The 121,896-nt window shown below is 43.7% G+C and overlaps 1 pseudogene; it reads left to right on the top strand.

Annotated features, from left to right (window-relative positions):
- Positions 1-7,841: 7,841 nt before the first annotated feature.
- LOC101599962 lies at positions 7,842-80,972 on the top strand (annotated as a pseudogene).
- The last annotated feature ends 40,924 nt before the right edge of the window (positions 80,973-121,896 follow it).

Genomic DNA, 121,896 nt, shown 5'->3' with positions numbered 1-121,896 from the left:
AAAGGCAGATAGAGAGAGAGAGGGAGAGAATGGGCACACCAGGGCCTCTAACCATTGCAAATGAACTCTAGATGCATGGGCCACCATGTGTGTCTGGTGTACATGGGTTCTGGGGATTCAAACCTGTGACCTTAGGTCTCTGAGGCAAGCATCTTAATCATTAAGTCATCTCTCCAGCCCTACATCTCTACTTTCTTATCATTGACTTATTGCTAAGGAATTTTCCGTTTGTGCCCCAAACTCATGGAACCTTAGAAACTTGTAACCCACAAATAATGTAAAGAACTCAAGGTGACATCAGGCTGCCTGCCATACTGTCTATAAAACCTCTGAGCTGTCAGAGCTCAGGACTCAGGCTTTGGAAGTTATTCCTGAGTCCATGCCAACATGAATAAATTTTCTGCTTCTCCACTCTATCTCTGGTGCTATCTTGGTGTGACCCATTTTCCCACAACACAAATACCAGTTTCATATAAGGCACCACTGGGAAAACAACTCACCTCACCAACCCTCACAGTAACATTATTCACATCCCCAGGGTCTTTGTAATGTTCAGTCATGTCAGGAACAATCTGTGGTTTCTTTGCTGTGTGTGTACTGGAAGAATTAGCAACACTGAGTAAGGAATGGGTGCAAGTGCTGGTATAAAATGAGCGGCTGGGCCCATCCAGATCCATTCTCCACAGCCCGGGGCTGAGGGCGATCTTCAGTTCATCCACAGGCACGTGTTGGGATCAAGCATAGAGCTTCCATACCATTGGAAATCACTCTAAAAGGGGCAAACAACAACAACAACAATAACAAAAACCAAAAACCCCTACTGTGTGAGTTCTAATGTTTTAAATAGTATAAAAAAAACATGAAGAATTGTCCATACAACAAGGTTTCTAATTAATAAAAATACAAAAAAGACATATTAACTTGCAGAGTAATTGAAAAGAAAAAAGTTTGACATACATTTAGATTGCATTAGGAGATACATCAATGAAATTGAAACCAGCCAGGTGTGAGATGCCTTTCATCTCAGAACTGGGGAGGATGAGGTAAGAGGATTTCCATGAGTTCCAGGCCCACCTGGGTTACACAGTGAGTTCCTGGTCAGCCTGGCCTAGAGTGAGACCCAGTTTCAAAAAACAAAAAAAAATTGAAACTAGATGTGGCACACACTGAAATAAGATTGTCATTTAAAAAAATCCATTTTATTTGTTTGAGAGGGAGAGAGAGAGAGAGAGAGAGAGAGAGAGAGAGAGAGAGAGAACGGGCATGTCAGGACCTCCAGCCATTGCAAATGAACTCCAGATGCATGTGCTCCCATGTGAATCTGGCTTATGTGGGTTCTGGAGAACTGAACTGGGATCCTTTGGCTTTTCAGGCAGATGCCTTAACTGCTAGGCCATCTCTCCAGCTCCGTGATCATTTTTAAAAAATAATTTTATTTATTTGCAAGAAGAGAGAGAGAAAAGAGAGAGAGAGAGAGGGTTGGCAGATGGGCAGGCCAGGGTCTCTTGCTGCTGCAAGTGAACTCCAGATGCATGTGCCACTTTGTGCATCTGGCTTTATGTGGATACTGGGGAATCAAACCTGGGTCCTTTGGCTTTGCAGGCAAGTGCCTTAACCGCTAAGCCATCTCTCCAGCCAGCAGCTTTGTTCTGAAGCAGGGTGTCTCAATTTACTGGTCACTTCCCTGCTTACCAGGCCAGCTGTCTCCACCTCCCATCTCGCTGTGGCCTGTGCTGGGGTGACAGAAACACAGCACAGCTTCTGGCTTTTACTGGGGCTCTGCGGCTCTGACCTCGGGCGTGCGTGCGTGCTCAGCAAACACTTCATTCACAGAGACGCCCCCTCAGCCCAGATTAGGTGACAGTTTAAGAATTTCTTTCTCTATACAGTTTGCAATTCATTTTATTTAATTTTGTTTTTTCAAGATAGGATCTCTAGCTCAGGCTGACCTCAGACTCACAGCGACCCTCCTACCTCTGCCTCCTTAGTGCTGGGAATAAAGGCGTGTGGCACCAAGCTGGGAATTAATTAATTAATTTTTGAGTTGATTGTGGACACTAAGGGAAAGAATTACTAATGTTCAAGGTCAATAATTCCAGTACAATTCTGTTTGTGTCAAGTGGCAAAAATATAATACATTGTAAATTTTGAATGAGCATAGGACTCTTGCTGAAGAAGGACAAGTTAAACAAATTACTAAAAGTAACTGGAGTGAGGCTGAAGCGATGGCTCAACACTTAAGGCACTTGCCTGAAAAGGCTAACAACCCAGGTTCAATTCCCAAGTATCCACATAGAGCCAGATGTGCGAAGGGGTGCATGTATCTGGAGTTCATTTGCAGTGGAGAGAGGTCTTGGAATGCCTATTCTCTCTTCTCTCTTTCTCTGGCTACAAATAAATAAATAAATAGAAATATTTAAAAAAGTAATTTGGCTGACACTGGAGGGATGGCTCAGTGTTTTTAGACTTGCTTGCAAAGCCTGCTGGCCCTGGGTTCAATTCTCCATTACCTACATAAAGTCAGATGCACCAGATGGCACATGCATTTGGAGTTTGTTTGTAGTGGCAAGAAGCCCTAGTGTGCCCATTTTCTCTCTCTCTCTCTCTCTCTCTCTCACACACACACACACACACCCTTCTCTCTCTGCCTGCAAATAAATGAATAAAAACATGCTAAAAAGTGGGGATTGGAGAGATGGCTTAACAGTTAAGGCACTTGCCTGTGAAGTGTAGGGACCTAGATTTAGTTTTCCAGAACCCACATAAAGGCAGATGCACAAGGTGGTATATGTCTCTGGGGTTTGTTTGCAGTGGCTAGAGGCACTGGTGTACCCATTCTTTTTCTCTCTCTCTAATAAATAAATTAAAATAAAATATTAAAAACTATGCTGAAAAGTAACTAGCTGTGGCACTTCACAGTTGAAATAAAATGAGCCAGTTTTGTGGACACTTTCTCAGCTTAAACTTGCCAGGCATGGTGGTCCACGCCTGGAATCCCCCCACGAGAGGAGCTGAGGAAAGGGGAGGGTGCGTTGGAGCATACCTGGGTTAGACTGCGTGACCCTGTCTTTCATTTTTATTCATTTATTTTTAAAAACTTTACTTTTATTTATTTATGAGAGAGAGAGAAGGAGCATGCCAGGGCATCTAGCCATTGTGCATCTGGCTTATGTAGGTACTGGGGAATTGAACCTGGGTTCGTAGGCTTTGCAGGCAAGTGCCTTAACCACTAAGCCATCTCTCCAGCCCTGACCCTGTCTTTTAAAAAACAAACAAAGCCCCCTTTCATCATATGGAAACGTAAAAGCAAACAAGGCTGTGCAAGAGTGGCACAGTTATAAGTCCAGTGTGCACTGTCTGATCAGATGTTTTCAACCTGGAACTCGAAAAACTGGCCCTGGAAGAAAGATCAGAAAAAAATTAAAAATATTTTTATGTATCTACAAGGAGAGTGGAGAGGGAGGACAGAATAAGTGAGGGAGGGTAATAGGTGTGCCAGGTCCTCCTGCTATTGCAAATGAACTCCTGGATGTATGGGCCACTTTGTGCATCTGGCTTTATGTCAGTACTGGGGAATCAAACCCAGGCTTTCAATCTTTGCATGCAAGTATCTTTAATCACTGAGCCACCTTTTCAGTTTCAGGAAAAAAAAATTAGATTTGACAGGGATGGGGAGATACTCAGTGGTTTAAGGCACTTGCTTGCAAAGCCTGCCTGTCCAGGTCTGACCCTTGCCTGCTTGGGTTCAATACTCAGTACCCCAGAACTTCAGACATTAAGTAGCGTGTGTCTGAAGTTTGTTTGCTGCGGCAAGAGACCCTGTGCATCCATACACAGCACACACATATGCAGAATCACAATGCAAATAAGTAAGATTTAAAAAATGAGGTTAGTTCTGGATAGCTGGTTTAGTGGGTAAAGTGCTCCCCTGTGAAGGACCCTGGATTGATTCTCCAGTACCCACATAAAACCAAATGCACATAGTGGTACATGTGTCTGGAGTTTTTTTTTGCAGTGGCTAGAGGCCCTGGTGTGCCCATTCTCTGTCTGTCTCTTTCTCTATCTCTCTCAAATAAATAAATAAAATATTTTTTTAGGGCTGGAGAGATGGCTCAGTGGTTAAGCACTTGCCTATGAAGCGTAAGGACACTGGTTCAAGGCTCGATCCTCCAGGACCCACGTTAGCCAGATGCACAAGGGGGCGCACGTGTCTGGAGTTCATTTGCAGTAGCTGGAAGCCCTGGCGCACCCAGTCTCTCTCTCTCTCCCTCTTTCTCTCTCTGTCACACTCAAATAAATAAGTAAAAATATTTTTTAAAATGAGATTATACAATGCTTATCCCATTTAAACTATGCTGATTCACTCTCTGTTGGAGAGTCTGTTCTTTTTCAGAAGGTAGTGAGCCCGGAGGAGATAAATCACCCTTCGCACTTCAGCCAAGCCACAGCGAAATCCACAGAGGACTCCAGGAGACGAGCAAGAGCGCTGCTTCCCTGCTGAACCTGATAACCAGCGCCAGGGTGGAGGAGACAGACCCCGGGGATACTCAACACCTACCACAGCAGAGATCCAGAGGCTCCTGAGAGCCCATCACGGAAGCACACTTAAAATTCACCCAACATGGCCCAGGGAATTTTGTGGAAGAGTGGGCAGAAAGTTGTAAGACACACAGGGTGAAACATCATGCCAGAGGCATTCCTTCCCCCCGAGACAGACAAACAAACAAGCAAAAATCTTGACTGCTGCTCCCACAGCACAAATCCTACAACCCCATGGGAAATGCCTGTAGCCCCACTGAGGAGGGTTCCCAGCGAAACGGGGGCAGGGATGAGGGAAAAGAGGGCACCAACACATGATGTATCCATATGGAACATGTAGTTAATAAAAGAAAGAAAATGAGGTTATACCTGGCTAATCATTTAGAAGACCAGTGTTCTCACTCCTGAACTATCAAGCCATGGCAACTGATTTAGTGAAGAACTATGTTGAACTGAAAACCAGAATCTGAGCCCAGTGTGGCCACGCACACCTTTAATCCTAGTACTTGGTACTTGGGAGGCAGAAGTAGGAGGATCACTGTGAGTTCAAGGCCATCCTGGAGCTATAGAGTGAGTTCCAGGTCACCCTGGGCTGGAGTGAGATCCTACCATGAAACAAGAAAAAAAAACCCAAAAACCTGGATCTGGAAGATATTTTGGAAAAGATCCCAAATTTGAAGCAATTCTAGATTCACAATAAGCATTTTTCTTTTTGTATATTTTACTTATTCATTTATTTGACAGAGAGAGAGAGAGAGAGAGAGAGAGAGAGAGCCAGAGAGAGAGAGAGAAAAGAGAGAGAAAGACTATCAGCACACCAGGGCCTCCTCCTACTACAAATGAATGAACTCCACATGCATGTGCCACTTTGTGCATCTGGCATTTATGTGGGTCCTGGGGAATCGAATCTGGGCCATCAGGTTTTGCAAGCAAGTGCCTTTAACTGCTGAGCCATCTCTCCAGCCCCTCAGTGGCTGAATGGGGCCCAGCTGAATGCATAATGGTCATAGCTGGAGGAATGATGTAATTTTAAAATATTTTCTATTTTTATTTATTTATTTGAGAGCGACAGAGAGAGAAAGAGGCAGATAGGGAGAGAGAGAATGGGCCCTCCAGGGCCTCCAGCCACTGCAAACGAACTCCAGATGCAGGCGCCCCTTGTGCATCTGGCTAATGTGGGTCCTGGGAAATAGACCCTTGAATGGGGGTCGTTAGGCTTCACAGGCAAGCGCTTAACTGCTAAGCCAGGAATGAGGTAATTTTTAATTCAGCATAGCTATGTGGGGAAAGGAAGATGTCAAATTCCAAGGACACCTTCAACACACTGAAGCTACACTAGATATGGCAACGAGCTTGAACTCCAGAGCATTTTGGAAAACCAAAAGTGGCAGGCAAATTATAGGCCCAGCAGTGTTTGTAAAAATCTATGAAACATGTCTGTTTTATGTATTCAAGTTGCTTGAATAAACGTGTTGGAGAGTCAACATTTGTCACATAACTTTTAGGAGGCATGGAGTGGGAGGAAAACAAAGAGGTTGGCATGAGGAGCCGCGAGAGGTCAGGATGATCTCTGGGTGATATTGCTGGGCAGAGACACCCGAGGTGCTGTCGTTTGGAATAAGACTAAACCCGTCAAGGCCGTTACTGAGAGTGACCACGGGCTCAGGTGGAACTTGTCCAGAGGAGACACCTGTTCTTGTAATCATGAAAATATTTAAAAATGCCAAAACTGTAGACGTGAAGCTGGGGTTTTGCATTCCCTGCTGGGCCAGCCTGGGGACATTGATTACCACAGGTCGCGGGTCGTAACAGCGCAGGGGAGGGGGACCAGACTCATTTATTCCTGAGATGGGTTTTGGGATCTGCCAAGCCTGCTTGTGGCATCTGTGTGTATTTCAATGTGTGTGGGTGGGAGTCTTTTAAAAATGTTTATTTTTCGTTTTTCAAGGTAGGGTCTTGCTGTAGCCCAGGTTGATGTGGAATTAGCTCAGGCTGGCCTTGAATTTACAGAGATCCTCCTACCTCAGCCTTCTAAGTGTTGGGATTAAGGGTGTGGCCACCACACCCAGGAGAAAGAGGGGGGGGGGAGAAATAATATGAATGGGAGCACTAGGGTTTCCAGCCACTGCAAAGGAACTCTAGATGCATGCACCACTGTGCATCTGGCTTTATGTGAGTACTGAGGAATTGAACTCAGGTCGTTAGGCTTTATGGGCAAACTCCTTAACCTCTAAGCCATCTCTCCAGCCCTATTCATTTTTTTAAAAATTTTATTTATTTATTTATTTATTTGAGAGTGACAGACACAGAGAGAAAGACAGATAGAGGGAGAGAGAGAGAATGGGCGCGCCAGGGCTTCCAGCCTCTGCAAACGAACTCCAGACACGTGCGCCCCCTTGTGCATCTGGCTAACGTGGGACCTGGGGAACCGAGCCTCGAACCGGGGTCCTTAGGCTTCACAGGCAAGCGCTTAACCGCTAAGCCATCTCTCCAGCCCAGCCCTATTCATTTTTAAATATCACTTACTTGCAAGGAGAGAGAAAGAAAGAGACAGAGAAACAATATGAATGAGAAGGACTCTTGCCACCACAAATGAACTCCAGATACATGTGTTACTTTATACATCTGGCTCCACATATGGATACTGGGGAATTGAACCAGGACTTTTAGGCTTTGCAAGCAAGGACCTTTAGCTGCTGAACCATCTTTCTGGCCCATTAAAATATTTTCTTTTTATTTGTGAAAGAGAAGATAAAGAGAGAGAGAGAGGGAGGGAGGGAGAGAATGGGTGCACCAGAGCTTCTTGCCATTCCAAACAAACTCCAGACACATGTGCCACATCTGGCTTTATGTAGGTCCAAGGAAATCAGGGTTTTAAAACACACACCTTTATTTTTTAAATTTTTTTGTTCATTTTTATTTATTTATTTGAGTGTGACAGAGAGAGAAAGACACACACACACACACACACACACACACACACACAGAGAAAGAGAGAGAGAGACAGAGAGAGAAAGAGTGAGAGAATGGGCACGCCAGGGCTTCCAGCCACTGCAGACGAACACCAGATGCGTGTGCCCCCTTGTGCATCTGGCTAACGTGGGTCCTGGGGAATCGAGCCTCGAACTGGGGTCCTTAGTCTTCACAGGCAAATGCTTAACCGCTAAGCCGCTAAGCCATCTCTCCAGCCCAACACACACCTTTAACCACTGACCCATATCCCCAGCCTGTGCGTTGGGTCGTAAGCATGATTTCACCTTCTGCTTGGCCATTTCTCTGACATGGCTAAGTGGACACTCAGTATGGTACATCAAGTCTGGAAAGGACGTGTAGGTCAGCCATGCTCTGGTGAGCTGAAGGCCGTCTTCCTGCCGGCCAGTACCTCCCCCAGCTCCGGCTGGGCTCTGGCTGAGCTTACTGGGCAGATCGGCGGCATCGGGTGTAGACATGTCCTCCCTGAGGTGGACAGGACCAGGTGTACCTTTGCAGAGAACACCTGGAGCAGTCAGGGCAGCAGGGGGTCTGGGGGCAGCTACTCAGGTACAGTCAAGGCTGAGCACTTGGGCTGAGGACGTAGCTCAGCGGTGGAGAGCTCACCTGTCTGCGGAAGGCTGTGTGCATCCTTGACGTTATGTGGGCTATACAGCAAGGGCCTGGCCCAAACAAAACAATAATAGATGTTTCTATTATTTTCAGAAATGGTATATCACTAGTGAAAAAACACTAGATAACCTCACTGAAAGCATAGAAACTGGCTGGGCATGGTGGCACATGCCTTTAATCCCAGCACTTGGGAGGCAGAGGTAGGAGGATCGCTGTGAGTTTGGGGCCACCCTGAGATTACATAGTTAATTCCAGGTTAGCCTGGGCTAGACTGAGACCCAACCTTGAAAAACAAAACAAAAAGAAGAAGGAGGAGGAGGAAAAGGAGGAGGAGGAAGAGGTGAAAAGGAAGAAGAAACTGGGGCTGGAGAGATGGCTTAGCACTCAAGGCACTTGCCCGTGAGCCTGTGAAGTCTAAAGAACCAGGTTCTATTCTCAAATACACACATAAGTCAAATGCACATGGTGGCCCAGTGCCTTAGAGACTCTAGAGTGCCAATTCTCTCTCTTTCAATAAATAGATAAATAAAAATAAGAATAAAACCGGAAAGAGTAGTTAAAGGAAAAACTAGGGCTGGAGAGATATCTCAGTAGTTATAGGTGCTTGCTTGCAAAACCTGTCAGTCTTGGTTCGCACCCCCAGCACCTACTTAAAACTTATTTACTCTCCCTGTCTTCCTCTTTCTCTGTCTCTATCTTTCTATCAAATAGAGCACAAATGATACAAGAAAAACTATCAAAACAGCTGTTTTTAGTCTATTTATATACTGACTAGCTGAAGGCTCTAATTCTAGCATTGTTTTGCTAACAGATATAAAGTAAATACTCATATGGTTTTGCTGCAAGATTGTACTTCTAGGAAAGCTTTTTAAGAATTTATTTATACCTATGCCAAAAGACTTATATCCATATGGTTATTTACTGAGGCATTGTTTGATTTGACCAAATAGTAGGACAAGAAGGGCTTTAAAAATATTTTTATCATGAGCCAGGCATGGTTGTGTACGCCTTTAATCCCAGCACTCTGGAGGCAGAGGTAGGAGGATCGCTGTGAGTTCAAGGCCACCCTGAGACTCCATAGTGAATTCCAGGTCAGCCTGGGCTAGAGTGAGACCCTACCTCGAAAAAACAAACAAACAAACAAAAAAATTTATTAGAGTCAGGTGTGGTGGTGCACACTTTTAATCCCAGCACTTGGGAAGCAGAGGTAGAAGGATGAGTTCAAGGTCACCCTGAGACTATATAGTGAATTAATTCCAGGTCAGGCTGAGCTGGAGTGAGACCCTACCCTGAAAAAAAATATATTTAGTTGCAGGCAGAGAGAGATACAGATAAGAGAGACAGAGATAATGGGTGTACCAGGGCCTCCAGCTGCTGCAAATGAACTCTAGATGCATGTGCCACCTGGTGCATCTGGCTTTATGTGTGTACTGGGGAATCAAACCAGGGTTGTTAGGCTTTGCAGGCTGGCACCTTAACTGCTGAGCCATCTCACCAGCCCCCAAAGCATTTCTCTTTAAAAAATTAATCTATTAATTTATTTTTTATTTATTTGAGAGAGAGAGAAGGGGGGGAGGAGTGTGCTAGGGCCTCCAGCTACTGCAAATGAACTCAAGATGCATGAGTTACTTTGTGTGTCTGGCTTTATGGGGATACTAGGGAATCTAACCCTGACCATTAGGCTTTGCAGGCAAGTGCCTTAAGTGCTGAGCATCTCTCCAGCCCCCAAAGCATTTCCTATATTAGTTATTTTCCTCATAGCTGTGACCAAATCCTGACAAGAAGAAAATTAAGGGAAAAAGGATTTAGTTTTTAATTAAGTATTTATTTATTTGAGAAAGAAAGAGGCAGATAGAGAAAGAGAGGAAGAAGCAGACAAAGAGAGATACAGAGAGAGGACAGGCATGCCAGGGTTTCGAGGCACTGTAAACGAACACCAGATGCCTGTGTCTCTTCGTGCATCTGGCCTAACATGGGTACTGGGGAATTGAACTGCTTCACAGGCAAGCAACTTAACCACTAAGCCACATCTTCAGCCCAGGGTTTAGTTTCTGAGGGTACAGTCCATCATGTCAGGGAAGGCAGTGCCAGGAGCAGCTCTAGCAGGATTCCTCACACCTCTATGGACCAAGGAATTGAGATGAGATAGGAAATGGGTGAGTTTCTTTTTTTTATTGACAACTTCCATAATTGTAAACAATATCCCATGGTGATTCCCCCTCTCCCCCACCTGTGAAACGCCACTCTCCATCTTATCCCCTCCCCACTCTCAATCAGTCTCTTTTATTTTGATGTCATCATCTTTTTCTCTTATTATGATGGTCTTGTGTAGGTAGTGGCAGGCATTATGAGGTCATGGGAATCCAGGCCTTTTTGTGTCTGGAGGAGCACATTGTAAGGAGTTCTACCCTTCCTTTGGCTCTTACATTCTTTCTGCCACCTCTTCTGCAATGGAACCCGAGCCTTGGAAGGTGTGATAGAGATATTGCAGTGACAAGCATTCTTCTGTTACTTCTCAGCACCATGGGGCCTTCTGAGTCATCCCAAGGTCACTGCCATCTGAAAAGAGAAGCTTCTCTAACCAAAAGTGAAAGTAGCATTAATATGTGGGTATGAACATTTAAAAAAAGCACTTAACAGGCAGTTTGGTGAGCACAGTATATACATTTAGCCAGATAGCAGCAGGTGTTACACCCCTAGGGCTCATGACTACTTCTGTTTTAGGTTTTCAGTATCAGGGATGTATTCCCTCCCATGGAGTGGGTCTCCAGTTAAATTAAAGAGTTGTTGGTTTCCTCCATAACAGACGTGCCACTATCGCACCTGTTGGCCCATTTGGCCTGGCTGGCCAAATTTTAGGCTTGCAGTGTCCACTGTTGAGTATCTTCACTGGTGACTGAAGTGCATGCAGTGTAGTTTTTTCTAGCCTTCTGTCAGCTGGTCTATGTGGAGGAGTTTTCAGCTCAGCCCTAGCAGGATTTTTCAGTGACCTTGCCACCCAGGCATGTGAACTCTTCAGCAATCGGGTCTTACCATCTGTTTCTCATGGGAAGCCAAGGACCTTGACAATAGCCTATAATGTTTTGGAGGTAACAGGGACCTCCTTGGCCAACAACTCACTGGAAGGTATCCCATTACTGGCACTGAAAATTTTCTAGTAACAATCTATGGCTTCTGGATGTGCCATTATCCAAAAAAAGTAGGTTTTCATATGTCTTATTCAGAATATACTAAATTTTGATTGACCCTCCCTCACCCTTCTTTTACTCAATCTCTTCCCCTAGCCTTGCATAGACCATTCCACACCCTATAATCTGTACTTTTACTTACATATATATAATACCATCCCCTTAAGTCCTTCTCTCTCCTCCCTCTGTTATGGCCTTTTTTTTTTTTTTTTTTTTAAATTTTTTAGCTTACTGGCCTCTACTACCAACTTTTGGTCCCAGTTCACACACAAGTCTATACATTTGTAGCTAGGATCCACATATGAGAGAGAACATGTGACATTTGGCTTTCTGGGACTGGGTAACCTCACTTAATATAATCCTTTTGAGATCCATCCATTTCCCTGCAAATTTCTTTTCTTTTTTTTTTTTTTTTGCTGCTGAATAGAACTCAACTGTGTAAATGTACCACATCTTTATTATCTATTCATCTGTTGAGGGACATATAGTCTGGTTCCATTTCCTAGCTATTGTGAATAGAGCAGCAATAAACATGATTGAGCAAGTATCTCTAAGGTAGCATTTTTATCAATCTCAAGAACCTCCACACTGATTTCCACAATGGCTGTTTGTGGTGGTTTGATTCAGGTGTCCCCCATAAACTTAGGTGTTCTGAATGCTAGGTTCCCAGCTAATAGAGATTTGGGAATCAACATCTCCTGGAGGCAGTGTGTATTGTTGGGGGCTGGCTTATGGGTATTATAGCCAGTTTCCCCATGCCAGTGTTTGGCACAATCTTCTGTTGCTATTGACCACCTGATGTTGGCCAGGGTGTGATGTCTACCCTCTGCTCATGCCATTGTTTTCCCTGCCATAAGGGAACTTCCTACTTGAGCCTGTAAGGCATAATAAACCTCCCCCCCCCCACTGACAAGCTGCTCTGGGTTGAGTGATTTCTATCAGCAGCAATGTGATCCTGACTGTAAGAGTAGAGTGGTACCAGGAGTGGGGTTGCTGCCTGACACCTGACTGTGTGGCTTTGGCCTTTTGGAGCTGATTTTCAGGAGGAATGTGGAAGGATTTGAAGCCTTGGCATAAGAGATGCCTTGCAGTGCTGTAAGTACAGCTTGATGGACTATTCTGGTCAGAGTTGAAAGATCTGAATGCAGTAAGAACTATGGACTGTGAGGTTTGGCTTATGTGGGTGAGAAAGAACTTTGCTTGGACTGGGATAGCTGTTTGTGTGAGAGCCTTGCTGTTATGCCCGTGTCCTGAGAAGTTGTGCAGGGTTGCTTTGAGTAGAAATGAACTAGTGTGTGCAGAGGGATATGGCACAGAAAAAAATGGAATCTTTGGGCCTAAACTGCTGCCTATTCGCCTGCGAATTGAGTGGTTACAACCTTTGAAGTTGTGCCAGTTGACCTGCACTGGAGCAATAGGAAGAATGTAGGCTCTTTTGAAGGCGCCAGAGTGCTCAAGGAGTGTCCTGTTCTTCAAAGTCTGCTTTATTCCCTCTGGATTAACAAATTGGCACCATACCTGGTATTGTGGAGTATAAAAAATGCAGGAAGGAGAGGGTCATTGAATTTTCAACACAGTCTTGTGTTTTGAAAATGGCCATGGGCAGTGTGAAGCAGGTTTTCTGGATGCCTGAATGGATACTCAATGGGGCCATGAGGATGAATCATGGATTGCAGTGGAGACCCAGGAGAGATGCCAGGATCACAAGATGGCTGCTAAGGAAGGCTGCCAGCCCCAGATGAAGTTTTCCAGGACTTTGAGTAGCCTAGCTAGAGGGAAGGAATTTGAATTCCAGAGACTTGTGGCTGGTTAGAATTATTGGACTTAGAGATTTGTCACTGACTAGAGTTGTTGGACTTGGGGCTACAGAATCTGATGTTTGCCCTGGTTGTCTTAAATCTTGTATTGGTTGAATATTTCTTTGCTATGCCCAGTGCCATCTTTTGCAGTGTGAACGTTTATTCTGTGTCATTATGGTTTTGGGGGGATTTTTTGGTATTATGGCTCAGTTAGAAGATCTTGGACTGTGGGGATGTTTGAACATCATTGGGATAGATAAAAACTATGGGGACTTTTAAAGTTGGACTGAATGCATTATATTTTACATCATGTATGAATATCAGTTTATGGGTGCCAGGGGCAGAATGTGGTGGTTTGATTCGGGTGTCCCCCATAACCTTAGGTGTTCTGAATGCTAGGTTCCCAGCTGATGGAGATTTGGGAATTAATGTCTCCTGGAGGCAGTGTATTGTTGGGGGCTGGCTTATGGGTGTTATAGATAGTTTGCCCATGCCAGTGTTTGGCACACCCTTCTGTTGCTATTTTCCACCTGATGTTGGCCAGGGGGTGATGTCCACCCTCTGCCCATGCCATTGTTTTCCCTGCCATCATGGAGCTGCCCCATCGAGCATGTAAACCAAAATAAACCTCATTTTTTCCCCCACAAGCTGCTGTGGGTTGGGTGATTTCTACTAGCAATTCAAACCTGACTGCAACACTGTACCAGACTACATTCCCACCAACAGTGTAGAAGGGTTCCCCTTTTTCCACATCTTTGCCAACATTTACTGTCATTAATTTTCTTGATGATAGCCATTTTGACAGGAGTGAGATGGAATCTCAAAGTAGTTTTAATTTGCATTTCACTGATGGCTAAGAATGTAGAACACTTTTTAAGATGTTATTATGCCATCTGTATTTTTTCTTTTGAGACCTCTCTATTTAGTTCCATAGCCCAGTTTTTAATTGGGTTGTTAGATTTCTTATTGTTTTGTTTCTTGAGTTCTTTGTATATTCTGGATATTAATCCTCTGTTAAATGTGTAGCTGGCAAAGATTTTCTCCCATTCTGCAGCTTGTCTCTTTGCTTTATTCAGTGTCCTTTGCTGTCCAAAAGCTTTGTAATTTCATGATATCCCAGTGGTTGATTAGTGGCTTTATTTCCTGAGCCACTGGGGTTGTATTCAGAAAGTCATTGCCTATGCCAATATGTTGAAGGGTTTCCCCTACTTTTTCCTCTAGTAGTTTCAGAGTCTCAGGTCTGATATTACAGTCCCTGATCCTTTTGGACTTGACTCTTGTGCATGGAGAGAGACAAGGATCTATTTTCCTCCTTCTACATATAGATATTTCATTTCCCCAGCACAACTTGTTGAGGAGGCTGTGTTTTTTCCATTGAATATTTTTGGCATTTTTGTCAAAAATCAGATAGCTGTAGCTGCTTGGATTAACATCTGGGTCCTCTATTCTTTTTTTTTTTCGAGGTAGGGTCTCACTCTGGCTCAGGCTGACCTGGAATTCACTCTGTAGTCTCAGGGTGGCCTCGAACTCTTGGTGATCCTCCTACCTCTGCCTCCTGAGTGCTGGGATTATCTACATGTCTATCTTGGTGCCAGTATCTCTTGTTTTAACTGTTATTTGAGTAAGGTTCATTTTTTCCTGTTTTCTCATGTGTGTGCTTTGTTTTCTCTTCAGTGTGTAGGATTCTTTCATTGTTTTCTGTAGAGCTGGCTAAGTTGTCATAAATTCCTTTAGCTTGTTTTTGTTATAGAATGTCCTTATTTCTCCATCAATTTGAATAGATAGCTTTGTTTGACAGTTGTTATCTTTCAGAACTTGGAATATATCATTCTAAGCCCTTCTGACTTTTAAAGTTTGTGTTGAGTGATCTGTTATTATCCTGATTGGGTTACCTTTATAGGTGACTTGCTTTTTCTCTCTAACTGCTTTCAATATATTTTCTTTGGTTTGCATGTTTAGTAGTTAAATTATAACATGGGGAGGAGAGGTTCTTTCCAGATTTTTTTCTCTGTTGGGTGTTCTAAGAGCTTCCTGTATCTGCATTGGCATTTATTTCCCAATTTGGGGAATTTTTTCTTTTATTGTTTTGTTTAAGAGGCCTACTATGCCTTTGGAGTGAATCTCTGAGGGAGAAATGGGAGATGTGGCAGCGGGTGGCTAAGGAAACAGCAGAGGAAGTGTGGCTCAGTCCCCGTGGTGGTGCTGGTAAGAGTAGCAGTAACAGGCAAGACCACCACACATGCACCACCACCTCGCTCTACGCACTGAGGCCAGGGCTGCATCATGAGATCCTGTCACAACCAGCGAACAGCCAACCAACCAATTAAACGATACAAGTGCCCTGAAACTGGTTGGTCATTTTGTTTTATTTATTTATTTTTAAATTTTTTAAATTTATTTATTTGAGAGCGACAGACACAGAGAGAAAGACAGATAGAGGGAGAGAGAGAGAATGGGCGCGCCAGGGCTTCCAGCCTCTGCAAACGAACTCCAGACGCGTGCGCCCCCTTGTGCATCTGGCTAACGTGGGACGTGGGGAACCGAGCCTCGAACCGGGGTCCTTAGGCTTCACAGGCAAGCGCTTAACCGCTAAGCCATCTCTCCAGCCCCGTTTTGTTTTATTTTTATCTTAACATTTATTTATTTACTTGAGACAGAGAGAAAATGGGTGAGCCAGGGCTTCCTAACGCTGCAGATGAGCTTTAGACACATGCACCACTCTGTGCACCTGCTTTTATGTGGGTTCTGGGGTCTCAATCCCAGCTTGTCAGACTTTGCAAGCAAGTGCCTTTAACCACTGAGCCACCTCTCCAGCCCTCAGTGGTTATTTTTTTAAAGAAAAAAAATATATATGTGCACAGATTTTTATCTTTATTTACTTACTTGCAAGGAGAAAGAGAGAGGAGAGAGAAAGAATGGGCATACCCGGCCTTGAGCTGCTGCAAACGAACTCCAGACACATGTGCTGCTTTGTGCATCTGCCTTTATACTGGGGATTGAGCCAGGGTCATTAGACCTTGTTTTAAATTTTTATTTTTAGTTTTTGCTTTTTGAGGCAGGGTCTCACTCTAGCTCAGGCTGACCTGGAATTCACTATGTAGTCTCAGGGTGGCCTCAAACTTATGGTGATCCTCCTACCTCTGCCTCCTGAGTGCTGGGATTAAAGGCGTGCGCCACCACACCCAGCTCTGGGTCATTAGACTTTGAAGGCAAGTGCCCTAATTGCTGAGCCATCTTTCCAGTCTCTCATTGGTTATTTTATAAATATTTATTTATTTATTTGGCAGAGAAAAAGAGAGAGAGAGAGAGAGAGAGAGAGAGAGAGAGAGAGAGAGAGAGAGAATGGGCACACCAGGGCCTCCAGCCACTGCAAACAAACTTCAGACGTGTGTGCCACCTTGTGCATCTGGCTAAGGTGGGTCCTGGGGAACTGAAGATGGGTCCTTTGGCTTTGCAGGAAAATGCCTTAACCACTAAGCCAATCCTCCAGCCCATCGTTGGTCATTTTAAAATGGAGATATTATTGAAACTCCTGAGTGCATGGTACTTGTCCCCTGCTCTTTGAAATGATAAGTGTACTTTTCCAGTAATATAACGATCCCAAATTTGCTTGCTAACCTGGTAAAAACTAAAATCAACTGATCTCTACAATGTTTATATGGTGAAACTTAAGTTAGTGAATAAATTAATATAGTGAATAAATTATAGATGAGTTGAAACTTAATAAATTAATAACACCTCAATGTAATACACCTTCTAATGTGTGCAGGAAGGAGTGTTTCAGTTGTTAAATGATCACAGTTAAATGAATTAAAACAAAATAAATTTAAAAAATGCTCCATTATTCATTAGCGTACTTCAGTACCTCATTAATCTCTTTTAGATCACTCAGGCCCATAAGTGCCTTTTGTCAAAAACTGATAAAGTGTTAGAAATTGCTTTCATCCCCAAGAGTCAACTGAACAGGGAAAACTTCTTAAGGCATTAAGGTCAGGTCTGTTGGGCATGAAGGAGCTATCTTTGCCTGAAACTGTTCTTTCTTTTTCTCTTTAATTAATTAATTAATTTATGAAAGAGAGAGAGAGAGAGAATATGGATGTGCCAGGGCTGCTAGCTGCTGCAAACAAACTCCAGATGCATGTGCCATCATACTTATCTGGCTTATGTGGATTTTGGGGAACCAAACCTGGGTCCTTAGGCTTGGCAGGCAAGTGACTTAACTGCTAAGCCATCTCTCCAGCTTCTTTAAAATTTCTTATTTTAAAAGAGATTGATTTTTATGAGAGAGAGAGAGAGAGAGAGGAAGAGAGAGAGAGAAAGAGAGAGGGAAAACAGTACACTAGGGCTTCAAGCCACTGCAAACAAACTCCAGCCACAAGCGCCACCATGTGCATCTGGCTTATGTGGGACCTGGAGAATCAAACCTGGGTCCTTAGGCTTAGGTAGGGTCATGCTCTAGGCCAGGCTGATCTGGAATTCACTATGTAGTCTCAGGGTGGCCTTAAACTCATAGCGATCCTCCTACCTCTGCCTCCCGAGTGCTGGGATTTCAGCCTGGATTTCCTGTTTATCCAAAGGGCTCTTAAAAAATGAGAAAATCACTAAAAAAAAAAAAAAAAAAAAAGAGAATCCCAGCTGGGCATGGTGGTGCACACCTTTAATCCCAGCACTCGGGAGGCATAGGTAGGAGGATCGCTGTGAGTTTGAGGTTTCCCTGAGACTACAGAGTGTATTCCAGGTTAGCCTCGGCTAGAGGGAGACCCTACCTTGAACCCCCTTCCCCCAAAATGAGACAACCAGGAATTAGGAGATTGGTTAGTTAATAAAGTGCTTATCACATAAGCATGAGGACCTGAGTTTGGGTTCCTACCACTCAGTAAATGTTATACACGGTGACCCACTCTTATAAACACAATGCTGGGAAGGTGGAGACAGAAGGACTCCCCAGAGCATTCTGGTAATCTAGCTGAATTAGTGACCTCCAGGTTTTGCAGTGTTTGTGGACAAACATCTGACCAGAAGCAGCTTATGGGTGAAAAGGGTTTATTTAGGCTTACAGGATCAAGGGAAACACCATCCGTCAATGGTGGAGGAAGTTGGCTCATTTCCATAGATCGCAGCAGAGAGACACCAGCAAACAGGCAGCGAACGCAACCAACCAGAGCTCAAGCCGGCTCTGCACACACCGAAGGGCTGGCCTGCAGGTCACCCTCAGTGTGCCACTAGCAGGGCTCTGTGCACTGGAGGAGACTCAAGTCGCAGGTTCAATCTTTTTTTTTTTGTTTGTTTGTTTCATTTTTAATTATTTATTTCAGAGCAAGAGAGAGAGAAAGAGGGAGAGAGAGAGAGAAATAGAGAGAAACAGAGAGAGAATGGGTGCACCAGGGCCCTCCAGCCACTGCAAATGAACTCCAGGTGCATGTGCCACCTTGTGCATCTGGCTTACGTGGGCATGTGCCAGGGCTGCTAGCTGCTACAAACAAACCCCAGAAACAAACCTGTGGATACTGGGGTATTGACCCTTGAACCGGAGTCCTTAGGCTTCACAAGCAAGCACTTAGCCACTAAGCTGTCTCTCCAGCCTACAAGCTCAATCTTATGAAAAGAAAAATGGGGCTGGAGAGATGGCTTAGTGGTTAAGGTGCTTGCTTGCAAAGCCCAAGGATCCAGGTTTGATTCCCCAGTACCCACGTAAGCCAGATGCACAGGGTGGTACATACATCTGGAGTTCATTTGCAGGGGCTAGAACCCCTGGCATGCCCATTCTCTCTCTCTCTGTCAAATAAATAAATAAATTTAAAAATGCCTGAATCTATGGGACCACATATTCAAACTACCACAATGAGAGACCTGACTCAAAAAGAAAAAGAAGGAGAGTGATTGAGTAAGAGAATTAGCATTAACCTCTGGCCTCTACCAACACAGGCACACTTGTACCTGCGCAACATCCCCTGTGGAGGTATGAAAGCTACATGTCCCCATAGGCTCATGTGTTTCAAATACTTGGTCCCCAGCTGGAAGCACTTTGGGAAAGTTGTGGGGCCTTTGGGAGGGGGAGCCTTGCTGGAGGAGGTGTGTTGCTGCGATTAGGCTTTGGGGTAATATAGCCCAGTTCCAATCCCAGCACTGTGAGGAGTTCCTTTCTGCTAATGTGGAGATGTGAGCCAAGCTTCCCACTCACACTTCCCCTCAAAACTATAAGATGAGGGCTGGAGGGATGGCTTGGCAGTTAAGGCATTTACTTGCAAAGCCAAACAACCCAGGTTCGATTCCCCAGGACCCATGTTAGCCAGCTACACAAGGGGGCGCATGTGTCTGGAGTTTGTTTGCAGTGGCTGGAGGCCCTGGCATGCCCATTCTCTCTCTCTCTCCCTCTTTCTCTGTTAAATAAATAAATAATATAAAAAAATCCCTGTAAGCTGAGTGCAGGAGAGATTGCTTAGTGGTTAATGCACTTGCCTGTGAAGCCTAAGGACCCAGGTCCCACAGTACCCACATAAGCCAGAGGCACAAGGTGGCACCTGTGTCTGGAATTTGTTTGCAGTTGTTGGAGGCCCTGGTACACCACTTTTTCTGTCTCAAGTAAACAAAAATAAATAAACAGTAAAAAACCCTGTAATCTGAAATAAACCCTTTCCTCCCATGAGCTGTTCTGGCTGAATGTTTTGTCCCAGCAACAGAAAGGTAACGTTGACACCCCAGTTCTCTCTCTCTCCCTCTCTCTCTTTGTCCTTCTCTCTCTCACACACTTGGGAGACACATCAATGGGCTACCTTGAGTAATTCAGAGTGAATTCCAGGTCAGTCTGGGCTACACTGAGACCCTACCTTAACAAACAAGTAAACAAAAGGATTGTTATAGCCTTGGTGTGAAGATTCCTTACAAGCTCTTGTGTGTGGTGTTTTGGTAGGTTTTAGAGCCTTAGTGACTGGGGAGGTGTAGCTGGTCGTAGGAAGGAAGACCCTGAGGCTTACACCTGCCCCTGCTTCTGGTCTCCTTTTATGCCTCTGTCACAGCCTAGAGCTGCCCGCGGAGGCTTGCACCTTACTTCCAGACGGGACCCTTGCCGAGGCCCTCAGCCACCGGGTCAGATTCCTTTTATGAGCAGGCCCAGTACGCAACTGTGATGGTGAAACCCTTAGGCTGGGCATGCACGCACCTTAACCACTGAGCATCTCTCCAGCCCCAGAATCACCCATTTTTAGAGGCCCAGTTCTGATTGAATGACAGCTGGAAGTCCAAATAGCGGGGACATGTTGGCATCTGCGATTCCCTGTGTAACGTAAGCTGAGAAGGCGCTGTGGGAACGGTAATGTCCACCTCTTTTGTAGCTGCTCCCCACACAGCATCCATCAACACCTCCAGCTTCATTAGATCCCCAGGAGAGGTACTCCTGTCTCCTTAGGATACAGCTCTCAGGGCCAAGTGGTTCTCTGACTAGTGAAGCAGCCCTTCTTGCTGGCCACTTGCAGATAGCTTGCTGGAAGAAAGCCAAACTAGGGCAGAGAGGCGGGGACGCACTAGGCAAACTGTGCCTGAACCTGGATGGGCTTTGCAGAAATGAGAGCAAACAATTTCCTCTTCCTCGTAAGCCACACTGAGATGCTTTGTGGTTTTTCCCCAGAGAGCTCTTTTTTCTTTTTCTTTCTGGTACTGGGGGATTAAGCCAGGATTTTATGATGATGGGGAAACACTTTGTATTGATCAAAATCAATTTTTTTTGAGGAAATCATTGTGGGGCTGGAGAGATTGCTCAGTGGTTAAGGCACTTGCCTGCAAAGTCTAATGACCTGGGTTCAATTCCCCAGTACCCACATAAAGCCGGATACACAACGTGTGCAGTGCATACATCTGGAGATTGTTTGTAGTGGCTGGAGGCCCTGACACACACAGTCTCTCTCTTCTCTTTGTTTGCAAACAAACAAATAAACAAACATTTAAAAAAGAAATCAAAGCTGGGTATGGTGGTGCACGCCTTTAATCCCATGACTCGGGAGCCAGAGGTATGAGGATTGCTGTGAGTTCGAGACCACCCTGCGAGTACATAGTTAATTCCAGGTCAGCCTGGGCCAGAGTAAGACCCTACCTTGAAAAAAAGAAAGGAAGAAAGAAAAAGGAAGAAATGTGAACTACGAGAGGGTTTATTTTGGCTTCCAGACTTGAGGAGAAGCTCCATGATGGCAGGGAAAACATAGCATGAGCAGAGAGTGGACATCACTCCCTGGCCAACAAGAAGTGGACAATAGCAACAGGAGAGTGTGCCAAGCACTGTCAAGAGGAAGCTGGCTGCAACACATATAAGCCCGCCCCCAACAATACATTACCTCCAGAAGGATCCAACTCCCAAATTGCCACCAGCTGGTACGTAGCATTCAGAACATGCGAGTTTACAGAGGACACCTGAATCAAACCACCACCGTCATCTAGTCATCTACCAGTGTTGATTACTATGGTTTTTCCATTCTAAGACACTGAATGCAGCATGGGCCATTCAATATTGGATTTATTATTTAGATTTTATATTTAGATTTAGATTACATTTAGATTTCATATTGGAAAATGCAGAGATATGTTTTTAGATTCATCCCATTTCAGGAATATTAAATATGAATAATAAGTGTCAGGATGATGCAACTCAAAAATCTAAGCAGTATTTTAAACTGTAGGAGCTGAAGATATCTTCAGATGAAAACAGGACTTTACGGGAAGACTGGGAGAGGGGAAATGAAGCAGAGTGGAAAGTTTAATATTTATTTATTTGAGAGACAGAGAGACACACACACAGAGAATGGGTGCGCCAGGGCCTCAGCCACTGAAAGCGACCTTCAGATGCATGGGCCACCTTCGGCATCTGCAAACGACCCTATGTGTCCCTCGAGGTTCACTTTGTGTGGCTTTTAGGTAAATCCTCCAAATTGCAGATAATTTCCCTCTTCTAGCTTCTTTCTTATCTTATTCTTTATTAATTAAAAAAGTGTGTATCAGACTGTGGAGATGGCTCCGTTGTGAAGGCACTTGCCTGCAAAGCCTAATCACCTGGGTTTGTTTCCCCAGTGCCCACGTCAAGGCAGCTGTGTAAAGTGCAGCGTGCATCGGGAGTTTGTTTGCAGTGGCTGGAGGCCCTGCTGAGTCTGTACTCACCCTCTCTCTCTACTTGAAAATAAACAAAATATAAACAAAGTCTATCATAAATTGTTGATCATAAGTTGTTTCTTCTGGCCATTATGGGTGCTCTATAAATTGACATAAATCAAAATGGTATGCTGGACAATTCTGAGAAAAAAAATTCTTTTTTGTTTGTTTGTTTTTTTGAGGTAGGCTCTCACTCTAGCCCAGGCTGACCTGGAATTTAGTCTCAGGGTGGTCTTGAACTCATGGTGATCCTCCTAACTCTGCCTGCTGAGTGCTGGGATTAAAGGTGCGTGCCACCATGCTTGGCTGAGAAAATATTCTTAAAATACTGTTTTTTTGAAGCAAGACCTAATTCAATTAGGATTCTTTTTTTCTTTTATTAATTAATGAATGAATTATTTATTTCTTTTGGTTTTTTGAGATAGGGTCTCACTCTGGCCCAGACTGACCTGGAATTAACTATGTAGTCTCACGGTGGCCTCGAACTCATGGTGATCCTCCTGCCTTTGCCTCCCAAGTGCTGGGATTAAAGGCGTGCACCACCACACCTGGCTTATTTTTTTAAATTGTTGTCAACTTCCATAATTATAGACAATAAACCATGATAATTGTCTTCTCCCACTTTTCCCTTTACAACTCCACTTTCTATCACATCCCCTTCCTTTCTCCACCAGTCTCTCTTTAATTTTGATATCATCAGCTTTTCCTCCTATTATGATGGTCTTGTGTAGGCAGTGCCAGGCACTGTGAGGTCATAGATATGCAGGCCATTTTGTATCTAGAAGAGTGCACTGTAAGGAGTCCTACCTTCCTTTGGCTCTTACATTCTTTCTGTCACCTCTTCTGCAATGGACCCTGAGCCTTGGAAGGTGTGATAAAGATATTGCAGTGCTGAGCACTCCTCTGTCACTTTTTCCAAGCACTATGGTGTCTTTTGAGTCATCCCAGAGGTCACTGCCATTTGAAGAGAAGCTTCTCTAACCAAAAGTGAGAGTAGCATTAACATACGGGTATAAACATTAAGTGAAGTGCTTTCTGGGTAGTTTGGTGAGCATAATATATGCATTTAGCCAGACACCAGCAGGTGTTACACCCCCAGGGTTCATGACTTCTCCCATCACAGGGTGTTCAGTATCAGGCATGTATTCCCTCCTTTGAAGCAGGCTCCAGTCCACTATTGCACCTGTTGGCTCATTTGGCCTGGCTGACCAAACTTAAGGCTTGCAGTGTCCACAGTTGTTTATCTCCACTGATGACTTCTCTCTCTCTTCCATGGCTCTGCATGCAGCGTAGCTTTTCCCAGCTTTCTGTTAGTTGGTTTTTAGCTCAGCTCCAGCAAGATTACTCAGTGACCTCGCAGTCCAATAGAATTCTTAAAAAAAATTATTTATTTATTTGCAAGTAGAGAGGGAGAAACAGAGAGAATGGATGTACTGGGAACTCCAGCCCCTGCAGATCAACTCCAGATGCATATGCCACTTTGTGTTTGAATGAGGATTGTTAAGCTTTGCAGGCAAGTGCCTTAACCACTGAGCAATCTCTCCACCCCCCTTAATTAGAATCCTAATTCTAATTATTCTATCATTCTTCTAGCCACCCATCCATTCATACCTTTACATTTCCCCAAGGACATAGGGTGGCTTGTAGGAAATACATAGAGTTTTACAAACCATATTCTTTCTAATTTTTGGGTGTTTTTTTTTTTTTTTTTTTTCCAGGTTGGGTCTCACTCTGGCCCAGGCTGACCTGGAATTCACTCTGTAGTCTCAGCCTGACCTTGAACTCACAGCAATCCTCCTACCTCTGCCTCCTGAGTGCTGGGATTAAAGGCGTGCGCCACCACGCCCAGCTGGTTGTTTGGTTTTTTGAGGTAGGATTTCACTCTAGCTCAGGCTGTTCTGGAATTCACTATGTAAATTATTTTTTAGCATTTTATTTATTTATTTAATTAAGGGAGAGAGAGAGAGAGAGAGAGAGAGAGAAAATGGGCACACCAGGGCCTCTAGCCACTGCAAGTGAACTCCAGTCCCCATATTCTTTTTAAGAAATATTTATTTATTTATTTGCAAGGAGAGGGCTAGAGAGATTGCTCAGCAGTTAATGTGCTTTTCTGCAAAACCAAAGGTTGCAGGTTTAAGTCCCCAGGACCCACATAAGCCAGATGCACAACGTGGCACATGCGTCTAGAGTTTATTTGCAGCAGCTAGAGGCCCTGGTGTGCTCATTCTCTTTTTCTTTCTCTGTATGCCTCTGTCTCTCTCTAATAAATAAAAATCAAATATTTGCAAGGAGAGAGAGAGAGAGAGAGAGAGAGAGAGACAGAGACAGAGAGAGACAGAAACAGAGAGAGACAGAGACAGAGAGAAGAGGAGCACTGTTGCCTCTAGCTGCTGCAAATAAACTCCAGACCCATGTGTTCCTTTGTGCATCTGGCTTTATGTGGGTCCTGGGGAATCAAACCTGGATCCTTAGGCTTCACAGGCAAACACCTTAACCTCTAAGCCATCTCTTCAGCCTTCCAAATCTTATTGTAAAATGCTAATATATGCGATGATAAAACTGCTTCATGTTCAAATTTGTCTGTCCTTCTGGGGATGTGGTGATTTGAATGTAAAATGTCCCCATCCCATCCCCGTCTCTCCCCCCCCCATGGACTCATGTACTCATGTATTTGAATCCTTAATCACTACTTGGTAGTACACCTCAAGACTGGAGAACCTTCAGGAAGCGGAGCCGCACCTGCGGCAGGAGGCAGTGTGTCACTGGGGGCGGGTCTTAAGCTTGGCCCAGCCCAGCCCCTCTTGCCATTCTCCCTTTCTCTGCCTCCTATCTGCTGACGTGCAGGTCTGACCCTTGAACCCTGCTCCGACCCCCTCTCCCCACCGTGATGACTTCCTTTCTCAACTGTAAGCCCCAAATAAACCCTTCCCTTCCTTCAGCTACTTCTGTTTGAATATTTTGTCCTGGCAATGATAAAGTAACCAAAACAGGGGAAATCCCTGAAAATTCAATACAAAGTGAGTATTGGGGGGTGACATAGGGCTATAATTAATATGCATTATTTTCTAATTGCATTTTATTTTATTATTTATTTATTTACTTATTTTTGGTTTTTTGAGGTAGGGTTTCACTCTAGTTCAGGTTGACCTGGAATTCATTCTATATTCTCAGGGTGGCCTCGAACTCATGGCGACCCTCCTACCTCTGCCTCCCAAGTGCTGGGATTAAAGGTGTGCGCCACCACGCCCAGCTTGTTCTGTTCTGTTCTGTTCTGTTCTGTTCTGTTCTGTTCTGTTCTGTTCTGTTCTGTTCTGTTCTGTTCTGTTCTGTTCTGTTCTATTCTATTCTATTCTATTCTATTCTATTCTATTCTATTCTATTCTATTCTATTCTATTCTATTCTATTCTATTCTATTCTATTCTATTCTATTCTATTCTATTCTATTCTATTCTGAGGTAGGGTCTCCCACCAGCCCACACTGACCTGGAATTCAGTATGCAGTCCCGGGCCTCAAAGTCACAGTGATCCTCTTACTTCTGCCTTCGGGCCTTTGGTGCTGCACTGGGACTGCTGAGCCATCCAGCCACGTGGACTGAGCAGTTACTGGCTTCCTTGACTCTTGGGTCTACAGACTGCCGTAAGCTAGCTAACTAGTCTCAGGGTGAACTTGAACTCACAGTGATCCTCCTAAGTCTGTCTCCTGAGTGCTGGGATTAAAAGCATGCACCACCATGCCCAGCTAGACACCCCAGACCCCCCCCCTTTTTTTTTTGAGGCAGGGTCTCACTCTAGCTCAGGCTGATCTGGAATTCACTATGTAGTCTCAGGATGGCCTCAGACTCACGATGATCCTTCTTCCTCTGCCTCCTGAGTGCTGGGTAAATCCTATTTTTAAGACAAATCATTCTATAGGTTCTAGGGTTAAAGGCATGTGCCACCATGCCCAGTCTAAGTGCACTTTAAAGGTATGCGTTTTGGACTGGAGTGATGGCTCAGCAGTTAAGGTGCATGCCTGCAAATCCCAAAAGGAGTATGTTTTAGTGACTTTTCTCAGTGCTGTGACAAAATGCCTGACAAGGAGCAGCTTAAGGAAGGAATAAGTTATTTTGGATGACAGATCCAGGAGCCATAACCCATGGTGACAGAGACGGCAGCGTGGCCGGAGCAGAGGCAGCTGGTGACATTGCACGTGCAGTTAGACAGGAGAGATAAGTAGAGGGCTGGAGAGATGCTCAGCAGTTAAGGCACTTGCCTGCAAAGCCTAACAATCAGGGTTTGATTCCCCAGTATCCACGCAAGGCCACACCAAAGTGGTGCATGCATCTGGAGTCCATTTGCAGCGGCTGGATGCTCTGGCACAACCATCCTCTCTGTCTCCCTTTTTCTTTTTACCTACTCCAGACCCCTAGCTCATGGAATGGTGTTGCCACCGTTTAAGTGTCTTCCCACCTTAATTATGTAATCTAGAAACTCACAGATATGTCCAGGGGTTTATCTTCTAGGTGAATCTAGATCCTGTCACCCTGATATTAACCATCGCAGACTGCTTTCATAGTGTATCTTTTCACATATATAGGAGCGAATATTATAGCAAGGCCAGTCCAAGAACTGCCTAATTAGTTATAAAAATAACTTCAGTAGCAGGAATAACTAAAACATAGCAAATTGTACCAAAAGGAAAAAAGAAACATACAATTAAGTCTCATATGATTAATCAGTTAAATTTACATGTGACCTTGTTGGGTGTCCAAGACCAAGAGAAACAGTTCACTAAAAAATTCCCACTATATGGAAAGAAAAAGAATATAGCATTATTTTTTGTGGGACAATACATTGCTACTAAGTCATGACAAGCAGGTCCTAGCTAGTTCACATGAAGCCTCTGGATCTTTTTTATTTATTTATCTGAGAGATTGAGAGGGAAGGAGAGAGAGAGGGAGAGAGGGAGAGACAGAAAGAGAGGAATGGGTGTGCCAGGTCCTCTAGCCACTGCAAACAAACTCCAGACACGTGCACTGCCATTTGCCTCTGGCTTTACTTGGGTTCTGGGGATTCAAACCTGGGATCTTAGGCATTGCAATAAGCACCTAAACTGGTAAGTCATCTCTCTAGCTCACCTTTGGATCTTTTTGATAGCTTTTCCTTTTTATTTTTTACCTATTTTTTTTTTTTTATTGACAACTTCTATACTTTCAGACAATAAACCATGATATTTCTCTCCCTTCCCCCATTTTCACCTTCACAACTCGGCTCTTCATCATATCCCCTCCCTCTCTCCAGTAGTCTCTCAGGTCTCATTCTGTAGCCCAGTTGGGACTTGAACTCACAGCAGTCCTCTTGCCTCACGTGTGAATTAGGAGTATGAGTCACCATCACGCCTGGCTTTCTTTGGTAGTTTTTATTTCTTTTTTTTTTAAATTTTTATTAGCATTTTCCATGATTATAAAAAAAAATCCCATGTTAATTCCCTCCCTCCCCCCCACTTTCCCCTTTGAAATATTTAGTTTTTTTTTTTAAAAAAACACTTTTTATTGACAACTTCTATACATACAGACAACAAACCATGGTATTTCCCTTCCCTCCCCCACTTTCTCCCTCATAGCTCTGCTCTCTGTCATAGCCCCTCCCTCTCTCCCTTGGTCTCTCTTTTAATTTGATGTCATCATCATTTTCTCCTATTCTGAGGGTTTTGTGTGGGTATTGCTAGGCACTGTGAGGTCTTGGATATCGAGGACAAATTCTGCCTGGGCAGTTGTATATAAGGAGTGGTACCCTTCCTTTGGCTCTTACATTCTTTCCATCACCTCTTCTGCAATGGACCCTGAGCCTTGGAGGGTGTGAGATGTTTCAGTGCTGGACACTCCTCCGTCCCTTCTTCTCAGCACTATGTTGCCTTTTGGGTCATCCCAGTGGTCATCGCCATCTGAAAAGAGAAGCTTCTCTAACCAGAAGTGGGAGTAGCATTAATAGATGAGTATGAACATTAAGTGTAGTGCTTTCTGTACAATTTGGTGAGAGTAATAAATGAATTTATCCAGACAAGAGCAGGCTTTATGCCCCTAAGGCTCATGACCTCCCCTGCCATAGGCTTTTGATTAGGGTTTCAGTACCAGGCACGTATTCCCTCCCATAGAGCGGGCCTTCAGTCCAGTTAGAGAGCAGTTGGTTTCTCCCAGAGCAGACACACCACTGTTGCACTCGTTCAGACATTTGGCCTGTCTGGCCAAACTTGAGGTTTCCAGTGTCCACTGTTTTCACTGCTGATGATTTCTGTCTCCCATAAGGCTGCATACAGTGCAGCTTTTTCCAGCTTTCAGTTGGCTGGGCTACAGGGAGAAGGTTTTCTGGTCAGCACCAGCTTGATTTCTCAGTGACTCTGCTGCTCAGGCATGTGAAGTCTTCAGCAATAAGGTCTTAACATCTCTTTCTCACAGGAAACTAAAGGCCTTGGCAATAACTTACAATGTTTTGGGGGCAACAGGGACCTCTCTGGCCAACAACTCACTGGAAGGTATCCCATCCTTGGCACTGAAAATTTATTTAAAAAATTACTTATTTCATTTATTTATTTGAGAGAGAGAGAAAGAGGGAGGGAGGGAGAAAGAGAAAGAGAGGTGGGGGGGAGAATGGGTGTGTCAGGGTCTCCAAGCATTGCAAATGTACTCCAGATGCATGTACCACTTGGTGTATGTGGCTTTACATTGGCTCTGGGCAACCAAACCCGGGTCCTTAGGTTTTGTAGGCAAGTGCTTTAAACACCAAACCATGCCTCCAGCACTTTCCTTCCTCCCTCCCTCCCTCCCTCCCTCCCCCTCCCTCCCTCCCTTCTTTCTTTCTTTCTTTCTTCCTTTTTTTTTGTTTGTTTTTTGAGGTAGGGTCTCATTCTAGGTCAGGCTGACCTGGAATTCATGATGTAGTCTCAGGTTGGCTTTGAACTCACATCAATCCTCCTACCTCTTGCCTCCTGAGTGCTGGGATTAAAGGCATGAGCCACTAGACCAGGCTGGCCTTTGTTTGTTTCCTTCTCTCAATATTTTTATTTATTTGAGAGAGAGAGAAAGAAAGAGAGAGCAAGCGAGCATATAATTATAGGTGTGCCAGGGCCTCCTGCTGCTGTAACTCCAGCTGCATGTGCCACTTTGTTTATCTGGCTTTACATGGACCCTTGGAAATTGAACTGGAGCGGTCAGACTTTACAAATAAGCTCCTTTAACCACTGAGCTACTTCCCCAGCCCCTCTTTTGTAGTGTTTTTTTTTCCCTACTGTCACCATTTGCACACAGGACAGGAGGATATGAATGCGGAGTACGTTTTCTCAGAACCAGTGGCCTAGCCATCAGGCGAGTTCTGTCACTTACCAGTGCTGGGCTGCAGTGAGCCACCTGAAGTGTGGAGCTGCAGGCAGCGTGGCGGACCTAGGTCAGTTACCAGCCAATTTCACACAAATACCCACAACCTGCTTGGGCTTCGTTTTGAAAACAAAGTCACCTGAGTCAAAAGCAAATGTTCCCCATCCATTTGTATAGCCATCTCTCCATTCAGCTATCCATGGTCTATTTAAGGCAGTTGAACATTTCTTCAAGACATCATTCAAGATTAGTACGCAGGGGCTGGAGAGATTGCTCAGTGGTTAAGGTGCTTGCCTGCAAAGCCTCAGGATCTGGGTTCGATTGCCCAGTACCCTCGTAAAGCCAGATACACAAGGTGGCACATGCATCTGGAGCTTGTTTGCAGTGGCTGGAGATCCTGGCACGCCCATAATCTCCCTCTCTCTATCTGCTTCTCTATCTCCGATTAAAAAAAAAATTAAAAGAAATCAAAATCAGTATGCACGCTTGGTGACAGCTGTTTTACCTGATATGAACCCTGACTTACTTATCTCTAGAATGGTTGACCAAGTACAACTGTTATGACGGAGCCTTCACCTCTCTGGGACATGAGGGGCAGGACATCCCTTGGCAAAGGTGCTCTCCCCACAGAGCCCGTCAAAACAAGCCGCTCTACGGAACTTGTTCCAAGAACACGAAGGAGCAACCCCAACTTTTCCCATTAAGCTCAGGCTTTCATCATTAGCTCAGCGGTTTATTGATGACATTGTGGAAGAATAATTACATGCTATATTTCTTTCTGCCGTGAAAACACATGATTCTTCATCTGTTATGACTGCACAGAAGCTCAAATGAAAACTTCATCACTTAGAGCCAATTTTATACATTAAGAAGCATTGGATTTCTTGTGAGCTTCAGGCCGGCTCGATCATCAGCTTATGATAGTGTGAGTCTGTTTCCCTCAGGGAGTCTCTCAAGAGTCTCAGGTTCTGCAGGTGCAAAATAAGCAAATGTGGGCATATCCCACTTAAGGTTGCAGTGAGGGATATGTGTGAGAGATTATGAAGTCTGGTGGCACATTATAGTCAATATTTCTAGTAACTATTATGATCATAATCAAATATTTTATGAAGTACAGCTTCTTTAATGACTGTTGCATTGGCTTTGAGGTTATATAAATATCAGAACAAGCTGGATGTGGTGGCGGCACGCCTTTAATCCCAGCACTCAGGAGGCAGTGGCAGGAGGATCGCCATGAGTTTGAGGCCACCCTGAGACTATGTAGTGGATTCCAGGTCAGCCTGGGATAGAGTGAAACCCTACCTGGAAAAACAAAAACAAAAACAAAAAAAATCAGACCACTCACTTATATTTAAATTAGGTAAGGTAAGTCAATTCTACACTTACATATTTTTTTTTGTTAAAATTATTTATTCATTTTAGAGAGAGAGAGAGAGAGAGAGAGAGAGTATCAAGGCCTCTTTGAGCTCCTGATGCCCAGCTTTAAGTGGGTACTGAGGAATTGAACTACTGGTTGGTAGGCTTGGCAAGGAAGCACCTTTAACCACTGAGCCATCTCCCCAGCCCCATCTTTAAAAAAATATTTTAGTTATTTATTTGAGAGAGAGACAGAGAGAGAGAGAGGGAGAGGGAGAGGGAGAGGGAGAGGGAGAGGGAGAGGGAGAGAGGGAGAGAGAGGAGACAGAGAATAAGCATGGGCACACCAGGACCTCCTGCTGCTGCAGAGGAACCCCAGAAGCATGTGTGGCTTTGTGCCTCTGGCTTTGCGTGAGTACTGGGGAATTGAACTCAGGCAATCAGACTTGGCAAACAATCATCTTTAATTTCTGAGTCATCATCAGCTTTCTTCACTTCTTTTTTAAAATATTTATTTATTTGCAAGCAAGAAAAAGGGAGAGAGAGGATAACAGGGAGAATATGAATGAGAATGAATACATCAGGTCCTCCTGCCACTGCAAATGAACTCCAGATGCATGTGCCACTTTGTGCATCTGGCTTTACTTGGGTACTGGGGAATTGAACCCAGGCTGTCAAGCTTTGCTAGAAAATGCCTTTAACTGCTGAGCCATTTCTCCAGCTCCCTCTTCTTTTAATTATTATTTTACAGAAGGTGATTATTGTGAAGGGGCAGAAAATAAATCTCCTAAGGCACAGTTATTTTACAAGAATTGTCTTTCTGTAATCCCAACTATCTTAGAAGATATAGAAATTCAGGCGGAACATTCTGAGGTTAAACTGTGAGTCCCCTTATTTATTTAGTAAAGATTTTTTTTTTCAGAAACTACAGATTCTTTCCTTCCTCCTTCCCTCCCTTCCTTTCTTCCCTCTGTTCCTTTCTTTCCTCCCTTCCTTTCCTCCTCCTTTTCCTCCCTCCCTCCCTCTCTCTCTCTCTCTCTTTCTTTCTTTCAAGGTAGGTTCTCAATGTAGCCGAGGCTAACCTGGAATTTACTATGTAGTTTCAGGCTGGCCTTGAACTCACAGTGATCCTTCTACCTGTGCCTCCAGAGTAATGGGATTAAAGGCGTGCAACCATCACTATGCCCGACACTTATTATGTTAGCATTTGAGTGATGGATGTTCATTAATTGAATCAAGGAGGCAGGACTCAGACAATACATCAATGAAACAGGGAGAAATGAGGCTCTGACATCAGTGTGTGTGTTCCCACGAACATGTGTCTGTCAATGGCCTCACAGTACTTACATGGTTTTTATGAGAGACGTTCATGGCAGGATGAATCTGAAGAGATCAAGTTAAGTAATTTATCAGAGCAATTATTTTCATTGCTGATAGTGTGTTTATGGGAAAAATTAATGAAGCCATTTTCTATCAACAAAAGATTCTAAAACAAAATTCATACACGGTCAGGTAATGTTTGAAGATTGTTTGTCCAGACCATCAAAATCTTGTCCTGCAGATTTCTGTGCAAGTACTTGACAACCCACCAAAGGTTAGTGGTAAGTCCCTACTGCTGAAGACACCTTATGTGGCTGACATGTAAAATGGAATGGCATGGCTGGAAGTTGGAAGAGAGTCAGTCCCCAGATAGTCAGCGCGTCTAGTGCCAGAAGGTGCTACATGGGAGACTGGAGGAAAATTACCAATATCTGTCCAAGCAACTCATGGTCTAACCTACTTAGCAGAAAATAACCTGTTGTGATGCCCACACAAGTGCAATAGTGGCACACAGCCATGGGGGGGAACTAACTGCTCTTGATTTGGCTAACTGATCCCCTCAGTGGTATGGGATCCATTGCTAGAGCTGGGAAACGAGTCAGAACCATATCCAAACTCTCCATTATCAAGCTACCATCAATCATGGGCTACAAAAGGGCCTACACCTATTAAATTCTCTATAAAAAATGTAAGGGTTATCTCATTTGTCCTGGTGCTAACTTACTCTCCATTGGAGAATCTGCTTCTCTTTTTCAGATAGATGTAGATCCTAAGGAGAGAGCCACCCCATCATACCTCAAAAGGGCACTGGCTGAAACTAAGAAAAATTGGCGAAACAAGCAAGGGTGCTGTTTTCCTGGTGAACTGGATACCAGCACAAGGGGGAAGGAGACCAACACAGAGAAAATTCAACTCCTACCAAATCAGAGAGCCAGAGCCTCAGAGGCCCCCAACACCTCATCACTAAAGCAGACCAAAAATGAACCCAACATGGCTCAGGGAAATTTTGCAGAAGAGGGGCGGAAAGAATGTCAGAGGGTCATGATATGCAGAGACATTTATCGTACCAATAACTGTGGGCTATCTCCACAATGCATGACCCATATACCTCAACAAGGAGGGGCTAGGGGAAGGGGGTAGGTCACGAATGAGCCTAATAATGGTACCAAACTGACTGTATTTGCTGAATAGAAAACTAATTAATAATAAAAAAAAACCTTGTCCCGGAGTTGGTGAGATGACTCAGTGGTTAAACGCACTTGCTTGCAAAGCCTACTGACATGGGTTCAACTACCCAGTACCCACATAGAGCCAGATGCACAAAGTGGCGCATACATCTGGATTTCTTTTGTAGTGGCAAGAGGTCCTGGCTCACCTATACTCTCTCTTTCTCTGCCTGCAAATAAATAAACATTAAAAAACGAAATAAGGGCTGGAGAGATGGCTTAGTGGTTAAGTGGTTACATGCCTGCGAAGCCTAAGGACCCTGGTTTGATTCTCCAGGTCCCATGTTAGCCAGATGCACAAGGGGGAGCACGTCTGGAGTTTGTTTGCAGAGGCTGGAGGCCCTGGCACACCCATTCTTACTCTCTCCTTCTCTCGGTCTCTAATAAATAAAAATAAAATCTAAAAAAAAATAAACCCAACAAAATATAATTATCTAGGGGTTGAAGAGATGGCTTAGAGGTTAAGGCACTTACTGGCAAAGCCAATGGACCCAGGTTCAATTCTCCAGAACCCATGTAGAGCCAGATGCACAAGGTGGTGCATTCATCTGGAGTTCATTTACAGTGACTAGAGGTCCTGGTGTGCCCAGTCTCTCCATCTTTCTCTCTCATATAAATAAATAAAATATTTTCAAAGTCATCTAAAATAATACAAAAAAACCTGTCTTGCTGCAGATTGTCACTGCTTCTGGAGTTGGATGAACATCGGGGTACACAGTCTCACGGTGCTTGACTGACAGGAGGCGCGTGGACACCCTGCGGGCGGGCGCCCCCCCCCCCCCCCCCCCCGCGCTCAGCTTGGGATGATGGGCACTTCGGACTGCCAGACACAGACACTCGGCTATGGTTTCTAGTTTCTCCACGGCTTCTCAAGAGATCCGCAAAGTGATTAGTCACTTACTCATTGACATATCTATTTACTGACCATTGTTAAATTAAAAACTGAGTTAGGAGGTACATCTCATTAAAGTGAAAAGAAAAACACTAATTCTGCAAGGAATCCTGAAAGTAATTACATTGACGAGGATAGATGTTATGCACGTGTGTTCACAACAGGGCATTTCACGGCACCGTGTTCCACGGCGTTTTATCAAAAGACATAGTTGATCAAGCTTCACTTAATGCTAGCGTTTCATTAGCAGCCGGGGTGGTTCGGCTATGCTATTGTTTCAAGTAGACCCAGACACATCCTTCAAGGAAGCCTAATTTACCCCACTTCATTGATCTTTTCCTTTGTTTTAAACATTTCAAATGGAATCTCAAGTAAATAAATTAGTAAATTCATCATTTTTTAAGAATACTGTCATAGGGGCAGTTTGATAAAATAGCTCATTATAGTCAATGATATGAAATATGGGTTTCATCAGTATGTTTTCGTCAAATGCAGCTACAGAATTAGTTTGCTATGATCAAGGACGGTAGAATGCAAAAATTAAAATTAAGCTTGCCCTCATATTTGGCTTAAAATTTGGGTTTGGCCCAAGTGAATTAAGTGGAAAAATATCATATGATGAAGACAATGGCCAAACTTGCAGGACTGGCGCAGCGGACCCATGCTGACTGCAGGCAGGCAGCGAGCTCTGAGCTGCACTGTCATTCCTTCCGAGACAGGAGGCTGGTCTAGCAACCTTGTGGAACCATGGTCCTGAGGTGCAATTTTTAAATCCTCTGGTAGAGGCAAGCCAAGCCTATCCTGTAATGAGCAAAGTGCTTGTTACTCGCAGTACTGTTTATGTGAATTTAGCAGTGGGCAGCCCCAAGTATGCCCACATTTTTTTTTTTTTTCAAGGCAGGGTTTCGCTATGTCCCAGTCTAACTTGCAACTCACTCTATAGCCCCAGGTTGGCCTTGAACTCACAGTGATCTTCCTACCTCAGCCTTGTGAGAGTGCTGGGATTAAAGGTGTGTGCCACCACACCTGGCCACTGTATATCATTTATTTTGTTTTAAATTTTATTTTCTTTAAACATTTTTAGTTATTTACTTATTTTAAAAAATTTTTTTTGTTTATTTATTTGAGAGCAACAGAGAGAGAGAGGGAGAGAGAGAGAGAGATTGAGAGAGAGAGAGAGAATGGGCACGTCAGGGCCTCCAGCCACTGCAAACGAGCTCCAGATGCGTGCGCCCCCTTGTGCATCTGGCTAACATGGATCCTGGAGAATCGAGCCTCGAACCCAGGTCCTTAGGTTTCACAGGCAAGCGCTCAACCGCTAAGCCATCTCTCCAGCATGTTTACTTATTTTTGAGAGACAGAGGCAGATATATATATATAGAATGGGCATACCAGGGCCTCCAGCAACTGCAATCAAGCTCCAGACGCATGCTACCTTGTGCATCTGGCTTACGTAAGTATTGAGGATTTGAACTTAGGTCCTTAAGGCTTTGTAGGCAAGAGCCTTAACCAGTAACCTGTCTTTCTGGCTCCTGTATTATATTCCTAAGAACATCCTTCCACCACCATATCATGACCTCGACAAGGGTAAGGATCACCAGTCAGACCTGTCTTATCCTGGCAGCCAGGAGTCTGGCCTGGGCTTACCTGCAGATGTGCTCTTGACCCAGGTGAGGGAAAACACAGACACTAGCCTGCTCCGGAGAAGGGGGTGCTGCCCAGCTGGTAATGAAGGAGACTTCCAGTGCAGTCCCTGGAGGCAGTGACCCAGTCACAGGGGAGCTCTCCTGTCACTTGTTTGACACTGCCCTCTCGGAGACTGGCAGTCCCGGGTATGCTGGGCACGCTGGTGGCACAGTCATATGGGTCTGCATGATACATAATTGTTAAAAATGTGAGTCCACCAGGGGGAAGCTGGATTGGAGGATAGTTTTATTCTAAACTGCTTCTCCTCTTCTTCCTCTTCCTCCTTTTTTTTTGAGTTAGGGTTTCGCTCTAGCCCACGCTGACCTGGAATTCACTCTGTAGTCTCAGGCTGCCCTCAAACTCACAGCGATCCTCCTTCCTTTGCCTCCTGATTTCTGGGATTAAAGGCGTGCGCCACACCATACCTGGTTATTTTAAGGTTGTTGAGGAAGCTCCATACTGCTGTCCACATTTGCTGCACCAGTTCACAACTGCAGTACTGTGCAGGGTTCCTTTGCTAAGTGTACGTACATATGTATGTGTGTGTGTGTGTGTGTATGAATGATCTCTTTAAGCTAGGGTCTTGCTGTATGGTACAGGTTGGCCTCACATTTTCCATTCTCTTGTCTCTCCCAAGTTTGCATGCACTTGCCCTTAGCTGTTACATACATAGGTGTGAGGTGATATTTCTTTGTGGTTTAATTTGGTATTTCTCTGATGCCACAGTCAGCTTCATGTTGCTGGGATGAACCTCCAAACCAGACACAGTTTGTGGGAGGAAGGGAGTTATTTGAAGCTTACAGATCCAGGGGAAGTTCCACTGGTGGCCAAAGAAGCTGGTCCCCTTTCATGGGTCCAAGCAGACAGAGACACCACCACACAACCAACATCACAAGTAAGAACTCGACGCATCCACGAGCAGGGAACCCAGGCAGAGCTCAAGCACTGTGCACACCTTTAGGCTGGAATTCAGATCTGCCCCTAAACACACTTTAGGGCTGGACCCCAGGGTCTTTCCCCCAGTGACACCTTTTCCAGCAAAGTTACAAGCTTTGATAAAACTCCCGAATCTTCTGGGTTACGAAAATTCAAACTACCATACCTGATGATTAGTGACCTGAAACACTTTTCATATAGATTTGATTTCTATGTGTATGTCTCCTTTAGAGAAATATCTTATTATTAATATTATTTTTTACTTTGGCAATTGGGGTATTTGTTATTAACTTACGAGACAAGCACAGTAGATTTCATATCTATGGATTCAACAAACCAGAAAACAGAAAATGCACTTGTCCTGAACATAGGCAAACTTTTTTCTGTCTTTATTTCATGAACAATACAATATAATGACTACTTACCCAACATTTATGAGATGTTAGGTATCATAAGTAACCTACAGAGAACCTGAAATATTTGAGAGGATAGAAATGGGTTAAACATTGAAATATTGTGCCATTATATTTTGACTTGAGTGCTCATGGTTTTCATATCTGCAGGTACCCTTGAATGAATCCTTCCTAAACACCTAGGGATGATTGTAAGAGTGAATCCCAAAGCATATTGGCTCTAGTTATAATGCAGCCAAAGAAGATGAAAGGAAACAAAAATTGATATGATTGTACAGTTATTTTTATGTATTTATTTATTTATTTTGGTTTTTCAAGGTAGGGTCTCACTCTAGCTCAGGCTGACCTGGAATTCACTATGTAGTCTCAGGGTGGCCTTGAACTCATAGCAATCCTCCTACCTCTGCCTCCCAAGTGCTGGGATTAAAGGCATGCACCACCACACCCGGCGTATTTATGGTTTTTTTTTTTTAAACCAATTCAACTCATTGTAATTTCAATTCCTAATGTTACATAAATGAATTAGCTATAGGAATAAGAAGATAAAATATTTTCAATAGCCTTTTGTGGAGAGTTACAGCATTTAATTAGGCTCACAGATTAAAATATAAGCTTTTTATTATAACACAAGGAAACTCACATGATGTTATTTTATTTTCTGACTTAATTTTTTTTTTATAATTTCTTTTGTTTTTTTTAAATTTTATTTATTTATTTGAGAGCGACAGACACAGAGAGAAAGACAGGTAGAGGGAGAGAGAGAGAATGGGCGCGCCAGGGCTTCCAGCCTCTGCAAACGAACTCCAGACGCGTGAGCCCCCTTGTGCATCTGGCTAACGTGGGACCTGGGGAACCGAGCCTCGAACCGGGGTCCTTAGGCTTCACAGGCAAGCGCTTAACCACTAAGCCATCTCTCCAGCCCTATAATTTCAGTTTTGAGAGAGACACAGAAACAGAAAGAGGGAGAGAGAGAAGAGAGAGAGATAGAGAGAGGGAGAGAGAATGTCTATGCCAGGGTCTTTCAGCTGCTGTGAACTAACTCCAGACATATGCACCCCCTTGTGTGCATGTGCAGCATTGTTGTGGCTATGTGGGACCTGGAGATTTGAACATGTGTTTCTGGGCTTTGCAGGCAAGAGCCTTAACTGCTAGGCTGTCTCTCCAGCCTTAAAAATATTTTTTATTTTTATTCATTTATGAGAGAGAGACAGTGTGTGTGCCAGGGCTTCCAGCCACAGCAAACTAACTCCAGATGCATGTGCCACCTTGTGCATATGGCTTATGTGGGTCCTGGGGAATCAAACATGGGTCCTTTGGCTTTGTAGGCAAGTGCCTTAACTGCTAAGACATCCTTACAGCCTTCTTTTCTTTTCTTTTCTTTTCTTTTCTTTTCTTTTCTTTTCTTTTCTTTTCTTTTCTTTTCTTTTCTTTTCTTTTCTTTTCTTTTCTTTTCTTTTCTCTCTCTCTCTCTCTCTCTCCTTCCTCCTTCCTTCCTTCCTTCCTTCCTTCCTTCCTTCCTTCCTTCCTTTCTTTCTTTCTTTCTTTCTTTCTTTCTTTCTTTCTTTCTTTTAGGTAGAGTCTCACTCTAGCCTAGGCTGACCTAGATGGAATTCACTATACTCAGGCTGGCCTAGAACTTATGATGATCCTCCTACCTCTGCCTCCCAGGTTCTGGGATTAAAGGTTTGTGCTACCACGCCTGGCCCAGCCCTTATTTTCTGACTTTAATTATCTTTTTCTGTGTTTTTTTTTTTTCCCTCAGTATGTATGTATGTATGATTTACTTGTGTATGTGTGTGCAGTGGGGGGGGGACACACAAGAGCTTATTGCCATGACAAACACCAGATGCTTGGGCCACTGTTTTTAAGCATAAAAAAGTTAAAAACAAAACAAAACAAAAACTTATTACAGACTTCTGGGTAAGATGGCAGCTTAGGAGCCATACCAAACCAGCCTAGGGAAGGATTTAAGCAAAACCCTAGCAAAATAAACTCTTCTTCTGAAAAGTGAAGGGTATAGGTTCTTCTTAGGCACAGTGGAGAAGCCTGAGAGACCAACACCCACCAGAAAGGAGGAAAGCGGCCAGAACCCCACTGCAGCGCTCTGTGCGCCCGCCCAGCGCAGTCCCGCAGGCTGCAGGCCGCCGCCGCAGAGACCAAGCAACAGATGTTTCAGCTCCATCAGCCTTCTCGCAAAGTTAAGAAATCTGAAGGAAAGACAACTGAGATCAACGAAAGAGCCACTGAAAGTGCGAGCAACTCCAGAAGTCTGCGCTCTCCCAGCCCCACCATCAGAACCGTGACCTCCAGCTCTCAGCCCCCAGTGGCAGCGCAGCCAGCAGAGCGGGTCAGAGGAGCAGCTGCCCAGCACAACACGGAGGGATCGAGGCGGGCACTCAGCATTGGTGAGACTGGAAGCCACCCCAAAAGGTAACGAGGCTGACTGACTAAAAGAGAACAAAACAAAACAACAACAACAACAAACAAACAAAAAAAAACCAGGTACATGGTCCTGCAAGAGCTAATGTCTCTTTCCTTGTCAGGACAGGTTATGGAGTTATTCTTGGCTGGCTTTACTATTTTCAAATAACCTGTATTTGAGGGTTGAATTTTATTGTCTATGGTGCTTTCATGTATTTAGGGCCTTTGTTTATTTTGCTTCTGTCATTGCTGGGGGCAGGGTCTGTTCCAGATCCTGGTTGACCTGGAACCCAATTCAGAACAGAAATCTCCACCTCCCAGCTGACAAGATTAAGGGTGTAGAACAACACACACCCTTAGGGATTTTGGCTTTATATGACTATCTGTTTGTTTTAATTCCCACAATCACACACTTTGTGTTGGTTTTTATTGATTGTGTATGTTACTCTGTTGAAGTTTGGAATTTGCCAGTAAATTATTCCACCCAGTCCACTAGAATATTTGCTTAGCAAGCAAACTTAACACCTAGGATTACTTCTGTAGCTTGATTGGGGGACAAGAGCTACACATGGCACCTTGAACGCATTTCCTAAGTGTATATAGAGGTGGATTTCCACATCTGGGAACACTGCAGATAAGTAGAAAACCCAAGCATCAAATCAATTCAGGATGCAAGAAATACAAGAAACTCAAAGAATCAAGACAATAGCCCCACCAAAAACTATAAATCTCTCAGAAATGATCAACAATGAGACTGTTTTAGATGAAATGCCTGACAAATATTTCAAGAAAATGATGGAAATGAAAGAAATCAGAGAAGAAATGAAGGGAATCAAAGAAGAACACAAACTTTTGAAAGAGAACACAGGAAACCAGCCTAATGAAATAAGGAGGTCATTACAAGACATGGGTAAGGAAATAGAAATACTGAAGACAAACCAGACTGAAATCTTGGCTCTGAAGAATACAGTCAATGAAACAAAAAACTCTGTGGAAAGTCTCACCAGTAGAATGGATGAAGGAGAGAACAGAATATCTAAACTGGAAGACCAGGTGGCAGGTCTAATACAGTCCAACAAAGAGAAAGACAAGCTAATAGCAACGCATGAATGGGAATTTCAAGATATCCAGGACACTACAAAAAGATCAAACAAGAATTCAGGGTATAACAGAAGGAGAAGAATTTCAGTCCTGAGGCTTAGTAGGTGTTTTCAGCAAAATCATAGACTAAAATTTTCCTCAAATTGGGAAAGAAATGCCAATGCAGATACAAGAAGCTTTTAGAACACCAAACAGACAAAATCTGGTAAGAACCTCTCCTTTCCATGTTATAATTAAATTACTAAGCACACAAACCAAGGAAAATATATTGAAAGCAGTTAGAGAGAAGTAAGTTACCTACAAAGGCAAGCCCATCAGAATAGCAGTAGATTACTCAACATAAACTTTAAAAGCCAGAAGGGCTTGGAATGATGTATTCCAAGTTCTGAAAGATGATGACAGTCAACCAAGATTACTTTATCCTACAAATCTATCTATCCAAATTGATGGAGAAATAAGGACATTCTATAACAAAAGCAGGCTAAAGGAATTTATGACAACTAAACCAGCTCTACAGAAAACACTTGAAGGAATTCTTTTTTTTTTTTTTTGTCTTTTTTTTTGAGGTAGGGTCTCACTATAGCCCAGGCTGATCTGGAATTCACTATGGAATTTGAGGGTGGCCTCGAACTCATGGTGATCCTCCTACCTCTGCCTCCTGAGTTTTTAAAGGAATTCTTAATGCCGAAGAGAAAGCAAAACACATACAGGAGGAAATAGGAAAAAATACACCACACTCAAATAACAGTTAAAACAAACAAGTAAAGGAAAAACAAGAAACACTACAAAATAAGAAAATTGCGAGAATAAATGCATACCTTTCAATAATAACTCTTAATATCAATGGCATCAATGAACCATCCAAAAGACACAGGTTTGCAGACTGGATTAAAAGGCAGGATCCTGTCACTTGTTGCCTCCAGGAAACTCATCTCTCAATTGAAGATAGTCACTGTCTTAGGATGAAAGGATGGAAAATGGTATTTCAAGCAAATGGGCCTAGGAAACAAGCAGGGGTTGCTATACTAATATCTGACAGGATAGACTTCAAACTAACATTAGTGAGGAAAGGTAAAGAAGGTCATTTTATACTGATTAAAGGAACACTCCAGTAGGAGGACATTACAATCCTAAATATATATGCACCTAACATGGGGTCTCCCAATTTCACCAAACAAACACTATTAGACTTAAGGTCACAGATAACATCAAATGCAATTGAAGTGGGAGACTTCAACACCCCACTCTCATTAATGGTCATTGTGACAAAAATAAACAGAGAAACATCCAAATTAAATGATGTTATGGAACAACTGGACCTAACAGATATCTACAGAACATTCCATCCAAATGCTGCAGAATAAACAATTATCTCAGCAGCACATGGAACATTTTCTAAAATAGACTATATATTAGGACACAAAGCAAATCTCTACAAATACAGGAAAATTGAAATAATCTCTTGTACTCTATCTGACCACAATGGAGATTAAACTGCAAATCAACAACAAGAAAAGCTACAGAGAATACAGAAATTTATGGAGACTAAACAGTACCCTATTGAATGATCAATGGGTCATTGAAGATATCAAAAAGGAAATCAATAAATTCATAGACTCAAAGGTTGATGATAATACAATATATCAAAACCCTTGGGACACAATGAAGGCAGTCCTACGAAGGAAATTTATAGCTCTAAGTGCCCATATTAAGAAATTAGAGAGTTCACAAATAAACAACTTAATGCTCCACCTTAAGGCCTTGGAAAAAGAACAAGGCAAACCAAGAAGAAATCATGAATATTAGGGCATTAATCAATGAAATAGAAACAAAAACAACAACAACAAAACCAATCCCAAGAATCAAGGGAACAAAGAGTTAGTTATTTGAAAGGATAAATAAGATTGATAAACCCTTAGCAAATTTAACCAGAAGAAAGAGAGAAGAGACAAAAATTAACACAATTAGAGATGAAAAAGGCACCATTACAACAGATCCCAAAGAAATTCAGACAATTATAAGGACATACTTTAAGAATATATATGCCTCTAAGTTTGAAAGTCTGAAAGAAATAGATGATTTCCTTGATTCATATGACCTACCAAAATTAAATGAAGATAAGATAAACCATTTAAATAGACCTATATCAAGTACAGAAGTCCAAGCAGTTATAAAAAGTCTCCCACCTAAAAAAAGCCCAGGTCCAGATGGATTCACTGCTGAATTTTACCAGACCTTCATGGAAGAACTAACACCAATGCTTCTCAACTTTTCCATAAGATAGAAAAGGAAGGAATTCTACCAAACTCCTATGAAGCCAGTATCACCCTCATACCAAGACCAGGTAGAGACATAACAAAAAAAGAAAATTACAGACCAATCTCCCTCATGAGCATAGCTGGAAAAATTCTGAAGAAAATATTGCCAAACAGAATACAAGAATATATCAAAAAGATTATTCACCTCAAGTTGGCTTTATCACAGGAATGCAGGGATGGTTCAACATACACAACCAATAAATTTAATATATCATATAAATGGTCTGAAGGACAAAAATCACTTATCATCTCAATAGATGCAGAAAAGACATTTGACAAAATCCAACATCCTTTCATGGTAAAAGTATTACAGAAACTGAGACTAGAAGGAGCATATCTCAATATAATAAAAGGTATTTATGACAAACCTACAGCCAACATAATGCTAAATGGTGAAAAACCTGAAAGCTTTTCCACTAAATTCAGGAACAAAAGAAGGGTGTCCACTGTCTCCACTTTTATTTAATATAGTACTGAAAGTCTTAGCTATAGCAATAAGGCAAGAGACACTCATAAAAGGGATACAAGTTGGAAAGAAGGAGATCAAGTTATTATTATTTGCAGACGATATGATTCTATACAGAAAATATCCTAAAAAATGCTACTAGCAAACTGTTAGAGCTGCTAAACACTTTTAGTAATGAGCAGGATACAAAATAAATACACAGAAATCATTAGCTTTCCTATATACTAACAACAAACATTTGGAGAATGAAATCAGGGGATCTCTCACATTCACAATTGCCTCGAAAATAAATAAATAAATAAATAAAGTATCTTGGAATAAACTTAACTAAGGAAGTGAAGGAGCTCTATAATGAGAATTTTAAAACACTCAAGCGAGAAATTGCAGAAGACACAAGGAAATGGAAAAATTTCCCATCTCTTGAATTGGAAGAATCAATATTGTGAAAATGTCAAACTTACCAAAAGCAATCTACACATTTAATGCAATCCCCATTAAAATTCCAATGGTATTCTTCACAGGAATAGAAAAAATCCTAAATTTCATTTGGAAGCAGAAAAAACCCCTCAAGTAGTCAGAATGATTTTGAGCAACAAAAATAAAGCTGCTGGCATCACCATACTTGATTTTAAGCTATATTACAAAGCCATAGTAACAAAAACAGCATGGTATTGGCATAGAGACAGACATGTAGATCAATGGAAGAGTATAGAGGCCCCAGATGTTAACCCAGGCAGCTACTGCCATCTGATTTTTGACAAAAATGCCAAAAATATTCATTGGAGAAAAGATAGCCTCTTCAACAAGTGGTGCTGGGAAACCTGGATATCTATATGTAGAAAGATGAAAATAGATCCTCGTCTTTTTCCATGCACAAGAATCAAATCCAAGTGGATCAAGGACCTTAATGTCAGACCTGAAACTCTGAAATTGCTAGAGGAAAAGGTAGGGGAAACTCTTCAACATATTGGCATTCTGAATATCACCACAGTTGCTCAGAAAATAAAACAGCTAATCAACTACTGGGATCTCATGAAATTACAAACCTTTTGTACAGCAAAGGACACTGTGAATAGAGCAAAGAGACAACCTACAGAATGGGAGAAATCTTTGTCAGTTACACATTGGACAGAGGATTAATATCCAAAATATACAAATAACTCAAAAAACAGAACAATAAGAAATCAAACAACCCAGTCAAAAAATGGGCTGTGGAACTAAATAGAGAGTTCTAACTGGAAGAAATACAGATGGCATGCAAACATCTAAAAATGTGTCCTACATCCTTAGCCATCAGGGAAATGCAAATTAAATCTACCTTGAGATTCCTTCTCTCTCCAGTCAGAATGGCTACCATCATGAAAACAAATGACCATAAATGTTGGCAAGGATGTGGCAAAAGGGGAACCCTTCTGCAATATTGGTGGGAAGGTAATCTGGTACAGCCATTGTGGAAATCAGTGTGGAGGTTCTTGAGACAGCAAAAAATAGATTTGCCATGTGATACAGCTCTAGCACTCCTAGGCATATATCCTAACAACTCTTCTCACTACCTTATAGATACTTGTACAACCATATTTATTGCTGCTCTATCAACAATAGCTAGAAAATGGAACCAACCTGGATGTTTATCCACAGATGAATGGATAATAAAGATGTGGTACATCTACACAATGGAATTCTATTCAGTGGTAAAGAAAAATGAAATTATGAAATTTGCAGGGAGATGGATGGATCTGGAAAGGATTATACTAAGTGAGGTAATCCAGGCCCAGAAAGCCAAATGCTGGATGTTCTCTCTTATATGTGGATCCTAGTTACAAATATATAGACTTGTGTATAATCTGGAACCAAAAATCAGTAGTAACCATAAGTTAGAAAAAGGCTATAAGGGAGGGAGGAGAGGGAAGGTCTTAACAGGATGGTATTGTATATATGTAAGTAGAAGAACCAATTACAGGGAGGGGAAAGGCCTAAGCGAGGCCAGGGGAAGAGATTGTATAAAAGAAGGGTGGTGGGGGGAGACCCTCCTTGAAAAACAAACAAAACCCAAACCCCCAATTATTTTATTTATTTACGAGAGAGAGAGAGAGAGAGAGAGAGAGAGAGAGAGAGAGAGAGAGAGAGAAGGAATGCACATGCCAGGGCCTCAAGCCACTGCAAAGGAACTCCAAGAACATGTGCCACCTTGTGCTTGTGGGTACTGTGAAATGGAACCTGGGTCCTTGGGCTTCACAGGCAAGTGTCTTAACCACTAAGTCATCTTTCCAACCAGTTTTTCAAAGTTTTTATTGACAACCACTGTACATAGGGACAATATACCTGAATCAATATACCAGTGAATCTTTTCTTCTTTCCAACTAGTCTATTTTTTTTTTTTTAAAGGTAGGGTCTCTGCTATAGTCCAGGCTGACCTGGAATTCATTATGTAGTTTCAGGGTGGACTTGAATTCATGGCGATCCTCCCACCTCTGCCTCCCAAGTGCTGGGATTAAAGGCATGCACCACCTCGCCTGGCTCCAACTAGTCTATTTTAAAAAAGTATTTTATTATTTACTAATTTATTTGACAGAGAAAGAGGGAGAGAGAGAGAGAAAAAAAAGAGAGAGAGAGAGAAAAAGAATGGGTACAGTAGGACCTCCAGCCACTGCAAACGAATTACAGCCGCATGTGGCCCTTGTGCATCTGGCTTATGTGGGTCCTGAGGAATCAAACCTGTGTCCTTTGGCTTTGCAGGCAAATGCCTTAACTGCTAAGCCATCCCTCCAGCCCTGGTGTATTTAAAAAAAATATTTATTTGAGAGAAAGGGAGAGAGAGAGAGAGGGAGAGAGAGAGAGGGAGAGAGAGAGGGAGAGACAGGGAGGGAGAGGGAGAGAATGGGCACTCCAAGGCCTCCAGCCACTGCTAATGAACTCCAGATGCATGTGCCACCTTGTGCATCTGGCTTATGTGGGTCCTGGAGAATTAAACCGGGATCCTTTGGCTTTGCAGGCAATGCCTTAATCACTAAGCCATCTCTCCAGCCCCAAGTAGTCTATTTTTGTTGTGGTTTGAGGTAGAGTCTCACTCTAGCCCAGGCTGACCTGGAATTCACTATGTAGTCTCTGCATGGCCTCAAACTCTCAGTGATTCTCCTACCTCTGCTTCCTGAGTGCTGGGATTAAAGGCGTTTGCCACCATACCTAGCTTAGTCTCTAATTTTTTTCTTCTTAAATTATTTTTTTTATTAACAACTTCCATGATTATAAAAAATATCCCCTGGTAATGCTCTCCTTCCCTTCCACTTTCCCCATTGAGACTCCATTCTCCATCATATCCCCTCCCAATCAGTCTCTCTTTTATTTTGATGTCATGATCTTTTCCTCCTATTATGATGGTTTTGTGTAGGTAGAGTGAGGCACTGTGAGGTCATGGATATCCAGGCCATTTTGTGTCTGGGGGAGCACATTGTAAGGAGTCCTATCCTTCCTTTGGCTCTTATATTCTTTCTGCCACCTCTTCTGCAATAGACCCTGAGCCTTGGAAGGTGTGATAGAGACATTTTAGTGCTGAGCACTCCTGTCACTTCTTTTTAGCACCATGATGGCTTCTGAGTCATTCCAAGGTCACTGCCATTTGGAAAGAGAAGGTTCTCTACCAAAAGTGAGAGTAGCATTAAGATATAGGTATGAACATTAAGAGAAGTGCTTTCTGGGCAGTTTGATTAACATGGTGTATACATTTAGCCAGATAGCAGGAGACGTTATAGCCCTAGGGCTCATGACTACCCCTGTTGTAGGTATTCAGTATCAGGGATGTATTCCCTCCCATGGAATGGGCCTCCAGTCCAGTTAGAGTGCAGTTGGTTTCCACCATGACAGATGTGCTACTATTGCACCCATTGGCTCATATGGCCGGGCTGGCCAAATATAAGGCTTGCAATGTCCACTGTTGAGTATTTTCACTTTGTTCTCTCCTTTTGAACTGCATGCAGAATGGCTTTTTCCAGCTTTTTGTCAGCTGGTCTACATGGAGGAGGTTATCAGTTCAGTTCCAGCAGGATTTCTCAGTGGTCTTGTAACACAAGTATGTGGAGTCTTCAGCAATAGGGTCTTGCCATCTATTCCTGGTGGGAAACCATGGGCCTTGTCAGTGACCTATAATATTTTTGGGGCATCAGGGACCTCTGTGGCAAATAGTATCTCATCCCTGGCACTGAAAATTTTCTAGCAACAATCTACAGCTTCTGAGTGTTCTATTGTCCAAAAATGTAGGTTTCCATATGATTTATTTATATTCTCTTAGAGTTTAAAAAAAATTTTTTTTGTTCATTTTTTATTTATTTATTTGAGAGTGACAGACATAGAGAGAAAGACAGATAGAGGGAGAGAGAGAGAATGGGCGCGCCAGGGCTTCCAGCCACTGCAAACAAACTCCAGACACATGCGCCCCCTTGTGCATCTGGCTAACGTGGGACCTGGGGAACCAAGCCTCGAACCGGGGTCCTTAGGCTTCACAGGCAAGCGCTTAACCACTAAGCCATCTCTCCAGCCCTTCTCTTAGATTTTGATTAGCCCTCCCTCCACCTTTCCTTTACTCAATCTCTTCCCCTGACCTCACTTGGGCCTTTTCATCTCCATTAATTTATTCTACTTACATATATATGATACCATCCTATTAAGTACTCCCCTCCCTTACTTTCTCTTCCCTTTTTATCTCTTTTCTAGCTTACTGGCCTTTGCTACTGAGTTTTCTTTCTACTCACACAGAAGTCCAGTCATCTGTAGGTAGGATCCACATATGAGAGAGAACATGTGATGCTTGGCTTTCTGGGCCTGAGTTTTCATTGTAGAGATCCTTCGTTTCCTTGGTTAGGTTTATTCCAAGGTACTTTATTTGTATTTTTTGATGCAATTAGTACAATCCTTTTCAGATCCATCCATTTGCCTGCAAATTTCATAACTTCATTTTTCTTTACTGCTGAGTAGAATTCCATTGTATAAATTTGTCATATCTTCTTTATCCACTCATCAGTTGAGGGACATCTGGGCTAGATCCATTTCCCAGCTATTGTAAATTGAGTGACAATAAACATGGTTGCACAAGTATCTCTAAGGTAATGAGATGAGTCCTTAGGATATATGCCTAGGAGTGCTATAACTGGGTCATATGGTAGATCAATCTTTAGCTGTTTTAGGAACCTCCACACTGATTTCCACAATGGCTGGACTAGAGTGCATTCCCACCAACAGTGTAGAAGGGTTCCTCTTTTTCCACATCCTCACCAGCATTTATGTCATTTGTTTTCATGATGGTAGCCAATATGAGAGGAGTGAGATGGAATCTCAACATAGTTTTAATCTGCATTTCCCTGGATGATTAGGGATGTAGAACACTTTCTTAGATGCTTTTGTGGCATCGCTATTTCTTCTTTTGAGAACTCTCTTTAGTTCCATAACCCATTCTTTAATTGGCTTGTTTGATTTCTTATTATTTAATTTTTTGAGTTCTTTGTATATCCTAGATATTAATCCTCTATCAGATGTATAGCTGGTGAAGATTTTTTTCCCATTCTCTAGGTTCCCTCTTTGTTTTATTCACAGTGTCCCTTGCCATACAAAATATTTGTAATTTCATGAGTTTCCAGTAGTTAATTTGTGGTTTTATTGTTGAGCAATTGGGGTTGTATTCAGAAAGTCTTTGCCAAAACCAGTATGTAGGATTTCACCTACTTTTTCCTTTAGAAGTTGCAGAGTTTCAGGTCTGATGTTAAGGTCTTTAATCCATTTGGACTTAATTCTTGTGCATGGAGAGAGAGAAGGATCTAGTTGCATCCTTCTACAGATACATATCCAGTTTTCCCAACACTATTTGTTGAAGTGGCTGTCTTTTCTCCAATGAGTATTTTGGCATTTTTACTGAATATCAGGTGGCTGTAGCTGCCCAGACTTACATCTGGGTCCTCTATTCTGTTCCACTGATCTACATGTCTGCTTTTGTGGCAGTACCATGCTGTTTTTGGTACTATGGTTCTGTAGTATAGGTTAAACTCAGGTATGGTAATACCACCAGCCTTATTTTTGTTGCTCAAAGTTGTTTTAGATATTTGAGATATTTTGTGATTCCAAATGATTTTTTGGATTTTTTTTCTATTTCCATGAAGAATACCATTGGAATTTTGATGGGGATTGTATTAGATGTGTAGATTGCTTTTGATATGATTGCCATTTTCACAATATTGATTCTTCCAATCCAGGAACAAGGGATGTTTTTCCATTTCCCAGTGTCTTCTGCAATTTCTTTCTTGAGTGTTTTAAAGTTTTCATTGTAGAGATCCTTCACTTCCTTGGTTAGGTTTATTCCAAGGTACTTTACTTTTTATTTTTATTTTTTGATGCAATTACAAATGGGAGTGATTCTCTGATTTTATCCTTTGTGTGTTTGTTGCTAGAATATAGGAAGGCTAATGACTTCTGTGTATTTATTTTGTATCCTGCTACATGGCTGTAGGTGTTTATCAGCTCTAACAGTTTGCTGGTAGAGTCTTTAGGGTCCTTTATGTATAGAATCATGTCATCTGCAAATAATGATAACCTCTTTGACCTCTTTCTTTCCAATTTGTATCACTTTTATGTGTGTCTCTTGCCTTATTTCTGTGGCTAAGACTTCCAGTACTATATTAAATAAAAGTGGGGACAGTGGATACCCTTACCTTGTGCCTGATTTTAGTGGAAAAGCTTCCAGTTTTACCCCATTTAGTAATATGTTGGCTGTAGGCTTGTCATAAATAGCCTTTATTATATTGAGTTATGTTTCTTCTATTCCCAGTCTCTGTAGGAGTTTTATCTTGAAGGGATGTTGGATTTTGTCAAATGCTTTCTCTGCATCTTATGAGATGGTCATGTGATTTTTGTCCTTCAGTCCATTTATATAATGTATTACATTTATTGATTTGCATATGTTGAACCATTCCTGCATCTCTGGGATAAAGCCTACTTGGTCGGGGTGTATGATCTTTCTAATATGTTTTTGTATTCTGTTTGCCCATATTTTTTTTGAGAAATTTTGCATCTATGTTTTGAGGGAGCTTTGTCTGTAATTTTCTTTTTTTGCTCTATCTTTGTCTTGTTTTGGTATCAGGGTAATGCTGGCTTTGTAGAAGGAGTTTGGTAGCATTCCTTCTTTTTCTATTTTGTGAAAAAGCTCAAGAAGCAATGGTGTTATTTCTTCCCTGAAGGTCTGGTAAAATTCAGCAGTGAATCCATCTGGGCCTGGACATTTTTTAGTTGGGAGATTTTTGATAACTCCATACTTATTATAGGTATATTTAAGCAATTAATCTCATCTTGATTTAGTTTAGTTAGGTCAAATAAATCAAGGACATTATAGATTTTTTTCTGATTTTCATACTTAGTGGAGTATATGTTTTTATAATATGTTCCTATGATTTTTTTGAATTCTCTGGTATCTGTTGTAATGTTGCCTTTTTCACTTCTAATTTTATTAATTTGTGTCTCTTCTCTCTTTCTTTTGGTCAGATTTGCTAAGGGTGTATCAATCTTATTTATCCTTTCAAAGAACCAACTTGAAGTTTCATTGAATCTTTGGATGTTTTTTGTTTTCTATTTCATTAATTTCTGCCCTCATCTTTATTATTTCTTCCCACCGTCTTGCCTTGTTCTTCTTTTTCTATGGCTTTAAGGTGAAGCATTAGGTCATTTACTTGTGACCTTTCTAATTTCTTAATATAGGCACTTAAAGCTGTAAATTTCCTTCTTAGGACTGCCTTCATTGTGTCCCAAAGGTTTTGGTATGTTGTGTTCTTATTATTATTTGACTCTATGAATTTTTTTGATTTCCTTCTTGCTTTCTTCATTGACCCATTCATCATTTAATAGTGTATTGTTTAGTTTCTATGATTTTGTGTATGCTCTAGATTTTCTTGCTATTGATTTGTTGTTTGATTACATTGTGGTCAGATAGAATGCAACAAATTATTTCAATTTTCCTGTATTCATTAAGATTTGCTTTGTGTCCTAATATATAGTCTATTTTAGAGAATGTTCCACGTGCTGTTGAAAAGAATGTATATTCTGCAGCATTTGGATGAAATGTCTTATATATATCTGTCAGGTCCATTTAATTAATTTAATTATTATTTGTTTATTATTATTATTTATTTAATGATCTCATTTAATCCAGATGCCCCTCTGTTTATTTTTTTTTGGGATGACCTGTCAATTGATGAGAGTGGGGTGTTGAAGTCACCCACTACAACTGTGTTGGGTGTTATCTGTGACCTTACTTCTAATAGTGTTTGTTTGATGAAGTTGGGAGCCCTCATGTTAGGTGCATATATGTTTAGGATTGTAATGTCCTCCTGTTGGAGTGTGCCTTTAATCAATATAAAGAGATCTTCCTTATCCTTCTTAACTGATGTTGGACTGAAGTCTACCTTGTCAAATATTAGGATAGGAACACCTGCTTTTTTTCTAGGCCCATTTGCTTGAAACACCGTTTTCCAACCTTTCACTCTAATATAGTGACCATCCTTAGTAGAAAGGTGTGTTTCTTGGTGGCAACAAATTGAAGGATCCTGCTTTTTAACCCAGTCTGCAAAGCTCTGTCTTTTGGATAGGGCATTGAGGCCATTGATATTAAGAGATATTATTGAAAGGTGTGTATTTATTCTTGCCATTTCTTTTGTAGTTCTTCTGGTTTTGCCTTTGCTCTCTTGTGTTAACTAGTATTTGAGTATTGTTTGGTTTTTCCAGGTTCCTTATATGTGTGCTTTTGTCTTCAGCATGGAGGATTCTTTCAAGTATTTTCTGTAGAGCGGGTTTTGTCTTCAAATACTCCTTTAGCTTGCTTTTGTCATGGAATGTCCTTATTTCTCCGTCTATTTGAATGTATAGCTTTGTAGGATAAAGTAACCTTGGTTGACAGTTGTTATCTTTCAGAATTTGGAAGACATCACTCCAAGCCCTTCTGGCTTTTAAAGTTTGTGTTGAGTAATCTGCTGTAATCCTGATGGGCTTGCCTTTGTATGTAACTTGATTTTTCTCTCTAATCGCTTTCAATATTTTTTCTTTGGTATATGTGTTTGGTAGTTTGATTATAATATGATGAGGAGAGGTTCTTTCCAGGTTTTGTCTGGTTGGGGTTCTAAAGGCTTCCTGTATCTGCATTGGCACTTCTTTCCCAATTTGGGGGAAGTTTTTTTCTATGATTTTGTTGAGGAAGCCTACTGTGGTGGTTTGTATAGAATAGATGGCTCCTATATATTCAGTTCTTTATTGTTTGTAGTTTGCATTCTGTACCACCTGGCTGGAGGCAATGTTACTGTGTGATCTTAAGGTGTGGTGGTGGGTTTCTGATTTCAATCTAAAGATATGCAAAGTGTGCCTAGCTGGAGTTCCTGAAGTGTGCTGTGGCTTTTGGCTTTAGGCTTGTACTTCCCTCTCTCTGTTTGGGCCTGTGAAGGCAGGCCAGCTTCTTCTGCCATTATGGATCTTCCCCTGAATCTGTAAGCTTCAATAAATATCCCTTCCTCCATAACTGTGCCTGGTCTGAAAGTTCATCTCAGTGAACCTGAAGCTGTCTGCTACACCTACTATGCCTTTGGAGTGAAATTCTTTTCCTTCCTCTATACTCTGTATTCTTATGTTTTATCTTTTCATAGTGTGCTGAATATCTTGAAATTCCCATTCATACTTTCCTATTAGTTTGTCTTTCTCTTTGTTCTACTGTATTAGATCTTCCACCTGGTCTTCTAGTTTAGATATTCTGTCCTCTCCTTCATCCATTCTACTCATGAGATTTTCTACAGAGTTTTTAAAATTTCATTAACTGTGTTCTTCATTGCTAGTAATTCTGATTGTTTTTTTCTTTATTATTTCTATTTCCTTGTTTATGCCTTGTTTTGACCTCTTTATTTCATTAAATTGGTTTCCTGTGTATTCTTGATCCCTTTGATTTCATCTTTCATTCCTTTGACTTCCTTGAGCATGTTTATAATCATTCTTTTGAAATCTTTCTCAGGTATTTCCTCTAACTCATTCTCATTGGAGGTCATTTCTGATGCATTAATACTTTTTGGTGGATTTATATTGTCTTGATTTTTTGTGTTTTGTCTTATAATGTTTGTATTTTTACATCTTGGATTAATTTTATTTTTGGATTTTCTAGTTAGCTGCAGTATTATTAGATGTATTAATAAATCTGATGTTATATATCTTCAGGGTAGGAGCTTAAGGTGCTAGCTGTGGCTCTTAAGACTCTCAGAGTATCTACAAAAGTGACCCTAGGTGTTGGATTTTCCTGCTATGAGAGTATTGAAGTAGGCTGAGTGGAACAAAATACAGGCAGATTCTAAAATTTAGCTAAACAATGTACACATTTAATGAAAAACAGCACAGAGTAGGTATTATGACAACCAGATCCTCTAACAAAGTCTCAACCCCTTAGGGTGTGTGTTGCCCCCACACCCTTAATTCTGTCAACTAGGGGGTTAAGATTTCTGGTCTGTTGAGGGTTCCAAGTCAGCTTGTGAGCAAGTGAGACCTTTCCCTAGTGTACAACAGAAGAGGAAACAAAGCCACTATAAATCAAGAAGCAACAAATAATAAGCCCAAAACATAGCTCATTTAAGAATGGCAAATCTGACCATCCATCAGATTTAACATATAATTTATCTTGATATGGAAGGTGCCATTAGCAATTCGGGTTCAGGCCTATATACCAGGTTTATTTGGGGAGTACTGACCTGGTGTAATCCCAGTCACCTTTTGGGATGATTTTGGTCTCAGTTATGCTACACTCCTCCTTGGGCTCCTCTTTGGTGCACTGTGGGTTTAAATAGGCTGGCTGGGCCATTGGATCACTGCTCTGGTTGTGGGTTCTGGGTGCTGTGATCGCCCTCTCCCTGGTCTCTGGTGCTTGCTTGCACTGGTGGTGGGGGAGGGGAGGCTGTGGATGGTGGCTCTAGTTCTCTTCCTGGTCCACGTGATCCTCTACCTTGTGATCTGCTCCTCCATTGTTCACTGCGGTTCTTCCATCACATTTCGTGAATTTGCGAAGAACTCGAATGTGAGTGGAAAATCCCCTTACCTGGCTTTTCCTGTGGCTCAAGCTGAGTCTTTCAGCTGTGGCCCCGCGGACCTGGTGCTGCTGCTGCTGGAGCCACTTCTGCCTGCCTGTGTGGGCTCGGCTGCTCTGGATCTCTCCTACTTCTCTGCTGCCAGTGGTAATTTCTTATACACCTCACCTTTTAGTAGAAGAGTGCATTTTGCTAGGTTTTTTTCTTTTTTTTTGGTTTTTTTTCCCCTATGCGTCTTTGGCATGGTTCCTATGCTGCCATCTTAACCAGAAGTCTCTCTAGTCTCCTATTTTGATGTCTTCCTTTTCCCTCTTATTATGCAGCTCCTGTGTAGGTAGCACCAGATACTGTGAGATTATGGCCTTTGTGTCTGGAAGAAAGTGTCACAAAGAATCCTTCCTCTCTTTTGTTGAGCCACATTTTGCATCTGATTTATGTGAGTGACTCTGGAATTGAACCAATTGCAAGCAAGTGCCTTTAACTGCCCAGCTATCTTTCCAGTCCTAACTTTAAAGCTTTAAACAAAAGTATCTTTTTATTTTTTCTCATTGATCTTATCCATTCTTTTTTTATTCTGTACCTGAGCCTTAAAATTTAAAATAAGCCAGTTGTGGTGGCACACTTTTTAAATCCCAGCACTGGGGAGTCAGAGGTAGGAGGATGGCTATGAGTTTGAGGCCAGCCTGAGACTACATAGTGAATTCCAGGCCAGCTTGGGCTAGAGTGACAGCTTACCTCAAAAACAACAACAAATAGAGCGAACAGTTGGGAGAAGAGGGGTTTCACTAGAGGTGAGTGGAGAGGGGGACACAGGGGCATAATGGGAGATTATGCACAATTTTAATAAAGTTGTTTTCAAATTAAAAAATATCCATTTGGTCTGGAGAGATGGCTTAGTACTTGAGTGCTCCCTGCTTAAGAATGAAGGCTAGAGAAGGCCCCAGACAGCTCTGTTCCTTTCTCTAGAAACCACATAAATAGCTGGGCATGGCATTCAGTGTGTAACTCCAGTCCTGTGAATAGACTGGGGCTCACAAAAACCACCAAAATCTTTGGATTTAATGAAGATATTCCATCTCATGGAAACAGGGATGAGCAATGGAGGGGCCCCCCAACATTCTCCTCTGTCCTCTGCATCTGCCCACAGGGCATTATATCTACAATACACACATGTACACATACCACATACATGCCTACTACATGCACATACCACACATACATATACCACTTCATGCCTAGTACACGTGCATATACCACACACACGTACACCACACACACCACTTCCTACCTACCACACATGCATGCAGAGCAATGTTCCTTTTTGTTTCAGACTGTGTTCCTTTTGCTGTCTCTCTCAGGAGCTTTCATACACACCAGGCTTTCACTGCTGCCTCAGCGTTGAATGTGCCTCTCACTGATGCAGGGTCTGAGATGTGACTCTTGCACTTGGTATTTACCTGTAGTCTTTGGAGATGAAGTTCATGTTCTCTATCATGTTTCTACAACCCAGTCATAATGCTTGGTGGTGAGCACAGCTCCAAAGTGAGAATTTTATCATCTCGGCAGTTTGCAATGGGCTAAATGTGGTTTATTTTTAACATTTTATGTAGTTATTTATGAGAGAGATAGAGAAAGAGTGAGAGTGAGAGTGAGAGTGAGAGTGAGAGAGAGAGAGAGAGAATGGGTGCACCAGCCACGAAAACCAACTTCAGATGCATGCGCCACCATGTTCATCTGGCTTACATGGGTACTGGGAAAAAGAATCTGGATTTTTAGGCTTTGAAGGCAAGTGTCTTAACTGCTAAGCCATCTCTCTAGTCTCTGAATATATATATACACACACTCACACATACATATATATATTCATATATATATATGAATAAATAAATAAACATATATTTAAATATTTTATTTATTTGAGAGAGAGAGAAAGAGCTAGGTAAAAACAGAGAATGGGCGTGCCAGGACCTCTAGCCACTGCAAATGAACTCCAGACGCATGTTTCACCTTGTGCATCTGGTTTTATGTGAGTACTGGGGAATCGAAGTTGGGTCCTCAGGCTTTGCAGGCAAGCACCTTAACTGCTGAACCACCAATGCAGGCTGAATGCTTTTATGTCTGTCCCCATCATCCAGTTCCCATATTGGAATCCTATCTCCAAATTTGATGTTATTAGGGGCAGGAAATTTTGGAAAAATGATTAGTACCCCCTGAACTTTTTTTTTCTCCCTCTAAGTAGGGTCTCACTCTAGCATAGGCTGATCTGGAATTCACTATGTAGTCTCAGGGTAGCCTTGAACTCACAGCAATCCTACCTCTGCCTACTGAGTGCTGGGATTAAAGGCATGTGCCAACACACTTGACATGATTAGTACTCCTATTAAAGAGACCCCAGAGGCTATATCTGCCTCTTTCACCATGGAAGTACATAACAAGATGGCACCGTCTGTGAGGAAGTGGGCCCTCACCAGTGAATCTTTCAGAGCCTCAGTTTTGGAGCTTCCAGAGCTGTCATTTAAAAAATTTTAAATTTATTTTTTAGCATTTTAGTTTTGAGAGAGAGAGAAGGAGAGAGAGAGAGAGAAAGAAACAAGAGAGGAAGAGGAGATAGAGAAGGGGTGGACCAGGGCCTTTCATTCACTGTGAATGAACTCCAGACATGTGCGCCCCTTGTGGCACACGTGTGACATTGCATGCTTGTGTCACTGTGTCTGGTTTATGTGGGATCTGAAGATTCAAACATGTGTTCTTAGGCATTGCTGCCAAGCACATTACCCACTGAGCAATCTTCCCAGCCACAGAGCTGTCATTTTTGTTACATCATCTCAGTGAACTAAGGCTTGATAATTTGGCTATGGACTATTGTAACAATATTGTGTTGAATGTAGTTTATTTTCTCGGAAAGTTAAGTTCATTGGGGAAAAGTTGATTAAAATGATACCTGGTAAGGGACTGGCATTTACTTTTCTTTATGGGAATGTTTTCTTCTTAGATGGGAAACCTGGAAGTTGGGTAATTGATGATGATGATGATAGTTTGTGGTGGTTTGAATATAAAATATCCCCCATAACTCTCAGATGTTTGTAATTAAGTTTCCTTGAATATATATATATATATATATATATATATATATATATATATATATATGTGTGTGTGTGTGTGTGTGTGTGTGTGTGTGTGTGTGTATACATATATATATATATATATATATATATATATATATATATTTTTTTTTTTTTTTTTTTTTTTTTTGGTTTTTTGAGGTAGGATCTCACTCTAGCTCAGGCTGATCTGGAATTTACTATGTAGTCTCAGGGTAGCCTTGAACTCACCTCGATCTTCCTACCTCTGCCTCCCAAGTGCTGGGATTAAAGGCATGTGCCACCATTCCTGGATTTAAGTTTCCTACTTAGTGCCCAGCTGGTGAAGCCTGTGGGAGGTAGTCTTGCTGGAGGAGGTGTGTTGCTGGGGGTGCCCTTGAGGATTGTTTGTCCAGCCCACTGGGTGTTCAGAGCTGGCTCATCCTTGCTAGTCTCTCTAGCAAGAATGAGTCCCCTACCATGTACAGAGATGTGATGCCCCAGTTGCCTGCTCTGCCTTGCTGGAACTTTCCCTTGAAACTGTCAGCCTGAAATGAACTCTTTCCTCCCATAAGCTGCTTTTGGTTGGGTGCTTTGTCTCAGCAAGGAGAAGCTAACTGGTAGAGATACATAGCTGACGAGCATTGCTTACAGCGTGCGCACTGGAACTTGAGCACTTTCTGGTGCCCGCAGTGCCTATGCTATGGACATTTAAAACACACTTGAAAAATATTTTATTGTTTATGAGAGAAAGAGACAGAGAGAAAAAAGAGAGAGAATGGGCACACCAGGTCTTCCACTCCCTGCAAACAAACTCCAGACACTTGTGCCACTTTGTGCATCTGGCTTCACATGGGTACTGGGGAGTAGAAATGGGTCTTCTGGATATGCAGGCAAATGCCTTAACTGCTAAGTTATCTTTCCAGCCCTAAAAATATTTTTTATTTTTTTGGCTTTTCAAGGTAGGGTTTCACTGTAGCCCAGGCTGACCTGGAATTTAGTATGTAGTCTCGGGGTGGCCTCACTCACGGTGATCCTCCTACCTCTCTCTGCCTCCTGAGTGCTGGGATTAATGGCGTGCACCACCACGCCCGGTGAAAATATTTTTTAACAGTTTTATTCATGAATTTATTAGAGAGAGAGAGAGGAAGAGAATGGGTGTCACAGTACCTCTAGCCACTGCAAATGAATTCCAAGCACATGTGTTATCTTTTGCATCTGGCTTATGTGGGCACTGGGAAAGCGAATGGGTCCTTAGGCTTCCCAAGCAAGTGCCTTAACTGCTGAGCTATCTCTCCAGTCCTCTCTTTACATTTTTGTTGCTTTGTTTCTTTTATTGGACTTTAGGAAATGTTTTAAATAAATATGTTTACTCCAGTGTCCTTCTTGTGAGGAATGTAGAATACATTTATAATTATTTTAAATAGATATTGGTTAAAATTATAGAAAGGTGCCAGGTGTGGTGGCTCATGCCTTTAATCCCAGCACATGGGAGGCAGAGGTAGGATTGCCATGAGTTCAACATCACTCTGAGAATACATAGTGAGTTCCAAGTCAGCCTGGGCTAGAGTGAGACCCTACCTCAGAAATCAAAAAAAAAAAAAAAAATAAATAAATAAAAATAAAATAAAAACAAAATTGTAGAAAGGTTAAATTAAGCTTTTGTTCTCAGGGGAAAACTAATTTTTGCTTTTGCTTTTTCAAGGTGGGGTCTTGCTTTACCCCAGGATGACCTGGAATTCACTAAGTAGTCTCAGGTGGCCTTGAACTCACAGTGATCCTCCTACCTCTCCTCCCAAGAGGTGGGATTAAAGGCATGTGCCACCATGCCAAACAAAAAAATGACTTTTATTTTTATTTTTATTTTTTATTTTTATTTATTTGAGAGCAACAGACACAGAGAGAAAGACAGATAGAGGGAGAGAGAGAGAGAATGGGCGTGCCAGGGCTTCCAGCCTCTGCAAACGAACTCCAGATGCATGTGCCCCCTTGTGCATCTGGCTAATGTGGGACCTGGGGAACCGAGCCTCGAACCAGGGTCCTTAGGCTTCACAGGCAAGCGCTTAACTGCTAAGCCATCTCTCCATCCCAAAAATGACTTTTTAAAGTACACTTTGCCTGCGCTATGATGCCCTCATTAACTGGGGTGATGTTGGTTTGTAGTCTTATCCTTAAATAAAGTCACTGTTGTCCTTGTAAATATTTGAAATCCCCATCACACTCAAAGGTTTCACACACTTTAAAAAGTATGATAATTAATTTTCTGCTGATATAAACCAAATGGCAAGTTCAAATAAGGTAAACATTTTTCTTTCTTTCTCATATTTTTATCTGAAATTACATTTCCCTCACTGTTATATTTAAGAAGGTATGAATTATGAGAATCACTGGGATAATAATAATCCAGTCCCAATTGTGTTAATTTTCCATTATTTTGTTCTCATTAATTTTCTATCCTGATTGGACTCTAACTATTGTAGCAGTGAATTTCATAATTGGGTTTAATTTACTATTAACCTAATGGTGATACAAAATACTCAACTTACAACAGTACTTTTCAAGGTTATTCTAAGAGCCTGTGCAAATTGGAGGAGAGCTGAAGGATAAATCTACAGGAGTCGGCAGTAAAATGGAAAGAATGTGTGATGAAAATAAACTTTTCAGGGGCTGGAGAGATGGTTCAGTGGTCAAGGCACTTCCCTGCCACTCCTAACGAGCGGGGTTCGTGTTTCCAGTACCAACGTAATGGCAGAGGCAAGCGGCGGTGCGTGAGTCTGGAGTTCCTTTGCAGTAGCTGGAAGTCCTGGCACACCCATTCTGTCTGTCTCTCTGCTTACAAACACACACACAAATAAACAAACAAACAAACAACAGAAGAAAATGAACTTCTCATCTGCACAACAACCTAAATTGACATGTGCACTTGGTGATGGTTAGGTAGGATAGGAGTCCCAAAAGGAAGAGAACGCAGTCTGATTATTGCAACTTAGACGTTTCCATTGCCTAACCCCTACTCCTCCGACCTGACAATGCCCCCAGCCACCGTCTTCCTGCCCATCTCATCTTGGAGACAACCTGGCTCCTCTTCTGAGGTCATCCTCGGACTGATTACGTCCTCCGTTTAGTCTCTGTCCCTCTGATTAATTAGCATCTCCATTTGGTGCCTGTTCTCCCTGGAATGCCTCAGTCCTTTGTTCCCTGTACCCCCCTCCCAAAGGAAAGGACTCTATAAAACCCACACTGTCTAGACTTAGGGGGGCTGTTCTCTCTCTCTCCTATGACACAGCCGGATCGCTCGTGGCCCCAATAAACAGCAACTTTTCCTGCCTCAGAGTGGTCGTGGGTGGTCTTTGGTCTTTCACGAACCTTACAGCAATTACACAGGTGATTCAATTAAGGTGGAGAGATAAACTGAATAGTCCAGGATTAAAAGGTCCCTGTTGCGATGAAGTATATACACCACAGGAGAAGCAAGGGTCCATTAAGTGTCCGTTGTATGTGGGGCACAACTGCCTAGCTGCTGTCCTTTGACAGTGGCCACATGGAGCTCACCAAAGGTGCATTGTTGAACCCACCTGGTCATTCTCCTTGCTCTGAAACCCACTGGCTGCCTGGATGGTTTGTGAGACAGTAGTTCGAAATTATTTTTTATGTGCAAACAGAGAAAGAGAGGCGGGGTAGGGTGGGGGGACACGGCAGGGCTTTTAGCCACTGCAAACCCCAGACACACGCGCCACCTTGTGCATCTGTCTTAAGTGGGTACTGGGGAATTGAAGTCGGCTAGCCAGGCTTTGCAGGCAAGTGCTTTAACCGCTGAGCCATCTCTCCAGCCCAGTAGTTTGATTTTAATGGTCCATCCAACAAGGGATTAAAATAGCCCACCCAGGAAATGTGGCTTTTGTGTGTGGAATCAAGTCTGTCTTTATTCTCAAGTACAAGGTGGTCTTTCTCTCTCTCTTCTTTCCTTCCTTCCTTCTTTCTTTCCTTCCTTCCTTCCTTCCTTCCTTCCTTCCTTCCTTCCTTCCTTCCTTCCTTCCTTCCTTCCTTCCTTCCTCCTTCCCTCCCTCCCTCCCTCCCTCTTTCTTTCTCTCTCTCTCTCTCTTTATTTCTTTCAGATTATATCATTTTAAAGATTATTCAGGGCTTGTGACTGTATCCATCAATCCTGAAGTGAGTGGTAACCATACATGGTCCTGTTACCTGATGAATAACACAGAAACAGAACGTTCACAGGCATCTCTTTTCTCTATCTTTTTTCTTTTGTTTTTGGTTTTGTAAGGTAGGGCTCTTCCTAGCCTAGGCTGACCTGGAATTCACTATGTAGTCTTAGAGTGGCCTTGAATTTACAGCAATCTTCCTATCTTTGCCTGGGATTAAAGGTGGGCACTGTTTATCACGAAACCTCATTTATTTTCCTTTCCAAATTTTCCTATTAAATATCGTCACTTCATTATCTGTTTTATAGATTCTACTTTATTTACTATCATTTTAATTGCTATTCTCTCTTTGTGTTTTTGAGGTGAACCCAACAGACTGGCTTTTTTTTTTTTTTTTTTTTTTTTTTTTTTTTTTTAATGAGAGAGAGAGAGAGAGAGAGAATTGGCCCTCCAGGGTCTCCAAAAACTGCAATTGAACTCCAGACATGTGTGCCCCCTTTAATGTTCACATCTGGACCACGTTTTAAATTTATATTTATTCATTTGAAAGAAAGAGAGAAAGAGGGAGGGAGGGACGGAGGAAGGGAGGGAGGGAGGGAGGGAGGGAGGGAGGGAGAGAGAGAGAGAGAGAGATGGAGAGAGGGAAAGGGAGAGAAAGAGAGAGAAAATGAGCATGCCAGGGCTTCTAGTCACTGCAAATAAACCAGATGCATGTGGCACCTTGTGCATCTGGCTTACATGGGCCCTGGAATATCACACCTGGGTCCTTAGGCATCTCCGGCAGGTTCCTTAACTGTTAAGTCTTCTCTCCAGCCCCTGACTCCAGTGTTCATTGCCACAGTGTGCTGCGATTACAAATGCATGCACCGCTTCAATGCAGGGATCTGAACGCTGGCTGTGCTCAGCCTTCTTCCTGTCCCCTAACTAACTAAACATACATATTGAAGGGTTCATAGCCTTCCCTGAAAACTAAAGGGAACTAGAGAGTTAACAGCCATCCCTGAAGCTTGTGGGCAATAAAGAAGTTTGACACCTTCCCTGACTGATATACTCGCCTTAGCTTAGCTGGCCTTGAAGGACCAGAAACCATCTGGGTATCCTTCCTTAGACAATCCTGGCTGAAGAAGCCTATTCTGAACAAGGACACAAACAGCTACAATTTTCTAATTACCTGCACCTGATGCAGTCCATTTTTCTTAGGATCCTCCTTATAAACTTACACCCTAGCCTGGCCCAGTGCTTCAGCCTTCATCCCACGGGAAAGCTGAGGCCCCTCTCTGTATTCTCTAATAAACAGTCTGGTGGTTTCTTTTGCTTTTCTCTTACACTTTCCTTACACATCATATATATATATATATATTTATATATATATATATTTATATATATATATATGTATAATATACATATATATGTATATATATATATAAAAAACATAAACATATGTTTTTTGTGAGGTAGGGGTTCATTCTAGCTCAGACCCAAACTGACCTGGTACTCACTGTGTAGTCCCAGGCTGGCCTCAAACTCACAGCAAACCTCCTACCTCTGCCTCCCCAGTGCTGGGATTAAAGGTGTGCATCACCATGCCCAGCTCCTAACAACGTATTTTTAAAAGGTGAGATCATATACAAATATGAAATTAATATGTCAAAAAATTTTTAAAGAGTTTATTTTTATTTATTTATTAGAGATAGAGAGAGAGGGAGGGAGAGAGAGACAGAGTGAGAATGGGCACACCAGGGCCCGAACTCCACATGCATGTGCCACCATGTGCATCTGGCTTACGTGGGACCTGGAGAATCGAACCTGGGTCCTTAGGCTTTGTAGGCATGAGCCTTAACTGCTAAGCCATCTCTCCAGCCCAATATGTCAAGATTTTAATTTGCTAATTAATTAGGGAATATGGTAGTTTGAATAGATGGCCCCAATATAGTCAGTGTTTTTATTTATTTATTTACTTATTTTTATTTTTACTTATTTATTAGGGAGACGGAGAGATACAGAAATAGGCAGGTAGAAAGAGAGAGAGAGAATAGGCACACAAGGGCCTCCAGCCACTCTGCAAATGAACTCCAGATACATGCACCCACTTGTACATCTGGTTTACGTGGGTCCTGGGGAGTTGAACCTGGGTCCTTTGGCTTTGCAAGCAAGTGCCTTTAATTGCTAAGCCATCTCTCCAGCCCCCAACTGTTTTTTTAAATTAATTATTTATTTTATATATATAGAGAGAATGGGTGCATCATGGCCTCCAGCTACTGTAAACAAACTCCAGATGTGTGTGCCCTCCTTATGCATCTGGCTTACATGGGTTCTTAGGAATTGAACCTGGGTCCTTTGGCTTTGCAGGAAATCTTCCTTAACCACTAAGCCATCTCTCCAGCCCTATTCAGTGTTTTATTAGTTTGTAGTTTGGATCTGCAGCCACCTGGCTGGAGGAGGTGTTACTGGGCAGTTCTTAAGGTGTGATGGTGGGTTTGAAATTCCAATGTAAAGATATGCGAAGAGCCTAGTTCCACCTGCAGTTCCTGAAGTGTGTGTATGGGGGTGCTTTTTGGCTTTGGGGCTTGTGGCTTCTCTCTCTCTGCTGGGATCTGTAAGCTTCAATAAATATCCTCCATAATTGGGCCTGGTCTGGAAGTTCATCTCAGCGAACCTGAATCTGTCTGCTACAGGGAACCAGTAAGATATCTCAACACATTCATAAAAGAACTTTAAAAAACCAAACAAAACAATGCAGGCACATGGAAGCCATCCAGAGTGATGAGATGAGTCTACAAATAGACGCAACACTGGTCAGTATGCAAATGAAAGAATTGGCTTATCTCTCCAGGACAAAATTCATTTGTATTAATTATAGGCAAGAAACATTGGTTTGCTAGTTTTCCATAATTCAGAGTTGAAAAATCACTAAGCTGAGGAAAGTGGCTCATGCTTATGATCCCAGCACTCGGGATGCTGAGGTAGGGGGTCACTATGATTTCAAGTCTTGCCTTGGTGAGAATGAGACCCTGCCTCAACCTTGACCTCCCCCCCCAAAAAAAAACCTCATCAACCCCAACCAAAATCCAAATAATCAACAACAGCAATATCTTTTTTGTTTTTCCCCCTTGGTTGGGTCTCACTCTAGCCAGGCTGACCTGGAATTCACTCTGTAGTCTCAGGCTGGCCTCAAACTCATAGCGATCCTCCTTACCTCTGCCTCCTGAGTGCTGGGATTAAAGATGTGCTCCATCATGCCCAGCCATCAACAACAATTATCTTAAGCACAGTGAAAGCTGAAGATAATCTGGAAGAACATAGTAGGACACCTAAAAACATGCTAATCAGTCTATATAGCATCCTTTCTGTCCATCTGCAAAACCTTTCACAATTGTTGCTGATGCATTTTATGTGAAAAGTCTATATATGAAGGCCCTGGCACACCCATTCCTTCTCTTGTTCTCTCTTTCTGCTTGCAGATAAATAAATGATATATATATTTCAAATATTTTAATTTATTTATTTGAGAGAGAAAGAAGAGAGAGAGGGAGAGAGAATGAGTGGGCATACCAGGGCCTCTGGTCATTACAAACTCCAGATACATGTGCCACCTTGTGCATCTGACTTATATGGTTCTGGGGAATCAAACCTGGGTCTTTTGGCTTTGCAGGCAAATATCTTAACTGATAAGCCATTTCTCCAGTCCCACAAATAATAGTTTAAAAGGAGTATAGATAATTTATTATGTATAATACATAAGGGGAGGATGGTGGAAAAGTAAGCTTGAGATTTTTTAAAATTGTTTACTTATTTGACAGAGAAAGAGGCAGATAAATATAGAGAGCAAATGGGCACACCAGGGCCTCCAGCCACTGTAAATGAACTCTAGATGCATGTACCACCTTGTGCATCTTGCCTTATGTGGACACTGGGGAATTGAACCTGGGTCCTTCGGCTTCACAGGCAAATACCTTAACCACCATCTTTCCAATGCAAGCTTGAGACTTCTGATAGAGCTCTTCTTCATGAAGGTGCTGTCATGTTACTCTGCATCTTGAGTTTCACTGTGGAGGCCAGGGAGGGGCCAGGGAAGGACCCAATTGGAGACTTTCTTATGTGTGACCTCATGTTGTTGATAATACAGCAGTTTTGACTTTGAGAGAAACCTTTCCGGAGAGGGTTTTAAGCTAGTTGTAAAGTTACCTGGGCTCAGCATTTTCATGGGGAGAAATGGAGTCCGGGAGGTTGTAGTTCCTTTTTTTGTTGCTGGGACAAAATACCAAAAGCAGCTGATGGGAGGAAAGGGCTTATTGTGGCTTACAGACTTGAGGGGAAGCTCCATGATGGCAGGGGAAAGCATGGCATGAGCAGAGCCTGGACATCACCTCTGCCACAGCAGGTGGACAGCAGCAGCAAGAGAGTGACCCAAACTCTGGCAAGGGAAGCTGCTGTAACACCCCTAAGCCTGCCCCCAACAAGGCACCTCCTCCAGCCAGGCCCCGCCTGCCAAATTGCCACCAGCTGAGGACCAAACATTCAAAACACACGAGTTTGTGGGGGACAGCTGACGCAAACTACCACAGTGGTCATCTACAAGGGTGGTTCTATGTTGGAAATATATTAGTATCAACATTAAAGCAGTCCTTGACCTTAGAAGCCAATGAACCAACAAGTTAACATGTATAATTTTAGTTGTTTATTACTGTGTAACCTTCCCAGAGAGTCTATGAGTTCACAAACTTGTCTTTAATGGCCCAGGTTTGATTTTGTTTTGTTCATTTGCAGTGGAGGAGACCCTGGCATGCTCCTCCCGCCCCCCCCCCCCCGCCTCCACTGGGCTTGCAAATAAGTAACTAAAAATATTGAAAAAAATGAGCTGGGTGTGGTGGAGCACACCTTTCATCCCAGCACTTGGGAGCCAGAGGTAGAAGGATCGCTGTGAGTTCAGGGCCACCCTGACAATACAGAGTGAATTCTACGTCAGCTTGGGCTAGAGTGAGACCCTACCTCAAAAAAAATTTTTTTTGAAAAAATTGTACAAAACTGCTCACTACGTAATGTGAAGTACATTTCCTGTGAGGAGCAGGATGAGCAGGCTGTGGCATTGGCTCTCTCGATTCTGACCCTGCCCGAGCCGCTTCCACTTGGCATAAACGTTGATGCTGATTGTTAACCTGTCCCTGCTGACTCTTGTGCGTGGAGCTCCCGTAGCTTCCCTTGTGATGGCTTCATAGCAAATTCAACAGCCAAGGGCCCTTCGTAAAGGAGCTGCGTCTGATTAATATGCAACATCGCTACCAGAAGGCAGTGGACTTACCTTCTACGTGCTCTCAGGAGAGCAGAGCCAGCCAGTGTTAGCATCATCTCACCTCCTGCGCGGGGGCCTGATGGCAAGTCCCTCTGAGCTTGTTGACAAGGCTTTCCTGCTAAGAAAGCCTCCTCTGCCATATGTTTATTCATGCCTTGCCCATGCAGTGAGTGTAAGCCCTGCAGGGTGCTTCTAAATGATCCAAAGGGATGTGACAACATTTTTAATATAGTCTTTCAACCAAAATCTATCTTGCCAGGCATGGTGGCGCACGCCTTTAATCCCAGCACTTGGGAAGCAGAAGTAGAAGACTCCTTATGAGCCTGAGGCCACCCTGGGACTCGGTAGTGAGTTCCAGGTCAGCCTGGGCTACAGCGGCAGGCTGCATCCTCTCCCTCCAGTCCTCCCGAAGGACAGCAGAAATGACCACCAGTGGCAAGTGGCAGTCGCAGCCAAGCAGCACCAAGCTCAGGAGAGAAGCTACACCGCCCCATCATGGTTTCTGGTCTGAGAGCCCATGTGGGAGTCTGAAACAGTAATTTTAGGGCTTCTTGCCAATGTGACAATATGCCAATTCACCAACAGATTGTCTTAGTGAATTTAAAGAATTAAAATCCATAGGCCAGAGGGTAAAGTTTAGAGACTTTGTGAGACTAAGAGAAGGAAAGAGAGGAAAGTACAGACAGCTCCTGCCATGGGAGGGCGGGGGGGGGGAGTCCATCCATAGGAGAGTAGGGATGGGGGGGCTCCCCTCATCTCAGCCCAGCCAGGCTGAACATTACCAGAACCTGGACGTTCAGGAGCCAAGAGAGCTTATCCCCCATTACACATCGATTTATAATCTTACTGTGGTGGGGTTTACCTTCCAGCTCAGGTGAGCCAGAGAGAGAGCTCACTGGTCAGGGCGAGAAGCTGGCTCAGGAAGGGGCCAGCCATGATTCCAAGATCTGGGGCTGAATTTGACCAACCACAATGTCAGCATTAGATTTAAATTCTAGGAAAGGGGACTTCGCTCCCTCCCAGGAGGGGCTCAGGTTGTTTGTGGAAAACAGATCCTGGGAACTCCTTCAGTCAGGAGCTAAGAAGAAGCTAGCTTCTCGGATCTCTAGCAAGCGGAAACTGCAAGGGCGGACTCAAGGACATTCCTGCCTTTACTTTCAGGGGCCCCAGTCACCCCAACTGCTTCAAGTCTAACAAACGTGGGCCCTGGAAACAAAACTGTGAAAAGGGATTATGACAAAAAATCATGCACTTTCAAAAAAAAAATCAAAGCCGGGCGTGGTGGCGCACGCCTTTAATCCCAGCACTCGGGAGGCAGAGGTAGGAGGATCGCCATGAGTTCGAGGCCACCCTGAAACTCCATAGTGAATTCCAGGTCAGCCTGGGCTAGAGTGAGACCCTACCTCGAAAAACCAAAAAAAAAAAAAAAATCAAAAGGCCATAAACATAGTAACATAGCCTTACCAGTATTAGGACCCAGATATGAAGATACAAACAGCCAAAAAGCCAGAAAGGGATTCCTCCTATCCCCCCCCGCCCCATGAGTCTAGGTAAGACCACTGGGGTCTGCGGATTGTCTCCTGACAGGTTGGCACACCTGTGTCAGGTGTGAAAGCCAATTGGCTTGGGCTCAGAGAAGGGGTCCGCACACACATACACCTGGGTACGGCGTGCTCTCCTGAGAGATCTGACTGGGTGACTCTCACTTCCAGTTCTGCCGCTGGGGCAGGCAGGGTGACTATGACATAAGGGAAAGAACTGAGAAGCTGCTTGTGACCCAGGCTGCGGGCACAGATACGATTCCTCTTGTGAGCCCTCCCCGGCGAGCTGCCAAATTGTCACGCTACCTACCTGGTTCCCTCTCAAGACTCTGCCTAAAGCAAACAAGTGGTTGATCACAAAGAGGAGGATAGCCACATTCTCCCCTGGTTTCAGCACACGTGTGCACAGGGCCCACGCATGTGCACACATGCATGCATAACTAAACACATGTCACATTGCACACACATGCCAAAATAAATAAACTGAATTTTGTTTTTGAAAAGGTGTTCATTGCTGTGTATTTCAAAACCTTACCCTCTCCATGGTGGAAGAGGCAGCAGAAAGAATGTAACAGGCAAAGGGAAAGGAGGGGTGCTTGCAGTGCTGTCTTCCAGGACAAAGTGGCCCTGGTATCCGTGACCTCACCGTGGCTGACACTAGCTACACAGGCCCTGCATAACACAGGTAACAGGGAGGGAGCGTAGGAGAGAGCTAGCTTCTTTGAGGAAGTTTCAGGTAGAGGTTGAGGCCCAGAGAGAACCAGGAGATGCCACCTCACGTGCCATCTCACCCTGGCACAAGAACAGAGCTCTTGGCAGAAATGGAGCTCAGGTCTGTTCAAGACTTACCTACACTGCCCACTTCTGCCCACAGTCTGGCATGCTACCTAGGTAGGTGGCCCAGGTGGGCTGGCCCTGGGGCCCACTTTCCACATCTACCAGCCAATCAGGTCTTCCCCTTGCCTATAAAGGCCCTCATCTTCTTCCCGTCCTGCCTTTTTCCTCTTGGAGGGGCTCTCTCTGGCTTCCCTCTCATCTCTGCTTGGACACATGCGATTCTAGCTTCCCCAACCCGGCCTGGCTGACTGGGGCTGGGGAGAGCATAATACAGTTTCTTGGTCTGAGGGACTTTTCTGCTTACCTCTGTAGTTTGTGATAACTTCCCACTTTGATTACGTGCATGGCTTTCCTCTGGTTTCTTTCTTTTTTTTTATTTTTATTTTTTAAATTTTAATTTTTTATTAACATTTTCCATGTCCTCTGGTTTCTGAATCTATCGCATGCGCATTTTCCTTAAACTCTAGATCTACCACGTGGGTGCTCTCACTAACTCTAAACTTGGTGACCATGGGCATATCTCCTTCCTCCTTTAAGTTTCTCCTCTGGATTTCTTGGTCACGGCTTTGATATTTTCTGTTATTCTTCCTGAAATCACCACCAATTGCTCTTTTAACTTTCTTTCATGGGAAAACTCAGAGTGGTGGCTATGGGTGTTCCTCCAAACTCTCCCTACACAAGCTCCTAACTTCTACCCTCCACGTGCTTGTGTCTTTCCTTAAGAACATCAATCTGGGGAGCTGGAGAGATGGCTTGCTGGTTAAGGTGTTTGCCTGCAAAGCCTAAGGACCCAGGTTCAATTCTTCAGAACCCATGTAAGCCAGACGCACATGGTGGCACTCTGGAGTTTGTTGGCAGTGACTTTAGGCTCTGGTGCATCCATTCTTTCTCTCTTAAATAAATATATTAAAAAATGTTTAAACACCCCTCAAATTGGCCTGGAGAGATGGCTTAGTAGTCAAGGTGTTTGCTTGCAAAGCTGGTCATGGAAAGAGAACCATTTCTATAATACAAAGCCCAGAGACTTCTGCGACTACTCATGATGCCTTATTTGATAGTTGTCTCAATTTCAGATTTTAGCATGGCAAGAATTCGTAAAACATTGGAGATGACAATTTACCACAATTTCACTTTATCCTGACTTTGAAAGTAGCTTAGAAAACAGTTCTGTGTAACAGGTCCTGTAGGCTATGTGGGCAGAATGGGGCAGGGACCCATCATTGTATTTCCCCACCTCTCTCCAAACAAAACGTTTAACATTTCAAATATATAATTAACAAAATGGAGCTGTAAATATTTCTTAAATGTAGCCCTGATCTCCTCGTTAAGTCTATGTGCAGCTTGGGGAAACTGTTAGATGACTTGCCTTAAAATATTTCTTTTTGGGGTGGCTGGAGAGATGGCTTAGCAGTTAAGCACTTGGCTGTGAAGCCTAAGGACCCTGGTCCAAGGCTCGATTCCCCAGGACCCACATTAGCCAGATGCACAAGGAGGCGCATGCATCTAGAGGTCGTTTGCAGTGGTTGGAGGCCCTGGAGTGCCCATCCTCTCTCTCCTTCTCTCTTTCTCTCTGCCTTTCTCTCTGTGTCTGTCACTCTCAAATAGATAAATAAAAAAATGAACAAAAATTTTTTTAAAAAAAATTTCTTGGGCTGGAGAGATGGCGTAGTGGTTAAGCGCTTGCCTGTGAAGCCTAAGGACCCCGGTTCGAGGCTCGGTTCCCCAGGACCCACATTAGCCAGATGCACAAGGGGGCGCACGTGTCTGGAGTTCGTTTGCAGAGGCTGGAAGCCCTGGCGCGCCCATTCTCTCTCTCCCCCTCTACCTGTCTTTCTCTCTGTGTCTGTTGTTCTCAAATAAATAAATAAAAAATTTAAAAAAAAATTCTTTTTGGGAGGCTGTAGAGATGGCTTAGTGGTTAAGGCACTTGCTTGCAAAGCCAAAGGACCCAGGTTCAATTTGCCAGTGCTCATGTAAGCCAGATGTACAAGGTGCTGCACATATCTGGAATTCGATTGCAGTGGCTGGAGGCCCTGGCACACTTATCTCTCTCTCTCATATAAAAGTATTTTATTAATTATTTGCAGAGAGAAAGAGAGAGAGAGAAAGAGGGAGAGAGAGAATGGGTGTGCCAGGGCCTCCTGCCACCGCAAATGATCTCGACTCTGCACCATTCTGTGTCTCTGGCTTTGTGGAGGTACTGGGTAATCGAATCTAGGCCCTTGGGCTTCACAAGCAAGCGCCTTTAACTACTGAGCCATTTCTCTACCCCTGGGCATTTCCCAAAGCCATGGTACAGCCGGGCATTGTGGCATCCAGCGTTAATCTCAGCACTCAGGAGGCACAGATAGGAGGATCACAGTGAATTTGAGGCCACCCTGAGGCTACCTAGTGAATTCCAGGTCAGCCTGAGCTAAAGCAAGACCTACCTTGAAAAACCAAAATATACAAACTAAAAAGAAGGGCGCTATTGCACAGTATATGAACCTTATGATACAGCTAGTTTAATTTGAAAACTGCTGTTAGGTCAGGGAGAAAATAAATGTCTTAGCCAGTTTCCCACTGCCCTGATAAAAGGCCAGAGGTGGAGGAACGCGCGCCCCTGGTGGTTCAGTTGCAAAGACTTTCAGGCCGTCCTCGCTTGCATCTGTGGCTTTGGGCTGTAGAAACGCCATGATGGAAGTTCACGGAGGATGAGGTCTGGTTACCTCCTAATGACCAGTAGGCAAGGGACACTGTGGTGGCTTGATTCAGGTGTCCCCCATAAACTTAGGTGTTCTGAATGCTAGGTTCCCAGCTAATAGATATTTGGGAATTAACACCTCCTGGAGGCAGTGTATTGTTGGGGGTGGGCTTATGGGTGTTATAACCAGTTTCCCCATGCTAGTATTGGGCACACTTGCCTGTTGCTATGGTACACCTTATGTTGGCCAGGGGGTGATGTCCACCCTCTTCTTATGTGATCGTTTTCCCCTGTCATCGTGGAGCTTCCCCCTTGAGCAAATAAACCTCTTTTTTCCCATGAGCTGCTCTTGGTTGGGTGATTTCTACCAGCAGTGAGAACCTAACTGCAACAGATACCAACATCCTTGTCACACACATGCTTCAGTGACCCAACTTCCTCTCATTTCCATCTATTAAAACTTTCACCACCAGGGCTAGAGAGATGGCTTAGCAGTTAAGGTGTTTGCTTGTAAAGCCTAATGACTCGAGTTCAATTCCCCAGTGCTCATGTAAAGCCAGATGCACAAGGTGAAGCATGTATCTGGAGTTTGTTTGCAGTGGCTGGAGGCCCTGGTGTGCCCATTCTTTCTTTCTGTCTCTCTTCTCTTTATCTCTCTCTGCTTTAAAAAAAATATTTATACATATATATAAAGTTTCACCACCTCTCAATACAGCACGAGCTTGCTGCAAGCTCTTTAGCATCTGGGCTGCCCTTTATTTTATTTTGTGTGTGTGTGTGTGTGTGTGTGTGCATGCGTGTATGTGTGTGGCATGGTGTGTTGCATGTGGCATTTGTAATGAGTGCTGTATGCACATCTGTGTGCAATGCATGCGCCCGTGCACATGCTAGTGGGGAGGCCAGAGGAGAATGGCTAGCAGGCGTCCTTTCATCTCTCACCCATGTCCTTGACACGGGGTCTCCCTCAGTGTGGAGCTGCTGCTTGTCCGTGAGCCCCTGCAATGCTCTGGTCTCTTCCACCTGCCGCCGTGAGCCCAGGATTACAGACGTACATACCCAAGTCCAGCCTTTTGTGTAAGGGTGTGGATGTCAAGCTTGGCAGTCTCAGGCCGGAGAGGCTCTCCTGTTGAAGCAGCAAGCACTCTTAACCACCGAGCCATCTCTCCAGCCCAGCCTATGGGCCACCAGCACTAAAGACACAAGCCGTAACACAGTTAGACTTCTTTGTTAGAATAATTCTTTTCTTATTTTATTTTTATTTATTACAGTGAGAGGGAATGAAAGAGAGAGAATGAGAATGGGTCTGGTAGGGTCTCTAGCCACTGCAAACAAACTCCAAATGCATGTGCCACCTTGTCCATCTGGCTTACCTGGGTTCTGGGGAATCGAACCTAGGTCCTTTGGCTTCACAGGCAAGTGCCTTAGCTGCTAAGCCATCTCTCTAGCTCTAGAATAATTTGTAGTTATGGATGGCAAGTGACATTAAAAATAGGGTTGTAGAATCCAGATGTGGTGGAGCAGGCCTTTAATCCCAGCACTTGGGAGGTAGAGGTAGGAGGGTCGCCATGAGTTCAAGGCTACCCTGAGACTACTAAAGAGTGAATTTCAGGTCAGCCTGGGCTAGAGTGAGACCCTACCTCAAAAAACCAAAAACCAAAAACAAAACCAAAAAAAAGAAAAGAAAAAAAAAATAAGGTTGCAGGGCTTAGTTGTTAGAGTGCTTGCTTGCAAAGCCTGACAGGCTGGGTTTGAGCCAGATGCACAAAGTGGTGCAGGCATCTGGAGTTTCTTTGAAGAAGCTGGGGGCCTTGGTGCGCCCATCCTACCTCTCTGTCTCTCAGATGAAAACAAAGAATATTAAAAATTCTAACGACAGTGCTTGTGAGTCAGAATGGAATCTTTGTGGGTAAAAGTCTGTACTATTTATGGCTTCTAAAGTTGAATGGACACTTTCCAAACTATATTGTGGGCTGTAATTTTCACACAAATAACCACTGCTTTGTAACAACTTTAGAATACCTTCTCTGTGAGCAAGGCTCCAAGATTTGTTGTGCCAACAGAGCTTCTTTTTTGGAGGGGGGGGGTTATAGAGGTTCTCTCAGTGGCTCAGGGCTCTGGGGGCACACTGATTGGAATGTGCTGGTGTAAATTGCAGGTGTGGGATTAACTAGTCATCCTGGGATGGACAGAGCTAAGAAGCCCAGTTCTAGAAACGTGGATACCTGTGTCAAAGGAACTGAGAGATGAAATCAGGTGTGCTGGTGGGGGTTGGGTTTGGGGACAGGGAGTTTTGCTTATAATTAGCATTACGCGTACTTTCTGCCACATGCTGTTTTGTTTGGATTCTCACTCTCTTCTTTTTTTTTTTTTTTTAAATTTTTTAAATTTATTTATTTGAGAGTGACAGACACAGAGAGAAAGACAGATAGAGGGAGAGAGAGAGATTGGGCGCGCCAGGGCTTCCAGCCTCTGCAAACGAACTCCAGACGCGTGCGCCCCCTTGTGCATCTGGCTAACGTGGGACCTGGGGAACCGAGCCTCGAACTGGGGTCCTTAAGCTTCACAGGCAAGCGCTTAACAGCTAAGCCATCTCTCCAGCCCCTCACTCTCTTCTTTTTGTTCAGTTAAGCTATGGAAATTTATCGTTAGTGAAAGAAGAAAGAGGTGTGTGTGTGTGTGTGTGTGTGTGTGTGTGTGTGTGTAAGAGGAAGGCTGGTGGATATTGATGTGGTGATGTGGCATATGCAGCATTGAGAGTTTGCAAGAAACTGATGGATTTATCATTTTTTGGTGGTATTGTAATGTCTTAATTTTTTGTGTCTCTTGTATTATCATGTATAGGTTTTTGCATCTTGAGTTAATTTGGTCCTTGGTTGTTCTAATTATCTGCTGTGTTCTTAGTTGTATAAAATTGACTTTATGTATCTTCTGAGTAGGAATTTCAGGTGTTAGATGTAGTTTTTATTCTCGAAGAGACACAGTAGAAGTGGCCCTAGGTGTTGAGTTTGCCCGCTATTCAAGTGTTATAGTAGACTGGGTGAAGCAAATTACTGGCAAATTTTAGAATTCAACTAAGCAATATAGACATTCAATCAAAACCAGCACAGATATTTACACAAGTGTGGGGGAATTAAACTAAACAGGTAATCTAGTAAGGCCAAAGTCCCTAAGGGTGTGCGTTGCCCCACACCCTTAATCCTGTCAACCGGGAGGTTGTGATTTCTAGTCTGAAACAGAGTCAGCCTGGGGCCAGTCAGTTGCTGGCCCCAATAGTGACTTAAGAAAAAGACAAAGGCCCTAAAACTCAGGAAACATCAAAGGCAACAATAGTCAACACCAAAATACAGCTTATTTGAGAAGGGTAAAGCCAATGGATGTATCATTCAAATGTAACACATAACCTTTCCTGACATGGAAAGAGAGGTTGGCACTTCCAGTGCAGGGCTATGTGTCTGGCTTTGTATAAGTAGCCCTGTTGCCTTTTAGGATGGCTTCCAGTCTCACCAAGGCTGAGTGCCCACCCCAGTCCCTCTTGGTTCTGGAAGCCAGGGGAAAATGAGTTCTCTGGAAATTCACAGTCCTGACGGCTGGGGGATGGGAGACTGTGAGGTGTCTGGAGTTGTACTGGGGCTCTCAGCTGGCCCTGTTTGCATGTCCTGCAGCAGCTTCTCAGCTGTGCTCTGGTATCTTCCCTTTCAGGTTTCTTGCCTTTTGAGGAGGCTGATGCGAGTGGAAAATCCCCTCGCCTTGTTTCTGCTCCTGTGCCAATGCTGGCCTGGCTCATCATTCGGGGCTGCTGGAACCTCGGCGAGATTCTGGCCAGTTTCCTCCTTTCTGGAAGATCTTGGTCTCTCCTCCTTCTCTGCTGTAGTTGATAATAACTCATAGACTTTCACTTCTCAGTAGAAGAGTGTTTTGCTGTGTTTCTGTTTATTTCCCTCCCTAGGCTGCTTTGGTGTGGCTAGTGTGGCGCCAGCTTACCCAGATGTCTGATTTCAACTTTTAATCTCAGTCTTCCTTCCTCCCTCCCTCCCTCCCTCCCTCCCTCCCTCCTTCATTCCCTCCCTTCCTTCCTTCCTTCCTTCCTTTCTTCTTTAAAAGATTAATTTTAATTTTTAGTTTTTTTAAATTGGTTTTTTGAGGTAGGGTCTCACTCTAACCTAGGCTGGCCTTGAACTCACATTAATCCTCCCTACCTCTGCCTCCAGAGTTTTGGGATTAAAGATGCGCACCATTATGTCCAGCTAATTATTCATTTATTTGCAGAGAAAGCGTAGCCTCTTGCCACTGCAGTCAAATTCTAGATGCATGCTCCACTTCCAGAATTTTCCTGTTCCCGTATCTCACCTTCGTGAGATATAGTTATACTGGGATTACAGACACCCAATATACAGTGTCTGGTTCTGGGGTATTCATGCTCATTCATTCGGCACATTTTTCAAGAAGCTATCTCGTTAGTCTTGCCTCTTTTTTTTTTTTTTTAACACTTTCTGCTTTTAAAAATATACTTTATTTATTTGAGAGACAGACAGACAGAGAAAAAGAGGCGGGGGGTGGGGAGTGGGTATGGGCATGCCAGGGCCTCTTGCTTGTGCCACTTTGTATATCTGGCTTTACCTGGGTACTAGGGAATTGAACCTTGGCTGTCAGGCTTCTCAACTAAGTGCCTTTAATCACTGGGCAATCTCCCCAGCCCACATTTTCTGCTTTTTTAAAAAAATTATTGGACTAGAGAAATAGCTCAGTGGTTAAGACCTTGCTTGCAAAACTTAACAACCTGAGTTCGATTCCCCAGCATCCACATAAAGCCAGGTGAACAAAGTGGAACATGCATCTGGAGTTCATTTGCAATGGCTGGTAACACTGCTGTGCCCATTCTCTCTGTCTGTCTCTCTCCTATCAATCTCTGCATGCAAATAAATAAATAAATAAATGTAAAAAAAAGTAAAAGTTTTCATTGACAAGTTTCATCAATATAGACAATAATGACATGATAATTCATTCCTACCTCTCCCATTCTCCCCCTCCCAACCCTCCCTCCACTGAATCCTGTCTTCTTTCCAAGTAGTTTCTCTTCTCCTTTGACGTCCTCATCTTTTCCTCCTATTATGCAGGTCTTATGTAGTGTGTCAGCCACTGTGAAGTCATGAACACCAAGGCCACTTTATGTCTGGAAGACAGCACTTTAAGCACTCCGCCTCTTCCTTTGGTTCATTCATTCATTCATTCTTTTCTCCACCTCTTCCACAATGGTCCCTGAGTCTTGGAGGGTGTGATGGAGACGTCTCAGTGCTGAACACTCCACTGTCACTTCTTCTCAGCACTATGCTAAGGGTGCATTTTTTTTCCCCCCTGAGGTAGCATCTCACTCAAGCCCAGCCTGACCTGAAATTCACTCTATAGTCCCAGGCTGGCCTCAAATTCACAGTGATCCTCCTACATCAGCCTCCCGACTGCTGAGTCTAAAGACGTTTGCCACCAAGCATGGCATCAATATATTTAATTTTAATTTTAATTTATTTAAGAGAAAGAGAGGGAGAGAGAGGGTGCAAATGGATGCACCAGGGCTTCCAGCCTCTGCAAATGATCTCCAGACACATGCATCTGGCTTTTTTGGGTACTGGGGAACTGAACCTGGCTCTTTTGGCTTTGCAGGCAAGTGTCTTAACTGCTACATCATCTCTCCAGCCCTATGCTGAGTTTTGAGTCACCCCAGTGGTCACCACCATCTGAAAACAGATTCTTTCTAACCAAAAGTTAGAGTAGAATTAATATATAGGCATGGGCATAAACATAAGTGTTTAGAGCACAGTTTGGTGGGCATAATATATCCATTTAGCCTGACAACAGTAGTGGCTATTTTCCTAACATCTCATTTAAAAATGTCACTTCTTCTAAGTGGTTAATCCACTACTTCAGACGCCTCTCACTTCCTGGAATTTTATTCATTTATCTGAGTACTTATTTACTGTCCCTTTTCCCTCATGGCAAAGACTCTGTTTTGTTCTTTTTTTTTAAAAGGACACTTTTTTTTTTTGTATAATATACTGTATATTTTTCTTTTCTTTAAAAAGATTGTTTTTTGTTTATTTTTATTTATTTATTTGAGAGCAACAGATAGAGAAAGAGGCAAACAAACTCCAGAGGCATGCGCCACCTTGTACATCTGGCTAACGTGGGAACTGGGAAATCAAGTTTGGGTCCTTAAGCATTGCAGGCAAGCCCGTCAACTACTAAGCCATCACTCCAGCCTCCTATTTCTATATTTTTTTAAAAAATTTTTTGTTCATTTTTATTTATTTATTTGAGAGTGACAGAGAGAGAAAGAGGCTGATAGAGAGAGAATGGGTGTGCCAGGGCTTCCAGCCACTGCAAACGAACTCCAGACACATGCGCCCCCTTGTGCATCTGGCTAACGTGGGACCTGGGGAACCGAGCCTCGAACCGGGGTCCTTAGGCTTCACAGGCAAGGGCTTAACCGCTAAACCATCTCTCCAGCCCTATTTCTATTTTTTTTAAAAGAAGAGAAATTACACAGCTCTATTAAAAAAAAAATTTAATGAATGCTCACCATATACCAAGTGCTCCTGTAGATAAACACAGCAAAGTCTAAAACAGATGGGCTGGAGAGATGGCTTAGTGGTTAAGAGCTCGCCTGTGAGCCTAAGGACCCCACTTCAAGGCTCGATTCCCCAGGACACATGTTAGCCAGGTGCACAAACAAGGGGGTGCATGTGTTTGGAGTTAGTTTGCAGTGGCTGGAGGCCCTGGTGTGCCCATTCTCTCTCTCTTACTCTCTCTAAAATAAATAAATATTTAAAAATAATAAAATAAACCAAAGAAATAGATCTGGTTGGAGAGATGGCTCAGTACTTAAACTTGTTGCTTGCAAAGTCTGACTGCCTAGGTTTGATTCCTCACTATCCATGTAAAGCCAGATGCATAAAGTGGCACTGGGTCTGGAATTCATTTGCACTGGCAGGAAGCCCTGGTGTGCCCTCGCCCATACCCATTCATGCTGTCTGTTTTTTCTTTCTCTTATAAATAAATAAATAAAATAAAACTGCCAGATCAGAAACAATCATAACCCACAGTGTATTTTGTTATTATTATTATCTTTTAAAAAAGTTTTTCTATTTTTATTTATTTATTTGAGACAGAGAGAGAGAGAGAAAGAGGCAGATAGAGAGAATGGGCATGCCAGGGCCTCCAGCTACTGCAAACGAACTCCAGACGCATGTGCCCCCTTGTGCACCTGGCTTAAGTGGGTCCTGGGCAATGAAACCGGGGTGTTTTGGCTTTGCAGGCAAATGCCTTAACCACTAAGCCATCTCTCTAGCCCTATTATTATCTTACTTAGAGAGCGAGAGGCAGACAGACAGACAAAGAGAATTGGCATGCCAGGGCCTCAGCCACTCATTGAACTTCAGCTGCTTGTGCCACCTAGTGGGCATGTACAACCTTGTGCTTGCTTCACCTTTGTGTGTCTGGCTTATGTGGGATTTGGAGAGTCGAACATGGGTCTTTAGGCTTCTCAGGCAAGCGCCTTACCACTAGGCCATCTCTCTAGCCCTAGTATTATTTTTTTTTAAGGTTTAGAGAGACTTGACCTTTAGATCAGGAGAAGGAAGTACAGATAGCTCCTGCCGTATGGAAGGTGGGAGGGGGTAAGTCCTTGTTATTATCTTGTTTTTTTGAGATAGGGTTTCATGTAGCCCAGGCTGGCCTGCAACTCTCTATGTTGTCAAGCTTGACCTGCCTTCACTTCCCAAGTGCTGGAGTGACAGGTAAGAGCGACCATGTCCAACCACAGTGCATCATCCGAAAAGATTTTCATAAACATCTGTCCGTATGTTTACATTACACTTGCTAAGCATCGCTAGTTAGGGTGGGTTGGGGCATAAATCTGTTTTAACGTGGTGGTATACATTAAGAATTTCTTGGGGGCTGGAGAGATGGCTTAGCAGTTAAGCGCTTGCCTGTGAAGCCTAAGGACCCCAGTTTGTGGCTCGGTTCCCCAGGTCCCACGTTAGCCAGATGCACAAGGGGTGCACGCATCTGGAGTTCGTTTGCAGAGGCTGGAAGCCCTGGCGCGCCCATTCTCTCTCTCTCCCTCTATCTGTCTTTCTCTCTGTGTCTGTCGCTCTCAAATAAATAAATTAATTAATTTAAAAAATTGGTAAAAAAAAAGAATTTCTTGGGCTGTGAAGCCAGATGCCTTCAAGAACCAGCTAGAGGAACTTGGCATTCCCCAAGACCTGGTTGGGGATTGGTCAGCGTGACATTTGGGAACCAGCGGCCTCTCCTTGACTCTTTGGCCCAGAAGCAGGGGTCCCCCACGTGTACAACTTCGGTGGCGAGTGGATGTGGCCATCTCCACGAGTGCTCAGACCCGCTCCCTGCAGCCTAGTGTCCTTATGCAGCTGAAGCTCTCAGATGGGTCTGCGTGCTGCTTTGAGGTGCCCATGGCAAATTCCAGGAGCTGCGGTACAATGTGGCTTTGGTCCTTAAAGAGATGGCAGAGATGAAGAAAAAGTGTGAACGCAAACTGCAGGACTGAACCCCAGTGGGATGAAGCTGCTACCTGAGCACCACTGCTGGTCATGAGGCCAGTTTGATTGAGGGCCTGCATGTAAGAATGCAGTTCTCTGTTAATTGAAAAGGCAAAAAAAAAAAAAAAAAAAAAAAAAAAAAAAAAGAATTTCTTGGGCTGGAGAGATGACCTAGTGGTTAAAACACTTGCCTGCAATGCCAAAGGACTCAGGTTTGATTCCCCAGTGCCCGTGTAAAATCAGATGCACAAGGTGACACATGCATCTGGAAATCATTTGCAGTGGCTAGAGACCCTGCTGTACCCATTCTCTCCCCCACCCCCTTGCCTCTTTTTCCCTCTCTCTCAAATAAATAAAAAAATTTGAAAATTAAGAAAAACATTTAAGGTATTTTACTCAGTTTAAAAAATTAAAAGAGGTTGGAGAGATGAGTTGGTGGTTAAGGTGCTTGCTGGCAAAACCAAAGGACCCAGGTGTGATTCCCCAGGACCTACATAAGCCAAATACACAAGGTGGCACATGCTACGTCCACGGCGACCTTGCCTGTGTAGCAAGCAGAGATGCTTCTGCACTGGAAGAGAGCTGAGGACAGAGGGCCAGCACTCCTCAGAGGGATGCCCCCGGTGACCCCTTGGCAGTCGGTTACTGTAATGGTTCCTGCTGCCCATGAAGTCACGACGACCTAATTGCCGGTGCCAATGAGCTGTGTTCTGCGCTCTGTTTCTTTCCTGCTCCCTTCTAGTTGTTTGTCAAAGAACAGCTAGTTTCTACGCTACGCTTACTATTAATCATGCACACAATCAAAATAACAATTTGAGTATTGAATGTGCCCCTCCTATGATTAGGGCAATGGAGGAAGTGTATAACTCTACTAGGAATAAAAAATTAACTCTGAAACAGTTTTTAGATGGTGTAGAGTAGAAACAGCTTATGATGTTTTAGAACAATACTGATCCTGAGAAAGTGAAAGTAGAAATGTTAATCGGTAATGTTCATTAGAAGTATGACAGTTCTACAGATAGGGAGTTGTAAAACTTAGGCTTTCCCATCAGGAAACTTCCTGGGGGGTATGTTCAGTACTTGATCAAGGGCTGATAGTAGACTCCCAGAGCTGGGAACTACCTAGATCCACTCCCCTATGAGGGAGGATATGATAAATTCGGTAATAGATGAATAAATTATAAAGGAAAAAGGAGGCTATGGCATTCTCTTCCATTTATGAAACGCTTAGCAAGGACACGTAAGCCTTGGTGCTTATACTCTAGACAAGAAAGAAAAGAATTCCTGGAAAACATTAAACCAGCCTTAAAATATTGGTGGCCTTTTGGATAAAAACACTTTTATAATAAATATGAGGATTATATAAATAATCTAATAAGTGAAAAGAGATGGCTCTTTGCTCGGTTTATAAAAAATAAATAACCTATTGTTCACCTTACATCCCTTACCCCAAGCTTCTATTCATGTAAAGCTGTGGTCAATGATGCAAGGCGTCCTTCTTAAAAAATGGGTACATTCCTGCCTGATAAATATTACATGTATGCTTACAATAGAACAATACTTAAGATTGTTTAGATTAATGATTTCTGAGATCACTTGTTGGCTTGCTAAGTTTCCCTGTTCAATCTGTATAAAACCTTCATAAAACCTTCAGTAAATTGCAGCAGCATATTCAACTTGAGTGTGTCTGTCTGTCATTTCCTCGCCGAATCCCGAGTTCTCCTTGAGCCTTCGCCCTTGTTCTCCCTCGGTCCTGATCTCCCCGAGAGTCAGTCCGCGGCAGGCACATGTGTCTGGAGTTCTTTTGTAGTGGCCGGAGGCCCTGGTGCACCCATTCTCTCTTTAAAAAAAAAAAATAGAGTTAAGGAAATAGAAGCCGTCATTTTATAAGAAGCAGTTAGAAAACTACAGTTCTTAAGTTGGCTTCTGGAGCTGGTTTTCAAGCACCTAAACACTATCAGGTGAGTGTACACTATCAGCTTTTATACACCCTTGTGCCTGCAGACCAAACAAGGACTGGCTCTGTCAAGGGAGTGCGGGCTTGGATGAGGAGGAGAAGCGCAGAAGTGCGGCTCGCGGTGAGATAGTGTCTCCCTCTAGCACAGGCTGACCTGGAAGTCACTATGTAGTCTCAGGCTGGCCTTGAACTCACAGTAATCCTCCTACCTCTGCCTCCCAATGCTGGGATTGAAGGCATGGGCCACTACGCCTGGCCTATCTATTTTATTATGAGTGTATATATGTGTGCAAATCTGGTGTGACAGAGGATACACATGTATGTGCAGATGTGCCTGTGCACGTGGAGGCCAGAGGACAAGCCCGGGTATTGTTTCTCAGGTACCATCCATCTCTTTCTTTGTTAATATTCCTATTTATTTATTTATTTATTTGCAAGGAGAGAGAAAGAGAAAGAGAATGGGTAGGCCAGGGCCTCTAACCACCGCAAATGAACTCCAGATGCATGTGCCATCATGTGCATCTGGCTTATGTGGGTTCTGGGGAGTCGAGCCTAGATCCTTAGGCTTTGCAGGCAAGTGATTTAATTGCTAAGCTATCTCTCCAGCCCAAATCTTCCTGTTTTAGAAAATATCTGTACCTGATCCAGCTGAACATTTACTAGATAGTTGTAGTTACCTTCTTGTTGCTGGGACAAAACACCAGACCAAAAGCAGCTTATGAGAGGAAAGGGTTTATTTCAGCTAACAGTCTTAAGCAGAAGTTTCACCATGGCATAGAAGCAGAGCAGAGCAGAGGCTGGGCGTCACATCTTGCCATAGCAGCTGGCAGAAAGTAGCAAGAATGAGTTGAGTTGAACTAGCAAAGGAAACTGGGCTTTGACACCCTGAGCCTGCCCCTAGCAATGTGGCTGTAGTAAGGATGCACATCCCAAATTGCCACCAGCTGGGGACCAAATATTCCAAAATACCTCCTTCAAACCACCACACAGGTGGAACAATGGGTAGAGTCTGCATATTTTTAAAGACACTCCCAAACTTTATGGCTCATATAGTTTAGGAGACCCAGGAATGAGTTTCCAGCAGGTTAGAGGAGCCAAAGATAAGTTCCCAAAAGTGATATTGGGTTGCAGGGATGGTTTAGCAGTTAAGGTGCTTGTCGGCAAAGCCTAACTACCCAGGTTCAATTCCTCAGTACTCACGTTAAAGGTAGATGCAGTTGTGCATGTATCTGGACTTCATTTGCAGCAGCTAGAGGCCCTAGTGTGCCCATTCTCTCTTTCTCTGCTTGCAAATAAATAAACAAAAATATTTTAAAAAGTGTTATCACAAGATCAGTGTCAGTGGATTCCTCAAATAATAAGTGCTCCATTTCAAATGCTGACATTGTCCTCTTCAAAATATAGGCCATGTCTGGAGAGATGGCTCAGTGGTTAAAGGACTTGCCCAGTACCTGTATAAAACGAAATGCATAAGATGATACACACATCTGGAGTTTGTTTGCAGCAACTAGAGGCTCCTACCCCCGCTCTCTCTGCTGGGCATTGTGGTTCAAGCCCTTAACCCCAGCACTTGGGAGGCAGAGGTAGGAGGATTGCCATGAGTTCAAGGCCAGCCTGAGACTACATAGTGAATTCCAGGTCAGCCTGGGCTAGTGTGAGATACTACCTTGAAAAACCAAAATAACAACAACAAAAACAAACAAACAAACAACAACAACAAAAAACCCAACCAAACAAAAAAGCAGGCCCAACTTAGTGGCTCACTTCTAAGGGTGGAATGCTTCCTTCAAAAAGAAACCCAGCTCTTCCACTGACTCAGGAGACACTCGCCCTTGGGAACCAGAATGTGACCAAGCCCAGAATTTTTAAGGAAGACTTTGTCTGAGGCATTGAACTGTCCCAAATCGATCAGGCACACAGCCTGTTAGTTATTCTAGCCACTGTTCCAGGCAAAGTCCTGGCCAATAGCCAGTATCAGCTGGCAGACATGTGAATGAGTCAGCACTGTCACCCGGCTCTTGAGCCCCTTAGCTGAGACATCCCCATTATGCTCTGCCCAAATTCCAGCGTCATTCAGTGTTTGAACCAATTTTTCCCATGGGTGAAATCAGACTGAGACAGATCGAGAAAGATGAAGAGAAAGAGTTGTAACAATATTTTTTATTTATTTACAAGTAGAGAGGGAGAGACAGAATGGGTGCTCTAGGGCCTCTAGCTGCTGGAAAGGAACTCCAGATGCATGCTCTGATTTGTGCATCTGGTTTCACGTGGGTCCTGGAGAAATGAACTTTGGTCCTTAGGCTTTGCAGGCAAGCGTCTTAACCACTGGGTCATCTTTCCAGGCCTAGTTTAACAGCTCTGATCTATTCCCTACTTTCTAGAGCCGAGTACATGGCACAGCCTCTCAGGGGGTGCACCGGCGTCAGTCGTGACTCCACAGGAGACAGTGGGGCTGTGGGCAAGCGCCTTAAAGGTGGCTTCTGTGCAAAGAAAAGGGTTAGGCAGGGAAAGCAGGCCCAGCAGCGGCTAGTTTAAATAATAATATTCTCCTTAGGGCATAAACTGTTGTTTTCTTCTCCGGTTATTCGAGGTCGGGTCTCGCTGTAGGCCAGGCTGACTGGGAATTCACTATGAAGTCTCAGGCTGGCCTTGAACTCATAGCGATCCTCCTACCTCTGCACCACTCCTGTCTTTGATCCTCAGCACTGCGAAAATTAAGAAAGTAGAGCTGGAGAGATGGCTTAGTGGGTAAGGTGCTTGCCTACAAAGCCAAAGGACCGAGGTTCAACTCCCCAGGATCCAGGTAAGCCAGATGCATAAGGGGGCACATACATCTGGAGTTCGTTTGCAATAGCTGGAGGCCTTGATGCACCTGTTCTCTAACTGTCTCTTTCTCCCTCTCAAAGTGAATAAAATAAAATAAAAAAATAAAAGAGGTAATATTCAACAGAAATCTTAAAGAAATATAAGTTTAAAAAAACTGAGAAAGTAAGGGCTGGGATTGCAAAGCCTGACTGCTCAGGTTCAGCTCAGGACCCACATGAAGCCAGATGCACAAATTAGTGCATGAGTTTGTAGTTTGTTTGCAGTGGTGGAGGCCCTGGTGTGCTTATACGCACTCCCTTTCTGTCTTTCTCTCTCTTATATTTAAATAATCAATAAAAATATTAAAAAAGAAAGTAAATAAAGGCATGCAATGTTTAAGCAATGACTAGAATTTTGTTTTTGTTTTTGTTTTTCGAGGTAGGGTCTCATTCTGGTCCAAGCTGACCTGGAATTAACTCTGTAGTCTCAGGGTGACCTTGAACTCACGGCGATCCTCTTACCTCTGCCTCCCGAGTGCTGGGATTAAAGGCATGCGCCACCATGCCCGGCAATGACTAGAATTTTGAAGTCACAAGTTGGGGACTACACAGAGACAAGAGGTCAACAAAAAAGCTTTTCTCAAGGTTTGGATGTAATCATCTTTTTTTTATACACATCTTCAGTACTTCTGAGCCCATCCTTGTGTGTACAGTGTTGCTTGCTGGGAATTAAAGCAAATGAATAAAATCCCCATAAAGTATAAGATCACTGCTTTCATGAAGTTTATTTTTTTTAATAATTATATTTTAATTTTATTAGAGAGAGAATGGGCACTCCAGCAAATGAACTCCAGACTCCTGTGCCGCCTTGTGCATCTGGCTTATGTGGGAACTGGGGAATCAAACCTGGGTCGCTAGTCTTCATAGGCAAGCTCCTTAACTGCTAAGCCATGTCCCCAGCCCATGAAGTTTGTTTTTCTCCTCCATGTTGTTATGAAATGTCTCTGCATCCTCCTGCAGAGTGCTGCTCTGGAAACGCTTCATACATCTTGCTGAGCCCAGGGTCTGCTACTTGCTAGGAACTCAACAAATATTTATTGCATTGAATTTCTACTACCTTTGTTGCTGTTTCTGCCTTAAAAAACAAAAATAAACAAAACAACAACAACAAACCTCTTTCTCCTTCTCCATCTCAAAGGATTCCAGTAATATATTTTTTTTCTCTCCGGGACTCAAGGCACTTGGCAAACACTTCCGAGAGCTTTACGGTCTGTCCCCGACATAGATAAGAAGCGTCCTGACAGTGGCTGTGGCCCTCACTGCTTATGGTCTCTCTCGCTTCTCTCATATCCCATTACTGATGGTTCATTCCAATTTCCAGAGTAGGTCAGGACACAGTTTAATAGTGCTCATAGTTCATTTTGGGCATTTGGAAGGGCACTGAGTTTCAGGAAATATGTGCACTTCAAATGTACTTATCAGAGGCAAATTCAGACCAAAGCAAACGCCAAGTGTGGGATTCCTGGGGCACAGCCGGGAACGGCCTCCCGAGGGCAAGTGCCAGGAAGAGCCACCTGGAGCCGTCGCTGCCCGGTCCTTCCCGAGGCCGCGGGAGGCATCACTGCTCATCTCCGTTTCGCAGTTTGGCAACAGGAAGGGATCGTGGGATTTAGCTCTGTTTGAATGACCCTGCACTGAAAGTAGGACAAAATAGTAAGGCATTTCTGACAAGGCTATTTGCTTTTGGCATAATGTCTGGAACTAAGGGCCTAAAAATATTACTAAGTTATAAAAGTCCTTAGTTAACTCTTTTTAAAAAATTGTTTGAGAGGGAGAAGAGAAAGAGAGAGGGAGAGAGAAAGGCAGATATATATATATATATATATATATATATATATATATATATATATATATAGAGAGAGAGAGAGAGAGAGAGAGAGAGAGAGAGAGAGAGAGAGAGGGAGGGAGGGGGGAGGGAGGGAGAGAGAGAGGCTTCTAGCTTTGTTTATTATTTTTTATGTTTTTGTTTGTTTATTTTTAGGTAGGTCTTGCTCTAGCCCAGTCTGGCCTGGAACTCAGGCTGTAGTCTCAGGCTGGCCTCAGACTCCTGCTCACAGGGATCCTCCTACCTCCTGAGTGTTGGGATTAAAGGTGTGTGCTGCCACGCCCAGCTTTTTTAAAATTTTTATTTCTGTAGCTAATTTTCTCTCCCTCATTTCTGTCCTCTGGCTTTTCTTTGACCATGGCCTTGGTGCTTCAGGGTCATTTTTGATCAAATGAAGATTTATCTAGGGCCTTGCTGCGTGAGCTTGCCAATTTAGTGTTCTGTCCTCTACCGTATCATTCTTAATGAAAGAGTCAGGGGTTAATAGAAAAATAACATGGAGGGAATACGGCTCGTGCTAGGTCTTTGAGTGTGTGTTCTCAAGGACTCTGAGGAAGTGTGGAGATCCTTGGAACATGCCGGAAAAGGAAGAGACACCGAATGACTAATGGTACAGATGTGTTGTTTCATTTCTGTTATTATTTTTTTTTAAAAATAGCCCTCTCTGTCTATCATCCATCAATCCTCCTTATCTCATCATCAAACTGCATACCTTTTTTTTTTTTTTTTCTTTTTTTTGAGGAAGGGTCTCGCTGAAGCTCAGGCTGACCTGGAATTCTGTGGTCTCAGGATGGCCTCGACTTCACAGCGATCCTCCTACCTCTGCCTCCCGAGTGCTGGGTTAAAGGTGTGCGCCAGCATGCCTGGTGTCATCTTTTTTTATTATTTAAAATATTTTATTTACTTTATTATCTGTCTGAGAGTGAGAAAGAGAAAGAGGCACACACGCACACATATGGGGAGAGAGAGAGAGAGAGATTCCATGGCCTCCAGCCACTGTAAACAAACTCTGGCCATTGCAAACAAATTCTAGATGCATGCACCATCTTGTGCATCTGGCTTTATGTGGGTACTGGGAAATTGAAGCTGGGTCCTTTGGCTTTGCAGGCAAGTGCCTTAACCTCTGAGCCATCTCTGCAGCCCTGCATAACAGTTTTTTTTTAATTTTTAAAAAATATTTATTTGTCAGACAGAGAAGGAGAGAGAGAGAGAGAGACAGAGACAGAGAGAGAGATAGAGAGAATGGGCACATAACCATCTTGCCACTGCAAATGAACTCCAGACACATGTACCACTTTGTGCATCTGGTGTTACATGGGCACTGGGGAATTGAATCTGGGTTTAAATGCTTTGCAAAAAAATACCTTTAATCACTTGGCCATCACCCCACTTTTGAATATCATTATTGCTTTTCTTTTCTTGAGGTAGGGTCTCACTGTAGCCTAGGCTGACCCAGAACTCACCCTGTAGTCCCAGGCTGACCTCAAACTAACAGCAATCTTCCTAGCTCTGCCTCCCAAGTGCTGGGAGTAAAGGTATGTGCCACTATGCAGAATATCATTTTTAAAGTTAATGTTTTTTTTTTTTTTTTTTTTTTTTCCTGAGGCAGGGTCTCATTGTAGCCCAGGCTGAATGCAGTGGTTTGATTCAGGCGTCCCCCATAAACTTAGGTGTTCTGAATGCTAGGTTCCCAGCTGATGGAGAGTTGGGAATTAATGCCTCCTGGAGGGAGTGTATTGTTGGGGGCGGGCCTATGGGTATTATAGCCAGTTTCCCCATGCCAGTGTTTGGCACACCCTCCTGTTGCTATTGTCCACCTTATGTTGGCCAGGGGGTGATGTCCACCCTCTGCTCATGCCATCGTTTTCCCCTCCCATCATGGAGCTTCCCCCTCAAGACTGTAAGCCAAAATAAATCTCTTTTTCCTAGAAGCTGCTCTTGGTTGGGTGATTTCTACCAGCAATGCAAACCGACTGCAACAACTATGTAGTCTCAGGGTAGCCTCGAATTTACAGTGATCCTCCTGCCTCTGCCTCCCGAGTGCTGGGATTAAAGGCATATGCCACCATGCCTGGATAAGTTAATGTATTTTGATTAATGTTTATATTAATGAAACTCTTCCTAGATACTAATTACTTTTTTTTTGGCTGTTTTGTTTTCCATCTATCATGCCACTGGGTGGATGGACCACAGTTTGATTGTTTATTTTCTTGTTTTTAGATGTTTTGTTTTGTGAAATAAGAACTTATTAACAAATTTTGTCTTGGATAGTAGAATAATGGACAGCAATGAACTAGATAGTTTAAAAGAAGATAAAAAAGCCATGTGATCAGGGCATGGTGGCACATGCCTTTTATCTCAGCACTCGGGAGGCAGAGGTGGGAGGATCACTGTAAATTTGAGGCCACCCTGATACTACATAGTGAGTTCTAGGTCAGTCTGGGCCAGAGTGAGACTCTACCTCGAAAAACTAAAAAAAAAAAAAAAAAAAAAAAAAAGTGAAAAAAGCTATTTAGCTTATATCAATAAATGATGGCAAAACTAGTGTTTCTCATTTATTTGGCCTTATAAACATGGCATGAAGTTGCATGTTGGGAATGGTTTCCACTTGGAGCTACCTAGTTCTCCAAAGCCACAGCACAGTCTATGTCATTATCAACATATATATGTGTGCATATATATATATATATATATATATATATGCACACATATATATATATTAATATATATATATGCACACATATATATATTTATATATATATATATATAAAATTTGAAAATTTTTATTTATTTATTTGAGAGAGAGAGAGAGAGAGAGGCAGATACATATCCAGAGAATGGATGCACCGGGGCCTCCAGCCACTGCAAACTAACTCCAGATGCATACGCCACTTTGTACCTCTGCCTTTATATGGGTGCTGGGGATTCCAGGTCTTCAGGCTTTGCAGGCAAGCACCTTAACCACTGAGCATCTCTCCAGTCCCATCAACCATCTTTGACACACAGAGAGATTCATGTCCCTGTAGAAAATCATGCCCTGCCAATTTTCCAGGCTGTTCCTTGTCTCTGAGCTTCTCTGTGCCTCTTGGCAAATTACAGGCAACATAGACAGAAACCCTCTCTTGTCTGGGAGGGATTTAGTTGATTTCTTCTCTCACCGTTATACACCTACAAACGTTCATCATACAGTCACCACAACCAGCTTTAAGTTTTTTTTTCTTTTAAAGAGACCTGTCAGGCATGGTGGCACACACCTTTAGACCCAGCACCCAGGAGGCAGAAGTAGGAGGACCACTGTGAGTTCGAGGCCACCCTGAGACTACATAGTGAATTCTAGGCCATCCTGGGCTGGTAGAGTGAAACCCTACCTTGAAAAACCAAAAAAATTTTTTTTTTAATTTATTTGTGAGCAGACAGGAAAGAGGAGAGAGAGAGAGGAAGAGACAGAGAGAGAGAGAGAGGGGGAGAGAGAGAGAGGGAGAGAGAAATGGGTATACTGGAGCCTCTTGCTACTGTAGCTGAACTCCGGATGCATGCGCCACTTTGTGCATCTGGCTTTACATGGGTACTGGGGAATCAAACAGGATGACAGGCTTTGCAAGTGAGCGCTTTTAACCACTGAGCCATCTCCCCAGCCCTAATTTTACTCCCTTCTTCCTGACGTGGCATCGCAAAGACCCTACTAACCTGATTGCCTGATCCTTACTCAGTGGTCTTTACCTCAGGACCTGAAGAAACTCAGTGAGCTGAAGTCAGATGGCTGGGAAGGCCCATGACTGGAACAGTCCACACATAGGCTAGCTTTCTGTCTGGATTAATTTGTTGTTGTTGTTTGAAATAGGGTCTCACTTTAGCCCAGGCTGACCTAGAATTCACTATGGATTCTCACAGTGGCCTTTGAACTCATGGTGATCCTGTGACCTCTGTCTCCCCAGTGCTGGGATTAAAGGTGTGCGTCACCACGCCCTGCTTGGGTTAATTATTGCCTGGACCACTCAGCAAGTCTGGTAAAATGCTCAGGTCACCCATACTTTTTCCTGTGAGGTAACCAAAGATGTGGACAATATAACCCATAACACTGAAATTTTCTCTTCAAGAAACATAAACTGAGCTGGCGAGATTGCTCAGTGGTTAAGGCGCTTGCCTAAAATGCCTAAAGACGTGAGTGCAGTTCTCCCAGAACGCATGTAAAGCCAGGTGCGCAAAGCGATGTATGCATCTGGAGCTCCTTTGTGGCAACTGGAGGCCCTGGTTCCCCCATTCTCTTTATCTGTCTCTGTTCTCTCTCTCTCTCTCTGCTTGCAAATAAATAAATAGAATATTAAAAAAAAAGAAAAGAGACTCAAGCTGTGCTACAAAAATCAAAAGATTTCTCCCTTAAGAACCAGGCCAGATAACCTCAGGGTTGAGCTTTTTACTTCAAACGCATCATTTAGACTATTTCTCTTTCAAGATGCCTATGTTTTAGGAAACTAAAAGTGCCAACCTTGCCGCCACTTCTGGGAGCGTGGCTCATCTACTTTTGCAGAAGCAATTCGAAGAGTCCTCAGGGTGCCATTGCTGAGGGCTCTGCGTTCTCTCTCAGGAGTTTATGGTTCGCTTTGAGCTGGTCAGCCACGAATGGCATTCATTCGTCTCTGCCCAGAGTGGATTGCCAATGTGGCACTTTACCTGAGTCCTGGAAAATAGTGAGAGATAGGAAATTCTTTCTGCCCTTTAAAAAATTATATATATATGGTGTGTGTATATGTGTGTGAGAGAGGGGCGGGGGGAGAATGGGTGCACCAGAGCCTCCAGCTGCTGCAAACGAACTCCAGATGCATGTGCCACTTTGTGCATCTGGCTTGCGTGGGTTTTGGGGAATTGAACCTGGGTCCTTTGGCTTTGTAGGCAAGTGCCTTAACTGCTAACCCATCTATGCCCCCTGCTCTTTTATGTCCGGGCAAATGGCTTAGTGCAAAACCCTGCTCTGTGGAATATGACAAGTGAAATCATTTCCTCCTGCGGCACGGTCACTGCCTCGGTGTTTGTGAGATTTCTCTGGCCACCGCCAATCAGTCGTACAGGATGTCTCCCCATCGTCCCAGCTCAGCCCGGAGTCCGGTCATTCAATTAGATTCTAATAGTGCCTCTCAGGCCTCAGATACTACAGCTGGAGGCCTCTGTCCACAGTCCCCCCACCTGCCCTACTTTAGTCACTAGTCAAAGGCAGTAGGTTGTTATATATGCTTCGGGCCAATTGGATGCAAGTCAGTAATTCCCATGATCCTCTTTTCAAGCTGGGGCTAGGAAGATGGCTCTGCAGTTTGGGCGCTTGCCTGCATAACCTACAGACCTGGGTTTGCTTCCCCAGTACCCTCATAAAGCCAGATGCACTAAGTGGCACATGCAACTGGAGTTTGTTTCCAGTGGAAGGAAGCTCTGGGGTGCCCATGCTCTCTCTCTTTCTCTCTGTGTCTGTCTCTCCCTCTCCTCCTCTCATGCATAGATTGATACATTATTTTATTTTATTTTTATTTTTTTTAAATTTTTATTTTTTATTTATTTGAGAGCGACAGACACAGAGAGAAAGACAGATAGAGGGAGAGAGAGAGAATGGGCGCGCCAGGGCTTCCAGCCTCTGCAAACGAACTCCAGATGCGTGCGCCCCCTTGTGCATCTGGCTAACGTGGGACCTGGGGAACCGAGCCTCGAACCGGGGTCCTTAGGCTTCACAGGCGAGCGCTTAACTGCTAAGCCATCTCTGCAGCCCTGATACATTATTTTAAAGCACAATGGGGTGTCATGCTTCGAAGACAGTATTCCATCTAGCTCCACATCTTCCTCTGGCTCTGACATTCTTTCATTCTGACATTCTTCTCAGGTCTTCCAGAACCTTGGAGAGGGTTAGTTCTTTGCATGTTTTGAACAGCAGTTCAACATCCAGATATGTCTCTTAAAATATCTTCTCCTTATTTGTGGCTTAACTTTTTATTTTCTCAATGGATTGACTTTTTTTCACTGACAGATATTTAAAACATATATTTTATTTGATTTTATTTATTTGACAGAGAGAGAGAGAGAGAGAGAGGAGGCAGATACAGAATGAGCATGCCAGGGCCTTTAGCCAAGGAACTCCAAATGCATGTGCCACCCTGTACATGTGGCTTACTTGGGTACTGAGGAATTGAAACCGGGGCCTTAGGCTTTGCAGGCAAGTGACTTAACCACTAAGCAATCTCTCTAGCCCATCACTGACAGCTTTTTTTTTTTCCAGAAAAAAAATGTGCCAGGGGTGGTGGCGCATACCTTTAATCCCAGCACTCGGGAGGCAGAGGTAGGAGGGTCACTGTGAGTTCAAGGCCACCCTGAGACTACATAGTGAATTTCAGGTCAGCTTGGGCTAGAGCAAGAGACTACCTTGAAAAAAAAATTGTGCAAGTATTTGAATTGGTAAAAGAAAAAAAAAAAGATTGTCCTGTTAGTACACTCTTCAGGGTTATCTATATTTTTTTCTTTGTCTTTCAGCTAACTTGTAACTCTGTAAGCTTTAGAAAATCACCTGCCATGATTTTTATCCGAAAAATGCAAATAGATTGCATACAAAATGTAATTGATTATTGTCTTGAGGACAGATAAGCCTGTTTGCAGAATTCACGTCCAGATTCCCTATTGCTTAGAGAAGTGTGGTTCTTGAATTATCTTTTGAATTTGACATGACATTTTTCTGGTTCATTTATTTATTTTTATTTTTAAAATATTTTTAAATGTTTTATTTATTTATTTGAGAGCGAGAAAGAGGCAGATAGTGTGTGTGTGTTAGAGAGAGAGAGAGAGAGAGAGGGAGAGAGAGAATGGGCACACCAGGCCTCTAGGCACTGCAAGCGCACTCCAGAGGCATGTGCTACCTTGTGCATCTGGCTTTATGTAAGCTCTAGGAACTTGAACCTGGGTCCTTAGGCTTCACAGACAAGCATCTTAACTGATGAGCCATTTCTTCAGCCCTAATTTTTTTTTTTTTTCAAGGTAGGGTCTCGCTCTGGGTCCAGGCTGACCTGGAATTAACTCTGTCCTCTCAGGGTGGCCTTGAACTCATGGCAATCCTCCTACCTCTGCCTCCCGAGTGCTGGGATTAAAGGCGTGCGCCACCATGCCCGGCTTTTTTTTTTTTTTTTTTTTTTTTTGAGAGAAAGAGAAAGAGAGCGAGAGATGGGGAAGGAGGAAGAGAGATGACTGGCGTGCCAGGGCCTCCAGCCGCTGCAGTCGGACTCTGGGCACGTGTGCCCTGGTGTGCGCATGTGTCACCTTGCATGTTTGTGTCACCTTGTGTGTCTGGCTTTCACGGAACGTAGAGAGTTGAACATGGGTCCTCAGGCTTGGCAGACAAGTGCTTTAGCAGCTAAGACGTCTCTCCAGCCCTAAAATATATTTTTAAAATATTTTTATTTATTCATTTGAGAGAGAGTAAGATGGAGAGAGAGAGAATGAGTGCGCTGGTGCCTCTGGCCACTGCAAACGAATTCCAGACCCGTGTATCATCTTGTACATGTGGCTTTATATGGGTCCTGGGGAATTGTACCTGAGTCTTTTTGCTTTGCAGGCAAGTGTGTTAACTACAAAGCCATCTCTCCAGTCCTAAAATATTTTTTATGTATATATTTGAGAGACAGAGCGATATAGCATATGACAGAATGGGCATGCTAGGGCCTCCAGCCACTGCAAGTAAGCTCTAGACACATGTGCCATTTTGTCCATCTGGCTTTATGTGGGGCCTAGGGAATCAAACCAAGCAGGCAGGCTTTGCAAGCACACACCTTTAAACACTGAGTCATATCTCCAGCTCCCTGGTTCATTTGTTAATGATCAACTTAAATAAAATATTCGACACATGTTAATTGTATATTTATTTGTGTGAGTCAGAATTTTGTGGTTGAGTTTTTTTTTTTTTTTCTAACATGTAGAAAAGTTGAAATAATGTAAGCTATATGGGTAGTCTGGTCACAATCAGGATTCTTAGACCACGAAGCAAATAGACTGTTTTTTTTTGAGGTAAGGTCTCACTTTAGCCCAGGCTGACCTGCAATTCACTATGTAGTCTTAGGGTGGTCTTGAACTCATGGCGCTCCTCCTACCCATGCGCCACCCTGCCCGGGCATAGTACACTCCTGTCACTATGTCATACTTGGAAGCAAAACGGTGCAACAGAACAGCAGAATCGTGCCACCTACTAGGGCCAAAGCACCAACGGCTCAAGCCATGCCTTCCCATGGGGAGCTTAAATTGAACAGAACAGATAAATTCATTTATCAAAAGTACTGGATAATCTACGTGTCACGTAGGGTAGATTCTGCCAAAAAGCCTCTTACTAGCATTTGGGAATCAAGCAATTACCAGAGAAATCAGGTTGCCCGGCCGGTTTTAGGGACCTCTCCCAAAGCAAGCTCGCTGGGAGTCAGGCATTCTTAATTAACATTCAGAGAGGAGCGGTGGTCGCCGGGGGCTCTGCGCCCGGGCTGCTTCAGCCCTCGCTCCGTTTGAGCGCAGACCCGGGTGTCAGCAGTTGGGTATCTGCAGATGAAACGCACGGGCAACTGAGAAAAAGTACCTTTTGGATGCTCCCTGCAGCTGCAGTGGACAGATTAGCTGGGATGTTGTCCAGGTTCCTTCAGCGTGGCTGGTGGCCCTTCAGCAGAGAGGCACACGGGTGTCCGCAGCACTGTGGGTTTCGCTGAGGGCGGAACCCGGGGACACTGCTGCTCTTTGTTTAGGGGCCCAGAGTCAACTAGTCTGGGTTCTGCTGCCTGGGAATTGGGTTGGCTGGGAGAAAACATTACTGTACATAGACACTAAATTAGACTAAAGCTACCTAAGATGGTTGTTCTGGTCATGTTACCCATGTCTTCTCTTTATCTTACATGTGGGTCTGCCATGGTCTACATTGGCTGAGTTAGGGTGGTGTGGTAGTTTGAATGTCATAGTTTGTATGGCCCCATGGACGCACTGTTTTTTTTTCTTTTTTGAGGTAAGGTCTCACTCTAGCCCAGGCTGACCTGGAATTCACTATGGAGTCTCAGGGTGGTCTTGAACTCTTGGTGATCCTCCTACCTCTGCCTCCCGAGTGCTAGGATTAAAGGCGTGTGCCACCACACCCCGCTGACTCACATATATTTTAAAAATGTTTTTGTTTACTTATTTGCAAGCAGAGGAGAGAAGAGACACAGACAGAAAGAATGGGTGTGCCAGGGCCTCCAGCCACTGCAAACAAACTCCAGAGGCATGTGCCACTTTGTGCATCTGGCTTTATGTGGGTGCTGGGGAATCAAACCTGGATTGTTAGGCTTTGCAGGCAAGCGCCTTAACTGCTGAGTCATTTCTTCAGCCCTGGTTTCAGGGCTTTTACCCCCCTCTTTTTTTTTTTTTTGGCATTTCGAGGTAGGGTCTTACTCTAGCTCAGGCTGACCTGGAATTCACTATGTAGTCTCACGATGGCCTTGAACTCACTGTTATCCTTTTACTTTGGCCTCCTGAGTGCTGGGATTAAAGGTGCAGGCCACTATGCCTGGCCCCAGACTCATTTCTGGCATTGGGAAATCATCAGTGGTCATTGCTTAAACTAGAGCAGATGAAGTGCAAGATTCAAGTGGTGCAGGCTGTTTGGCTGGATTTGTTGTAGCAAGAATGTTTTCATCTTAGAATCCATGATTATAATTATAGGGTACAGGGTTTTTCTAATTAAGCTTACTGAAAAATTTATTTCATCACCCAATTCTTACTTCACCCTTTCTTTCCTCCAAGCTTAAAGAGAACCTATCACCCTAAGTTCTCTTAAGTTGTCTAATTGTTAACTATTGAACAAGTATTGGGTAAAATATCTGTACCAGGGATAAAGAAATGAGACAGATATAAGCACCCAAAGAACGATGTGTGATCATCTCCTCATTGCTGGCACAAAACTCCCAACCAAAAGCAGCTGATGAAGCCGGGCACGGTGGTGCACGTCTTTAATCCAGCAACTCGGGAGGCAGAGGTAGGAGGATCAACGCAAGTTCAAGGCCACCCTGAGACTACATAGGGAATTCCAGGTCAGCCTGGGCCAGAGTGAGACCCTACCTCAAAAAACGCAAAATAAATAAATAAATAAAACGATTGCAAAAGCAGCTGATGAGAGAAAAGCATTTATCTTGGCTCACAGTCCGAAGGGGAAGCTCCACGACAGCAGGCGACAGCAGGGCATGAGCAGAGGCTGGACGTCACCTCTGCCGCAGCCGGTGGACAACAGCAGCAGGAGAGTGAGCTGAGCTCTGGCAAGGGGGAGCAGGCTATAACAACCCTAAGATCACCCCCGTAACATACCTCCTCCAGCAACACTCTACTTCCCAAACTGTCACCATCTGGATGCCGAGCATCCAGAACGTATGAGTTTATGGGGGTCATGTGATTCAAAACACCACAAGATACTACATTGTTTAAAAATAAATCAAAAAATAGTTGCACTTCTGAGTTCATACCAGCCATTCTGTCATGAGAGGCCACACCCCTGCCTGATAAGCTAGCAACAAAGATGAAAGAGGAGTCAGTGGGACTGAGGAGGATAAGGGTGAGTAATGTGGGACCCAATGCCAAGCCAGGCGTGGTGGTGCACCTTTAATCCCAGCACTCAGGAGGCTGAAGTAAGACGATCACTGTGAGTTCAAGGCCAGTCTGGGACTACATTCTACATTCTAGGTCAGCCAGGGGTAGAGTGAGACCCAACTTCAAAAAAGAAAAAATTCAACATCAAAAAAATCTCTCAAATAACTTTGTATACCCCCTTTGACCCAAGCTGCTCTCACCCTTGTTTGGAGAATGTTTTATTTTACAGATGGCACAGAAAACAGAGGAGAACCAAGATTAACTGATAAGACAAGAAGATAGGTGACTACTCACCATGAGACCCGGAGAAATCGCAGGGGAAGTGACGTCATGAACACTGATCTCACTGCTCGCCTGACAACCAGCTCCAGGGTGATGTCGACAGACACGCTGATCAACCAAAACCCATCGAAGCAGAAATCAGAAGCTACAGAGAACTCAATACTAAATCAGACAGCTAACAGCCTGCCATGGCTCTGGGAACATTGTGGAAGAGGGGAAGAAAGATTATACGTGCCACAGAGTGAGTGGGTGGAAATATCTTGAAGCACGGTCCCCCTTCCAGCTACTCCACAGGGACTGACTGAGGCCTTTGTGCCCTACAGTGGATACCATGACACTTGAGGGGAGGGTCCCCAGGGTGGTGCACCTGGGTCAAAGGGTTTGAAGAGTGAAACCTATTATATATAAAATAAAATTAAAAACATTCAAGGTAGAGTCAAGGTCCATGTTTCCAAGCTATCTACATGATTTTGTCATTACTAGTTCAGTCACAGAAAACTGATCAAAGGCTGGCGTGGTGGCGCACGCCTTTAATCCCAGCCCTCGGGAGGCAGAGGTAGGAGGATCGCCGTGAGTTCCAGGCCACCCTGAGACTCCATAGTCAGGTCAGCCTGGGCTAGAGTGAGACCCTACCTCGAAAAACCAAAAACCCAAAAACAAACAAACAAACAAACAACAACAACAACAAAAAAACCTGAGCATAGGAAATTAAGGGAAAAATATTCCATTGATAATGTCTGTGGTCTATTAGTTAAAATATTAACTTTTTCCATAGCTAAAGGCCAGAAGCCATGAGTCCATTTCCAGCACCTTCCAAGGAAGACCAGATAAGAACCGTTCAATTACAGCTTGCTTATTCATCTAATTCTCATGGCAGGAGTTGTTTTGGTAAAACAAATCACCTCTTGCAGAAAAAAAGAAAGCCATTTAAGCGATTACAATCTATTTCAGCTAATTTCCTCTTTAACCTGTTTGTAAGCCAGAGAGAGCTGATAATTGCAATGAATATTTCTAATGGGAAGTTTTAGTTAGTGTTTGGATCTCATTACACTTTGAAAAACTTTTACCATCATGTTCCTTATTTAAAAAAAAAAAAAACCACAACTTATTATTTTGGAGCTCTTTTGCTAGAATTTTGGCCTTCAAGGAAATCTTCATACATGAGCGTTGAGGGTTTGGCTCCAGCACTGGCCCGATTAGCTGTGTGAAACAGGACAATTGTCAATAAAAAATAGTTATTTATTTTGTTTGCAAGGAGAGAGAGAGAGAGAGAGAGAGAGAGAAAACACGAATAACCATGCCAGGGCCTCCAGCCACTGCAAACTCCAGACACGTGCATCACTCAGTGCACCTGGCTTTATGTGAGTACTGGGAATTGAACCTGGCTCCTTAGGCCTTGCAAGCAAACACCTTAACCACTAAGCAATCTTTCCAGCCCTCGATTTTTTGTTTGTTTGTTTGTTTGTTTTTCAAGGTTAGGTCTTGCTCTAGCTCAGGCTGGCCTGGAATTCACTATGTAGTCTCAGAGTGGCCTTGAACTCTCAGCGATCCTCCTACCTCTGCCTCCCAAGTGGAAAGGTGTGTGCCACCATGCCCGACCAATTTTTTAAAAATAGTTATTTATTTGCAATAAGAGAGAGACAGAGAGAATTGGCATGCCAGGGCCTCTAGCTGCTGCAAATGAACTCCAGGTGCATGTGCCAATTTGCGCATCTGGCTTTATGTGGGTACTGGGGAATTGAACTGTGGTCTTTAGGCTTTGCAGGAAAATGCCTTTAAGTGCTGAGCCATCACTCCAGCCCAGGGCTCATTATTAATAAGGAACTCTGAAATGCAAAAGATGGCTAGGTAAAGAAGGGATGTTAGAAAAAATATTTCCTTTTATCATTCTTTTTAAAAATTAATTAGTTTTGTACTCAGTGAATACAGTCAATTTGGTACCATTGTTAGGCTCATCCATGTCCTACCCTCTCCCTCGGCTCAAAATATTTTTTTTATAATAAATGTATCAATTGCCAAAACATTTAGCCTGTGCTTGATAGCTGTTCCATCACACGTACTAGAGACAGACATCTTGCCATGCTCTGGTTGAAACTTCTTCTGTGTCACAAGTTTGATACATTCAGAGTTCTTTATAAAGGATATCTTACATTAGGGGTACAGTAAACATTATGTTCTGAATAAGAACACCTCAGACCTAAATAAAAAAAGAAAAGCCAGGCATGGTGCACACGCCTTTAATCCCAGCACTCGGGAGGCAGAGGTAGGAGGATCGTTGTGAGTTCAAGGCCACCCTGAGACTACATAGTGAATTCCAGGTTAGCCTGGGCTCGAGCAAGACCTTACCTCAAGAAACAAAACAAAACAAAAATTAAATAAATAATAAAAAACTAATAAAAAGTGGGGGTTGGAGAGATGACCCCGTGTTTAAGGTGCTTGCTACAAAGCCTAATGACTCGGGTTTGGTTACCTGGCACCTACATCAAATCAGATGCACACAGTGGCACATGCGTCTGTAGTCCCTTTGTAGTGGCAGGAGGCTCTGGAGCACCCTCTCTCTCTCCTCTCTCTCTATTTATCTGCTTGCAATAAATAAATGAAAAAAACTGGGAGTGGTGATGCATACCTTTAATCCCAGCACTCTTGGGAGGCAGAGGTATGAGGATTGCAGTGACTTTGAGGCCACTCTAAATGTATGTAGTAAATTCTAGGTTGACCTGGGCAAGAGGGAGACCCTACCTCAAATTAAAAAAAAAAAAAGGAAGAAACGTGCAAAATGGAAAAAGGAGTGTCTCCAGGAAGTGCAAGGGAGATAAGATTACTGCCGACGCCATGCAGAGGATGCAGGAGAGCTCACATACATCACTGCTACTTTGTAGACATGTCCTGAGCATCCGCGTTTACTGCTCTTTGAGGCTTGGGCATGTAAATACTATTCTTAGATAAAGAACTTTTTATTTTCTGTGCAGAGGCAATGTGAAGGCTTGTAAAACACTGATTTAGGAATGCTCTGGAAACTTCTAGTGCGTTGACATGTGAGGGGAACAGTTTGATTTACTATCCCAAGAGGTTTTGTTCAGGCTGAACTTGGAATTTACATTTTGTATAATTCCTTCCAGTTCCAGCCATTTTTTTCCTGCAAGTTTCAAAATTTCAGTTTTCTTTACAGTTGAGTTAAAACTACATTGTGTATTTTCATGCGCAATGTATACATCATATATATATGTGTATATATGTATATATATATATATGTATATATACACATATATGTCTGTATATATGTATACACATAGAAGGGATATACACCTATATCTATATATCTTGTAAAATATTTTTATTATTTTTACTTATTTGCAAGCAGAAAGAGAGAGAGGGAGAGAGAATGGGTGTTGCAGCTCCAGATGCATGAGCCACCTTGTGCATCTGGATTTATGCCGTGGGGAATCGAACCTGGGTCATTAGTCTTTGCAGGCAAGCACCTTAACTGCTGAGCCACCTCTGCATCCCCTATATCCATATCCATATCTAATCTTCACAATCCATTTATCAGTCGATGGTTATTTTGGCAAGTTTTCCTTATCCTAGCTATTGGGAACAGAGCAGTAAGAAGCATGCTGACTAAGCATCTTTGAAACAGGTGATGGGCACAAAACAGTGAGAATGTGGTTGTCACTGACCTGAAAGAAAATCAAATGATAAATTTTATGTTTTGTGCATAATGAACTTAGTGCTTTTTCTTTTCTTTCTTTCTTTCTTTTTCTTTTCTTTCTTTTTTATTTTTGAGGTAGGGTCTCACTGTGACCCAGGCTGACCTGGAATTCACTTTGTAGTCTCAGAGTGGACTCACGGTGGTCCTCCCACCTCTGCCTCCTGAGTGCTGGCATTAAAGGCGTGTGCCACCACCACCCCTGGATTTTTTTTTTTTTTTCAAAGTAGTGTCTTGCTCTAGCTCAGGTCAACCTGGAATTCACTATTTAGTCTTAGGCTGGCCTCTAACCCAGAATGATCCTCCTTCATCTGCCTCCTGAGTGCTGGGATTAAAGGTGTGTGCCATCATACAAACCTGACTAAGCTTAGTTTTTGGAAAAAAGAAATTAAAAAAAATTGTTTTTGGCTTTTCAAGGTAGGTTCTCACTCAAGCCCAGGCTGATCTGAAATTCACTATATAGTTTCAGGATGTTCTCAAACTCACAGTGATCCTTTTACTTCAGCCTCTCAAATGCTAGGATTAAAGGTGTGTACCACCATGCCTGGCAGAGAGAGAGAGAGAGAGAGAAAGAATTGGTGCACCAGGGCGTCTAGCCACTGCAAACAAACTCCAGATGTATGGCCCAGAAAATGAGGGCACCAGGGCCTCCAACCACTGCAAATGAACTCCAGACACGTGCACTACTTTGTGCATCTGGCTTTATCTGGCAACTGGGGAATCGAACCTGAATTTTCAGGCTTTGCAGGCAAGCACCTTAACTGCTGAGCCAATTTTCCAGCTCAAAGATGCTTAGTTTAATCTACTCAGTATTTTGCTTTGATTTTAGTCGAGATCTTGTCTTTGTAATTGAAGAAGGTATTGAAGCTAAGGTACTATTCCCTAGACTAAAAGTAGGTTAGACTAGAAATTAAAAGTTCCAGGTCAGCCTGAGCTAGAGTAGGGCCCTACCTCGAAAAACCAAAACAAAACAACAAAAACAAAAACCCCTTGGATTGCTGAATAAAGAGTCTGGCATTTCTCACTTTAACAATATTCCCTAATTTCTTAACAATGTGCTAATTGGTATCACAAAAGACTGTGTTAGAAGATGAAGAAACATTCCGAAATAAAACTTGGAGTGGGTGGTCCTGCAAAAGCTGACCCTTCACAGTCCTCTTCACGACACCACCAGCATCGATTTTCAGCTGTCACGTCTGCTGTGACAGCTGGCCTGGTCATTACCAATGTCTTAGTCTAAGTCTCTTCAGGACCAGCATCCAAAATGGCTTCCTGGTTCCACATGGAAGTGACCAAGAGAAAACACAGTAATGTCGTCAGCTCCACATTGTGGGGATGAACATCCAACCCAGACACAGTATATGGGAGGGAGAGGGTTATTTCAAGCTTACAAACCCAGGGAGAAGTTTCATCAGTGGCAGGAGAAGCTGGCTCCCATTCATACAACCAAACAGAGAGAGTAACCAACAGGAAGAAATGGGGACACAAGGACACACCGGACCTTACATACCTATGGGCTGGAATATGATCCACCCCTGTAATAGTTTACGGCTGGACGACAGGAGCTGACCCCCGGTGACACCTCCTTCAGCCAGGCGCATAGAGATGCAAGTTATAAGGTTTTTTTTTTTTTATTTCTGAAAGTTTATTTGCTTTTATTTATTTATTTGAGAGTGACAGACACAGAGAGAAAGGCAGAGAGAGAGAAAGAGAAAGAGAGAAAGAGAGAGAACGGGTGTGCCAGGGCTTCCAGCCACTGCAAATGGACTCCAGATGCATGCACCCCATTGTGCATCTGGCTAACGTGGGTCCTGGGAAATGGAGCCTCGAACCAGGGTCCTTAGGCTTCACAGGCAAGTGCTTAACTGCTAAGTCATCTCTCCAGCTCCTTGCTTGCTTGCCTGCTTTCTTTCTTTCTTTGTTTTTTGGTTTTTCGAGGTAGGGTCTCACTGTAGCCCAGGCTGACCTGGAATTCACTATGGAGTCTCAGGGTGGCCTCGAACTCATGGCAATCCTCCCACCTCTGCCTCCCGAGTGCTGGGATTAAAGGCATGAGCCATCACTCCCAGCCCTTTCTTTCTTTTTGATAGAGTGTCACTTTAGCTCAGGTTAACCTAGAATTCACTATGTAGTCTCAGGGTGTCCTCAAACTTATTGTGTTCCTCCTACCTCTGCCTCCTGTGTGCTGGGATTAAAGGCATGAACCACCATGCCTGGCTTCCAAGTTATAAGCTTTAATAAAACACATGAGCCTGGGGGGGGACACACAGTCAAACTACCACACAGTCTTTTATTGCCCCTGTTGGGTAAAATGTAATTAAAATAGACTTAGAGAAGCCACTTCCTCCTGTTCAAACAGATGCATATCCATCCCATGAAGTGTCCTTTCCTCTAGTTTTTCTTATAGCACAGAGTCAATTACTTCCTTGAATCTATATTGTCTAGGGGCTATCAAAATGGAAGTTATCCTGGCTCTTGTATTTGTGCTGAGTGTATTTTACTGAGAGGTGTTCCAAGTGCTGAGGGAAAGTGAGATCCAGAGACAGGATTCATTGGTGCCTGCCAGTTTTATAAACAGCTGTGGTTATGAGCAGAAATTCATCAACTTTCACATCTGAGACTAGCAACTTGCATAGTAGGAACAGCAGAGAGCCAGGACCATGGATAGGTGAGGTAGGAGAGCCTGGAGGAACAGGAGAGAGCCAGGACCATGGAGAGGTGAGGTAAAAAGTGAGATCTTTTGGGTATGGTAATGCACACCTCTTAAGCTTTCACGAGGAGCTCTTCCTCAGGGACACAAAGTGCTGGCTCTGTCTTTATGATCTAATTTCCCCAAATAAAATCAACAGCTTATTCACAGGGGCCAGTAGGACTAAAGAGATGGCTCAGCACTTAAGGTGCTTGTCCTTAAAGCTTAATGACCTATATTTGATTCTCCAGTACTCATGAAGCCAGATGCCCAGAGTGGAACACATATCTGGAGTTTATATGCAGTGGCAAAAGGTCCTAGTACACCATGATTTTCTTTCTCCCTCACACTCTCTCTCTCCCTTTGCAAATAAATTAAAAACATATTTTTCAAAGAAAATGAAAGAAAAGAAGAACACTTCCATATATTTTGGAGGATAAAATCTGCGAATTAAACTCCATGATTGTTTAACAGGTATGGCGTTAGCTTCGAGGTGGTGTCTGTTTGTGTTTGTGACGGTAAACCTCACCAGAGCCACCCAAACAATCAGATACACTAACGGGACAAAGCCGGCCATGAGATCGTGCTCGTTCTGGCTGTGGATAAAGTGAGCGTTCTTAGCTTGAAATAAAGAGAAAATTGTCTGCTTAGCTTGAAATGAAGAGAAAATTATCCATTTATCTATCTTTCTATCTTTCCATTTATTTATTTGCAAAGAGAGAGAGGAAAGAGAGAGAGAGAGAGAGAGGAAAGAGAGAGAGAGAGACAGAGAGGGAGAGAGGAGTATAGGTGCTTCAGGGCCTCTCACCACTGCAACAGAACTCCAGATGCACGCACCACTTTGTGTATCTGGCTTTGCCTGGGTGCTGGGAAACAACCCAGGCTGGTTTCCTGGTTTCCTGTCTTCGAGAGGAAGTCCCTTGACACTGAATGCTGCCGCTGCTAAACACTGCCCATCGCCGTGGCAGTGCCACGTGGGCGTGAGTCACCAGTTCTGCGGAGGCTCTGCTCCCTGGTGGAGCCCACTTATTTCTGCAACTGATGTGCTCGTTTGGGCCAAACTGGGTCATTTTCAGACGCTTGGCAGTGTGCCATTCCTGCCGTTCCAAGGCTGGTCCAGTTAAAGCTGTGTGTCCTTGGATGACAGCTGCTAAAAATTCAATCAGTAGCCATGTCCAAATGTCAGAGAGGAGTGTGAAGTGGGGACAGCTGGGGACAGTCTGCAGGGCTCGATTCGGGGTAGTCAGAGTTTAAATTTGACTTAGGTTAAAAAAAATAAGTCAGCAGCTTTTAATCCTCAAACATTACTTACCTCTAGCGAGTGGACTCACTAAAGGTCAGGCGATCAATAGGGCTGGTGCTGGCAGATAGGAGGGGGGCTTATTGTTGAAAAAGTATTTTTAAAAATTCTAACAAAAAGGTAGGCAGACACTATGTGCAGGAAAATAACTTGTGCTGTGGTGAAATGAGCCAACTGTGGCCTCGGGTTCATCAGGAGACTTGGGGCACAGGGAATCTGAAGTTATTATCACATTTTTTGTAATGTATTCTTAAAATTTTTTATTTACTGATAGAGAGGGAGAGGGGGGGGGAGAGAGAGAGAGGGAGGGAGAATGGCTGTGCCAGGACTTGTAGCCACTGCACACTCCAGAAGCATGCAACACTTTGTACATCTGGCTTTATGTGGGCACTGGGGAATCAAACTCAGGTCCTTTGATTTTGCAGCCATGTGCCTTAACTTCTGAGCCATCTCTCCAGCCCCTGTTTTGTAATATTTTGAATATGTACTTATTTGTTTGGGGAAACTGGGGCTGTCTTTGGGATCATTAGTTATGGAAGACAGATGTACCGGGGAAGAAACCTGGCCTCATGCTTCTTTAACTTTTTTAATCTTAAAAAAAAAAAAAAAAATTAGAGCATGCATGAAAGAAAGGAAGAGGGAAAGAAAGAGAGAGAATTGGCATGCCAGGGCCTCAGCCACTGCAATTGAACTCCGGATGCTTGCACCACCTAGTGGGCTGTGCGACCTTGTGCTTGCCTCACCTTTGTGCCTCTGGTTTACGTGGGATCTAGAGAGTTGAACATGGGTCCTTAGGCTTTGCAGGCAAGCACCCTAACCACTAAGCTATCTCTCCAGCCCTCATACTATTGCTTCTAATCTTGACTTAAGCCTAGAAGCAAAAGAAAATGATCAAGATTCAGTTTTTGCCTTTGTGCTTTGCAAAATTACCTGAAATGTTATAAGATGATCACTGAACATATTGGGTTTCCCTATCCAGTTACCTATAGAGAGTTATGCACTGGAGAACCAGAGGCTTATGATATATTTACTTTTTATTTATTTATTTATTTATTTATTTTTTGAGATAGGTTTCCTTCTAGCTCAGGCTGACCTGGAATTCACTACGTATTCTCAGGTTGGCCTCAAACTCACATTTGATCCTCCTACCTCTGCCTCCCCAGTGCTGGGATTAAAGGTGTGTACCACCACACCCAGCTTCAATATTTTTCCATGAATATGTTACATGTGGGGAGGAAGAAAGATGCATTGGCCAAAAAGAGAACAAATCTTATAAGGAAGGAGAGTGACATGGCTAAATCCTTGTCATTTGAAAACTCCTCAGTCATGATATGAAGAATGGCCGTGGGGCAGGGGAAGTGGCTCAGAGGGTAAAGGTGCTTGCTTGCACAGCTTTGTAGCCCGAGTTCTATAGTTCAATTCCCCAGCACCCGCATAAAGCCAGATGCACAAAGGGGTACATGCGGCTGGAGTTGGTAGTGGCAAGAGGCCCTGGCATGTCCATGCTCTCTCAAATAAAATTATATTTATCCCAGGCTGGAGGGATGGCTTAATGGTTAAGGCATTTGCCTGCAAAGCCAAAGGATCCCAGTTCGATTTCCCAGGACCCATGTTAGCCAGATGCACAAGGGGGCGCATGTGTCTGGAGTTCGTTTGTAGTGGCTGGAGGCCTTAGCACATCCATTCTCCTCTCTCTCTCTCTCATCCTCTTTCTCTGACAAATAAGTAAAAATAAAATATTAAACAAATTATATGTATCCCTAGGAAGATGGAGTTACCTGGTGGATTTTGCCGACATTCTGGCTGAGTGATAGTCTCATTTCTTTTTCCTGTCCTTGAGTTCACAGCCTGTTCCTTGACGTCACTCCCTCTCAATGGAAGGATGTGTGTGATTCCCGTCAGTCCGGCCTTGTCCTGTGTGTGGCCTTGGCAGCAGAAGGCCGTGCCAAGGAAGGCACCCATTTGGAGCCTCGTTCTAAGAGGTGTCAGGTGCCTTCATTTGCTTTTCCGCAGAGTGCACCGTCAGGAGGCCTTGCTGTGGGAAGGAGCATGGTCTCACCAGCCCTGGACACTGAAAGCACCCAGGCAAGTCCGCATTGCCACTTTGAGGACAACTCCAGAAATGTGTGGAATTCTTTTTTTTCCTTCTAATTTTATTTACTTATTTGAGAGAGAGAGAGAATGGGTGCACCAGGGCCTCCAGCCGCTGCAAACAAACTCGAGATGCGTGTGCCCCCTTGTGTATCTGGCTATGTAGGTCCTGGGGAATCGAACCAAGGTCCTTAGGCTTTGCAGGTAACTGCTTTAACTGCTGAGTCATCTCTCCAGCCCAGAAATGTGAGGAGCTCATGTGTTTGACGGTGCTTGTTACACAGCTCTATGGTGGAAATAGATTGCTGATACAGCCAGAAGTAGTTTCTGGAGTGACTGCAGGTTTCGATTTCTGACTCATCCCTCACAGAACTCTTTCAAAGCTTTATCAAAGAAGCCCTTGGGGCTGGGCATGGTGGTGTATGCCTTTAATCCCAGCACTCAGGAGAGCAGGGATAGGAGGATCGCCGTGAGTTCAAGGCTGCCCTGAGACTATGTAGTGAATTCCAGGTCAGCCTGGGCTACAGTGAAGCCCTACCTAAAAAAAAAAAAAAAGAGAGAGAGAGAGAGAGAGAGAGAGAGAGAGGGAGAGGGGGAGAGAGAGGGAGGGAGGGAGGGAGGGAGGGAGGGAGAAAGAGAGAAAGAAAGAAAGAAAGAAAGAAAGAAAGAGAGAAAAAAAGCCCTGGGCTGGACAGATGGTGAGATGGGTTAGCAGTTAAGGTGCTTGCCTGAAAAGCCAAAGGACCTAGGATCAATTCCCCAGGACCCACATAAGCCAGATGCACAAGGTGGCACATGCATCTGGAGTTTATTTGCAGCAGCGGGAGTTTCTAGTGTGTGTCCATTCTCTTTCTCTCTCTCTCAAAGAAATAAATAAAAAAAAAATTATAAAAGAAGCCCTTGAAATAACAGCTTGCTTAGCCAGAGCTCCTCCCACAAGACATTCATTTATTGAGTTGACTTGACCTGGAGGAGGGCAAAGATTTCAACTCCTGGCCTGGCAGGATATGTTTATATGTTCATGCCTCCCCCAAGCTGATAGCTAGACAAGTGTGTAGAAGTTACCTCATCAATGGTCACACGGGACCACTAAGCATCAGCATTCTTTATTTTTAAAAATATTTTTTTAATTTGTTTGCAAGCAGAGTAATGAGACAGAGAAGGAGGGAGAGAAAAAGAGAGAGGGGGAGAGAATGAGAGAAATAAAGGAAGAATATGGGCACGCCAGGGCCTGCACCCACTGCAAACTCCACATGCATGTGCCACTTTGTGCATCTGGATTTACCTGATGTTGCACTCAGTTTCGCATTGCTGGCACAAAGCACCTGACCAAGAGCAGCTTGTGGGAGGAAAGCAGGGAAAACAATGGCATGAGCAGAGGGTGGACATCACCTCCTGGCCAGTGTCAGGTGGACAACAGCAGCAGGACATTGTGCCAAACACTGGTAGGGGCAGCTGGCTATAACACCCATGCCTGCCCCAACAATACACTACCTCCAGGAGGTTCCAGTTCCCAAATTGCCACCAGCTGGGGACCTAGCGCTCAGAACACATAAGTTTATCGGAATTACTTGACTCAAGCCACCACACCTGGGTACTGGGGAATTGAACCAGGGTCATTAGGCTTTACAGGCAAGCACTGTAACCACAGAGCCATCTCTCCAGCCCAGCCTCAGCATTCTCAAGATTGTGTAGCCTGGAGCTCTCTCTCCTTGGAGGTTGGGCATAGCCCTTGACATAACTGTATTCACATTAGGCAGAAAGGCAAGATTGCCAATGATATGAATTTGGAGGAATGAGGTACATTTTCTCTTGCCAGGTGTGGTGGTCTGATTCAGGTGTCCCCCATACACTCACATGGTCCTCAGCTGGTGGTAATTTGGGAATTCGATCCTCCTGGAGGTGATGCACTGTTGGGGGCCAGCTTATGAGTGTTAGAGCCGGTTTCCCCTTGCTAGAGTTTGGCTTACTCCTGCTGCTGTTGTCCACCTGATGTTGGCAGGAGGTGATGTCCGCCCTCTGCTCACGCCGTCGTTCTCCCCGCCGTCACGAAGCTTCCCCTGGAGTCTTCAAACCAAAATAATCCCTTTCCTCCCACAAGTTGCTTTTAGTAGTGTGCTTTGTGTCATCAACACGGAGCATGAAGTCCGTTTGGGTGGTCTGTGGGATGAACCAGCTGGTCATCTTTCTAAGATCCACCTAATTTTACCTTTACTTCTTCCCCCTTGCATGAGAGGGAGGAGGAGAGGGAGGAAGGAAGGAAAGAGGGAAAGGGTATCGTGGAAACCTTATGGGCTTCTGAGTCTCAGATGTATAGGCGTGCATTTATTTGTTTTATATTTATTTAGTTAGTTTTGTTGTTTTGAGGTAGGGTCTCAGTCCAGCCCAGGCTGACCTATAATTCACTATGGAGTTTCAGGGTGGCTTTGAACTCACAACGATCCTCCTACATCTGCCTTCCATCTGCGAGTGCCACCACGCTGGGCAGGACAGGCTTTTATCTGTAAGAGGAGGAGATTTTGGTTGGAAACAGGCCGCGCAGGACTCGTGGGGCGGGGCTGGTCCCTCTTCGTGTGTCCGCAGAGCCCGCTGTGAGGTGGCTTGCGGGGGGCTTCAAGTATTTTTCAAGGACAAACATGTTCCCTACAGGTCTCCTCAGCGACAGTGATTGTCTCGTCTGGGGATTGTGTTCTGATTAATTCGACTCCCGCTTCCTTACTGCTTCACTCGGTTCCAAATTTGTCATGGTTTTAAAAAAAATTCTCCTGGGACGTTTTATAGAAGAAATTGGTGAGCTCTGGGCTTAGGGCCCACGAGGCTGAGCAACCGGGGTGTGGAAGCCCAGAAGACAAGTCATAAGCCAGTGCCAAATTCCTTCTGCCCGTTGCTCACAGGTCTGCATAATCCAGTTTTGCAGAAATGTCAGCCACCGTTGCTTGGCACGGAGGCGGTGGGCTCACACCCCGCGCGTCGCCGCCCGCGCCCCGCCGCCCCCGGCCATTGAGCCCAGAGCTGCCGAAAGGATGCAGTAAGACAAGTTGGCCAGCAGAGGGCGCGCGCACCACAGCCATAAGTCAGTGCGTGGGGGAGACCAGTTGAGCATCTTTCTCCATACCAAGTGGTAAGGAAAATGTCGGCTTTTCTCTGTTTTTTTTTTTTAAGTGTTTTATTTATGAGAGAGAGAGAGAGAGAGAGAATATAGGCGCACTAGGGCCTCTAGCCATTGCAAATGAACTCCAGACACATGCACCAGCATATGCTTACATGGCTTACATGGGTTCTGGAGAATCAAACCTGGGTCTTTAGGCTGTGCAGGCAAGTGCCTTAACCACCAAGCCATCTCTCCAGCCTCCCCGCCCCCAAATAAAATTTTAAAAAAGATTTCCCAGGAAAACAGGCCTAGTCGAATATGTCTTATAATCTGAAATTCAATTATTTGAGAGAGTCACACAGAGAGAAAGAGAGAATGGGCATACCAGGGCCTCTAGCCACTGTGAATGAACTCCAGTGGCACACACCTCATTATGCATCTAACTTTATGTGAGCACTGGGGAATTGAACCTAGGCTGTCAGGCTTTGGAAGTAAGTGCCTTTAACCACTGAGTTCTCTCTCTCCAGCCCTGTACTTAAATTCTTTACACATCTGAGTTTTTGGATGATTTTATGGTTTCTAGTATAGAAAAGAAATCTACATTGATTTTTCAGTTGCATTGCTGTCCTTGTCCAACAGCAGAGTGTTTGGCACGGAAGTTAACATGAGAAGCAGCAGTGACACAGTGACCCAGCGCACACTCAGGTGGGAGTGTGGACAGGAGATCACAAACACGGGCGTCAGCTGCATTCTTAGGGCATCACCTGTTAAAAATATGTTATTTGTTTATTTAAGAGAGAGAAAGACAAAGATGCAGAAAAAGAGCACACGACGGCCTCTAGCCACTGCAAACAAATTCCAGACACATGCGCCACCTTGTGCATCTGGCTTCACATGGGTTCTGGGGAATTGAACCTGGGTCCTTTGGCTTTGCTGGCAAGCTCCTTAACCACTAAGCCATCGCTCCAGCCCCATGGCATTGTCTTTTAATATCAACTCATTATATATCTATTATTGGAGAATCAGTAACATAACCCTTTAAAGTCCAGACCAGGGCTGGAGAGGTGACTCAGCAGTTGAGGCACTTGCTTGCACAGCCTAAAGGCCTGGGTCAATTCTCCAGTACCCATGTAAAAGGCAAATGCACAGAGTTAACATGTAGCGACAAGAGGCCATGGCACATCCCTTCTCTCTCTCTGTCTTTGCCTTTTCTCTTTCTCTCTCTCCTCTTGCAAATAATTAAAAAAAAAGATCATTAGGTGGCAAAAATACACACCCATGTGCTTGCATGCACCAACATACCCCCCCCACAGTTTCTCGAGAATTCTTATAATCAGTCTGCCTCCAACTTTGGCTGAGATTGCTGGGTCTCCAGTTGCACACAGAAGGAATCCCAGTTTGCAATTCAAGGACTATGCTGTAAAACGAGTAAGACAAATGTTTCATGCTCTGTATTGAGCAAGACAGCAGAACTCTCTTAAGTTAAACGTCTGCACACCGAGAGCTGATTGCATGCTGACTCCCTTTCACGGAGCGCACCGGTGCCCCCCAGCACTGTGGTGTAAGCAGACTGAAGAGACTGTCCCTCACACATAGGACCTCTAGTCATTGCAAACGAACTCCAGACCCTTGTGCCACCTTATGCATCTGGCTTTATGTAGGCACTGGGGGATTGAACCTGGGTCCTTTGGCTTTTCAGTGATGGAGATCTTTCTGTGTGAAGTGACCTGGGGCTGTAGCATGGAAGAGGTCTTTGGTGAGGAAGGAACATGGGACGTAGGGGATAGAGTGAAGAGATGAGGAGAGGGTAGACACGCCCCATTTCAAAATAACTTCCTCAACCACCCATCAATCCTACTTACTCCTAGTAAGTGTCCATGAAAGTTAAGCCTCCTGCCACCTACTTGTTAGTGTGAACAGTTTTAATCGGGCATTTTGGTTGCTTTTCTTCTAATATCTCACTTGGAAGGTGAAGCAGTGCTCGTGTTTGAAGGACTTGGATGAGGAGGAAAATGCAATTTTAGATTAAGAGATCTTTTGGCAACAGTGGTGACTAAGGGGAAGTTGATGTTTAGAAAAGGCCTCTATGATATACATTTACATACATGCATTATATATATAATTTAATATATTTAATATTAATACTTAATAATATATATAATTTAATATTTATTTTAAGCATTTATTTGTTTGCAAGCAGAGACAGAGATAGAAGAGAGTGAGAGAGAGAGAGAAGAAGGGGAGAGAAGAGGAGAGAAGAGAGAGACTGTATGAGCCAGGGCTTTTAGCCACTGCAAACAAACTCCAGAGTCAAGCACTACTTTGTGCATCTGGCTTTTTGTGGGTGCTGAGGAATTGAACCTAGGTCATTAGACTTTGCAGGCAAAGGCCTTAACCACTGAGCAATCTGTCCAGTCCCTATATTTTAAAGTTTTTAAACTTTACTTAATTTTTAAGCTTTGCTTAACCTTTAAACCTCATACATTATATCCTTTGGACAATGTAATTTATATAGCCACTATATATACATACACATATGCATGTATATACATAAATAAGTACATAAACATATATGTATATATATGTAAAATTTCCATTGTAAAAATATAAGTACAGCATAGTAGTGCATGCCTGTAATCTAGAATTTGAAGGATGGAGATGGGCTGGCATTTAACTCCAGCAACTTCAAAGAGATATTTTGGAAAAGGTACTGAAAAGTTGATGTCTATAAAAGTATCTTAGTTCTTGAAATTTGGGGTCCAGAGGGGCAAAAGTGGGCAAAGCCCCATACAAGGGAGATGCAGTGGGGCTGGTTCAGTGGTTAAGGCACTTGCCTTCAGAGCCTAAGGACCTGAGTTCAATTCCCCAGTACCCACTTAAGCCAGATGCGTTGGGAGTTCATTTGCAGTGGCTGGAGCCCTCGTGCACCCATTCTCTCTGTCTCTCTCTCTCTCCCTCTGCTTGCAAATAAATAAAGAAATAAACTATAAAAGAAGGAGGTGCAGTGGACAGAACCTGCCCAGCACAGAACGTCGTAGGAATCCTGCTGGTACAACGCATGCTGACCCATGAAACTCCTGCATTCAAAAGTGCCTGGGTTCTCTTGGAACATGGACTCTGCCTTAAACATTCATGCTCATCTTAGAAAGCAGAGTATACCCAAGCCAGTGCCCAGTACATTTCATGACACATGGATGCTTTGGGCAACTTTGCCACTTGTACAAGACCTTACCACCTTGAGCAACTAGCCAGCCAGGCGAGAAGGACCCACTAGTGGAATCCTGGCATTTCTGTTACGGGGGTAACTGGTGGTTCTCTGGTTGGATGTGAGGCCTGCTCCATGTAAAGGAGTTCATGCCTGGCACCGAATACAGTCAAAGGCCTGTGGCTGGAAAGGTCGTAGTCCTGGGGAGAGTTAACACTGCTGTCTGGCTAAGTAGATGTACTATCCATGCCCAAATTGTCTCCTAAATATTTATGTTCATATGTATTTTTTATTTTTATTACTTATTGAGAGAGACAGAAAAAGAGAGACAGAAAATGGGCACACCAAGGGCCTTCAGCCACTGCACGTGAACTCCACACCTGTGCTCCACCTTCTGCATCTGGCTAATGTGGGTCCTAGGGAATTGGACCTGGATCCTTTGGCTTTGCACACAAACACCTTAACTGCTAAGTCATCTCTCCAGCTATATATATTTTTAAATAAATACTTTATTTTATTGAGAGAGAGTGAGTGAGAGAGAGAGAGAGAGAGAGAGAGAAAGAGAGAGAGAGAGAGAAAGAGAATGGGGTATACCAGGGTCTCTAGCAAGTGCAAATAAACTCCAGACACATGTGTCAGCTTGTGCGTATGGCTTACGTGAGTACTAGGGAATCAAACTTGGGTCCTTAGGCTTCGCAGATAAGTGCTTTAACTGCAAAGCTATCTCTCCAGCCCTGTTTATGTCTATACATTAATGCTGCTCTCACTTTTGGTTAGAGAAACTTCCCTTTTCAGTTGGCAATGATGTGGTGACTTAAAAGTCACCACAGTGCTGAGAAAAAGTCAGTGAGACATCTCTATCATATCCTCCAAGGCTCAGGGACCATTGTGGAAGAGTTGGCAGAAAGAACGTAAGAGCCAGGGGCTAGAGAGATTTCTCAGAGGTTAAGGTGCTTGCCTGCAAGGCTAAGGGCCCTGATTTGATTCCCCAGGGCCCATGTACAGCCAGATGCCCAAAATGGTGTGTGCATCTGGAGTTTGTTTGCTAGTGACCCAGGCATGCGCATTCTCTATTTGCCTCTTTCGAGCTCTCTCTCTCTCTCAAAAACAAACAAACAAACAAACAAACAAACAACAACAACAACAACAAAAAAAAAAAACAGCTAGGCATGGTGGCACACGCCTTTAATCCCAGTACTTGGAAGGCAGAGGTAGGAGGATCACTGTGAGTTCGAGGCCACCCTGAGACTACATAGTGAATGCCAGGTCAGCCTGGGCTAGAGTGAGACCCTACCTCAACGCTCCCTCCCCCCGCAAAAATAGATGCTATTGGAATACAAGAGAGACTAATTGGAGAGAAGATGGGTTCATTGGAGGGGGCTAGGGAAGGAGAGAGAATGCAGGTGACTACAATCAGGGCACATTGTATATACGTGAAGTTGTAAAATATGAACAAAAGATGATATTGGCATTGATTTCCTTAAAAAGTTTACTGAGCACCGGCCCAAATGAACTCTCTGAACTTCATAAATAAAATGGACCCTCTGCCGCATAGCCATCTGAGTAACGGAGCTGCAGCTGCGGCGTTAACTGGCTCATTTCCCTGAGTGCCACTCAACCTCACAGTCAAGAATTCGAGGACAAAAATTTTCCAGATCCTAAGGATTTCAGAAGACAGTGGCAATGGTCCAGAGAGCTTTCGTTCTGTCCCAAATCAGTCTTGACGTGGGCACCTCACAGTGGCTGCATGCCATTGTCCCAATCTTGTCCATTTAGGTATCTTTCAATTCAACCAGGCTGCTAGAGCCAGGGCCATCCTTTGTACAAAATCAAAACGTGAAGAAAAATCCAGGTCAAAATTTGGAAGAAAGAAACTGGGGAGAGGTTAGCACAGACTCTGACTACAGGGAGGCCATTGTGAGGAAAGACCACACACAAAGGAAACTGTCTATAGGGAATCAGTGTGTGTGTGTGTGTGTGTGTGTGTGTGTGTGTGTGTGTGTGTGTTTGCATGCGTGTATGCATTTTTTTTTTTTTTGAGGTAGGGTCTCACTCTGGCCCAGGCTGACCTGGAATTCACTATGTAGTCTCAAGGTAGCCTTAAACTCATGGTGATTCTCCTACTTCTGCCTCCTGAGTGCTGGGATTAAAGGTGTGCACCATCACTCCCGGCCATAATTTTTAACAATACTTATTTGAGAGACAGTGAAAAAGGGAGAGAGACCCAGAGTCATTATGGGCACTTCAGGGCCTCCAGTCACCACAAATGAACTCCAGATGCATGCGCCATTTTGTGCATTTGGTGATACATGGGTACTAGGGAATTGAACCCAGGCTGTCAGGCTTTGCAAGCAAGTGCCTTTAACCATTGAGCAATCTCTCCAGCCCTGTTTTAGTACATTTTCTAATCCCCTTCACCCCAAACTGTCATAATTAAAAAAAAAACTTTAAAAAATAGTTTATTTGGGTTAGAGAGGTTGCTTAGTGGTTAAGGCACTTGTCTGCAAAGCCAAAGGACTCAGGTTCAATTCCCCAGTACCCAGGTAAAGTCAGACGCACAAGGTGGCACATGTGTCTAGAGTTTGTTTGCAGTGGCTAGAGGCCCTAGCATGCCCATTCTCTCTTTCTATCTGCCTCTTTCTCTCTCCAACACTTTAAAAATCTTTTATTTATTTATTTGCAAGCAAAAAAATACAGCTATACAAAGAGAGACAGACACAGAGAGAATGGGCATGCCAGGGCCTCTAGCCACTGCAAACAAACTCCAAATGCATGCACCACTTGGTGGGTACTGGGAAATTGAACCCAGGCCGTTAGGCTTTGCAGGCCAGCCCCTTAACCATTGAGCAATCTCTCCAGACCTCATTATAATGGTTTGGAATACAAATGCTCTTTGGGAGCAAATGACGGTTTAAATGAGGACAGAGACCTCAGTCATGGGTCCGTGTAATGTGCCGCCTTTGCTGTGGCCTTCATTCAGGGCCATGTCTCTTCTCTTCCGGAAAACCACATCCATCCTGTAGCTGCTAACTCTTTCCCTCTCCTTCCCCCCAGCAATTGCCTCGCTGCAAGCTGTCCAAGTTGGGCACTTAGCTACTCCAGGGTATTTTTTTTTGAAATGCAAATAGCATTGTCTCACAGCTCTGACTCAAAGCTTCCAGCAACCTCTTGTTTCCTGTGGAATGACTCTCAAAGCGCAGAGCATTAAGAGCGTCCATACTCTCCCCGTTGCAGCTCCTGTGGCTGCTCGTGCTCCTTTTACCTTCACAAAGCTTTTCTTTGTTCAAAAAAATGTTTTATTTTTATTTATTTATGAGAGGGAGAGAGAGAGAGAGAGAGAGAGAGAATAGGTGCGTCAGGGCCTCCAGCCTCTGGAAACAAACTGCAGATGCATGAGCCCCCTTGTGCATCTGGCTTACGTGGGTCCGGGGGAATTGAACTGGGATTCTTAGGCTTCGCAGGCAAATGCCTTAACTGCTAAGCCATCAATTCCAGCCTTTCACAAGGTTTTTCTTGTTTATTTTACCCTTCTTGGTATATGCTTCACAGACTGCTATTCCACCCTGTAGAGTTTCACCTGCTGACTTTAAGTAGTCCAAGTGACTAACTTCATTGACGTTATACACCCTACACACACAGATACACACACAGACACACAGACACACAGACAGAGACACACAGACAGAGACACACACCCCTATTAGAGTTGGTCATTGTAGTAGCTTTCTCATCAATGTGATAAAATGCCTAAAAGAAGCAACTCTAGGGCTAAAGAGATGGCTCAGTAGTTAAAGGTCCTTGCTTACAAAGCCTGCCGACAAAAGTTCAAATCTCCAGTACCCACGTAAGACAGATACAGATGCATATATCTGGAGTTTGTGGGCAAGAAACCCTGATATGTTCATCCTTCCTCTCTCTCTTTGCTTGTAAATAAATAAATTTAAAAAATACTTGCCTCAAAATAGTATACTTCTAGCTGGACGTGGTGGCGCACGCCTTTAATCTCAGCACTCGGGAGGCAGAGGTAGGAGGATTGCTGTGAGTTCAAAGCCACCCTGAGAATACACAGTGAATCCTAGCACTTGGGAGTCAGAGGTAGGAGGACTGCTATGAGTTCCAGGCCAACCTGAGGCTATATAGTGAATTCCAGGTCAGCCTGGGCTAGAGGGAGGATCCTACCTCAAAAATTAAAAAACAACAACAACAACACACAACCAAAAAATAGGAAGAGTTTATTCTAGCTTATGGTTTGCGAGGATATAGCCCACCATGATTGTGGGAGTATAGGACAGCTCTCTCACTTCTTGGGCCTGAAGTTGGGGAAGGCAATAACCTGACAGCCCACCTTTAGTGACCACTATCTCTGCCTGCCAAAGGTTTCAGTCTCCCAAGTAACTGCCAGTAGTTGGGGTAGGTATTTGAACACATGTACCTGTTTTGTTTATTTTTACTTATTTGAGAGCGACAGAGAGAAAGAGGCAGATATAAAGAGAGAATGGGCAAACCAAACTCCAGATGCGCGCGCCCCCTTGTGCATCTGGCTAATGTTGGTCCTGGAGAATTGAGCCTTGAACCGGGGTCCTCAGGCTTCACAGGCAAGCCCTTAACCGCTAAGCTATCTCTCCAGCCCCCATGTCACATTCAAACCATAGCCGCCATAGCGCTTGTCGCTGGAGGGAGCTGGGGCGTGTTGAAGTAGAAAGCATGTGACCTGCCCAAGCAAGCAGATGGACAGATGGATGCTGGGGTCAGCATGCCGCAGAAGCTGCAGGCATGGGGACGGGCAGGAGTGCTGTGGCTTTCATCTTCTTCCAAGAACACCAAGATGGAGAGAGAGAGAGAGAGATTGAGAGAGAGAGAGAGAGAGAGAGAGAGAGAGAGAGAGAGAGAGAGAACGAGGGCACGAGCCAGAGCCAGGCAGGATCTGGGAGAAGTCTATGCAGAGAACCAAGACTGAACTCACCTTTTCCAGCACACTGGGGGCCCCTCCTCCAGCCCATGCAGCAATGCCCCAGGGAGGAGCAGCAGAGGTTCCTGAATTTTTTATTTATTGGGGACTTCTGCAGCTGTTCCGGTCCGGAGCTCACAGCTTGGTACACAGGTTTCTGACTCAGTGTGGAGCTCTCCTGAAAAAAGCATTTGACAGTGAAAATTTTCAGACATACAAAATAAAGAGATTTTACCCATTTACCCATCACCGAGCTTTAGTGGATATCACATTTTCTCATCTTTATACTGATATATTTTTAAAGCAAATTCATTGCATATACCGATATATCAGTGGGGATCTATAACTGATATGGATATTAAGAATAATATAACCACCGAGACATGATCACATCTGAGATTGCTCCACGTCCTTCCCCTTCCCTCTCTCCTCTGTCACACTGTATGTTTTATATCCAGTTGGGTGTAAGCCACTGCCTTCGTGAGAGAGAAGTTGAACACAGGGTCCATTCTCCTCGCGCTAGGCGTCATTTTTTTTTTTAATTTTTTATTTATTTATTTGAGAGCCACAGACACAGAGAGAAAGACAGATAGAGGGAGAGAGAGAGAATGGGCGCGCCAGGGCTTCCAGCCTCTGCAAACGAACTCCAGACGCGTGCGCCCCCTTGTGCATCTGGCTAACGTGGGACCTGGGGAACCGAGCCTCGAACCGGGGTTCTTAGGCTTCACAGGCAAGCGCTTAACCGCTAAGCCATCTCTCCAGCCCTAGGCGTCATTTTATGTGCACAGACCATCTATGGAGAACGAAGAAGGTTCTTGCACTCGGCTTTGCCTCGCCTCCATCTTCTACCACTATTAGCATAGAAATGCATTAACTCTAAAAACGGATCAGGAGCTATTTCCAGTATTTCTTTCCCTGCCGTGACAAAAGGGCTCATTAAGAAAAGGGCTGGGGATCTGGCTTAGCGGTTAAGCGCTTGCTTGTGGAGCTCAAGGGTCCCGGTCCGAGGCTCGGTTCCCCAGGACCCACCGCACGCGTCTGCAGTCCGTTTGCAGTGGCTCGAGGCCCTGGCGCACCCACTCTCTCTACCTACCTCTTTCTCTATCTGTCTGTTGTTCTCAAATAAATAAATAAAAATAAACAAAAATTTTTTTTAAAAATTGTTTCAGAGTTCTGGAAGATTTTCAACCAGTATAATTTTTCCTAGTATTTATAGATATGGAATTTCCTGTCCTGTGCATCACCTAGTAAGTTCCTTCATAGGAACAACATAGGGATGCTGTGAGTTAGAGGCCAGCCTGGGCTACAATGTGGGACTGTGGCTGAAACAACCAACCAACCAGCCAGCCATATGAGTAGAATGTACTTCCAACTAAAAATAGTCCTAGGGGTTTAAAAAAATTAAAAATATTTATTTATTTTGAGAGGGAGAGAGAGTAAAAGAGAGAGAGGAAGAGGCAAATAGAGAGAATGGGCACACCAGGACCTCCAGCCACTGCAAATGAACTCTAACCCAGGCACCACCTTGTGCATCTGGCTTATGTGGGAACTGGGGAATCAAACCTGGGTCCTCAGGCTTTGCAGGCACGTGCCTTAACCAGTAAGCAATCTCTCTGGCCAGTCCCAGGGTTTTGAGGAAGAGTTTTGTGTGGACTTTGTCGGTCCTAACTCCTAGGTAGGGAGGTGCAGTATTGTGGCGGGGAGGACAACAGGTGAATGTCCAGCCAGGTGGGAGAAGCACAGAGGACCCAGTGCCATGTGTGCCACATCTCTCCCCTTCTGACTGGACGTGAGGGCAAATGGGCCGGGCAGCGCTGTGCCCATCGACAGTGCCCATCACAGGACTGTTGTGCTGTCGCCCACTTTCTGGCCTGGGCTCAGTCTGTGGCAGTGACCTTCAACCAGTGGACATGGAGCGAGTGGAAAATGTCTCAGAATTGTTGCAGGAACTTTTTAAACATATATTTTGTTTATTTACTTGCAAGCAGAGATAGAAGAGAGACAAACAGAGAGAGAATGGGCACGCCAGGGCTTCCAGCCCCTGCAAACAAACTCTAGATGCGTGTGCCCTTGTGCATTTGGCCTATGTGGGGAATTGAACCTGGGTCCTTTGGCTTTTCAGGCAAATGCCTTAACCAGTAAGCCATCTCACCAACCTTTTTTTTTTTTTTGAGGTAGGGTCTTGCTCTAGCCCAGGCCAACCTGGAATTCACTATGTAGTCTCAGAATAACCTCAAACTCAAGGTGATCCTGCCTCCTGAGCACTGGGATTAAAGGTGTACACCACCACTCTTGATTCTAGGAACAATTTTGAGTAGGTTTTTTAAAAAATTAAATTACATTTATTTATTTGAGAAACAGAG

Source organism: Jaculus jaculus, chromosome 16, assembly GCF_020740685.1.
Source record: "Jaculus jaculus isolate mJacJac1 chromosome 16, mJacJac1.mat.Y.cur, whole genome shotgun sequence".
Taxonomy (NCBI): Eukaryota; Metazoa; Chordata; class Mammalia; order Rodentia; family Dipodidae; genus Jaculus; species Jaculus jaculus.
Note: the sequence above shows the minus strand (reverse complement) of the source record. Positions and strands in the feature narration are given on the sequence as shown.